We start from the raw sequence: 139789 nt of genomic DNA, 5'->3' as shown, positions 1-139789 counted from the left end.
TTTGCCAACCTGCATGTATAAGTTACCAAATGTCCACGCGCAGCAAGGGGACATCAGCACGGCCAAGCACGCGCTCCAGGTAACTGTTAACTAAATTCATTTCAACAAGGTTTATTATTATTTTTCCAACTGGTTGGATTTTGCTCTCGTTGTTGCCAGCAATTCGGTTTTTTCCCTCGTCCAGTGACTCATGCGCATATCGACCGGTGTTTTGGCACGAGCTTACTTTCACGAAGCTAGCTAGGACAGAAAATGAGCACTCTCAGTACTGGCTGATGCAACAACTGCACGTCTCCACTATTCAGAGGTTTAAAGATTAATATACGATATTAGTTTATTAATATGTTAGTACATCAGTCATTCGTCGTTACTAATAATACTGAGTGCACATGATGGCATGAAGCCCACTGCAGTTAAATGCTTAGGATGAGTTAAATACAAAGGTCTGTCATCTTTTTGACGTGGTTTTGGTTTCTGTTCCAATAGTTAGCGAATTAAATACAGTTTTCAAACGTTGGTCTATTTGGCTATTACGATGTCATGCCATTTTATACTCTCGCCCCACTTAGAATTAACCGAGCGCTATGTTTTATACATTAATATGCATTAATTTGACAGCTATGAATGGTTACTTGCTTGGCTACTACCTACACGCGTTGTAATGAACATACAATATGAGTTGTTGTTATAGGACAGACTAGATAACAGATGGTAACGTTGTATAACATTACTACAATAAAAGGCTCCTTGCTCATAACGACATTAGCGATAATAATACTGTAACGGAAAGTGCATGATTACATTTATATTTGATAAGCAAGTAATATGTTTACAGTCTGATATTGATGCTGTAGTTCTTGTATGTGAGTACCACCTCTAACCCTGCAGTGTACTGTTCATTGTAAACTTTCATCTGGGGTAGACATTGTGGCACAAGTAACACATAGCCTATATCACCCACTCTGATGGGTCAATACTGACACCATAGACCTGGGTTATGTTAAATATGTTCTCAATACTGCCTCTGAGATCTGTGCAATGGCAGTTGAATGTTGGGACACCTTCTACCACACAGGTTGTTAAACTGCTGCAGGATTGTGCTCAAATTCTAAGAACAGTGAATGCTTCCATCATCAAATTCCCGTTGGTTGTTTCAGCTAAACTGAGCGACTCTTTCTGTCTCCCCCAGAATGGCGAAGTGGACCCTGCAGTCAAAGCTCTGGAAGCCCGACAGGATGAGATCATGAGAAAGCTGTATGATCTGAAAGCAGCGGTGGAGGGCCTGGCCAAGACGGTGACCACCCCAGATGCCGATCTGGACCTGACAGTCAGCAGCAGCCTCTCATCCCAAAGCCCCACCTCCACAACCTTCAAAGGCGTCACAGACCTGGACACGCTTCTGGGCAAGGTGGGAATCTGGGCATCACACGTGTGAGCTGTGCATCCAGTAAACTGGACAATGTTTATTAGTGATGTCATTATTATACTAAAATGATGTACTTCATGAAACATTTACTGACAGAACCTGACATAGTTTCTTGCAACTGACATACACTACCGTTCAAAAGTTTGGGGTCATCCAGACAATTTCGTGTCTTCCATGAAAACTCACTTTTATTTATCAAATGAATTGAAAATTGAAAAGAAAATATAGTCAAGACATTGACGAGGTTAGAAATAATGATTCATATTTGAAGTATTAATTTTGTTCTTCAAACTTCAAGCTCAAAGGAAGGCCAGTTGTATAGCTTATATCACCAGCATAACTGTTTTCAGCTGTGCTAACATAATTGCACAAGGGTTTTCTAATCATCCATTAGTCTTCTAAGGCGATTAGCAAACACAATGTACCATTAGAACACTGGAGTGATAGTTGATGGAAATGGGCCTCTATACACCTATGGAGATATTTCATTAGAAACCAGACGTTTCCACCTAGAATAGTCATTCACCACATTAACAATGTAGAGTGTATTTTTGATTAATGTTATCTTTATTGAAAAAACAGTGCTTTTCTTTGAAAAATAAAGACATTTCTAAGTGACCCCAAACTTTTGAACGGTAGTGTACTTTGAATTTCTTTGTGGCAGCAGTCTATAGATGTGTTCCTTCCCACACCCATCACATCTGTCATAAGAAGTGAATCATAACCTGCACAACCTGTTTGTAATGGAATTTGCCTTGAAGCACATATGATGGTGTTCACTGATGACAGCCTGTTTGTGCATGCTGCATTATCCTAGTTAGACAAGAAACATATTGTAATGTATTTATTTATTATATTATATGATTCACCTATTTACTTTGTTATCTTGTTCATGTCACAAGGATCTCGGTGCTCTCCGAGACATCGTCATAAACGCCAACCCGGCCCATCCCCCTCTGACCCTGCTGGTGCTCCATAGTGTGCTGTGTCAGCGTTACCGAGTGCTCTCCACCGTCCACGTCCACTCCTCAGCTGCTAGTGTGCCGCCACAGCTCCTGTCCTGCCTCGGCCCACGCCATGCAGACAGCTATGCTCGCCAGATGTTCCAGCTGGGCTTCACACTCATATGGAAAGATGGTAATTCGCAAAATCGTGTAGTCAATGAAAACAGACAGTATGTCCATACCATACCTTTTTTTATTTTGTATTTATTTTCTTCGCCTTTCATTAGACGGATAACAGCGTAGAGGCAGACGAGGAAAAGGAGGAGGAAGAGCTGTATGACATGCAGCGAAAGTCCTAGTCAAACTCGAGCTGTTTCAGCTAAATGGAATAACTATTGAACTAGACAATGTTGGATCATTTAGATGAAATGTTTTGTGAAAGTGTGTCGGTGGTTGGATTATAAAACAAACACCCTTTCAACCAGCTGAAATAATCACAGCTAACCAACAACTGCAGTCCAACATAAAGCCCTTTGAGACGGGACTCTGCTGTTTTACTGTAAGTGATTTGAGAGGTGTGATTTTTCTTTATTAATTCATTATATACACTCTATATATTTAAATACTTTAAATCCTGTAGAAATTTGAAAGTATCATTGTGATTTAGGAATGCTGTTTCTAAGTGTTCATGTTATCAAGAACATATTGTCATGGCCTGGGTGGGGTAAATGCTTCGGTCCTTGTTGACCAGGAAACGTGTTTGTCTTTTTCATTCTTCACAGTCCCCAAACTGCAGATGAAGTTCAGTGTCCAGAACATGTGTCCCGTCGAGGGTGAGGCCAACGTGGCGCGCTTCCTCTTCAAGCTCCTGTCTCCCTACACCAGTGACCCCGCCGTGGCCACACTGTTGGACAGCTGGGTGGACATGGCTTTCTTCCAGCTGGCAGAGGGCAGTGCCAAGGAGCGGGCTGCTGTCCTGCGGGCCCTTAACGCGGCTCTGGGCCGCAACCCCTGGCTGGCCGGGCCGGAGTTCTCCCTGGCCGACATTGCCTGCTATTGCTGCGTGCTGCAAAGCGGTCCCGCCTCCTCTACTCCCACTAATGTCCAGCGCTGGATCAAGTCCTGTGACAACCTGGGCCACTTCGGCCCTGCCAAGCCATTCCTGAAGTGACTGGGGGCTTTTGCAGAGACCAGAAGGGGGTCTTACCCGAGCAAAGTGAGAGAAGGGCATTAGAATATTAAAATATCCCAGCCGTGTCTGGAAGCCCCTCTAATGCTTCCCTCCTTACTGTAATATATCACTGAACTGACACAGACTCAGAAGCATTATGGTTGACGATCAGAGTGATATATGTGTCTCTGCCATGTTGCTTTTGTAAAACAAAGGGATTTTAAGGGTATTTTTTTAAGGTAGGAAGCATGGGAGGATTGTAAAGACATGGACTTGGTGGTGGATTAAATCAAAGTGACTGACGGAAACACTCAGTACACTTTCCTCCCACTTTGTGCCTAACATGATCCTGTTCTAAATGTGTGTGGTGACAGGTATGACGAGGTGATTTCTTGGGTAATACTTTGCACTGTTGTTTTATTTTCAATCAATAAAACTTCCACTTTGGATCAAACTTTGAACTGGATCCTGGGGTTTTGTTTTATTTAGATGTTTGATTACTTTCATAGTACAAAATACGACACGTTGTGTTTGCTGAAGTGCACCGTTGTGTCCAACAGGAGGCAGGTTTCCATGTATAGTTTGAAGATAATGTCATTCAGTAGCTTGATTCCCCCGCTGATCTGGTGATAGAGCTGAACCTCGTCCCACCATACAAGGAGTGTGAGGTAGGGAACCCCTTGGCGAAATTACACAATCACATTCACACAGCGAGGTGGAAGCACATGCAACACGATGGAATGATGGGTTGATGTCTAAATCTTTCAACTGAATATATATGACTGAATATTGAGCTCAACATTTTAAACCAAACTTTCATATAAGAGCCTGACGGATATATCAGACTATATTCACTTAGTGCAGAGATATCGTTATATCTGCATACGTTATATATGTATGTCAGACAAGAAATGTTAAGGGACCTTTATCATGCAAAAATAACCACAAATTCCTGCATCACTTTATCTCAGGGCTTTATCATACATATAAATGGGACCATCTATAAGAAGGCTAGAGGCTTTCGCCTGGAGAAAATAACACGCCAATCAGGATGTCTAAAGTCCCTGTGGTGTGATGTGGACCGATTCTTTAAATTTTTTTAAATGAATTATGAATGACATTTGTAAGCAATTTTTATTTGAGGTGTTCATTGATAATAATTTCTTGTAATTTGTTGTTTGTGTTATGCAAAGAAAATTATTATCGCCCAGTAAATCAATTTTGGATTATTTAAATACAGATTTACATATCGGTATCGTCTCAAAGGTCCCCTATTGGTCTAGCTGTATTTCTGAAATAACCATGGAACAACAGGATTGCAGATATCGACTGATATGTCGACTGATATGTTCTACTGTTAGTAGTTTTACTTTTTTTTTTACAAAAAGTGTATTTTATTTATTGGTAATGGACCAATACGGGTTTCTAAATGCAATATGGAAAAATGGTGAAAGCTTCGTGAGGATATTGAAGAATTCTCCTCTTCCAACACAGATTATTTTATCAGCTGTAAAATATGTTCACATGCACAACCTAAAAGTAATTTTCACCTCAAATGTGATTTAGTCATCCAGCAGTTAGTGTGTTATATTTCTCTTTCTCTTAACCGGTTGAGCATTGTGCAATGTTCATTGAAAATCCCCACTCAGTTGTGACCTGGTTGTCTGTATGTACTGTACTGCTGCAGCGCGACACACTTCCAGCTGAAGGACTGCTGCAGCAGAGCAGTACACACAGACTTCCTTTCCCTGCAACCAGTAGTTCCAGCTGCTGTTTCCCTTATCAGCCGACGGGTTGTTGAATAGAATCCCAGTACCCCGTTTCCCAAGGAGGTGAGCGGGGGAGTTTTAAACCTCTTTCTAAATCTGACAGGCTAAGTCAAAGAAAGAAACTGGAATATAAACACACATTCATAAAGATGCATTCATGCAATGGTGTTGGAAAGAAGAAAAAGCAAATCCCAGGACGTTTCATCCTCCCTCGGGGTCTTCATCTTCAGAGGTGTCGTGTTTTGGACAACTCGGGCCCGTGAACGAGTGTGTGGACGCGCTCACCGCCTCCTGTTGGTCTCCAGGCCGCTGTCTGACAACACGGACGTGAACACTCGGGACTCTGGAAGTATTGATGTTGGAATGCATTTCATCTTCTTCAAACACAGACTTCTTTGAAATGAATCAGTAAAAAGAAGCGAGGAAAAAAAGAAGCAAGACGCAGACAAAACGAGGCTCATTCCATGTCTCTTTATATATGATATAAAACATACAGACAGGAGATGCGATCTCATCGAGCGCCTGTATAAAAAACAAACTTAACTGAAAGACAAAATCACTTCAGTTGAACCGTGTGGCTACCTCAAATCACAACAATAGCACAGATAGAAAGATGCTTTTGTTAGTTTATGCAGTCCTCGAATGTCATTGTCCATGATTGTCAATTAAAGTATTTCCATTTAGCCATTCAGGAGTCGGAGATATACGCTGTGCCTATCCAACAAGATAAGGGACGAATATTAACACACGCCGGCTAAATTGTCTGAAGTAAAATATTGCTCAGGGTCACGATTTAAGCACAATATGGTTTGATTCTGCGTGAACGAAAAGGTTTCACTCAGTGAGCGACGTGCACACGTGACTGTTGTATCTCAAAAGCTGAATGCGCTCAAAGTAGTCGTCGGTCAGGAGGTTTCTCTGCGAGGTCACCAGGTTGCCTTTCTGACTGAAGAGCCGCTGGACGGGGGCCGTGGACGGCAGCGTGGTGTTGTATCTGAGGAAAAGATGCTTCATTCTGGGGAAGTCCTGAAGGCACTGGAGGCTCTTCCCCGTTCCTTCGACGTACTTTCGGATCTCCTCCGTCACGCCCCGCTGCTGGATCTGAACGGCGGGCTTCACGGACCCGTAGCTGAAGAAGTCGTCTTCGGTCTCGATGGCCGACACGATCCGGCTGGGGTTCGCCTCGACGATGCTGGCGGGGTCCATCTGGGACGCCTCCGTGGCCAGCAGGGAGCACATCTCCTCCCTGTCGGAGGCGGCCATCCACCACAAGCGAAACTGCGGGGTCGTCGCCGTCGCAATTTTCGCCTCCGTGCTGGCGAACAGCTCCTGGAAGCGCACGTCGATGGCCGCCACGACGGCGCCGATGACGTCGCCGAAGTAAGTCGCCGAATCCTTCTGCTCGTTGAGCTTGTTCTTCAGACTGAGCACGGTGGGGATGACCAGGCCCAGGTAACACTTCTGCTCCGCTTGGAAAAGCTCCAGTGCGAAAGCGAGCGGGTGGAACACGGTCACGTACTCTTTGAGGAAGGCCGTCTCCTCCGGCTGCAGGCGGGCGACCGCCAGGCGGGCGCACAGCTCGGTCAGCTCGCGCTCCGAGAGGGACACGATCTTCTGCACGGCGCAGTACTCCACGTTCCAGCGGATGACGGCGGGCACCACCAGGGCCATCTTGCCGATCTCGTCGGCTGCGTCCATGCCCACCTGGAGATGGTGGCATTTGCTCCACAGGGAGTACACCTTGGCCATCGTGCTGTAATGGAGCTGGCACATGGGCCCCTGCGACACGGCCTGCCAGAAGTCCTCGGTGACGATCAGCTCCAGGGTGTGCGACGCGCAGCGCTGCACGGTGGGCAGGAACAGGAGCATGTCGTGCTCCGGCTCGCCCTCCAGGACGGCGCTCACGTTCTCGTAGAAGCCGATGTCGTCGTCGCTCTCCGGGCCGTCCGCGGCGAACTCCTTGAAGACGCTGACGAAGGGGCTGCCGTTGTCCGTGACCGTGGTCTGCACTTTGCTCTCGATGTTGAACGCCACGTGGATGTCGTGTATCCGTCCGGCGACGGTGTCGTGCGTGATCCGGCCCTGCAGCCGGGCGAACCCCAGGGCGGCGGATTTCCTTTCCAGGGTGTGTCGGTCGATCCAGTGGCAGGTCATCCCGAAGAAGCTCCTGTTGTTGGCCGTCCAGACGTCGGCCGTGGTGCACACGTACTGGATGCTGCTCAGCTTCGTCATAAGCTCCTCCCGCATCCTGGCGAAACCCTGGTCCACCTTTGTAAACAAGGTCACCCTGTCCATGGACTTCAACCCCTCAGTTAAGCCTGCAACCAGCTTCCTGAAGCCCGGTTGCTCCAGCACATAAAACGACTGGCAATCCTCCACAATGAAGGCGAAAATCAGCTCATCGATCTTTGCTTGGGTCATGTACTTGGAGATGATTTCCGCTTTCAGCTTTTTAAGTTGGCAGTGCCTACTTTCCTCACCGTTGTGCTCCTCTTTCTTCCTTCCCCGCTTGACATCCGGCCTGGCTTCACAGCCCAAGTGGGTTCTCTGCGGGGACAATCACGTGGTCATGTTAGTGGTTGGATGGGTTCTGAGTTTACATTAGTTTTATAAACTTAAAATGCAAAGATAACACTCAAAATGCCACCCATACGATTATTGCTTTCCTTCAGCGAAGAAGAGCAAACACACAGCCCCCCGCGCCACGAGTTGGCAATCAACACGCAGCTACAATGTAACGTGATTTATCACGAGGTATTTATTCATTGCCTTTTTCAAGCGTCAACCTGACGGTAACGGGACGGCATTACGGAGGAATGAATCCGTGTCACTTACGTCTAAATGCTTCTTTAGGTTTGACGTGGAGGTTTTCGACGTGGATAGCAGATTAACCCTCGGCAAACATAGATTACACTGCACGATGATATTTTTCCCTTGATCTGCCTTGTACATGAAATGGTGGCGATAACGCCAAGTATGCATTGCCGATTTGTTCTCGCCGCTGCTTTCATCGTGATCAATTTCCATTTTGGACATTATCGACGCCTCGAAATATGTTGAAAGTATCGTAATCCAATTTAGTAATCGTGATTACACGTAAAGTAACGATGGCGGTAGAGAAATCCTCATGAAAAGGGGCAGGCCTTTGTTCAGATGTGGCCCAGTAAGCGCACGGGGAGCGGACACCGTCGTCACTGCTCAGCTCTGCACATGCGCATTGAGAGTCTGCAAAAACCCAAAGCGGGTAATAGTCACAGGGGAGCGAGGCGCATGCGTCTAACGCACATGGGCGCTCTCACTATGACGTCACGGTCCTCTCCTTGTGGCTTTTTCTCGCGTTCACTTGTAGTTCTTTTATCAGCGTTTCCTGTTTTTCAAGCGCTGCTGCGAGTTGGCGCCACCGCCAGGGCGGCGGAAGTCACACCGTTTAAATTGGTACGTTGAATCAAAAATATGCAGTCAGTTTTAATAAGTTAAGATAAGATAATCCTTTATTAGTCCCACAGTGGGGACATTTCAGGACCACAGCAGCGGGTGCACATTAGAGCATTAATACAAATAAAAGATCAAATTATTTAAAACACAAAACACAAAAACAATACTAAATACTAAATACTAATACTAATTCGATAGAGATTTAAAAAAGAATACAAAATATATAAATACGTGACCATTTGGGCAGCAATCACAAAAAGCAGCCCTACTGCTAATTAGTCAATTACTTTCATTATTATCACAGTTGTGTATTTCATTTTTAAATACATTAAAAGGCACAAAAAACAACAACTGTTGAGTTGCACATTGTCCTGGCTGATTGAACAGGTGTTTCTTTCACTAAATGAAAATGCATTTCACAGTTCTCAAATTGTTATTATAAATAATAATCAACTTGGAATAGTGTGTGTTATTTTCTGCAATAACGTTTGATTACCGTGTTACAGATTCTTAAAATGATATCTGATTCTCCCACATTGAAAAACACAGAGTATATGCAACTATTTGTTTCAACATGTTTATACAAAACAAGTCTCCTGTATATATTGTAAAGTCCATTTTTAGTGTCTGTGCCCTGCAAGCTTCAAGTATATGCTATACCATAATTGGCTCACAAGATCACACTCCTCTGTCCACATGTGCAGGTTTAAATTGTGAATGCATGCTCTTTCTACAAATGTGACACATTTACACTAATTTCAAAAACACAAAATGTAGCCAATTCTTACTGCATAGTTAAATTAACCAGCCTGTCATATTTCCACAGAAACCAAGCTGGCAATACCACCAGGAGAGGTTTCCATCAGCCAGAGGCGCCTTGCCAGTCGAATATATCCAATAAAGTGTTTCCCCGAGTTGAACACTTTCCATCTGGCTCAGAGATGCATTAAGCATGTCTTTACTCTGGTTGGCATGAATTATGTTTCTTTTTGCATGTTTAATAAAACAATTAGTCAGCTCTGTGTTCAGAGTCAGTAGAAGGAGAAATAATGTGTGAAGCATGGAAATTTGGCAAGTTATTCATGCTTTATATTTTCCTCACTATGTGATATTCCCTTAAAATTGTGTGCCACGTTATTCACTTTACTTTATTTATTTTATTTTGCTTTAGTGAGACACACATGCACAACTGACTTATTTTCTGGCGTTAGTGCATCATCAAAACCTATCATTTCTCACCCTAACCCCCATCTATCAGTTGTTAAATTTTAAATTGTAACGTCACCGTGATTTTTCTTTCTTTCTTTAATCAACAGCACCTCCATTGGTTAGATTCGGTGAGGGAGGGGTCTCACTTCAGAGCCACTGACGTGTGTGTTCGCTTTTAACAGCGGTGCAGTGTGTGAAGGGTCAGAGAAACGAGTTTTGAGACACAGATAAAAAGGGGAAAACCGGAGATTTAAGTGGTTAAGAGGTTTGAAGTGTTCTTAATTGGCACACGGTGTTGCGCTTCAAACCCGCGTGCAGCCTCTGGAGTGCATGCATGGGCACACCTGGTGTTCTCTCACAGTCACAGCTGCAACCAGTTTGTGCATCAGGTGAGCGTTTCAGACCACATTTTCCGGCTTTTTTCTTTTTCTGGGCAACCTTTATTCGAGGAGCAGAGAGAGAGAGAGTGGACGCACCCAAAAACTTCAAAGTATGACCAAAGCATCCGCGCCCTGACGCGCTCCGGTGAGCGCAAGTTGGATGGGTGAGAGTGGACGAATATGAAGCGCCATGGGTTGGTGTGACCGCGGGGTTCAAACGCTGCTGGCCACCGTGGGGGCTTTTGCTGCCTTCAGCCTGATGGCCATTGCCATCGGCACGGACTACTGGCTTTATTCGCGGGCGTACATCTGCAACAGCACCAATGCCACCACAGACGAGACACAGTCACAGCCCAGAACCAAGAAGGGCGATCTCACTCACTCTGGCCTGTGGAGAATTTGCTGTATTGAAGGTAAGCCAAGTTTACCTTTACGCCGTGGCTCTGATTGCACGGTTCCTTATTATTTTTCCTTCAAATAGTTTGACCTTTCTCTCTTTTTTTTTCTTTCTTACGAGGAGTCCTCTTATTTCCCAGGACGTACTCCCTTTACGCACGCCCAATGTATCAAATCGGGAGTTGAGAACACAACCAGAAAATAATCACACGTTTGGAACTTTGTTAGAGGCTATTGGTCAGATGTGGAAAGCGTCGATACTCGCACTTACGCATTTCAACACTGATGAAGTAGCAGATAAACAAGGAAACACCAGCCGGTGTCCCGTTAAACGCTCGACTCAAGCGGTGGGCCAACTGTTACACCGCATTGTTCACGCACAGAACCACACAATAAACACGGCTGTGTTACAGTCTGCTATGCGTTGCCAAGCCGGCGCGTCTTAGCCCATTCACACTAAAACCAGTCGTCTACTCTCATTCATGCATGTCTTTGTATCCGATGCTGTTGCTTGGCAACAACCGTGAAATTGCTATGGAAACATGCCCGGCGTTTTAAAATTAGATGACTCCGAGTTCACGTTATGTCCAAGCAAATATAAAATGAAATTGTTAAAGAAATGTACGTAAACATCCCACATTTCATATTTTGCGTATACCTTTGGGGAGTGCTTCTGAACCATTTTACGCATTTGGTGTTTGAGAAGCTGCGCTGACCGAGATGTCGCCAGACACTCTTCCATTGACCAATTTCCGCCAGCCACCCCTTGACTTCTCGCCTCGGTTATCAGTGAGTTAGTCGATGACTGGATGGATTTCTTCATAACTAAGGCATTGATTGAAAGATTTTTCTAATAAATTAGAAGGAACAATATATGACTTGGTGAATTGGTTTAGAGATGTTTTGAAAAGAAATGTAGCATAGTTACAAATGCCTTGTTGATATGATGTACAGCCTTATAAATACAATGAAAATGTAGATTGTGCATGTCATGTGAAACTCTATCTAAAGTTACATGCTATTTGGCCATAGCTCCAGGCACACTTCAGACACGTATCAATGCATATCATACAAGAAGAGTTGTTCAGCCTCAATGCGGCACATTACGTGCTCCAGATATAGCTGCTTTAACACGTGACACACAGCCTTTGTTGTCATATCTGGATTATCATTGCAGTCAACAGCTTCTCACAACATGTTCTGTTGACTGTCATGTATTGTGTGTGGATATAGTCAGTTATTAATAATGTTTTAATTTTTTTGATTATAAAAAAAAAGGTATTTAATATTTCTTGTTTCCTTATACCGCAAAACAGATTTTATATACATTTTTCCCACATGATTAAAAATAACGTTTTGCGTGGACACTAAATACTTTATTTTCCGTTCTAAAAATCTGTTTAAATGTGAATTCAGGTGCCTTTTAATATGTGCAGTTGATTTCATGGAGCTAATCTTCATTTCTTTTTTTAAGACATAATGTCAGCGCACAAACAGTGAGCAGTCATCAATGATTAAACTGTTTTTGCTGTCCTGTGGTGAAGATGGATGCTTTAGACACATGTAAAGCACATCCTGGTGTGTTCTGACACTTTTAATTTAATGAGTCATGTTTAGCTGGGCGCCTGTCTTTAATGTGGACCGACTGCAGTTTAAAATATGGACATGCATCCTCTGACTAGGACTCGTAGAAATGAAAATAAATTAGAAATGCCAAACAACGATTATGTCAAGCATGATTTCATCAGTGCTTCGCAGTAAACAATAAAAGTGGATTAATGACAGTAAAGTAGATGTTAATTCAATTCAATTCAGTTTATTTGTATAGCCCAATTTCACAAATTACAAATTTGTCTCGGAGTGCTTTACAATCTGTACACATAGACATCCGAGTTTGAGACTTCTTTTTTAATTTATAATTTGCCAATTTCAAAGGCCTCATCATACAACTCTGTCCAGAGTTAATAGTTGCACTTCTGTGCCTCTGATTCTCCCCCGACACACACACTCCTCCAGTCATCATGACACACACACACACACACACACACACTGGGTTATTGACGGGGACGGCTCTGTGTGTATCACAGCTACTGGGGAAAACATTTCCACGTTGGCTGAACAGATTGCAGCGACAACATGTCTTTCTCCCAGCAACAGCACGTTGCTGTAACACACGCAGCAGCCGCTCAGCAGACCCCATCATGAATGTGTGTTGTAGGGTTTCTATAGTGGTGCTGCTCCTCCTCTAGGGCGGGCCTGCATCACATTTAAGGAGCAGGCAGGGATATATGGCATGAGGCTACTTTGCTGTAATGGTCAACGCAACCCTCATTAATGCAATTCTAAGCAGCTGGTTATTTTTATGTTTATGCTCTGTTTGTTTGCCCACATAAATGTTGTGATTGCAGCACTTAGTGTGCCTAATTTGCATCAGAATCTGTAATGCAGCAGTGGCTTCCTTATGTCTGACTTCTGAGGATGAGAAGTAATCCAATTAGCATGGTACATATTTACAGTAAACATCCCATCTGGCGATGCACGGGTGACCGTGGAGGTGGGTTTGGGAGGATGGTTTTGTGTCGGTGCTGTGGAGGGGGGTCACTTTGTCATTCCCACTATGCTCCAAAAGTCTGTAATTAAAGCGTGGCAACCAATTGGCCGGCAGGGCCCAACATCCACCTTGTCACTCTCCTACTTGTCTGCTTGGTGTGCACTCTCTCTTTCCTCATCTCTTTATAGACTGACCTCCTTTCTCATCATTATTTTATCTCCTATCTCCTTTTTTTTAATGAACCCTCTTAATATCCTCAAGACCCTTTTACATTTTTGTTTTATTTATTTATATTGTGCAAAAACACAACTTTAAAAAGGTGCCGTTGTTTGGGTTAATCAATTGGATTAATTTTTATATGCAACAGGGATTTATTTCCTTGCAATGTTATCATACCGAATGAGACTGGAATTAAGAAACTATCCCAACCTGCCATGTGTCTTCCAATTATTATAGCCTATTTTATTTGGGTCTACTCCCCTTTCTGTCTCCTTTCACATAATCTGCCCTTATTCGTTAACGTCCGCCCTGATAGTTTGCACCTGTCCCTCGTTATCACTCATGGTGTACTCAGTCTATCTGCTCCTTTGATTTCCTTGTGTTTTTCTGTTCATCAGTTTATCCCTTGCCCCAGTATACTTTTCTTTGTTTGCCTTTTGTTCTCAAGGTTGTTTTCCAGTCAAGACTTTTACAAGTTGTCCTCTTTCTGCCTCTTCCAGTCTGGCTCACAGTGCTGGGAGTGAAGCCCTGTAGAGGCGATGAGCTGATGGGTGTGCAGGTGAACACAGATCCATGTAGATGGCTGGACAGGTACCCCACGCACAAACACAGAGACCAACAGGGTACACGGCAGGAGAAGGAAACGCCAGAGAGCAAACTCCACGGCTGTGACACAAGCAGGACTGAGTCTGGAGAAATTGCTGCTCGGTGACAATTTAATTAACCGATCTTGTCCAACTTGGGTGGAACTTTGGAGGGTTTTGTTTCATTTACACATTGCTTTCATACTCCATCCTGGCCTTCCCTGCTCCCAAAGTAATAAACGCATGTGTCACTAAGACTGTGATACCAAGCCAGAGTAGCAGCGCTCTTATCCGTCTTCTACACCATTTAAAAAATCCCACCTGCTGTAAAGCTCAGAGCGCTTCCTCCGTCAAGCAAAGAGCATAAGAACAAAGCAGAACATGGAACCTGCTGCTCCTTTTTGGCTGTAAATCTGTCATGTCGTGATTGAAAGGTCATCACAAGCTACACGGTTCGAGTGAAATACAATATTCAAGTCACTTTTGATTGGCTTATTCATCAATCTATTACAGATCTACTGAAGGGTGAAAGTGGAGCTCGTTGTCATGATATACTCACTGGAGACGCCGGAGTCGAGACAATGCTATTGGTGTATTCCGCTGAGGCAGCTCCTTTATTGGCAGAGCAGCGTTAATACAAAAATAATGAAGACGTCCATCATCTTTTTGCCGTTGGCCCCACAGCTGCTCCCAGAGCAGTTTGTGTGTGTCAGCGTGTGTTTGGATGTTGCCTGCATGCTTACATGTGTTCGTGTTGGCAGTTATGTACTGGTGAGTGTGAAAGGGGGTTTGCCAGGGCCCTTCTTAATTAGTGTGGATCGATCATACAATGACGACGTCAGAAGTCTCGTTGGAGATTGTTTATGTAAATAGCTTATTAAAGGCGGGTTGCCATGGAGAAGAGGAGGAGATGTTCAGCATGGGGCTTTTCAGCTCCAGCAAGGCCCAGGGAACGCATTAGTTCACAGAGGCGCCTCTACTTCCTCCGGAAACTGAGGAAACTGACTTTGACTTTGATTATGCATGATAGATTCTCAATTTGTCACAACACATCCACCTATAACATCCCCAAATGTGTGGATAAACACTCTTGGTATACATCAGATGACCAGCTGTGTGCCTGTCTGCCAGTTTCACAGTCTTTACATTGCACAAATGTCCTCCGACCTTTATTGCACAACATTTCATAACCCAGTTTGCCCTTTATCGCTCGTTGCTTCTCCTTTAATGTGGCCTATCTTTTATTTCATTCCTCTTCTGTTGTTTCATTTCCTTTTACCTTCTTCCCGTGTTTAATCTCCGCTTCCTCCCTCATCCTTCCCTCCCAGCTAGTCAGTATTCAGACTTTATTTAATTTCATGAAGCAACGAGCGCACTGCCTGAACACGCACGCACACACACACACACACAATTCCAAAACGTAGACATTGAGCTGATAACTGTCACTCATAAATTACGAGCCTCGAGGCCCCTGCTGATGAATAGATTACTAATCAGTTGCAGTATTGTATTATATTTCTTCCATTTTTTTCCATACACACGCGAGCACAGGAGACAATACAGAGGCGTCAGACTGGCTGGGGTCTGAACTAAAGAGAAAATATTGTCAAAATTAAAAGCATCACAGTGAAAGATGTGTTTTTGTGCACGTAAAAATCAGCGACAGGCTGAGGTGCTGCAGATGATTTAGTTGTTACACAGTAGTTAACAGAACAACCCAGGCGTCTGTGTTTTTAACATCTTGACAGTTCTTGATCCAACCACAAGAGCTGTATGTGTTGGTTTTTTCACAGGGCACAAAGTCTCACATCGCTGCCTAAAATATCAGAGCTCTTTTTTCTCCACATGCACGAGACACAGAAACTCGTGCTCCATTTCCACCGACTTGTTTGACGCGAATTAATTTGATGTCCCTTTATAAAGCAGCAGACCTAGTTAATGGAAGCAAGCGTGCTCTTAAAAGCCGGGGCCCAGACGATGATGGCTGTTGACTCTCGGGCACCTGGGAAATGGAGTTGACAGGTGTCTGTCGGCGAGCAGCAGTCAGTTAATGGGATGGTTGACATTTATACGGTGGTCGGTAAGCAGCAATCTCTGCTGCCTGTTAGGCCATGAGAGAAGAAAAGGGCCCTTTGTATGTTTGATGTGTGATAAGTAAAAGTTTACAGAGAAAGGCAAAGCTTAACTGAGGTTCAGCCTTTTGACTGTTTGCTGAACTTCTCGCTCTTTCTCCCAAACAGTGATTGTCCAATCATAGACTTCTTCATGAGGTAATGTGCAGTTGGCTTGAGTGAGAGAGACCCTTTGCATTTAATGTAGTCTATTTGGAGGCTGATTTCCTCTTGTTTATCCCTCCCAAAATCTAAAACACATTGGCAAAAATGCATGAAACTGTTTAAAAAGTGTGTTTGTCTGCCCAACATCTTCTGCATTGTGTCTTTAAGTCTTTACCAAAACATGGCTTGTTTATGACTAGGACATCCACTTTGAGAAAAGTAAGTTAAAGCAGCCAAACAGGTTAATCAAAATGAAAAGAAATCATACATTTGTCCTACACGGCAATAGAAGAGCGATGTTGTTTCTTTCTTTATGTGCCTGGTAGGCTACATGCAGCTTTAACCTCAGTCTGTTCAGCACAATATGCAGTTTGTAGCCGTTAAGTGCAATTTATTTAAAAACAAGTCCGCTGGTGAAAACAGTAAGCCTGCTTTTGTCAACCTTTTACTTTTAAATCAAGTTGGTTAAAACTCTGTGTGAGTTCTTCTTCTGTTCCCAGCTTGTTTTCAGACTCTTTGCTGTGTGTTCAACTCTGTGAGCTGCCTCTTCATCAGTTTTTCTGCATTTCAGTCCAAACTTCTGAGATTGAGACGGTGGTAAAGTGGCACAGTTATCATTGTGAAGTGCATTATGAGCAGGCATAGCAATAATAACTATAATGAATGGTAACTTGCTTTTCCCTAAGAAGATAAGCAAACAAAAACATACATTTACGACTGTTAAATATGCAAATTAAGCCCACATTTGATTATGTGGGTGCAGTTTGCAGAATAACTGAAGTGGTGAGGTCATTCACAGCCCAAACGATGAAAGAGCCAAAGGGCTCCCAGCATCACCGCCACTGCTCTGAACATCCATTAACCCCTCTCTCACTAGACAAGGTGTTTATAATCCTGCACAATTACAGCTACCTGCTTCTCTCCGTTTCTCCCGTTAACGCTCACCTCGGCATTAAGAGCTTCCACCACACGATCTGTTGTTGTTCAAATTGGTTTCTTGTTCCTGAAACTTTTCACCTGAGCTGGATTTGGACATGCACCACCCAACCATCAAATCCCTCTGGGTAATGCAATCTTATCCCCACCACCGTAGAAGCGTAAACACTGATCCCTGAAACGCGTACCCCTCCTCACGTTGGCTTTCCTCCGACCATGTGTGTGCATTGAGCTGTGATCTTTAGCTATAAACACACATCCATGTCTGATCAGCGGTGCACCTTTACAAACTGAAAGTACTTTTTAATTATGGTTTGAGGGGGAGAAAACATGGGGAGCTGAATGAGTTTATCCAAGAGAATATGTTTAATAATGTGTGTGCTACATTTATGGACCCAGTTTATAGTAAAAGCTATAAGAAGAGTTTTTTTAGAATAAAGTGCATGTTTAAAGACAAAGAGCAAACTATGTATTTCAGTGTGCTCATTATAAATAGCACTTGTCCGACTGTTGTATTCACGCCAACAGTTGCCTGAACAGAAGATCAAGTTAAGTTGAAGTAATCTGAAGGGCTGTGTTTCCAGGTTGCAAACAGAGCTTTTGCAGCCTGGGCCCCGAGGTTCTGGAACGACCTGTCTGAGGAAATAAGGCTGTCTGAGTTTGGTATTATTATTTGTTCTCTCTATAAACTATTTTATACTTTGTTTTGATAAGCACACTATAAATTAATAATATATATATTTTCCGATATGGGATTTTCCAGTCCTTCCTCTTTCATCAGAGACAAGAAGATGGAGGCGTCTAACTCGAGTAGACAGAGTTTAACACATAGAGGTAGTTTGGTGAGGAGCAATGTGGGTCTGACTCGACACACATCCTTGAACCAACTGATGGCAACTGGAGTTTGATGGATTCACATCAAAAGTCAAACCTTTAAGCGTGAAATAAATCTGGTTTAACTTTGTTTGAACGGGGCTCCTAAACATCACATACTATATATCTGACTGTTATACCGCCTCCGGGACTGTAATTCATCATTAACATGGAGACTTTCTCTTTTCTCGCAGGCATCAATCAGGGCAGCTGTTACAGAATAAACCATTTCCCTGATGATAACGACTACGACACGGACAGCTCTGAATACCTGCTGCGTAAGTGCTCCCCACTCGTCCTCTTTGTCTGTCCTTTATCTTTCCTTTATGTTTAAGGGCATGCAGGAAGTTCATTGTCCATCACGGCCAATACTCCTTGTTACAGAGATTGATGAAACGCACAACAAAGGCATTCAGTATTTATTTTCTATTGTCTATCCGGATGTCTGACCTTTCTTGCAAATTATTTTAAAGCACTTATACTTTGAAGTTTACTTTCATGCTTTAATTAAATGTTCCTTACTTGCTAATTAATTAGCTCTAATCCCACAATAGATATGACGACATTCAATTGAATTAAATTCAGTCAATTTTTTCGGATGGACAGATGCAATAGATGCCATGTGTACAGAAGGAAACATTACAGAGTTACAACACATCCAATGAGTATGAAAGAGTGTATGAATTGTTCGTAGATCCAGACCTCCATGATAGATTTTAGGCAGATGGAGGTAGAGAGGAGGAGTGGGTGGGGCATCAGCAGGGCCATTGCATCAGACCCAGCCAGGTCCAATGGACCCTGTTAGATGGGAAGTCACAAGACTCCGGGTAGGAAGCAGAGTTATAATGTGCAATAAAGAGATGTGAATTCATCCATAAGGAGAGAGAGAAGAGGAGATAGGTGCTCAGTGTATCCTAAAATGTCCCCCAGCAGCCTGTAACCCTATAGCAGCATATCAAGGGGCTGGAACAGGTGAACCTGATTCAGCCCTAACTATAAGACTATCGAAAAGGAAAGTCTTAAGTCTACTCTTAAATGAGTTGACTGTGTCTGCCTCCTGGACTGATGGTGGAAGCTGGTTCCATAAAAGAGGAGCTTGATAACTGAAGGCTCTGGCTCCCATGGAGCTGAGACAAACTCATTATTATTATTTTTTACTGAGAACTGAAAACCGAAGATGTGTAAAATGATGAAACCATTTAGAGCATGTGCACCCTATATTATAATTTTTTTTTTTTTCTTAATTACTTTGAATGATGTTGGTGCAGTATTAGCAGCTCATTTGCACATTCCCTGAACGTGTTTGACATGAAGCATATTGTGAGCTCTGCTCCCCCCGAGATGGACTTGTTTCCACTCAACTTTGAGGACAGGCATGTTACATCCTTGTTAAAACCAGATTAAACCATTCTGCTGCTTGTGAAATGTCACGGTACTTTTTAGTGAGAGCTGATTACAAATGCCAATAACAAATCTCCCACATAGATCTTGATTAGCTCAAGATAACATTAGGATAGTCAATCAGCAAAATATCTTCATTAGACAATTCAGAATCTGCCTAATATGTGGAAAAGAACGAAGACGATTTATCAGACTTTGAACAAAGTTAAAACTTCAAAGGAAGGCTGAACAAAAGACTTCAAAATTGAGTACCCTCATCCATCTTTGGAAACTTGTAAAATGACTCAGTGATTAATTAATGTGGAGGTGGCAGTCAGTCAGAGCTCTTGCTACATCCTGCAGGCGACCAGCAAAGCTTTGTCACAAGTTGAAGCCCCAAAGTATAAACGATGAAGGGTTTTTCAAAGGAGGGGGCGGGACTGGAGCTCCTCAAAGGGAACATTTTAATCATTAAAATGAGTTTTAGCTGTCAATCTATTTTATTGTGGTATTTTGATGTCTATGAATTGCTTCACCATCTGATCCATTAGGTGATGTGTTAATTCATTAATTTGTATTAATCTTTTATTAACCGCTCTCTTTATTGTGATCATCTATCAAATATTGGTTAATAAATTGTGTTAAAGCCATTTAACTCAGTTATTAATCATCTCGCGTTCTTCCTCCTCCATCCCTGCAGGGATAGTTCGCGCCTCCAGCGTGTTCCCCATCCTCAGCACCGTCCTGTTGATGCTCGGTGGGCTGTGTGTCGGGGCGGGCCGAGTCTCCAACAAGTCCAACACCGTCCTCCTCGGCGCTGGCATTCTCTTCGTCGCTGCAGGTGAGCTGCATGTTGATGGCCTGCGATTACACAATGCACGTCGTCGAAGGCTATGCAATCATGACCATGACTTTGAATTCCCCCGCTGGTAAAGGTCAAGATCTCCATTCATCGCACACGAGTGATCGGGACACGTGTTGTTGCTGGTCTCGGTGGGGATGAGAGCCATCATTGTTGGCCTCGATGGCATTTTCAGTTTTGTCCTCAGTATTTCATCGGTGCCATTTTTTTCCATCCACTGTTTCTGTTTCTCAGGTCTGAGCAACATAATCGGCATCATCGTCTACATCTCCAGCAATGCGGGAGACCCCAGTGATAAACGCGACGACGACAGGAAGTACACTTACTCCTACGGCTGGTCTTTCTACTTCGGCGCCCTCTCCTTCATCGTGGCCGAAGCGGTGGCCGTCCTCGCCATCAACATCTACATCGAGAAAAACAAGGAGGTTCGCTGGCAGGCGCGGCGCGAGTTCATCCGCTCCCTCTCGTCCTCGTCGCCGTACTCCCGGATACCCAGCTTTCGGTACCGCCGGCGGACATCGCGTGCCAGCTCTCATTCGTCGGAGGCGTCGCGGGAGAACTCGCCGGTGGCCTGTCTGAAGGGGGGGGCGTCGTCTAGTGGGCCCCTGGACGAGCTGTCCATGTACGCCCTGGCGAGGGACAGCGTGACGGAGAGCAGATACAGCCCCGAACACAACGGGGCTGCTGACTTCCTCCAGGTCCATAACTGTTTCCCCAATGATTTAAAGGACGGGGTGAACCGCAGGACCACGCCGGTGTGAGAGGCACGTGAAGAGGTTTCCTAAATGGTGTATTTAATAAGGGACAGTGCACATTGATAAAAACATTGCAGTAAATGTGCCAGTTAGCCAAGAGGCTATTTACCTTCGCATTGAAAATGCGGAAGGTTATGTTTTGATCGCCATTTATTTATTTATTTGTATGCGTGTTATTCGCAGAACTCAAAGTATTGAACCGAATCGCATGAAATTTGGTGGGATGATTGGTTATTATCCGGGGACCAGTTGATTATATTTTGGGATCGATCGGGTCAAAGGTCAAGGTCAAAGGTCATGAACAGGTCAACATCTTCTTGAATCGCATGAAATTTGGTGGGATGATTGGTTATTATCCGGGGACCATTTGATTAGATTTTGGGATCAATCGGGTCAAAGGTCAAGGTCAAGGTCATGGAAAGGTCAACATCTTTTTTTTTTTTTTACCATAGCATGATACATTTTTGTCCAATTGGCATGCAACTAATGCCAAAATGTTCATAATTCAATGCCCAATCTTGTGATATGCAAAGGTATGCGCTCTACCGAGTGCCCGTTCTATTTTTCATCTGTAATAGTAGTAATCTGTAGGTTTGTTCACCTGGAGGCGGAGGAACAGGAAAGGATGAGAGAGCGGCGGGCTGCTTGTGATAGCCCGCCATCTTAGAGGCACAGATGTAGGAGAGGGTGTCCTTGTTGAGAGGACACTCAGCTGGATGGAAGATGAGCCGATTATCATAACCTGAGAACCATTTATCTGCTTTTTAGAGAGCATCAAAGCAGATTAGAGTGTCATTGTCTGAGCTGCAGCTGATTCAAACCCTTGTTTGTGTCGTGGTCACTAAACCTTGTGGGTGGGACATGTTGAGACGTGCCAATCAGCAGTAATCTACCTGAACATTATTCAACACGGTGCTAAATGAAATGTACTCTTCAACTTGAAAGTGTTTCATATGTATGTATATACACTGTGGACCCTTCTCCAAAGTTAGTATTGGGTCCTCATTACTAGTATGGTCTTGTCTTATCCTCTAATCAAAGGTTTGAAAGAGACAACAGGCTCTCTCTCTCTCTCTCTCCTTTTCTCCCTGGCACTGTTCTTGTTTCCTGTGGAGTAATGTATGGCCTTTTAGTCAAACTCCATTTCTAAAGAAGGTGGTTCGGGAGTCAGCGTCTTCACACATGGATGAGTTGCTGAGTTGTAATGTATTGAATGTTAGTATATTTAGTATTTGAGCGCTTTGTACAAGTTGACCGTCTCATCCTCCAAACAATACAAAATGTTTACTCCTCTTTGACATTCATCAGTCGAAACAAAACGTCTGTGTTGGCTCTTCAACGGGCCCTTTTCATTCACTTCCATATCAGTCGGCCGTCCTGCCACCACAGCCCACCGGATTGATGTGACAGTGTGTGTGTTCCTGTCACAAGGGACGAGCAGCTGACCGAAGGGGGGGGCTCAGAACTGTGAAAACGGCACAGGTCAGGACTTCCTCTAGCTTTGAATGAACACAGTGCTCAATGGATAAGGATCAGAGCCAGACGGAGAATGTTTGTGGATCTGTTCCGGCGCCTTTGAGCCCATCTGGCTGTCTTTCTTCCCTCTCATGTTGAACAGAGGACCCAGACAGAAGCAGAGGGAGCTGTCTGCCACTGCATCCCTCAAGGATTTGGCTTTATTATCTAGATGGGCATGCGTGTGTGTGTATTCTGTCGTCTTGTACGTCCATCACTGCTTTACTTTTAGTTCTCTCAGGAAATACTGTGTTGTCCTCGTGGCTCGGTGCCTTTTGAGGTCCTACCCCTACTTTATGGCAGTGCTGGGGAATGAACCAGTGATAAAGATAAACCTGGTGAAAAAAATGCCATAACTGTATTTATTAAATGATGTGAGTGTTTGCTTGAGCTTTCTCCAAGAACCAGCTGGTGTGTGTGCGTGCGGGTTTCAGTCTTATGGCTATTCAGTTGGTTCTGGTTTAGCAAGCGAGCTCACTTCACCACATAGTCGTATTTGACTGTATTTAGTGTGTTTGATATCTCATTGGAGTCTTCATATAATTGACGTAGCTCGTGTAGAAGAAAGCCACCAATATGATCCATTCTAAGTGTAGTTTCAACACTTTTATAGGACAATTTGGTCAAAAAAATCCAAATGTGTTTGTTTGTAATGTAAAGTCGTCGATCAAAATACAATAAAAATACAAAAATAACATTGGATGTGCAACAGAGGATTCAAAGCATTTTACTGAACAATGTCTTAATAATAATGCCTCGATGCATTGGTCATTGGACATATTCAGGTAAACACACTGTTTAAGGTTAATCTACTGAATGTTCTGTGAGGTGACGTACGGTGAGTATATGTAGGAGACAAAGCTATATTTCCCTTTTGTATGCACAGCTGTTCTTTACTTTGTGTTCTTATTTTGATTTATGCCTTTCTATTGTTGACCATGCTATTTAAAGGCCAGACATCACCACGGCAAAAGTATTTTCTTTGGTAAATATTGGATGGGAGAGTGCCTTTATTATTTTTTAAATTCCTGTGTTTTCTGCTTTTATTATAACAATCAAAACAAATATTTGATTTCATCTGAATTAAATTGTCTCTCTTTCTGTTTTTTTTAAGTTACAACGCAAAACATACTGTACATGGACAAATAAACTACATCAGGGTTATTTTGTTGTGCAAACGTGGTGACGACTCTTTAAGAAGACTAGAGCCGTGCCAGTGGCTCGCTGAGGCTGAACTGTAACATGACGATGTTTAGTATCTTAACACATCTTAGTTTAGCATGTTAGCATGCAGCTACTTTGGCTATAAACACAAAGTAGCCTCCAGCGGGCGATGATGGGAATGTTTGTTTTGCAGGTTTTTGGTCAGAAATTGGTCGAAACCTATTTTTGGCCTAATGATGGCGCTAGAGTAAAGGTTAATGGATCACAATTCATCCCAAGGGGATCATGAATGTGTGTGCCAAATGTCATGACAATGCACCCAATGGTTGTTTAAACATTTCCCCCAAACAAATGTTAACCTCGTGGAGGCGGTAGGGACACAAAGAATGGTTCATCCACTGGGAACATTGAATGCTGTATCACATTTAATTTGAATCCATCGATAGTTGTTAAGATATTTCAGTCAGGATGTAGGATACGGATACAGACTTAAAAGAATTGTATCGGATTCAAGCCAAATAAAAACAGCCGGAGGCATTCCCCTCAGGGGAGCTTGATTTCCATTGAAAACCTTTGATTGCAGCGTTTCATTCAGATTTCTGTGGGTGACCTTCTCTGAGTCCTGCATGCCTCTTCAGTTCTGCTGCATAAGACTGAATACCTTTCATCTCACAATGAGATGTTGGCCTCTTCAGTCTCAGAGTGTCTGTGTTGTTCTGCCAAAGACATAAATCAGTCAGCATCCTGCTGATGGCAACACTTTGAGATCGACGTGTTAATAAGCCATCATTGTTGCTCAGAGAGATGGCAGCTGACCAAATGAAGCCTTTTATTGAGCTGATCCAATCTGTTTGCAGACTGAACCTTTCTCTTCTCCAGATGTGTGGATATAAAAACATACCGGTTGAAGGAAAGTATTGTCCTTTGATAAGGAAATCTGATGTTGCTGTTAACAGCTACATCAGCTCCTTGTATTTTCCACCTAATTTCATTCCTCTTCAATTAGTGCTCATCAACTCTCCCTTCACTGGCGTCACCTAGCCTCCGCTTAATGTTGATCGACGGCCGCGGCTTCTGGATCAAACGACAGAGGGGAGTGTGTGGTTACTGATCCCGCTGTTTTAGAGAGGAGTTTTAACATGACCCTCATTGAGATGGCCTCGGGGCAATCTAATTTACTTTGAGTAATGTTGCCTATCATTAATAAAGTAATACAAAGGCAGGTCCCTTTGTGCAATTTATTCTGTTATGGGTCAAATTAGCCACCGGATAAGGTGTTTTTCATCCTGGAATAATACAAAATCAGACGTTAAAGCTGGCAGCCGTAATTGAAGTTAATTACTGCTGATTTTGTGTCAATCCTGATTTCAGCAGCAGTGATTTTGTATGTTTCTGATGCTCTAACAGTATGCTTGGGGATTCTGAAAAGCTTCCCATGGGATATTTCTGATCAGAGATATCTGTTTTTTAGTGTCTCATCCCGGCTCCAGTGTGAGACACTTGTATTATTGATGACAGCCGTCCACGCCGCTGGCTGTTGCTTGGAGACGCGGCAGCTGAGCGCTGTTTAGTCTCTCCGCAGTCCCCGGGGGCCCTTGAGCAGACGAAGCAGGTCAGAGGGTCGCCCAGAAAGACAGACACTATTATTACACACTTATAGAGACAAGCGGGGGGCTCTCGCAGCCTCCTCCTCCGGGAGAAAAGGCAGTTTTGCTGCAAATGCTTCCAGGTGGAACACGATAATGAACACAACTGTCTTCTCTACTCTCAACCAACACTGCAGGGTTTGATTTCTTCTTTTTTCAAGCTAGCCAGTGAGATGATTTGTCTTTGATGAGCAATTTCCAGGTTCAGTTATCAACTGGTGGTGTTTACAGAAAGCACTTTGGTCTCACATTACATTCACTTTCTGAAAGGTGTGAGTCATCACACATGCTGTGGTGTTCCTCTACAGCTCTCTCGTTTTTACACACATGGACACCATATTTAGTATAATTGGGGTAGACGTTAAATACATAATCCAGACTCCCTCTGTGTCTGTTTTACACACACAGACACTCACACAATTCTCTCGAAATACTTTCTTTTCCCCTCTTGCTCTTGCTTCAGACGTCTCCCCGTTCAGTGTGTTAAAACCCAGAGCTGTGCGAGCGTCGTCAGGGCTGAACACGTGCCAGAAACCGGTCTAAAGTGGGGCACAGTGGTTTATAAAAAGCATGCCCATTTACTCAAGTATTTCAGAGGGAAAAAGTTGATTGTGCCTTTGAGGTGAATCAGGTGATTAGTGTTTTTTTCCATCCTGAAACATTTTGTTGTGAAGCCATTAAAAACGTTTTTTACAGAAAGGAAATCAGGGTATCACACATTCATGTCCAGCACACGTATGACCGAGCCTTTACATTCTTTTGGGTTCAAATGTTTCAAATCAACCCGCTCTCTTTTAAATAACTCCATGTTCACCCACCTGCATCATTATTAAACGGTCAGAGCAACTGACGTAGGATAAAGAGCGAGATAGTCCACACAGACGAGAGGGGAGGTGGTCGGGTCAAACGAGCACCGGAGTTTCATTCAGGAGACCGCTGTTAGTTTCCTGTGCCAAACTCAAAGACAAACCTGACTAAGAGGCTTTGTTGCCGAAACCTAACTTCCTGTGAAGACGGAAGATTATTTAAAAAATACGCTCTGCAACTGACACATAGTTTGAAGATTTGGGCCACTGAACAAGCGTCTGCATGTGACTCGTCGGGAGTGATAATGTGTTGGCAAATGCAAGTCAATATATATGCAGGAACATTTAGAAGGTCAATTCATTAAACAAGAATATTAAAAGTTGTGAAAATCGATAACTCTCTCTATTTTGCTGAAGAGCATATTTAAACGTTTTGAACCGAACGAAAAATGTTACATCCCACATGTCAAAGCCCCTTTTCTGTCTTTCTAGATCAGCAATCTAGATCAGCTGCTGGCAGCAGGTGGGTGACTGGTCTCACGCCTTAACTGCTGATTGGCTGAGTAAGTAGATCAGCTCACACGGATAACAACTAATAGAGGAACCCCCACCGCCACTCACCCGGACTCCCCGTGGCACTGAGCGACTGAGACGAGTGAGCTGGAAAAGGAAAAAATGACAGAGCGAGTGAATATTGAAGAGCATTGTCAAAACTTGAAGCCGGACACAACTGGCACACTCAAAATCAATAAATAGATTTTTCCTTTTAAAAGAAAGTGTCTAGTCTTGACCCCATCAGAATGGTCGAGTAAGAAGTGTACTAGGTGTAAACAGGATCCAGTACATCTTCATCTTAAAGGCAGCTTGGGAGGGAGAGGATGCGAGGAGAGAGGTAGAAACTAGGGCACTGTTATCTGGCCCATTTTTTAGCAACCACAAGGCGCAAGGCAGAGAAAGAGAAAGAACGAGCTGTAGACCGGAGAGTAGGAGAGAGAAGAAGACATCTCAAGGAAAGTGAAGCTGCAGATGAGACGGGGGAACCTCTGGAGTCAACATCTGCCGTCAAGGATCCGAAGAGAAACAAGACAATCTTGACTGTCCTACACGGTCTTAACGATCTCACACACTTCATCTATACACACACACACACACACACACAAGCAATTCACATACTCGGCTCTCACACACGTGCGCGTACACACGTCCACACGTTTGCACGCACTTCGATCGGCGATGTTCGAGGAGCAGGTGACCAGGGTCAAGATCACGTCTGTGGTGATCGTGGTGGGCATGGCGTTGATGCTGGCGGCGGTGGTGACGGACCACTGGGCCGTCCTCAGCCCCCGGGTGGAGAAGCTCAACGCGACCTGCGAGGCGGCCCATTTTGGCCTTTGGAGGCTCTGCAAGAAGAGCATCTTCATTGTGGAGGCGGACCCTCAGGGCAAAGGCTGCGGCCCCATCGGCTTACCTGGAGGTGAGGAGCCTTTTGTTCTTACTGTTGCTGAATGATTGGTGTCGTTCTGAGCTATTTATATGTTCTAACATTTGAATGTGTTGCTCTCTCGGCTTGAATTCATCCTGGATGTTTAGTAGCTGTGAGAAATTTTCTTCTGCCATATTTAAAGGCACATGGAAATAAAGAAATGTATATTGTTGGAACTTGGATTGGAACCTGTGAAGACATTTCTATCCTTGAGTTCTGCTTAATGTGTAAACATGCAGGTCAAAGCAGACCAAAAAAAACGAACAAATGGACTTAACAGCTGAATATGGAGGTATTCCTGCTAGCTTTTGTACAATATACTCACCGATCCTGGGACATTAAACATACACGTCTTAAGAACAGCCTTGGTGGGTTTACAGAGGGACCGGTGAGGGGTTGGAGCCAAGTGTCTGTACAACGGGGGTCAGCCTTATCTTCCACCCGTGAAACAGTTCAATGACTGGCTTCTCACTAAAACCATCATTATCTTCCCACGGAGAAAGTCTCTGAAGACATTTAACCTGACAGGAAGTGTCATCTCTAGACATAGTGTATATTTAACTTGCTACCTCTCTGGTTCAGTCTAGCTCACCATGTCACAGCAGATCTAAGTTTGGCTTTGATGAACTCAAGACTGTCCACAGAGCAGTTTTTAGGGAATCAACCCAATTCGAGAAGTGTTTTCTGATACCACTGATAAACCGTGGTTTGGCCAATGTCTAAATGCACCAAGTGTAAGAGGCTGCTTGGTCTTAAAGCAAGTTATGTCCCTTCTTTACATAACATTGCATTGAGTAAGTGATTACATTTTTTTGTTCAAGTAGTATTCAAACATCTGCATCTCCAAAATAGTCCTGTTGCTTTAATTACAAGTCCGACTTAAACCGATCCGGCCCGAGGACAAGCATAATCTCACTGGCCTCTGGCTGTGTGTGCGTGCTTTGCAGCCTAACACAAAGATTTCACTCTGACTCTATCATTGACTGAGCCTCCAGCACCTCAGGATCAGTGCACGCCTTAATGAAGTGTGGCTTCCCGCTCTAGCTCACGAGTTAAAGTACACCTAGGAGACTCGGGAGAGATGAAGGGGAGCGGGGAAGAAAACAGAAGTCTGTGTAGGTGGATAGAGGCAGGGATGCCTCGATTGATGGGAAAAACAGAGCATTGTCTGACTATCCATAGGAGGTGGTACTGTACTAAGATGTTAAAGGGAGAGGCTGAATGACTGGTCAGTGGTTAGCAGGTCCGTCTTTCAATCAGGTCCTAGTCGATGTGTCCTTGAGCAAGGCACTTAACCCTTAATTGTTCCCTGTATCCGTGTCTACGGTGTATGAATGTAACGTGTAAGTCGCTTTGGACAAAAGCGCCAGCCAAAAGAAATAAAATGTAATGTAATGAAAGACAAGAGCTGTGACACCTGCCGTTCATAAGCATGTGACTCACAGAGGGAACAGAACACCGTCTCTCTATTCAGACGACGAGTCTTTTCCCCATTGGACAAGTCTCCAGGTATATTGTAGCTGACAGACTCAGAGCTCAAACATGATAAACGATCCAGTTACAACCCCCACAACCTGACAGTAGCAGGAAGACTGTCAGAATATCTGCGAAGGATCACAACTCGCTTCTGCGCTACTCGATACGATCTGTAATGGACGATATTGCCGAGGGAGAGAGGCGCCGCCTGGCAGACTAAACTCGTCTTGCTTCCAGCAGCGAAGGAGTTGAGCCCTCGGTGTGCCTGTCGGGGTGTGTGCGGCAGGACATATCGACTGTTTTAACGGAGACCCACAACCACAGTGGCGTTTCTAAACCGTGATAACGAGCCATTCTGTCACATCACCTGAAATTCAGTGCATGGCTCCACGGCGCTGCCAGAGTGTCGACAGAAACTGGATCAGTGATTGTGTGTTCTGGTCCTCTGTGCTGTCCTTATGTCAGGGTGATATTGGATGAGATGCTGATTGGTGCTTTAGAAAATGAGTTTAAGTGACCATCCTCATCAGGCCACGTTGATTGTTTTTTCTCGAGAAAAGGCGTCGACAGGCCTCTTCGCAACCAACGGCTCCCAGTTGGTCTGGTTGCTGTGGTTTGACAGCTGAGAGGACCACAGAGACATAAACTCCCTCTCTGGCTGCAGCATTTGCTTTCTCCTTGATAGAGTGTTATGAGGACTCGCAGCATGGAGTCTGAGTGGCACAGCCTCAGCTTTTTAGCGCAGTTGCTCATGTACAATAATGTTTCACATGTGGTAAACTCACAGATGTTATTTGCATTTAAAAAGCCAGCCAACCTCTAGCAACATAGTGATCAGGGCTCCAACATGGAGTCTTTATGACTATTTCCATGGATTTAATACTCCGGTATACAAATAGATTCAGAATAAATACCAATGTGATTTTTGTAATAGAGTAATGAAATAGAATACAGTCATCTTCTTCCTGGTGTGTTCAGGGATACTGGAGTAAAAGAAAACTCAAATATTAACTTCCCACTTTAGAGTCTAGTGGAGACTAACGGCATCACACCAGCGTTATAGTCTCTGCTTCTCAATGTAATGTTGTGCTTCGGAGGTCAAGTGTTGAGCACGTAAGTAAAGACCCACACAATGTGTATAAAAAAATAACCCTGAGTTGATCGAGAGTGCACCATAATAGAAAACATCCTTGATTAACATTATGCCCAAGCAAGTAGCGGTGATGTGACTCCATTACACACATTTGCATTTTCCCAAACACTGCTTTTGTGATGGGGTTGCATAACAACGGCAGAAAATTAGCTTCCCACAAATGATGCTCGACGGCTTGAGTGCTGTAAAAATCAAGCAAAACCTTTATGGACCGCATCACGCTGCTCGGATGGCAAATTAAGAGCGTAAATTGCGCGCTTGTGGGCACGTGTGCGTTCCTACACATACTGTATGCGCGCAAAGAAGGAGGAGAGGAGTTTATCAGGGATGTTTTAGAGCTTTCAATCAGACAGTGGAAAGAAGATATACAACCACAAGATGTATACCTTCAAATAAAATGTCCTCTGCTCCTTTCAGTGACACGATGATGGTGCCCCAAATGTATACTCCCAAAAACCCAGGTGTCACCTTGATCGATCATTTTCCCTTTGGAGACGCCCGGTCATTTCCCCTCACTAGTCTGCCAGCTTTGAGTGTGGAGGCGTGGCCCTGATTTGGTTTTCAGAAAACAAGTGTAAGGTTCAATATTTGAGTGACTCACTCCCTGTTATGTAAATGAGAAGGGAACACAATATTCAGATAGAACATACAGACTGAGACGCTAATGTGTGGTGGCTCTGATGATGACGGACTAATGCTACTGTTTGGAATTTGGCAATAATATTCAGGCATACATACGCGCCAGGGCTGCGAGGACACTCCTCTGCTGCCGTGTCCCAGTTGTCAGACCTCCCAGTGGAAGAGCCATTCAAATCCCACCCACCCTCTTCACATTGACCCAGAATTAGTCGGTCATTCTGAGAGGTTAGAAAGAGAACGGCAGCCCTGCATCGCATAAAAAAATACATCTTCTCAAAAACAAATGATATAGAGGCTATTTGCAAGTAGAAATTGAAAGTAACTTTAAAGGTAAAATTATGAAAATACCTGACTTAAAACCAATCGCCAAACGCCAAGGACAACCACGAGACAACTAGACTGAGAGAAGAACGAAAGACACAGTTAGGGTGGAAGAGAGAGACGGGTTATAATGGCAGGTGGAAGAGCATGTTGGTAAAGGAGGAGCTGAGAGGAGGGTGGTAGAAAGATGCAAAACTAAAATGACAGGCGATTCCTTTCTCTAATCACTCTCCCTCACTGGAACTAAATCTCAGAATTACCCTGACTGCAAGGTCAATGATACGCAGCCAAATGTTCTCCCCCTCAGCGAAGGGCCGCCATCAAAAGTTACCAGTCAGATTGGGTTTAACCGTTTGTAGGCAGTGTTTTTTACTCTCAGTAAAAGAGTGTCATAATAACAGAACTTGGCAACAGACGTATATTTTTCCATCTTTCTAGCAAACTGAGGCAGTGAAAAATCATTTGATTGAATTTCTGACTGTGTTGAGTCCTTCCTGTCATTTTGGTTTGATTCAGCCCGTGAATTTCCCCCAATATTTGTTGTTTGTGTAATAAAAGATGTTTAGCATTTCGGAAACATAATGTAATAATAGAACAGCTTCACCAATGCTGCCGATGTGACGTGGTTGAACTCCACCAGGCTTCAACCTCCAGGTCTAAAAAGTGAAAGTAAATGTGAAAGTGCCTTCAATGTGCATTCTTTCAAGCAGCCGACAGGGGGCGACTCCTCTGGTTGCAAAGAGAAGTCTTGTTTGGATTCTCTGTGAGACAATTTAATCTTTGTCTCACTTTATCTATTCCCTCAGTAAACATCGTAAACATTAGTTTATGGTCTCAACTAGTTTCAAGTCTTCTTCAATCCGGAAAGATGTTGATTGAGTAAATGATTGTTATATTTGGAGTACACTCGACCATAAAGCAGGGTATGCTTTAGGGCCTGGCTACCTTGTGATGGACAGGTCACTTCCACGGGGTACGGTCTCTGAGCCGTCCGTGTCACTTCTGGTTCCAAAATACAAGATGGAGAACATTATTAACTCAGGGCTTTTGAATGGCGGCCCACACACCTTAGTGTCATCACCAAAATCATATTTTTAGATTTCTCCATAATTACACCGCCATGCTTATGGTGAACTGCACAACGGTCATGCTAGAATAGAAAGTGATACAGGTGTAGTGACGAAAACTAAGAGGGAGGCAAATGGTTAACGACTCAACCGAAGAAAATGAACTATCCAGTTACTAAACTCTCTTTTTTTTCTTCTCTGCTCTTATTCTGTGTAAGTCATCGGGATCAAGAAGATAACCAGAAGCTCAGGCGCTGGAATACACCAAAGGTCTTTTTTGTTGTTGTACCGTGAGCAGATAACAATGTTCATAGAAACTGGAATGAATTTTATAGCTGCGCCTGAACACATATTGGCTTAGAATAGTTTAGCCCCAGAGGTAAAGGCGGCTAATGAGGGGAGACTAATGAAAATAATATTTTTGCGGATCCAAGCTGCTCTGTGACCCCGCCTCCGATTCTTCCGACCGCCAGCCGGTCCATCCCCTCAATTACACTCACAAACACACACACACACACACACACACACACACACACACACACACACACACACACACACACAATCTCATATGCCTTTGTAAACAGTTAGGGATAGCCAAAACCTGCAGAAGCCTGTTGCTAGGTTACCTCTTGAGTGATTATTTCTCACTAAAGAGCTCCTCTGTTGCCTGGTACACACACATACACACACATAGCATATGCACACACACTTACAGACATCAACACACACATTGTCCATATCTGCATGGACAGAGAGAGCACCTTTCTGCTTTATGGGTTTAATCTCAGCAATAATTGTGGAGCCGAAGAAAGATGGGACTCTCACTTGGCCTTTCCCTCCTCTCCACTGCTCCCTCTCAGCTGCCCTGGGTGACAGCGGATAGTCGTGGACGTGCGGATCGTTTTTCTGTATTAGGCTGTATTAAAGATTGTTGTCAGGGGACTACAGAGTTTGATTTAGCAAAGTGCGGAAATGGACCATTCCTGTTTAGAAATGGGAGCAGGCAGATGTTTCACTTCAGGATAACAGAAAGTCACACAAGAACATGGCTGTGATTTTGTGGGCGGCGCTGACCGGATCCAACAGGCAAAGAGGAAGTGCAGCAGCTGTGCATACTGATACAAAAAGAGTGTGTTCTGCTGGATAACACATAACACACTCTAGTCTACACCCTCCTTCTCTGGCACCGCAAGTGCAAAACATTGCATTCCAACCCAAAAGGCCGAGGGTTGTAAGCCTCATGGTGAAGTGTCCATGAACTGAATGAGAAGCTGATTCAGAAACATTTCTCAAGTCTCATATTTGTTAGATTATAAGTGAGTGAACAGAGCAACTCTTTCAATAACTTAATTTTCTAAACTCATAACACATAAGGGTTATGAAGGTTGGAACTTTTACAATATGAATAACTTTAGTTGGTTGGAAATTGTATTTATTATTTGTCAGTGAAACGCTAAGTCTAGACCAGGCTAAAATGAATTGGAAAAAATTATACTTGTTCTCGTACCGGTGTGTTTCATTAATGTGTCTTATAGCTTTCTATTGGGATCCGCGGAGAGATTCCAACACCGCTTTCTCTCTCACCTCTTTCCCTCCTGTCTTACTCCGCAGCCGAAAACTGTTCCTACTTCAAACACTTTACCTCGGGGGAGGAAGCGGAAGTTTTTGAAGTCAAGACCCAGAAAGGTGTGTGCCTCCTCGCAGCCGCCAAGACGACAAAGTTACGACAGATCCTGTTTTTTCTGACCCAACTGTTTGTAAGAAAGGTGTACAGTAAAACACAATAACCCCTTCAAACATTTAAAAACAACACATCTTGAAAGTTATAAGGAGGCTAATTATTCAATCATAGTATTTCTGGTTTATTTGTTCACTTTTTGTGACTCATTTCCTATTTCCTTTTTAAATAAATGTGTTATTAAGGGTCGGTATGCGCCATGTGATTTTACTTTGTTCACGATTCTTCGTCCTAGAAGTCGTTACATTGTAGTCCAGTTTTGGGCATTTCAAGAAAAAGTATATTTTAAAAATCACAGGAAACAATGATTCACTGGAGATTGTTGGTATTGTGAAAATTGTGACAGAAACGGTATATTTCCGAGCCCCAGCATGAAGAGACTTGACACACACACACACACACCAACGCACACAGACCGACGGTCCTCAAACAGACTCACTGGAGAGACTTAAGTGCAATGTAATACAACACTTGCTGAAACTCCACAGTTGAGGTGCTGAAATGGAATAGGATACTCCAAGGATTATTTCCATCTCAGCTGCAGTGATGGAGAGACGTGAAAACTAGATTATCTTTATCAGGAAACAGACGGGCGGGCGGGAGGAACAGAGATATGCTCTTATCATCTTGTTATTAGCCGGCAGCATTTTATCTGTCATGCAAATGGAAATATATTACCAGTTAGGATAAACACCTGTTGTTTTTAAAGTGAGGCTAATTCAAAGGCTAATTATGCATGTCATAACTCGCCCGAGTGCAATATTAAAATAATTATTCTGTAAACTGCAGCGTCCCTCCTGCCCCTACCCACACTACCTGTTTTATTGCTACTTTGCTGAATCTCTTTTCCCATCATGCACTCACTGTCTTCTCTCTGCCTCTTTGCATGCCCTCCGCTGTCTCCTTCCCACCTCTTTCCTCTTTCCTGCATCCCTCCTCAGAGTACAATATCTCAGCAGCAGCCATCGCCATCTTCAGTCTGCTCTTCATGATCCTGGGCACCCTCTGTGTCGTCTTCTCTTTCGGGAAGGGGCGGGACTACCTGCTCCGGCCTGCTGGGATGTTTTTCGCCTTCGCAGGTCAGACAGTGTGGAAGACAATGTGAATCAGAGAGCAGGCTCTGACTGGTACTCTTGTCTCTTGTGTTACAGCTCAACTTGAAATGAGGTGTGTCAGTGTCCTCACCTTTTCTTTCTACTTATGCAGCTAATTAAACAGAGTTGACTTGCTGAATTTTCATGACATACCTTCGGAGGGGGCAACGTGCTGGGAGTTGATGTAGCACTGTCAGAGTAACCCTGATGTGTGTAAACTGTAAACTGTGACATCTGATTATAGTGCCATAAATGTGAGTGAAGCATCTGCTTTTTTGAAAACAACTCCTTTCTTTCTGTTTTGGCACACAGGCCTTTGCATCATCATTTCTGTTGAAGTTATGCGCCAGTCTGTCAAGCGCATGATTGACAGTGATGAGACCATCTGGATTGAATATTACTACTCCTGGTCCTTTACCTGCGCCTGCGCCTCCTTCACCCTGCTCATCCTCAGTGGAGCCGCCCTGCTCCTCATCTCCATGCCCCACATGCCACGTAACCCCTGGGAGTCCTGCATGGACGCAGAGCCTGACACCTTAGAGTAGCCACCGGTGGTTGCCGGGTTGGAGTGACACAAATACACGTGTTGTTGCATCTTATAGCTCTTTAATTGCATATCCTATCCCACATATTTATATTTACTTCAAGCCATTTCGCAAAGCATGCACATGCGTTTTTTCCAACCTTCCATGTCCATTGGTTTTAGATTATCTTAATAAGATATTGAAATCCACTTGAATAGTTGATAGTTAACCAGCCTCAGCAAAAACAATAAAGTTCATGTTATCTTCACATGGATATCTGTTACAAGCAGGAATTGCTTTGAAAAACTCCTTATTGTTGTATTCAAAGCTGAGGAATGATTCATCTTTAGGCTTAAGAGTCATCTGTCGAGCAGCACCTTTTTTACAAGATTTGACTAAACTCACTGTATAATTTTTTTTATATAAAGTCCATGTGTAATTTTTGAGTGTTTTAGAGGTTTGGTTCTGTGACAACATTTCTTTTAATTGCATTGCTGTGTCCTAAGTATAGAATGTTGGCACTTTCTACAAGCACCTGAACACACCACAGCTGTTTGAAGTTAGGTTAAAGCCAACATTGAGGAAAGAGTATGGTAGATTTTTTAAAATATCATGTTAGAAACAATAACGTTAAATCGTTTATGGTTAAGGCTAATCTGACCACATCAAAACTGTCCGACTCCAACTATGTCTGTCTCTCCAATTAAAGTAAAATGATATTCAGATGCGTTTTTTTACTGGACTAGAATAGAAAAAGGAAAAAAAACTAAAACTACAGTAAGACAACAAGCAGGTCAATCAGGATTTGACCTGAAGACTTAAATTAGATTCAAAAGGCCAGGCAAGATTTTTTTTTAAAGAAAAAAAAAGAAAATGTACGACACTAAACAAGATAAAGACGTTGACCCATTGCACTGAAGCGCTTTGTTTAAAGTGAAGCAGTGAGTCGTTCTAATGAGCTACAGTCACTGCAGCATCCTCCTTCTCCAAGGATCTACAATCAATCCATCCCACTAATTGTCTTGAGAAACCACATGTCCGAGACTCCTTTGCTGACCTCCTCAGTCATTTTTTTCAGGTCGATGGTCAAGAGCCCAACTCATGATCTAATGTGCATGTGTTCAGCTAAATACCAGTAACCTAGTGACATAGAGTTATTTCCAAAACCAGCGGCATTTCATAATTCGTGGGATGACTAGGTTAACGTGCTAGAAGTGAACAGGTTCGGGTTCGGGAAAGTTTACACTCCAGCAATCCCAGCACGACTCGTAACGGAGACAGCGTGACCTGTTCTCATCCTCACAGCCTTTTAACTTATGACGTTAACAGTGAAACAAACGAAGAAACATTGAGAATACGAACGATAAAGCATGAATTAAACTTCTTGCTTGTCGGTAAGCTCTGCAGCTAAACCGCAGCTTCACTGTGCGACACTGCTTCTCTATTTCCATGTTTTCTACAGGAGGACTTTCCTGGTTCGTGAAGCTTCAAGTTTCAGTTTGCACATAATCATGAACGTTGCAGCTGTTGAACGTTTGCATAACGAGAACAACAAGCCAGCTGAAGACAGCACGAAGCTACAGTTAGCTCCGTTAGCTCGCAAACTTCAGATGCCAACATCAAGAGTGCTTTTATCTGACGGTCTGGACCGTTGTTGTGAAAGTGACTCTGAATTTTGAGGTTAATCTTTTACCTCTGCAATTGTTGTTATTCCAAAGTGAATATGGTCAGCCTGACAGGCATAGGAACAGTAGTTAACCGGGGGCGGGGCTTAGCAAATGGTCAATTGAAACTTGACATGTTTCAAAATGTAATATAATATAATTTAATGCTACATAATAGTAAGTGGTGAAACATTGCACCTAGATGAAGATGTTTATGAAAGATATCATAAACATCTTCAGATAATTCCTTTCAAATGTGTATAACAATAGCAATGTGTTCAATGCTGTATGAATTGTGTTACCATATATGCCAAAAGCTAAAATACTGTATATAGGATAAGTATGACACGCATTACTTTTTTTTAAATTGTAAAATGGTAAGCTTAAGGATGTTAACTTAATGTTCTGTAGACAAATAAGTTGTTGCTGTCAGAATAATTCACAAAGACAGACTTTCTTTTTAGTGGCTTTTTAGTTCTTTTCATTTTTAAATCATCTTTTTAATAAAAAAAGACACAAATCACCTGACACCAGTCATTTTTATTTGTCTTTTTTCCCCGTGTAGATCTCCCACAAACATTGTATATTGTGAGCAAAATAAGCACCTACGTCTGATATGGGTTTTTTTAACCACTAGCCCTGAAGTCATTCAGCTGGTGCAACCAAATTAAATGACATTATTTCACAGGAGAACACAACAAAGAATGAATACATTGTGCTTCTGTTAATACATTTCCATGTTTTACATGGTCACCAATCTGATGCATACTATATAGGTATATATAGCTGTTACACGCAGGACATATATATATGTATATATATATATATATATATAGAGGCAAGTGGAATGGATGCAGCTCCCTGAATGATTCATGGGACCTTTACCCCAGAGCATCGCCAGCACCCTGGCCACAGCGTACGCGTTTACTCTCTGCCGCCCACACCGGTTTTGATCCATGCTTCCTTTGTGGTTTTGTTTTATATTGTTTGCTCTCACGCAATCTCTGTTTCCATAAGTGTGAGACACATTGTGTTTGATTTAATGCCAATAACACACACACACACACACACACACACACAAAGATGCTGTGTTTATGGATCACACATTTGCTTGTGCCTCATGTTAACGTGTATATCGTTCTTGACCTTCAAGCACAAATGAGTTCGCGATATGATCTTTGGATACCGCTGAAGAGGAGAAGAAGAAATATCAATATCTGATCAAATGCTTGTGTACCTTGTTGTATGTGAGACAGACTACTGATTTAGCTCCTTGTACATTTTCTTTCAGACGCCATTTCTATTTTCTGCTGTTGCTGATATTGAGTCGTAGATAATTGTTCATAGCAATCACTCTTTGCCCTGTTCTTACATTTTGCGGTCAAAAAGCTCTCGCTAAATGAAAGATACGGTCGTCTGCTGAACAAAGACGGTGACACCGACACTCGGGTTAGCCTGAACTACTCTCTCGTGTCTCTTTCTCCACTCTGCTGCTGCATCTCTCTCTCTGCCGTCACACCTGCCTCTCTGTTCCTCTGACACACGGCCACTTGCAGCTCTTCCTCTTCATAGCGTCACTCTGTTTCTGAATCTCTCTCTGCTGCCCACACTCTTTGCGTTTTGCTTTGCATCCCCAATTCTCTCCCTCCCTTTCTTTTTTGACCTTTTCTTTCTTTGTCTCACTTTTTGTTTTCTCATCTCTGTATCTGTCTGCTTTATCTTCTATCTCTCTGCCTCTCTCTCTCTTTTGCCTGGCAACGGCCTCGTTCCTCCATCTGTGCTTTCCTCATTATTCACCCTGTTTTTCTTCTTCTTTCCCTCTTCTCAGTCAGCTTCAATCCTCTCTTCTTTTCTCCTCTTCTCTCTTTCCTCCATTTCCTCTCCCGTCTTTGACGCTTTCCTCTTCAAGCAGTCACAGTGAGTTCCTCTCCTCCTTCTTTTTGTCAGCTTTTCCCTTCCCTTCTTCTCCCCCTCCCCTCCCCCTCTGTGTCTCTCTGCTCCAGTGCTCTCTCCAGCAGGCACTCTGCTGCCTAATGACTTGGATCGGGAGCAGTGTTGGGCAAGTTACTGAAAATTAGTAATTAGTTATAGTTACTAGTTACTTCTTTTAAAAGTAATTGAATTACTTTACTAGTTACTGTATATCAAAAGTAATTAGTTACTAGGGAAAGTAACTTTTAAGTTACTTTTATGTCTGCTTTTTTAATGTCATGAACAGTACTGAACAGTCAAACACAATAAACATATGTTGTAGACCTATTTATTGCAATCAACAGGGCAACAGGCCTTCAAATCAAGCAGGAGTACAAAAGTCCCTTTTTTAGTTAACTTAATACAAAATAACTGTCTCAGTGATTTAACAGTGTTTTTTTTACCACATTAGGCCCAATGAAATAAAAGTGATTGGCCTACACAGTATTAACACTAATTAAAAGAGAAAACAAAGGTGCCTTGAGGTGCTGCATATAATTGAGGGGGGGGTGCTAGTGAGGCGTGTACGTGCTGATCTGGAGTCAGTTTGGTAGGATTTGGGTATAAATTAATTATTTCATTTAAAATATGGATTTTTATTTAAAGATATTCATGTAATTTGCATGCAAAATAGGTCTACCCGAACCAAGGACACAAAATTCAACCAGCGGCAAAAACCGCGGACCTGGCAACACTGGAAGTGGCTGTCAATCACAGTGTGGCACCGTGCGTGCTGGTCGAGGGGGCGTGCCTGTGATTGGCGGAGTAGAGGGGAGGCGTGCCTGTGATTGGCGGAGTAGAGGGGAGGCGGGGTTAACCTGTCGGAAAACGGAAGTTACGGGTGGTTGACGGGAACCGTTGTTGTTGATGTTCGCGCTGCTGAGCTGAGAGGAGCAGCTGTCTGTGTTGGTGAATGCCCAATAAAGGGAGGAATAATAACGTCGTCCCGTCTCCGTGTCATCAGTCCATAACGTCCGAGACGTTACATTATCATTGCGCCACCAAGGTCCTGCGATGTCAGATCAGAAGCAGCTAAAGTAGCCTAGCTTGTCTTCTTCAAGATTCAAGATGATTTTATTTGTCACATACACACACAGGGTGTGCAGTGAAATGAAAGTGGCAATGCTCAGCAGGAATGTGCAAGGGCAACAAGTACACACTATTTACAATAATAATAAAAAACACAATGTTTACAGTACAATATTTACACTAAGTGTGTGTGTGTGTGTGTGTGTGTGCCTAAGAGGGGCAGTTGTGTGGGTCTATGTGGGGGTCCTGGTGAGGTCGGAGTTCACAGTCCTGATGGCCTGAGGAAAGAAACTCCGTCTCAGTCTCTCTGTTCTTGCAGCGTGACTACGGAGGCGCCTGCCTGACCGCAGCAGCTGAAACAGTCTGTTGTTGGGGTGGTGAGGATCCTTCATGATCCTGCCGGCTCTGGTTCTGCACCTCCTGGTGTACAAGTCCTGCAGGGTGGGGAGTGTAGTTCCAATAGTGCGTTCAGCCGAACGCACTACTCTCTGCAGAGCCTTCCTGTCCTGGGCGGAGCAGTTGCCAAACCAGGCTGTGATGCTTCCTGTCAGGACGCCTCTACAGCTCCAGAGTAGAAGGACTGAAGGATCCTCTGGGAAACTTTAAATTTCCTCAGCTGCCTGAGGTGGTAGAGGCGCTGCCTTGCCTTTCTCACCAGAGTGTCTGTGTTCGTTGACCATGTCAGATCCTCGGTGATGTGGACTCCCAGGTATTTATACCTGCTCACCCTCTCCACAGTAGTCCCGTTAATCCCCAGTGGTGAGTACGTCCTCTGTTGTTGTACCCTCCTAAAGTCCACAATCAGCTCCTTAGTTTTGGTGACATTCATGATGAGGCTGTTGTCCTGGCACCAGAGTGACAGATCAGCAACTTCCTCCAGGTAGGCCTTCTCGTCGTTGTCGGAGATCAGGCCCACCACCACTGTGTCATCCGCAAACTTGATGATGGTGTTGAGCTGAACCTGGCCACACAGTCATGTGTGTACAGAGAGTACAGTAGGGGCTGAGGACGCAACCCTGGGGGATCCTGTGTTCAGGGTGAGGGGTTGGAGGTGTGTCTGCCCACCCTGACCACCTGTGGCCTGGCGGACAGGAAGTCCAGGATCCAAGCACACAGGGGGTGTTCAGTCCCAGCTCAATCAGCTTGCCGCCAGTCTGGAGGGACTATGGTGTTGAAAGCTGAACTATAATCAATGAACAGCAGTCTCACATAGCCCCCTCTGGCTGTCCAGATGAGAGAGTGTGGTGTGCAGTACCTGGGAGACAGCATCATCCGTGGATCTGTTTGGGCGATAAGCAAACTGCAGCGGGTCCATGGAGGAAGGGAGGAAGGCGCAGATGTAGTCCTTTATCAGCCTCTCAGCATTTCATAACCACCGAGGTGAGGCCCACTGGTCGGTAGTCATTCATACATGCTGGAGAAGCATTCTTGGGCACAGGGACAATAGTGGATCTCTTGAAGCAGGCGGGGACCACGGACTCAGCCAGGAGAGGTTGAATATTGTGGTGAACACTGGAGCTAGCTGGTTAGCACAGGTCTTCAGTACTCGCCCAGATATGCCATCTGGACCTGCAGCTTTCCTGGTGTTCACCCTCAACAGAGCCCTCCTCACACTGTGCTCGGTCACAGAGAGTGTGTGTTCATCCCCAGCGGTAGAACCCACCTCGGCTACGCTAACGGTGTTGTTGTTAGCCGGCGAGCTAGCGCTGTTGTTGCTAGCCTCAAACCGTGCATAAAATGAGTTCAGGTCGTCCGCTAGGGATGCGTCGGCACTCACCATTGCGCGGGTCTGCTCTGGTAGTCTGTGATAGTCCGTAGCCCCTGCCATAGGCGCCTGGTGTCGCGCTGCTCCATCTGTGATTCCACTCTGTCTCGGTACCTCCTCTTGGCCTCCTTCACCGCTCTCCTCAGTCCATAGACCGCTGCCTTGTACTCGCCCATGTTGCCGGATACAAGACCGGAGTTATAGGCAGCACGGGCGTTCACAGCTTCACGGATGGATCTATCAACCCACGGCTTTTGGTTAGGAAAGACCCTAACTTTTACCGTGGGGACGATGGTGTCCGCTAAGCGTTGCTATGAGGCTCATTGCTACGTCCGCAAACTCGCTGACGTCACTGAAACTGGATTGGATCATGTCCCAGTCGAGGACACGCAGAGCGCCCTGTAGCTCAGCCTCTGATTGGTCAGACCACCGCTTACGCCCTCGTCACTACCGCTTCCCGTGCTATCATTTGTTGATACTCCGGTAGCAGGAAAATGGCGGCATGGTCCGATTTGCGAACGGAGGAGAGAGACAGCCTTGTAGCCTCTCTTGAATGGCGTATAGCAGTGGTCCAACGTTCTTTCCTCTGGTAGCACACGTAATGTGCTGGTGAAAGTTCGCATGACTTTTTACGTTTGCCTATTAAAGTCCCCAGCCACCACCACAGTCGCTCGGGATACTTGTTCTGATGCCGACATAACACATCATGTAGGTCCGATAGTGCTACGCCGGTGTCCGCTTGTGGTGGTTTGTACACGGCTGTGGTGATGACCGAGCTGAACTCCCGGGAAGGTAGAATGGACGGCATGAGATCGTCAGATGTTCCAGGTTCGGCGAGCAGGAACGAGAAAGAGTCTTAATGTCCTTGGGGTTGCACCACTTGTTGTTAGTCATGAAGCAAACCCCTCCACCCTTAGATTTACCAGACTCTTCCGTTCCGTCTGCACGGAAAACAGAGAAGGACTCGGTTGGGCATATGACTCGATCCGGCACCAGCGGGGTCAGCCATGTTTCCGTCAGACAAAAGATGTTACAGTCCCTCATGTCCCGTTGGAATCTGATCCTTGCCCTAACATCATCCAGCTTATTTTCCAGAGACTGGACGTTAGCAAGAAGGATGCTGGGCAGAGGTGGACGGTGGGCTTGAACTCTCAGTCTGTTCCGAATTCCGCCCGCTTCCTCGATGTTTTCGTCTCCCGTAGTAGCGGCTCCACTGTTGTTGTTGTGGTTCGCTCGTACGATCTCTGCCGGCCACGCTGGATCGATGGAAAAAGTGGACAAAAACCCTTGTTTTGCGCAAAAGTTTCTTGTCTGCAAGTGTTCATTTTTCACAAAAGAGAGTAACGCGAGTAACGAACTCATTTAAATGTCAGTAACTGTAACTGCGTTAGTTGATTAAAAAAATACTTCGTTACACGCTCGTTACCGCAAAAAGTAGTGGAATTACAGTAACTAACGCATTACTCCCAACACTGATCGGGAGTGACTGTAGAGAGGAGATAGACCTGTAATAAGGCGATGCCACCCAACACTGAGAGTGCAACGTGCTTCATCTGTACGTATCCCCCCCCCCCCCCCCCCCGGCATGCAGGCAGAGGAGCCGACGAGGCCTGGATGTGCAGAAGAAATGTCCTCCGGGTTAAGAGTGCTCGACTAAATCACATCTGTTTGCTGGAAAGAAAAGCGGAGGACAAGTGGTATGATTTTCCAAGGAAGGGAGGATCGTTAAAGAAGTGTTTCATGTATGTCAGCCAGCCATACGGCCTTAAGGTCCATGTATGTGCAGGTTATTGTCCCTTACAAATATTCCAGCAGCACATTTCATGAATGGACTTCTCTATTTTTGGTTTTGGGGGGAATTCAGCAGAGAAATTATCAGCTTTATACATAAATTAAATGACATTGTTGGGAATAATCTGCATATTTCACAAAATGTTAAAGCTTTCCATTAATTATTACAGAAAGTGAAATTATGATGCTCACTCTGGCAATTATTGTACATTTGTTCTCAGTGTTAAAAGAGAAGACTGGACAAACAGCAGTGGAGAGAATGGGAGTTTTCCTATAGCTAGACTTAGAGGGTTTGAGTTGGTGTCAAATATATATTTCAAACACACAGACATGCAAACACATACTGCAACCATAGGCAACAAGAGTAGTCAAAACTCCTACTGTTTATCTTGTGAATTATTAATCCAAGTCTGTTTTCACAATCAATAGAGAGAAGAGGTGGAAGAAAAGGTCAGGCAATAATTGCACAAAACACACTGACACCCCCCCCCCCCCCCCCCCCCACACACACACACACAGGTGATGAGTATGGAGGCGTTATTCAGTCCAGTCGCCACGCCACATAATGTTCTTTTTTTTCTTCATTATCAAAGAGAGAAGAGAGGAGAAGGAAGAAATGAACAGCACCCGGACGAAGCCGTCAAACAGCTTTAGTGTGGAAGTCATTTATGTGTTTCCTCTTGTCTAAGTTCCTCTGTCTTTGATTGTGTTGCTCCATCTTTAGCTCTGTCTGCCCAGCTTGCAGTCTTTTTCTTTCTTCATAAGAAAATGATTAATATCAGGCAAGAAAAACAGGAGTTATAAAGCTTAAAGTTGTGACAGAGCAAACAGGGATTTCAAATGAATTACATCAACAGAGAACAACTAAACGACATTCCCGCCAGGCTTTCAGGTAAGATTAAGAAGAAAAGAAGAAGAAAGAAAGTGCCCACTGATGCTTTGAATGATACTTAGTGAACAAAAAATGTATCTCGCTCTCATCTCCGTCATGCCGGCCTGTGAGTCACTCGTTGGCGACGTGGGAGGAGTGCACACAAGTACAGCCAAAAGTTTCATTTTTTTAGAATCTTTTTGATCATTATACAGCACATGCATGCTTTTTATATGAGCTTCGTGGTCACCATGGTAACCGTGAGGGAGAGAAAAGGGCACGGTGGAAATAACGATGGCTTGTTTCCCTCAAAAGGTTTGAATTGTTGGAGTTGTTGGCGCCTGTGGGGGGTTTGAACCACAAACTCCCCTCAGGTCGCCCACAAAAAGACAATCCCTTCAGGGTCAAACCCGACGCAGCGGTTTCTCTCTGTCTCCTGATGTTCTGGTTCAGCTTGCCACGCTCTCCTCTCGTCCATCAGCCGCCCCACAGCCTCCTCTGGCTCTGTGGCGTCCACGATTAAAAGTCATTTCCTGCATAACATGCGTGGCTGTTTCAGAATTGACTGAAGTTGTTCGTTGAATGTTCAATAAAGAAAAAGATGAATGGGATTGTCCACCCACATATGATCAACTCTGTCTTGGTTTTATTTTTACTTTGTCCTGATTAGCATTAGATTTGTGCGTCACGGCTATAAATACTGTATAAGTGCAGCTCTTTAAAAAAAACATGTATTTAATTGCATCTGACTGCCTATTGAAGGTTTTTTCTGAGGTTGTCATTCAACTTTCTGTCCGCGTACTCGCTCTATTTTTCATTCTTCTACAATCTCAATTCTTTTTAAATACACACTGTGAAGGGAAAGTAAACTACTATAAAATGGACTTTCCATGTACAGAGTTATGGCATTTACAATCTACACGTAATTCTTAAGTAAATATGTTACTTTGGAGCTGAACTTGTCCACAATTCTGAGATACTTGTCCTCTACTTCAGGATTCACATGTCTACTCCACTAGCAGTGTCTTCTTGTTTCAGGGATCAGTTGTCTATGTTAAGATGTCTCTGATTAATTGTTCATAATTCCATTGACGGATGTTTTGTTCTCTAAACTCTCAGATGATTTCATTGCAATTACACACTGTGCCGTGAATGCTTTATTACGGTTTGAATCCTTCCTGCTCGGATCATAATAAACCTGCAGTGCTCACATGTGTGTCGACTGCGTAGAATCTAGATCTGGCACGCTCAAAATTGTTTGGACTGGTTTTATCACGCAGGGTTAAAATCATTCTGAAACAGCTGTTGCATGGCAACGTCCTGATTCCTATATATTTCTGGGACTTTATGCTGAGCTCACATCAGGCCAAATGTGTAGAAGTCTAATCTCAAACGTTACTTTTTCTGCATTAAATGAACCGTAAAAACTGAAATTGACTGACATACAGTTAATGACACACACGTGATACATTTCTTAGCCAAGTCCAACGATCATCCAGTCAAATTGAAAGGTTGTGTTGTGTGAGACATGTTCTGCTCTGTTCTGCTTTGTTATTAGTGGACATTTCTTTATCTTGGTCATTTAAAAGGCGATGCGTGGAGACATGTGAAAGGCCAACTCAGAGGATTTAATTACATTATTTTTACACTGGATGAAATTAAAATAATTAAGAGAACGACCATGAAGAACCAGACACACACGTCACGGTAACATTTGCCTTTGTCTGGGCAGCTGTGTGTGTGTGTGTGTGTGTGTCTAGGTTAGCACTCCGCATTCAAATCTCAGTGGAACCTGTTTTCTTTCTTCTTGCATATATTGATTATGAGGAATTTTGCCGCTGTTCACTCATAAACACTTCTACCTTGCTGCACACTGCTCACTTACAACTAACTCTTACATCATGGAAATACATAACCTTTTCCCGTGTGTGTGTGTGTGAGTGTGTGAGTGTGTGGGTGAATGTGTGTGTGTCTCATGTGTTAACTTCTTAACCTCTAGTATGTGTTTCCAAATGTGACATGCACGTATGATCATCTTAACGTGTGTGTGTGAGTGTGTGCGTGTATGTGTGTGTGTGTGTGTGTGTGTGAGGATACACTATGTTGAAATGGAAGAGAAGAGGCACACACAGATTTCAATCCAATCATTGGTGTTTCCCGGCGAAGCGAGGCATCTACATTATTAATCCGCTGCATCTGGGGCTGATGCCGGTGAGTGAGCCTGGCTGTCAAAGACAACACAGCATTTACTGTGAGGCAACGGCCTCACCTCCACCTCCATCACCATCATCATACCTCAACTCCATACGGCCAAATGTAATCCCAGAAGCTATTTTGGAAGGTGGAGGATAGATCAATGGTGCATATTAAAAAAACATTTCCTCATTAGAAAAATCCGTCTTTGCAAATCAAACACAAGACAAGGTAAAACACAAAGAGGTCGACCACTCAGTCAAGCAGCAAAGGGGACTAAAGGCACACTTTTAGTGAATAAAAACATCAACCAGGACAAAGAGGTTCTGATTACACAAGGGGTTTTAAACTTTATGCAACCGTAATTCTGTAAATGAGAAGCAGTCGTTGTTCCCTGAGCAGCTCGGAGCAAGAAGTTAACGTCAGTGAGACGGAAGGAACTCATCAATCCATCATGTGGCTTTGTTCACATTCAACAGGTGAGCAACAGGAGAAAGGCTGAGGGGAGGTGTGTGTGTGTGTGTGTTTGTGTGTGTGTGTGTTTGTGTGTAACTCATCATCGTCTAGACAGCCCCTTAAATGAACTCATTAGCCCCCATCTGAAGGTTCATTAACTCACCTTTTCCACCTCTCTCTCTCTCTCTCTCTCTCTCTCTCTCACATCCGTACTTGTTTCAACTCGTTCTACTCTCCCCCCCTTTTCATCCCCTTTCTCTTCCCATGCGGTGCTTCCTCTTTCAGCTTCTCCCCGCTGCTCTGTCATTGTTCTGTACTGTCGCTATCCCTCATAATCCACAATCCTCTTCATGGTCACTTTATTATTACATTTTTGGCCATGCCTGTGTTTCAATACAATAACAATTGACCAATTCCCAAAGTCACAACACGAAATTAAATCAACAGTTAATAAGGCAAACTAAAGAAGGAACATTAAAAAGGCAGAGACCGTTTTATAGTCCATGAGAATGCAACTCACCTTCTTTATATTCATAATGGCCGTTTGATCACATGGTCGTCATGTGACCTGAGCTCACTGGACACAAGGCATGAAACTGACTCAAGGACTTGAAAGTAGGACGGCGACAGAAAAAGAGAGAAAAGATTAGTTTTCCATCCAACAGGTAACTTTTAACTTCTACCTGAACCGACTGTGCCAAGTCAGCCATTATGTTTTCAACAGAATGTGGCATTTCTTCATCGACAAAACATCTTTCCCGCTTCAAGGCGTTGTGTTGTGTAGGATGTGTTAAAAAAGCAACGTTGTGTTGAATCTTGCCTTTACCCCTCTGCCTTAACTTCCCTGAGCGTGTACCAGACAACAGACACAGTCTGTAGACAGACTCTCTTTTGAACATCTCCTGCTCTGCACAGATTGGCTGATGTATAGGAACCAGTGTCTCCATAGTGACATGGAGGCAGTCGCTTGGCTGGGAGCAGGGGGGGGGGGGTGATCTGCAACCTTGAAATGCACTGCATCCCATGTGTCAGAGCAAAAACAATCGGGAAAAAAAGACAAATGTAATCCTTTTACATTCTGGTGATGCTCACACACGTATGTGCAAGCACATACATGAAGAGACAAAATCATATGCATATATATCCCGCGTCTCCAATCAATCTTCTCCCCTCCAACTTCTCATCCTAATAGCTGTGATATGGAGCAGTTGTTGCTTGAATCTGAGAGAAGGAAAGCAGGCTGAGCCCAGAGATGAAGCGAGAGGCCACATCTCTCACAGCAATATCTCTGCACCGGCAATAAGTTCAGATTTCATGATACATAATGCAAGAGACAATCTTCGGCTCTGAATGAAATGCGTGCAACGCCTAGATGGCTGTCTGACCCACGAGATTGGGAGAAGGGAAGTTTGAAATGACCTGGATTAAAAAAAAGACCTGTTATGGGTGCCTGGTTCATACGATTGGTAAAAATTGGTCCCGAAGCACCCATTGCTGGGTTTTTTTCGACCAGAAGCAGATTGCATTTCAGTGTATCCATGGAAACAGTCTTCACAAGGATGCGTCAATCCCCGTTCTAAAAGGTTACATCCCCATGATTGATACGGGGCGAGAGCACATGTGGCAAAAGAAGAGGAGCATTTAAGTGATTTGTAAAAATCTCATCTTCAGTTTGTAAATCACCCGCGGTTAAAGGCGATGACGGGTTTCCCCGGTCGAAGCCGCGTGCTCGTGGCGATTGTTGTCTCCTGTTGTGAACAAGTGCTCGACGGCGCCTTCCCACAGTAATCATTCTGTATTTGTATTAAATCCACACAGCTGCTCTTATGAAAGCTTTTCAACTATCCCGCTGCTTTCATCACGAGAAGATGCTTGTTATCCTTTTGGTCAGACATCCCTTGATCTATATCGTTATTGGAATGTGTTGTCGTGGAAAAGAAGGGAAGGAACCTCGACAGGAAAGGAAGGGGAAGACATAAATCAGATGCACCTGTGAGGCGGCGGACAGGGGAAAAAACAAACAAAAGCAGAAGCGTGGAGGAGACAAGAAAGAGGAGTGAGTGAGAGCTAAAGGAGATACATAAAAGTTTCCTTTCAGTTTCTGGATATCTTCATTTAAAAGTCATCAGAGTGGCAGTTGTTTCAAGAGACGACTGGATTTCCTGGTTCTCGGAGTGTGCTGCTGAAATTGGGCTGATCTGAAATCTTGTTCTATCTCTTTTGAACCTGCTCATGTGAAGCTTTTGTCTTTGTTGGACCTGCAGAGATTTAAGATAAGTCTCCTTTTCCACAACTCAGGCTCCTCCCATTTACCTGCCTCAGGTAAATGAGCAGTACTCCTTTCCTTAAAGGTGATCTAAATAATTCAATCTTATTTGACACTGCTTTTTACCCTGCTTATTGCCTCCTTGGACCCTCTTTATTTTATTTTATGTTTCTCAAACTTTCTTCTATCCACATTGTTAAAGTGACAGGTGTAAAATGTGGATTATTCTCCTGTCTGGTGCCAAACTTCAGAATATTTGAGTAACCTACACTAGAGTATGTACTTTAAAGTGCTAATGAAGATCAAAGTCGCTTTTTCTTAATGCAGATATATGATTTGTTCCATCGAGGCAACGGAGAAACAGCAGCGTATCTAAACTTCCCCTCATAAAAGTCCTCATGAGGTGTCCTGTCTTCAAAATGTCTGTCACCGTTAATGTCACCACTCAACTCTCAATGGCCTCACTGGTGACACATGACAGCAGGCCGATAATGAAAGAGTGAACTGAAGTTTGTGAGTCTATACAGTGTGGAATGTGTGTGTATCATATGCTGATGAGTGGCAGTGCACATATATTCAACTCACACACCCTCCAGACACTTCATTGTTCACACGTGAGATGGATGCAGACGCTACTTGATGACTGTGTTTTTCTGCTGATGGGGATACAATTTGAGATGGATTACACACAACAACATTAGATAACTTCACTAAAATGACACTCAAATGTGTGCAAGCACAGTTTGCCCTTGAACGTGTTCACTGGCTAGAGCAGAATAAGATGAAAAGCAGGAGAGTCCATGGAAAAGCTTTTCATTCAAGCAATAGCAGGTACAGAAGTCAGAGTTTTGAGCAACCATGCCCTAGTATTCCTTGCTCACACAAATGAAGCGTAAAAGAAACCCACCTCCGTCTCTCTTCCCCCTCCATTCATCTGTAATGCAACCATTAAGCCGGACTGTGAGGCCCGTCTAAAACCAGTGTTTTCCTTCCCAGAATGATGGCTCCAATAAAGCCCCTAATAGTTTTGGCACCAGGCCAACGCCAACTATTGGACGAGCTGAGGAACAAGCTCCTTTCTCCACAGTAACAGTGGAGTGACTGGACAGAGAGGTTAGGGAAGTGACAGTAAAGGCCAACTAATGATGTTGAGCGGCAAGAGGCGAGGAAGCCAGGTCTCTATAGCAACAGTTTCGTCCTCTCCACCTACACTGTGATACCGGCTGGAAAAAACAGAGGTATGTGTGTGTGTGTGTGTGTGTGTGTTTGTGTGTGTGTGTCTGCGTGTGTGTGTGTGTGTGCTGGTTTCTCTTGTTCTGTGACATTGACAATGAGGGAAGTGTATTTCAGATACATATTTGAGTACATTGCACCCTCTTGAGTTCACACAACACTGCTGCTTGATTTATATAAAATGAATGAGAATCAGTTTAATTAATTCTTAAATCAGTTGTCATGACCGGGGGAAAAGAAGCAACTACAGAGACTAGCCTACTGCTGGTATAAAAATCGTACATATTGTTTATAATCTTATTTGCAAGAGGTCCTAAACGAACTAAAACCTACAGGTGGGCCCTCTCTGTAACACAGAACATATCAAGTAACTGAAATTGCTATTGAATACAAATTAATTACAGCTTTAAAATATATTAATTACTATTACCGTAAGTTAAGTACATTTACCATATATGAGTGATGGTTATTATAATTTAAATGTAAGTCATACAGGCGCTTGTCTAACTAACATTACGGTCTCTGTCGCCCTCTGCTGTTTGAAAAGAGTACTGCATGTCACAGCGTTCTGCTCCGTTTCTGAGTTTGCGGAAGTATACAAGTTAAAATACAATATAAAAGTGAAAAAAAACATGTAATATTATGTGTGTATTACCCGTTGCTGCATTTATTTTCTTGCGGATTTAGAATAGAATGAATGTATTACGACACAGTGGCAATGTGTCTACGGTTGCTAGGTAACGTTCCATTAGAACGTCTATCGACAGCTTCCCGAACAGAAGACAGAACATGTTCCTGGAGACATGACGGAGTTAATCCTCCTGTCGTCCGAAGAGGAGCGAGAAAGACATTTATTTTGATCTTGCTCTCCTCCCGTACATACACACACTCACACGCACGCACATACACGCGCACACACATTCATTGTTGTGGGAACCCATCCGACGCTTTGTGTGCCCATCCCCCCACGTGAACCACACCTTCCAGACTAAACAATGCTTCACATATTCTCACCTCCCCCCCAAATAAACCTGCATGTGTGACTTGCTCTCATTTTACTATGTGCACTTGTTTACAACTTAAAAGGCTGTTAAATACCATTTGGTGATGATTAATGTGTTTTATGTTAATGTGAGAGCAGTTAAAAACAGACCGGTCAGATTTGACCGTCAACACTAAAGTAAGGGGGGAGAAACGAGTCAAGAAACGCGTTGTTAGTTAGCTCGCTATGATAAGCAACACTGTAGTAAGACCTTTTGGGTTGCCAGGTTGTGTCCTCCATCAGTTCACTTGCTTTGTCTTTTTTAGCTCGTTAATCTAATTCATCAGAGCATTTCCTACAACAACCGGTCTGTTGCTGAACTTTTGCTGTTTCCTTTCTAGTAAGTGAGATACCCATGACCCTTTATTGACGACTTAATGATTAATAATCTGAATAATGAATTACTGACTCAACAGTCAGGGAACATTTTCCGAACCTGGCATCCCCAAAGTTGTTATTAATTACATATACATGATCTAGAAAGCTTGATCAAATTATGTATTTAACATCAATGAAGCCATTAGTTACAATTTATAAACCAGTTTTAAAGGTTGACTGAGATGAAAGTGGCATATCATATTATATTTAGAGACATGAGAGGAAAGGGTGTCTTTAGTTTGGTTTGAAACATAGCTGACTAAAGTTATGAGAACAACTTTGACTCAAACAGCAAACAATAAATCTTTGCTAAATTCAGAACCACGGTCAGCTCCAGTTCAGAACCGAGGGCAGCTCTAAAACGAGGATGAGTCCCATGTTAGAACCAGGATAGTGTGTACTGTCTGTGGTCAGAGCTACGACACAATAGTCTGTATATAGACTAGTATCCTATATTATATTAGATGCAATATTTTGTTAGTAATGTTGTATACACAAACTATATGGTCCTCAAAATAAAGGGTTTCTGTTTCATTGATGACAATAAAGAAAACAAACAACAAACTATCTCAGATATATAATCCTGAAACAAAGTTATCCAGTGCTGCACATTGTTACCAAGTTTTAGCAGCTCTAAACCAAAGTAAAAAAACAACAACATCCTTTATAAGTCCTACAGCTCTGAGTCTGCACTGTCCGTGGATGGAAAGTTTAAGTTAAACGAGCTTCAAAAACACGTTGTAGGACTTCCGATCATACATGAAAAAAAGATCTTACTAAATATTGAATAGCTGCCGAACAAAAAAATAAATACCCCCCCCCCCCCCTCTCTCTCTCTCTCTCTCTCTCTCTCTCCAACTCTCGCTCTCTCTTGACGCAGCAGCTCGCTGCGCATCCCTGAGCGGAGCTGTGGGGTAAACTCGGAGGCGCTGGAGTCCCGCGTGGTACAAGCGAGCAGCTTCTTTCACGTGAGCAGCGGTTCAAGGAGAAGTGTTTATGTGTGAGGAGGAGTTAGGGGGGGACGGCCATATAGACTCAATCCGGCTCCGGGACGCGAGCGGCTCACGTGACAAGAAAGGTAGTTTGAGCGACTTGTTTTGGAGTTTGCTGTGATTTCGGTCCACTCCCCACTCTGCGGACCGTCATCCGGAGACAGATTGTAAACTGTTGGATTAGTTTCCACGAACTGGCGACTGGTGATTTTCACAGCAGGGTCCATTTAGCCCCTTAAGGACCCCCTCGGACTTCGGAGCTGGTGCGTGGAGACTCGCGTGGGCATTGCGCGTGTCAGGACGTCGCTGGCTGATGCAGAAGTGAGGAAGGGTCTCGTGAATGTGTGGAACTCAATTGCCTCGTTTCATTGCACACGTGATTTAAATTGAATGAGCTACTTGAAAGGATTGCACTGAAGACTGAAGCCCGACAACCTCCACCTTCCTCCACCTCCCTGCGTGTTGCCGTCCCCGTTGCGCGAGGACCATGTTGATGAAGGAGTACCGCATCTGCATGCCTCTCTCCGTGGAGGAGGTAGGTGAACTTCTCCTGGGGTCTGCTGACCGCCTCTTCTTCCTCTTCCTCTGCGCGTGTGTGCTTACTAAGTTGTCGGCGATGCGTTTGTCGTTTTGCACCAACCGACACGTTGAGCTCCTACAACCGTGGTGCGTTCAGGGAGCCACCGCCGGGTGGAGCTGCCGCTGCCTCCCTGTGAGCCTCAGCCCACTCTAACGTGTTCAAGGGAGAGAGAGCAGCAGAGGGGGGTCGTCTCATTATCGGTGGCAATGGACACGCCGTGCCTCTGTTTTCCTTTGTGAATTATTTGTGATTGCATGCTCTGTGAGATCGTATAAGTCGTCTGTGTTTGTGTTTGTGTGTGTGTGTGTGTGTGTGTGTGTGTGTGTGTGTGTGTGTGTGTGTGTGTGTGTGGACAATTATTTTGTATTCGTTTCCTTTCTACCTCCTTTATTTTTGTTTGCATGCAATTTGTATATGAATGCAGGAATAGATTCTAAATCGCTTTGTCTCAGGGCTAAATTATTAAATAATGTTGTTTTTATGCACATTTCTGATCGCGTTGTATCTGTAGAGACACGTTCACACACAGGTTCTTTCTGTGTGTAGGGTTGTAGAAAGGATGAAGGGAGAGAAAACCATCTGCTGGCATCTGTTGCCCTCAGCGACACAGACACATCATCACAAATGTTCAGCGCTCAGCTGAGTTGTGATATATGTCTTAGTCTAGATGTTTGCGTTATCCCACCCCGGTCTCCCTCCTTTATCTGCTTCAGTGTTACTGTTGCAATTTTTCACACCTCAACCTGAACAACAGATGTTCCAACTGAAGTGTTTTACTAAGATTAACTGGGACAGAATTTACACCATTTCACACCGTTTGGAAGATGTGAACTGCAGCCAAGCTCACTGTTGTGTTCTTTGATTGGGTGAAGAATGAATCTGTACCTTTTTAATCAGAGGGTCTTAAACAGCCTCTCCTGAAGTCTATTGATCACTTTGTTTGTGAGTTTATAATTACCAGGAGGCCGCTTCATCACATCTCGGCCTCGGGCTGATTGGCTCTTCTTCTTTGCTTTTCGCTCCAATGGTGATGGAAGACACTGTTGTCCTCTGTGGCCGGCTACAGGCTGCCACATCTGTCGCTCTTATGATAATTAAGGGATCTGACCTAATCTATTAATCTGTCAGTGATTTGACAAATGAGCATTTGTAATCTATACATTTTTGCAGCCTGTAAATATACGCGCCCACACATGCAGAGACACATAAATCACTGTGTGTGTGTGTGTGTCTGTGTGTGTGTGTGTGTGTGTGTGTTAGTTAAAGAGAGAGACGGATGATCTTAGAAAATTTTTCAGAAATACTGGCGATGGAAATGATTTTCTAATGTAAACAAAGTAAAAGGAAGACACAAAAACATGTTGTGTTATTTCCTTATTCTACACAGCAGCAACCAATGACATTAGGAAGTAGTCAATCTATCTTTCAGTGATGCTGACATCTTGACATGCACATTATTGCTATGGAGCTTCTATGAAGCTTGGACGCCTGATAAAACACATCTTCATGTCACGGAGTCAGAGAACAGGATTCAAGATGAGTAATGATTCATGTCGTGCATTGGAGGTCCTGGTTGTATTGTATGCTTTGCTGACTCAACACATCATAAGAGTCACGAGTCAGAATCTCGTTAAATGCCATCGCAGCGTGAGAGGAACCGGATGCTCCTCAGGGCCCGGTTGCTTAAACTGACTCAAAAGTTAAGTTTGGCCTTCATGCTAAGATATTTCCACACGGCCAGGTTGTCTCCTCGCTGTTTGCTTTAGTTTCCAAAGGCGTTGATGGTAGTTAGTGTCATAAAACAGCACATGTTTATGTGCACTTCAGTTGCCATGGGTACGCTCAGTCACATCAGCATCCTTTAATGTTCACAATATTGTCAAAGCGTCTCCAAAATGGATAACAACGAGAATACAAAAACAAAGTGGACAGAAGACGAGTGTGCTGTTCTAGAAGAATATGGAAAGCTCATAATCCAAAGTAGAATAAAGTGTAAGCAGAAGTGAAGTAACTGATGAAAACAATGCCTAAACAATGTCTAAATCTCCTCCGATTTTCTGTGGGATGTGGTTACTGAGGATGTTCGAGTAAAGGATCAAGCATTCCTCAAGGAGCTACGGCGAAACACTGAGAAAACAAACGGTTCAACAAACACCCTTCACAAATGTTGGAGTGATTATAACCAATTCAACTCTTTTCTAAGGCAACCTTATGAGATTTAATGCAAAATAGATGAGTCTGTTCATGGAAAAAGATGTAACCAAAAAAAACTGCAATATTTTCTTTTTCAGTGCAAACAATAGGAACGGATCTGAGCATTCTGTTGCACGCTTGTTTCTGTTCATGTTGTGCATATGCTGGTGAGATGTATAACTCTAATGTTACATTCATACTAAATATGCATGTTGCTTGTTCAACAGGCAGATGACACAGTTTGATTGTCCCAAACCCTTTAATAGGATGAGAGGGGCCAGAGGATGTAGCCGTCCCAGGGGAGCGTCGGACACATCGAGTCACGTTGTAGCCACAGGAAGAACAGCTGAGTCGGATGTCTTCTGTTAGTTTGGGGTTACACGTGTTCATCCTGCAAAACAAATGTAATTCGACAGGGACTTCAGTCAACAAGGACCATACAGATGTGTGCAAGTCTCTCTCTCTGTCTCTCTCTCTCGAATCTTTGCATTCTCGTGTGAAGTTTCAGAGCAGAACGAGAGACGGCCCGTTGTTTTGATTATGATGACCTTAGCCAGTGGGAGGTCAGACTCCGGGGGCTTCCATATGTTCCTCTGTGTCCCTGCACACTGAGACGCCCCACCAGGGCGGAGACCGTGTGCTCTGACTTGTAGCTGAGCCAGGCAGCGACCCGGTGCTCACTAAGATGATCTGCCAGCCGTCGAAGAGTCTGTAAAACATTTTAATGTCGTCATGTAAATACTGAAGATTTTGATTACTACACGGTACACTAGCCCCCACCCCCCTGCCACCCATACAAAATATATATAATATATGAAGAAATCAGAATGCATGAAATGGTTGCAGTATTAGTTACAAATAAACAGGTTAGATATGCCAACAGCTTTAACTTTGCTTTCATTTCAAAACAAAATATTTTTAAATAATTGTATAACCACTTATATTTTACTTAAAGTTAAAAGAAATCAGCACGCCTTTCAATGGAATGGCGATATATATGACAAATTCATACTGTTAAGGAAAGTAAATCCGGTATACCTGATAGATGGACATACAGGCCAACACTAATCTTCAGGACCCCCAAAAACAAATCTCACATCCAGCTGTGAAAGATTCTTTCTCGCATTCATCTTCAGACGAGCAGAGCTTTCACTGGCTCATAAATCACCATCCCGTTTATTTTGCAATGAATTCTCCTTTGACTGGTTAGAGAACTGAGAGTCTTTTCTGCACCAGAGCAGCAGTTGGATGACGTTCACCACTTGATCCTGAGAAACGAGCTTTGGCGTATGCTCTGATAGAAGACAGGGGCAGCGTGTGCTCGCCATCCTTGTTTAATAAAAGCAGTAAATGAGCCCCTTAAGTCAGAAAATGGAGCTTGATTACACTTTAAATCAGTGCTCGTGTTTAACCTATCAGACTGGCCTTGGTTCTTCATCCACAGTTTTTACTTTTGAAATTGGCACGGAAGGTTTTCAACATGAAATCAAAGACCGATAATGCATGGTGGTGCGACTGAGGCTCAGTGGTGGAGCAGGGTGTACTTTAATCGGGGGATCGGTGGTTCAATCCCCGGCTCCAGTACTCCATGTCGGTGTGTCCTTGTGCGAGATAGTGTGACATCTTAAATAACTTTGAGTGGTCTGAAGACCAGAAAAGTGCTATGAGTACAGTCCATTTGCCATGACTGGAGTTCATTGCTGAATCCTGCTGTAGTTTGATTTCCAATGTCATGTTTTTTTCCCTTGCTTTCACTGTTGGACTTTGTTTAATGATCTGTACTCAAAGCCTGTAGTTTACGTACATCTTCAACTGTCAACTCTCTATTCCTTTCTTATGTTCTTCAGGTCGTAATTGATCGTGATCAGTCCGTTATGTTACTTATCCACATTCCAGTTCTTAAATTGCCTCCATTTGCCAGCTGCCAGCCTGCCAGCTCGTAAGACGGCCCTGGATGGGGACCCGCTGTGGGGATAATTGAAACCGTGGTGGTATTTTTGAGGTTGCGCTCACAAAGCCTTGACTAAAATTGTGGCTTTGCTATAAAAGCACATTTTGAGTTTTTTGAAAATCACGATAGTTGATATACAGCAGAAAGAGAGTCAAGCATACACCTCCACGTCTTTATATCTGCTGTGGTTGTATCTTTGGTCTGTCTGACTCGTAATGGAAGTCTGTGTCTCTCATTTTAACACACACATTATTTACTTTCCAGATTCTAAGGTTTTAATATACAGCTAAAGTGTTTACTAAAGAGTAAGCATGGGACCTTTTTCACTATTCGTTGGATGGGTTCCAAAAATGGTGCCAAAGATATCCGATACATTTTCTAAAGATGTAGGATGTGGAGATCCAGTGATCTAAAAAGTAGAGCTTATAGTTCCGATGCTCGTGTGTCACTTTCCTGTCATTTTTTTGTTGCATTTTTCTCTGTTTTCTTCAAATATGTACTGCCCACTTCCCCTCATATATAACGGTCCGTGTCACTGGCTTCTCTGCTGTTGGTCTGGGAGGAGACAGACACCAGCTCTGTGACGCTAAGTTTTGCCAGCTGCTTCTTTTTACTTGCGAGGAGGACAAAGTAATGCACAGAAGGCTCCCCGGACCCGACCTGCATAGGTTCCCTGAATCAATAAACACTTCTTGAATTCTTGTTTAAATATATGCAATTTTTGTATTTAGTTTGAGTTTTTTAAAATAGATTTCGGTAGAGTAATACACATACATACACATACATTTTAAACAAGAATGTCAAGTCCTACCCGCACGACACATTACTGGAGACATATTCTAACACATTGATTCACAAAAATTACCGGCAAAAAAATTCCTCGTTTGTGTAAACATTCCTGGCAATAAAACGGTTTCTGATTTCTGATTCTGATTCTGATAAGATAAGATATGATAATGCTTTATTAGTCCCGCAGTGGAGACGTTTCCAGGATCACAGCAGTATAGCGTAAATTGCAAATGTCATTATAAATAAGCAATACAAAACAGTACAAACATAAAGGCAGTAAATAACTGAACTTAAATATGATATATACAGACAGAACAGCTTATTGCACAGTGTACGGTAGACAGACAAATAGCCACAGAGAAAGAATCGCAAATCGAGCCACCGACCAACAAGGGTGCTGAACGCCTCTCAGAGGAAACTTTTAAGGCATTTTACCGAGAAGCCGTGGCGGTTACACACTGAAACAGACAAACTGTCAGAAATGGCTCATCTGCAGTGGCCCCTTAGCAACATTCATGATCTGGTAAACATGTAGGGTCAACAGTTTTCTATTTATAGTAGAGAGCTATGGACTAAATTAAGAACAGTTAATGTGCAAGAACAGTTGGTCAGGTGGCTGGAGGTTGTGAGAACCACGGTGGCTAGTGGACAGGTGGCTATAGTGGACAGGTGAGGGGCACAACATCAGTTGTGTCCTGTTGGTGCTGCCTCTGGCTGTGTGTGTGAAGCTACACACATTGCAGCACAGAGGTCCTGTGGGGTTAAATGAAGCAGTGTCACATTTGTAATGGTCCCTTCCACGCACACACACATTCTAGGCACACACACATTGCAGGCATGCACACTCACACACACACACTCACACACACACACATCGACACTTTCTAAGAACCTGGATACACTACTTTAATTCCAGGAAAAATCAGCCCCAAATATAATGTATATTTAGCAGTCTCTAATGGATCTAATGTGCACATGACTTAAGATTTCCCTTTCAAACAAGAATGACAAGTCCTACCCGCACTACACATTACTGGAGACATATTCTAACACATTGATTCACAAAAATGACCGTAAAACCACCAATATTATATTATGTCCTTGGAAGGAGTGTCGGAGACACGGAATATACGACTCGGCATCGACCTGTCAAACCCAGTAAGCCAACGCTTAAGCATTCTCCACTTTATGGTCTATTTAACTAAATGAACAGCATGCTGTATTGCAGAAGACTTTAAACGACTGATTGAGATCATAAACTCATGTTTACAATGTTTATTGAGGGAATAAATCAAGTGAGAACTCTCCATCTTCAGCCTGACATTGTCTCCACTCCAATTGATTTCTATGGGGGGCTGGGGGGGATATGACTTTCGCGTTAATCTAACGTAATATGTCAACGTATTCTTGTGATGTGTTGCCATGACAATATACAATATACACTGCATGTGTTCAATGAGTTAGATGAGAACGTTAAAAAAAAAAAGACGACACCATGATCATGGGCGACATTGAGAAGACATCCCATACATGTCAAACCGCGGCATCGGGATTAAGTGACCCGCAATCTAAATCTGCAACAATGCTTTAATCTCCTTGGCGACAGTTATAGGTCACATACGGCAGTTTTGATCCTCTTTACAGCTGACCCTTGAGGGGCCATTAACGATGTCAATTTAGACGTGCAGACGCTCAAATGCGAGAGCGAGAGGACCATTTATAGCATACACTGAAGCTCCTCTGAGGGATTTATGGGGCTGGAAGTCCATTAAGCTTTGATTTTACTTTTTTTAGTTGAGTTAAATTTGCTTCTTCATCATCATTGTCCTCGCAGTGTGCAGGTTGTGGTTGCTTAGTAACGGCAGGTGCGAAAGGAACGCGACCTCCGAGCACCTTGAAGGAAAGGATGAAAATTGCACGGCCGCCGTTTTCCTCACGTTCTTCGACTCAACATGTGAACATTACAGGATATATTTCTCTTCAAAAGATTAATTGCACATTTTAAGATATCATTTTCTTGAGACTTGACGCCACTCTCATGTCTGCAAACATTTCGCTGGATTCAGAAGCCGTTTATCTTCGCTCAACACAAAGATTGAAAGAAGGGGTGAAATAGTATCTGCTGGTTGCCCGGCAACCTCCCGAGGAGAACAAGAACCTCGTCAACATAAGCTCTTGTAACACGTGCCGCTTTTAATGAAATATTGATTTATTGCTAAATGTTTTTAATTGGATTGAATAGCATTTGGATTAATCAATGGAAGATAATTGTTTTTCGATTCATCGATTCATCCAAGAACTAATTTATTGTTCATTCGAAAGATTTTCCAAGTTTCTGATTTATATAACAATTAATTTCCCAAAATTGATATATATAAAATACATGTGTGATACATTTTTCAATATATTAATCAATCACCTCAAATTCAAAAAGGATTTCTGTGACAAATTAATGAATGTAATTACTGTCTGACAAGTATTTTACTTGAGTGTTTGACTTAAACCTTAAAATGGTGGTGACATGGATTGATTTCCTTATTGAAATAATATGCAGTTCAGATAATCACAAGCAAATGTATTTCTACATCAGTGAAAGGGAATTGTATAAACAGTCTGTCAGGTTTGTTTTTACAGTTTTTGCCTATTGCTTACACACGTTTTGCTAAATTTGGCTCATTGTGTCAAAACTCTATACACAAGCAAATAAGACACCACACTGGGAAATAAACCATTCACATCTATGTCAAATTGAAACTCTGCTATCAAAACCTAACAATCCTTTGTCAAAATGTCACTCTGATGACAAAATGATGCCCACTTGCATCATATGAATACACTTTCAGATCAGCAGCAACACACTAGTCTACTTTATATAAAAAAAACTGCAGTCTTTTGTTTTCAATGTTTTTATTCAGTTCCATAGAGGGCATATTTTCACAACAACCAAAAAAATGAAATACTGAATTCAAAATCATTACATTAGTATATTTTACAGTACAGTACATTTAGTTAAATCAAAAATAAAACAAACAATACACTACTGTAAACACAGAAAAACACAATTAGTGGGCTTATGGATCCTGCCGTCTGTTGGGGTCTGGCCACAGGATCTCATCAACATCACAAGCAATGTCTTCTCTCGCTAAGCATCGGGGAAAATATCCCCTTGTGTGGCGAATCCATCCCTGGATTGACCTCACCTCGATGTCTCCGCAGGCCTGTTCCATTGCCTGCAGAAGAGGCATACGGGCATGTGGTTGGCGGTCATATACGCGCCATCTCCAAACGGAAAATAATTCCTCTATACAGGATTTAGAAATGGCGAGTAAGGGGGCAAGTACAGAACTTCAAATTGATCATGGTTGGTGAACCAGTTCTGGACCAGAGCAGCCCGATGGAAACTAACATTATCCCAGACAACAACAAACCTGGGCTGCTCTGGTCCATCCTGTACAACTGCATCATGAAGTGCATCTATAAATGTGAATATGTGTTGCGCATTGTAGGGACCCAGTTTGGCATGATGGTGCAGTCGCCCTCGAAGACTCATGGCAGCACACAATGTGATGTTACCCCTGCGCTGCCCCGGGACGTGCAAAATTGCCCTTTGGCCAATTATATTACGTCCCCGTTGTCTGTTTTTGCGAAGGTTGAATCCAGCCTTGTCAATGTAAATACATTCATGCGGCTGGGCAGCTCTATCCATGTCCAAGATTCTCTGTCACAAAATGTTTTGTAGCTGGCTGATTGGTGTTCAGTTTTGTAAGTAAGTGTTTTCAGGTGTGTGTCTATGTCTTTTCAATTAACCAATGTGTGTTGTATTTTGAATAGAGGTGTTTTCCCAATGGTACCCTGAGATTTCATTTTTGAACTAAGTGTCTTATGTATGAAATAGTGTGTAGTGTCTAGGAGCAAGTGTGTTGCAGAAAGGAGCAAGTGTGTTACAGAATTGCAACTAAAGTGCAAAGCAGCGCTTTTGTTTAAGGTATGGTTACACTTTGTTTAAGGTAAAGTAACAACAACTTCAATTTATGTTACTTTGGTTTGTGTCTATAGTGTTCAAGCAACGGACAAAAACTGTAAGCCTTTTTCTCGCTCATTATTTTTAAATTAAAGATAAAAGATAAAACGGTTGAAAAGCAACCTTAGATCTTAGAAGAGGCCATAAAAACAGGGGTGCAGACACGTTTCATATATATATATATATATATATATACAGGACTGTCTCAGAAAATTAGAATATTGTGATAAAGTTCTTTATTTTCTGTAATGCAATTCAAAAAACAAAAATGTCATGCATTCTGGATTAATTACAAATCAACTGAAATATTGCAAGCCTTTTATTCTTTTAATATTGCTGATTATGGCTTACAGCTTAAGAAAACTCAAATATCCTATCTCTAAATATTAGAATATCATGAAAAAGTATACTAGTAGGGTATTAAACAAATCACTTGAATCGTCTAATTAACTCGAAACACCTGGAAACACATTTTCAAATGTTTGATTTTGTTTTGCTGTTATAAATCTTTTTTTTAACTTGGTCTGAGGAAATATTCAAATTTTATGAGATAGGATTTTAGAGTTTTCTTAAGCTGTAAGCCATAATCAGCAATATTAAAAGAATAAAAGGCTTGCAATATTTCAGTTGATTTGTAATGAATCCAGAATGCATGACATTTTTGTTTTTTTAATTGCATTACAGAAAATAAAGAACTTTATCACAATATTCTAATTTTCTGAGACAGTCCTGTATATGATTTATTTTGTGTGTAGGCTTCACTTCCACCAGCTTAATGGGAAGCTTTCATCATTCAACCTGTTCACAACAGGAAGCTCTTGATCTCCTGTCTCTCCATTTCCCACTGTACCCCACCTCTTCTCCTCCTTCCCTCCTACACCTTACTTAGTGTCAACATTCTGTCCAAACAAGGAGAAACAATGGCCACTGAGAATAGACGCGGTGCTGACGCACCGTGAATGTGTCTGTGGAGTTATGGGGCAGGTGGTAGGAGAGATGCTGTGTGAGGAGGGGACCAGCTGGGCATGCCACCCTGTAATGTGATCACAATGTATCCGGACGCATTGTGCACTCTGATTGTTTATGTGATCAGACTCATTATATGATATTGGGGAGTGACGTGCATCAGTCATTTGCTTTTTCCAAAAATACCCCAATTCCCCCAAAGCGGCCGCTACAGAACATCCATCTTACCAAGTCAGTGTCATCATTCAGCCTTCAATCTGCCACAAAAGCCTTTTAAAGGTGAATTTAATTTTGTTTGTAAAATCGAGAAAATGACCCCAGACTACAGAGGGTTCAAACAGAAATGATGCTTCTGCTGAGATGGTCATAAACATGCTCGACGACCTACACAAAGAAGCACCTTATTGATAACCGTTAATTGCAAAGGCGGGTCAGGCGATCGGGAGTGCGCTTGAGCAACAAGGGCCCTTCTAACAAAGGAAAATAAATAACACTTCAAAGCACTTAATCATTCTCAATTGTGTCATTGTTCTATTATGTTGATGAATCCATTTTCCATCACATTTGTTTCACAGACGTCACGCTGTCAACGGGAAGAATTTTTTTTCCCGAGTTCTTTGTTTTCTCTGAATTATAGTAAGAGTAACATGCATGACTGTGTTCGAATGACACCTGATTCTATGAGAGGGTTGGCTTTCAATTTTCAATTCATTTGATAAATAAAAGTGAGTTTTCATGGAAGACACAAAATTGTCTGGATGACCCCAAACTTTTGAACGGTAGTGTATATATTTTTTCTTCTTGTATTTTTTGCTCTGACTCAACGTTCCTGGGCCGCTACTTGACAGCGCCATGGGTGCAGGTGGCCAGCAGCATGGATCCTTTTCTCTCTCCCTTGGGCGTCTGTTGCTGTTGTGAGCAGACCCAAGTGATCGGGAGTTGTTCTCTATTCTCCAAACTGATAAGTAATTGCAGTGACCCGACCTAGAGGCATTATCTTTTCACGTTGTTGGTACTCGGTACATACATCTGAACCATTCGTGTGAACGCGATATTACATTTTTACAAATTTGGCACAAAAGTCCATTTGGACTACAGGATGAACTGATTTGGATTTTAGTGGATAATGTCACCTTGACCTCACGTCCATCCCGCTTTGGTGAACATGATATCTCAGGAACACCTTGCGCAAAAAACGTTCACCTGTGGTGGTGAAAGGTCACTGTGAACTCACAAAACACGTTGTTTTTTATCACAAATCAAGAATTGATATGCTAGTTATGACAATTTTGCATAAATGTCTCACAGGAGTGATGACATTTTGGACAGACAAGAATGTTAATTGAACATGACTGAATGTTGGATGCATATAGAAAACCCTATATTTTAATATAAGCCCTTATATTTCATCTAAGCCCCTATATTTCCCTCAATATTGATGAATCACTCTAACAAAAATAAGACATGGTGAACTTGTTGTCCAAAATGTGTGTGTGTCTGTGTGTGTGTATGTGTGTATGTGTATGTGTGTGTGTGTGTCGTAAGCTTAACTAATGTACGTTTGCATCAATGTCTCCCAGTTTTTGCATTTAAACAGACTTCTTTGGAGCAACTAATGTAAATGTTTGGCCAGCTAATAAACACAGATGAGTTTATAATACAATGCATAGAAGATTTTTATCAGGACACCTACGTGGTCCGTTTGTGTGTCGAACAGCTGCCGTCACTACGAGCTACCACGGACACATCCTGCTGAGTCATAATCTAAACTTTAAGAAGGTCTACTGCACCTGTCCCTGCTGGTGTGATGTCATGCCACCATGTCGGGGATTGTAAGAAGCTTCTCTTTTTGCAGTTTCTTAACGGTTCCATCAACAGTGAAGGTGCTTAACGTCCACGAGTTACCGTCAGAAACAGGATGAAATAGGAGGTCACAGAAAGTAGATATTGTATGCCAGACTAAACCAAGATAACACATTAGTCGGTCCTTTTCTCTCTCTTTTTGTTCTCCCTTCCTTTACTTTTCATGCTCACTTTTTTCTGTTCTCTTTCTGTCCTAACGGGGCTGTAAGAAGAACACTGTGCTCTCTCTCTATGCATAATAAATTAGATGGTTTTCCCTAAGCAACTTAAAATTCAAGTTGTACCACAACACAGAGAGGACAAAAGGCTTATGTAACTTGAAGGGAGAGTTGTTTATCAACCAACTGAGCGATGGGAATAAAGAACACCTGCTTCTTGCTCAAGGCTCCAGAGGTATTGACAAAAGAATAACGCGGCTCGAGTAAATTACATTTAAGTTGCAGTTCGCTGCACATCATGCAGCCCAACAATGAGTAGTAACCGAGTTTGGCTGCGTGCCCACATATGCATGTTATGTTTGTGACACAAATGACGTTAATCCAAAATCTGTGTTGCTACTAATGTATGTCACACCTCAGCATCCACCGTGGGCTCAGCTTACTCGCTGTTCTCCACAGGGGGTTTGATCTCTCCCTGCTCTTTATTTTTTACTGAATGAATTAAGTTTAGCAGGGAGTGCCAAAATAATTTGGCAAGATTCATTAACATTACAGTTTAACTCACTATTCTTTATCTATGCGCTGTCTCTCTCTGAATGTTCTCTCTTCCTCGCTCACATTGTGTCACCTTAAGGTCTTCAGAGTTTCTGAGGTATGGGAATCTAACTCTGTTCTCCCATCACATGAAGATTGATCCCATCTGTCAGGCCCCTTCTCACCAGGAACATCACAGGGTGTCAGCGGTCAAACATCAAACACCAGATGCCAAAAGAGTGTCATCTTTATCATGTTCTCCAGCCTAGCCCATCGATCCTGCATACTAATTAGTGTGAAACACAAAGTCCAGCTGAGGCCCGTGTGGATGTCATTATTTTGGATCCAGTATGGCAATCAATGCTTTTATATTTATATTTTAACAACCATGTAGTCGCTGGAGAATAAAAGTCTGGGGATCACCTGAGAATCATAAATGTCTTTACCAAATTCTTCCACGAGATAACATCCGACATATATGAATGCATATGAATATAAATTGCATGCAAACGTACACAACATACATTATGATTGGATAATATTTCATATCGTTTTCATGCAGGCATTTGTCTCGCATCAGCGAGTCCTTACATGCTACGTGGTCGTGTACGGCCGTCACTGCCAGCCCAGTCGAGGCCTGATGTGATTCTGAATGTGGGTCTGAAATATCGCAGGGCTTGAAACAAGGCGTAGCGTTGTGGTAAAAGCCGTGACATGCTTACATCCACCAGTATCAGAAGAATCGCCGACATAGCGGCGCTCTCCACCCCGGCTCTCGGAGACAAGAGGTAAAGACGGGGAGGAAAGATGGAAAGAGTTAGTAATGAGAGAGTGACGTGCGTCACATAGAAGTGAAGAGGTTCAGGAGTAGTGGGCGGGGCAAGAGAGAAAAACAGCTGCCCTCAATCAAGTCCTGTCAGGCTTGTCAGCTTCCTGAACATCTTGTTCTGAAGCACCGCTCTCTCTTTCCTTGTCACCGTGGTAACCTCTCTCTGCCAATCTACCTCAATCCTCTCCACAGCCCTTTTCTCTCCTGGTTCAAGTGCATCTCTTCAGTGGACCACCCTCCAGTGTGCTGCCGGGCGGGGAGCAAAGATGATGCATTGTGGCGTGATCCGTAGTGAGTGATCTTGACGTTATTTGATGTTTGGTTCAGTGACCTCAGACACTGCGGAGGTGCGGTACGAGAAGACGGGCGGCGAAAGGGATGAAGAGAGGGATGAACGACAGCAGAGGGCTCCCCCCCCGCCCACACACACACATGCAACCATCAGTATTAATAATGTATGCTTCTCCACACGGCTTTGACATGGTTGATGTTATGCAGTCTTTTGCTCCCGTCAAATGGCTTTAAGGGGACCTCTCTGTGCGGATCAGTGTGGGTCCCATTTCTACTTCGAGCCATTCGATATCGCAGTTGTTTGATGCCACGACTGAAGTGCAAGTCAATTTCAGCCAGTGATGTCAATGACATGGCATTTAGCTCCATTGTAGTGAAGTGTAGGCAGAGAAAATATCTAACCCTGGTGACTGCAAACCAATATTTATGCAAATATCTGATATTGTTGCTGTGCCATGTGGTAGTTATACAGAACATGTTGGGAAATGCTTGTAGCTCATCTAATGGGTGACTTTATTACAACAGAGGTTTATATATATATACACCCCCTCCCTTCAATTGTGCCTGAAGGAAGCACACAGTATGACTGATGTACAGGGGAGTATGTGGTCTGCTCCATCCATGGTATTCATGACGACGTCAGCATTTGTTGTGCAAGAGCTATAGCATTGTTTTTCTTCTGCAGAAGGAATTCCTGCAACTCTACTCAATATGCAAAAGGTCAAGGATGGTAGAATCTGAACTTCCTAGCTCTGACACATACACATACTAACAAAAACACACACACATACACACACACACACACACGGCGTTCCTGAGCTCGCTGCCATCTTTGGCATTCTCCTATACTGCCATGTGACCCAACGTGCTCTGTGGATTTATCAAGGTTTTACAGGGAGTCAATGCTCACCTTCACATTCTGCTGAATCAGCGGGAATGGAGCAAATACAGTCAGTCATATGCACTCGCTCTCAACAGCATGCCCCTCGTTTCTGCTGAAACAGCAGAGTGTGTGTGTGTGTGTGTGTGTGTGTGCGTTGTATTGTCTAGTCCTTGTGTGTTTCAAATTGAGTACATTCGATGCATCAGATAAATGAAAGATGTATGATTCCAGGGTGTTTGCTTGAGTCTTGGTCCGTCATGGGGGAGCGACCTTCCTGTCCGGACACAGAGGGGACTGGTGGTTGTTGGCAGGAAGGACGAAGGATCCCCTGAAGCAGACCTTGTCCTAGCAGAACTGGATCCGCTGTCATGCACTATTGCTGACTCATCAGTTCTGCAGATACCTTCAATAAAAACAGCCCTGGCTGTAATTAAATTTGACTGTGTTGATATTCTCATTTGCAAATTTCTATCACTATTATTTCCAGAGCGCTTTCTACATAATTGCACGAGCATTGAATAACATGTTTGCTCTTGACATGCTGTCTGTACCAATGTTTTCCTAGAACACAGATTTACTCACTTACCTGAAGCAAAAATAGCTCTGTCTCTTTTTTACTCCTTTTCTTTCTCACAGGCTCTTCTCTCTCTCTCTCTCTCTCGCTTTCTCTTACTCTCTATCACTTAATCTTCCATCTCTCTCATGGACGAGCAACATTGTCACATTAATGCCTGCCACAACATTAATCACATGAGCCTTTCTTAACTCTGTGAATTCATCCTGTTCACACATTTCTTCATGGCAGAGGACTCCCACTCCTCTGACAGCTCAACCCTGGAGCACGGTGTCATTTATGTCCGTGTATCAGCTCGTGCACCTCCTGAGCCGCCCCCCGGGGAGATTACAGTTAGATTACGGCCCCGCAGTGTGCTGCGTCATTTAACAATAGCTTTGTTTCGAGCTTACTTTTTTTACTCATCGTCTGCTAAATGTGTTCCAATTATTGAATGTATTTGTGTTTTAAGTTTTGTAATACGGGTGGTCGCTTATTGTCTGATGAATTAGGATCAAACTTTACCAACGTAAACAAAAATGTCTGTTGACATTTTGAAAATGTTCCTTTGTTCATTGTTTGTGTGCATCTGCTGTGAGAAGAGGGATGTTTATATCTGTCAGAATAATTCATCCACCATATAGATAGATAGATAGATATGTACTTTATTAATCCCCAAGGGGAAATTTGTCGTAACAGTAGCAGCACCAATAAACTAAACACACAAGAATAATAAAAAAATATATTACAAAATAAAAAATAAATAAAAATAAAAACAGGGATGAAAGATAAAGATGTATACAAGAAGTATACAAAGTAAAATATAAAATAAAATATATATGTATCTATACAACATATATGCATACACAATACACAATACAATACTAATGACAAATTAAATTAAATATTAAATATAGACAGTGTGCAAAATGCAAAGTGTGTGTATGTGTGTAGTGTAAATGAAAATGAAGTGTGTGTGTATGTGTGTAGTGTAAGTAAATGAAACATGAGACAACATGGATGGATTTCACAAACATTTATCTGTGAAGGAACAGAGGGAATAAAACTTACTAGATAAAGCTGAAAAAGATATGGTTGGTGATATAGTCTAAACTGAATGAAATCTCTTCTTTTTTCAATTCACACCCAATTTAAAAAAGAAAAAGATAATATTTACCATCACTAGACTTTTTAATAAATACAAGATGCCTCCTGACAATTAGAAAGGTCTCCTCCAGGTTGGTCTACAACGACCTCTGCTGTGTTGTGTGATTAAATGAGCACAACCCCCGACCGGCTAACCAACCGTCTGGAGTATCCAAGTCCATCAGGCTTGTTTTTCACTGGCACGTCTTCCACAATAGAGAGATTTCATGTTAGTCTTTGCAGATGTCTGCACCCACTCGCTTGCTTCTCAGCTCCGTCTGACATCTGTGACCCAACTTGAGGCGTTTATTTATGCTTCAAGTCTATTTTTTCCTCAATAGTAGTGTATACTAAAGGTTGATGCAGTAAACAGGCATCGAATAAGTGTCTCCGGCCGCAGATTGCTGGTGATGCACAATCTATGGTTTTCAGAGTAGGCAGTGGGGGTTGAGATGCACTGAGCTGTGTTGTCACTGGCTGAGGAGGGAGCAAGGAGTCAGCAGCAGTCAATGACGGTATATAACGGGCAATAAAAGGTGTTTTGAAAGTGTGTAAGTCAACACAACCTCGAGAGGTACTTCTTCACACGAGTTTTAAGCACTTTTTGATGGATAAATAAAACTGTTAATTCTAATATTGCTTTAGCAATACAAATACAGTCTTTTCTGTGTGTTTTTATGCAAATAGCCACAAAAGATGACTACAAGAAAGTACATTTCAAACTTTTTCTGATTCGTGAGCTTTTATAAACCTACACCCAATCCTAAAATGCAGAAGCCATTTATCTGAACAGGAACAGAGTCATTTATCCAAGAATACAGAGTGCTGGAAGCAGTAATTACTCTGTTTTTGGTTCAATTTAAATTACATGTATGCATTGTGCCCAGTATTTTCTTATGCAGAAGTTTGCTCGTGCGTGTGGGTGAGTGCATGTGTGTGTGTGTGCATGTGTGTGTATGTGTGTGTGTGTGTTTTATCTCACACTAACACACTCCTTGGCTGCAGCACAATGACAGCTCCCCACTACCTGCTGTTGTGTGAGAACAGAGAGGCAGTAAGCGACAGTTTGATCACAGAATTGGCTCAATACTTTCATCTTTAAATAGTATTTTACTTTTCATAAATGCATATCAATCCATGGCAACTCTTTAATGCACTATAGGTTTTTTATTATTGTTGTTTTTTTGCATTCGCTGGGGAATATACTCTCAATTTCTAAAGATCAGGATATGTTTAATTAATTCCTATGTGTTGGGGACGACAATAATACAACACAAGGCACTTGTTTTGTTAGTTTAGCACAAAGACAGAGAAATTACATTTAATTTAGCTGACGCTTTTGTCTAAAGTGGACCCACAGTCGCCCTTTAGCAAGCTAGCCTTGCTCTGTCCAGAGTCAGGCTGCAATTAAAGATTATTTTCCAAGTTGAATAATCTGTTTATTATCTTTGTATTATTATCAGTGTTTCCAAAAGCTCAAGATGCTGTCCTCAAAGGTCTCGTTTTGTCCACAACTCAAAGATATTCAGTTTATTGTCATAGAGATGGAAAGAAAGGAAGTAAAGGGACCAACATCGGGATGATATTTTTTATCCCTCTGACAAAATTCTTTAAAAAACAAAGTTTTTAGCTCTCCATCTGCAGTAATAACTGGCACCAGAGTTAATGATGCTGAGGACTACAGAGGACTGAGTGCTGAAAGTGTCTGAACTCTACGGCTTTAACAGATACCACATGACGAGGTTTGGTGGCAGAATGTGAAAAGAGATGTTCAAAAAAGGAAATGGGGAAATTAGGTGAAGACGTAACGGTGAGGTGAGGATAGAAAAGAAGGAAATAAAGAAAATTGACTGTGTGGATAAATCAAATGACAGGTAGAAGAAAAATGACACCCGAGCCTCCGATGAAACATCTTTTCCTGTTGCTGTCAGCCCTCGATGTAACACCCTGTTCTGTTTCTCCTGTGTTCCGTGTCTCCTCTGTCTCTTCTCTGTCTTAATTGTTTAATTTCCTGCACCTGCCCTCAGCCACTCTTGTCTCGTTAGTGTCTGATGTCGTACACCTGTTTCCCCCCCTATATATTGTGTCAGTGTTTCCCTTGTCTGCTGTCGGATTGTCGTCTCTAGTTCTGTGTCCTTTTCCCGTCGTCCTGTCCGTGTTCCTGGTTCTGCCTGTTGACCCTGCCTGCCTGCCTGCCCTGACTGATGATTCTCTGCCTGCCCCTTTTGGACCTTGTTTTTTTTGTAAACTGTTTTGCCTCATTAAAGAGTGCTTTTTTTGTTTTGTTATTTATATTGCGTCCAGCCTGTCTCCCTGCGCCTGAGCCTCACCCCGTCACAAGAACCTGACACTCGATCCAACCCAATGGCTCTATTTTCTTTAGGGAGGAATAGAAAGAGATAAAAAGAGATCATTCAGGGCCACTCCAACCTGAGCAAGGGCCACTTCTCCCTCCTCGTCATTAGAGCAAGATTTCCAAAGACAACAATGAAAGCAGCCCCTCCTTAATCAGCAGCAGCCATCAGTTAGACCGCACACAGGGGCCGCATACAATGGCAAGTAGGAAGGACATCATGACAGCTGGAGAGTTTACACAATATGTCGGAGCCCTGAATGAACCGAGGGAAACATGAAAGATGGCGCTTAATGTTAATACGCTGTTGTCGGACATCAGTGTGATCAGAGTGGCATTCAGAGGGCCCCCTCGAGTGGGTATTCTGCCTCGATGCTTTCCATCTCACAGGAAGATTTATGCGTGCGGTTCAGCCACCTTTCATCTTTGTTTTGCCCCTACAGGAATCTCTGGAAATGTAATTATTGATTTTGTATGACAACCTCGTCCTTCTTCTTCTTTGAGCTGTCTGAACGTCATGGACCGATTCTCTCTCTTTCATAATGACTCTGACAATATGTTAAACACAGATGACGTCTCCAACAAATTACATAAATGCTGTGGTTCATTTCAAATCATTACGGCGATTACGGCGCCTTTGAATAACTAACTCACTTTAGCAACTTTGGATGGGTCTAATTTGTTATTTATGAGTTTCTTTTTCTATGGGTGTCATGTGTGTCCTTTGTATATCCCTGGTGTTTAGTTTCACCTTGTGACGGCTATTCCTGTCTGTCGATGCTGTTTCCACGATATGTTTTTTGCATTTGCATGTGTATGGTTGTCCATCTCCTCATGTATATATTATAATTTTGCAGTTTCACAAATATCTATATGTTTAAAACAGCATAGTGACATTTCTTGGCAGTGCAGCAGGCTGTCAACACAGCATCAACATGTTAGATTTCGTGTTCACTCTCTTTTTATTGTGTTATGGTTTCCTTAAACTGCTGAGTGAAATATCTGTCCACAATATTGACCAGCTAGTCCCTCCAGTGGTCCGTCTGCTGTTTGTCTAGCCAGGTTGTATTTTTCTTAAAACAAGCTGCCTCGGAAAATGACTGCAGTGAGACTTTACCAGTAAAGTTAAAGGCCGTGAAACCAAAACAATAAAGTTTGCTGATGCTGAAACACTTTATAGAGCAGGACAAAACGTCTGAGTCAGCTGATAATTCTCTTTGTGTTTGAACCCCTTTACACATACAGATAATCATTGGATCCTTTAGTAATAGTAATATTGAGATGAGAGCAGCTTTAAGTTGTAGAGATGAAGCCTCTTCGTGCGTGCGTGCGACACAGGATCCTCCTTCCTGGCCCGTGACTGTGTCATCGCAGCAGAAAAATTATGCCAGACTCCAACAGCTGTTCAGTCAGAAACGTACGGCCATCAACATTCCAGCTGGGAATACTTTGCCTCAGCTTTTTCTCTCATGGTCGGCAGATGGAAGAATTTGGCATTGTAGTTAAAAAAAGTTACACCCTGAGCTTGTGTACTGGTACGCATTGGCTCCTCTGTTTTCCACTACGCTATCCAATTTCTTTTCTCTCTAATCCTTGCTTTTTGTAGCCGGACATTGAGTCACAACTAAATTCAATCCAATTCAATTTATTTTGTACAGCCCAATATCACAAAGTACAAATTTGCCTCAGAGGGCTTTACAATCTGTACTCATATAACATCCCTGTCCCAGGACCTCACATCGGATCAAGAAAAACTCCAAAGAAATAGAAAAAAGAAAAAGAAGGGAAGAAACCTTCAGGAGAGCAACAGAGGAGGATCCCTCTCTAGGATGGATAGAAGCAATAGATGTCATGTGTACAGAAGGAATCATTACAGAGTTACAACACATTCAATGATTATGAAAGAGTGTATGAATAGTTCGTAGTAGGCATTAACTCAGTCAGGCTTGTCCTTTTTTCCATTAGCTTAACACAGCTATCACTGGTTGGCTGTGTGATGTGTGTGTGTGTGTGTGTGTGTGTGCGTGTGTGTGTATGTGTGTGGCGGTTGAGTCCTACATGACCCCTTGGCATTCCAGCAGAGTGGCATAAGTCACCATCAAGGCCGTATCGATTTCTCCCCAGCCCGGAAATAGGCCTTCAAGCAGTCGGAAATCTCCCTCCTAAAGTACTCGCGCTCTGATGCTTGTTTTCCAAATGTATGGAAAATAGTTACAGTGTGACGAACCAACACGACCAAAGGGGACATCGTTTTTTGGGCCAAGTGGGTCATTCTGTGATGAGAGAAAGATGTGGCTGTTGACTAATGTGGCACAAGGGTGCCGTGGCATAGGGTCACCTCGCTGGCTGCTGCTGGTGTTACTATTGTTGTACTACTTGGACCTGATATGAGGCCCTGGTCACGATGCTGCAGACAGCTCATAATACCCCAGCTCTCTTTCGCTGTGGCGACCGTCCCCAGGTGTCAGGACCACTCAGTGGTGGCAGTAATCCTGGTATTTTCCCTTCTGTATTTATTTTTACGGCTGCTATAAAATTATACCGTTAAGTCCGTTGTTGGCCTTCAAACAAAGAGCATCTTGTTTCCATTCACATTTCCCTCATCATAACTGAACTGCAGATGCATTTGACAGTTTGTTGCTATGACAATATGTCAGCGTGGCCTCCTGCGGCCTTAATTGTCTCTCAAGATTTAATAATACAATCAATCTAATATCACGCTTCTCTGTTGGTTTGTCTCCCGTCTGTCTTTCAGTACCAGATTGGCCAGCTGTACATGATCAGTAAGCACAGTCATGAGCAAAGTGAACGTGGGGAGGGGGTGGAGGTGGTCCAGAACGAGCCCTATGAGGACCCTGAGCACGGATCAGGCCAGTTCACCGAGAAACGAATCTACCTCAACAAGTGAGTGTCTCCCTCTTGCCATGTAACGTAGAACGAACAACGTGTATGTTCAATATTATTTTTTTTAGTATTAGTATTAACAATGTGTATGAATGTAGTTTAATACAACATGGATCCCAAAAAGAGTCTTTGACTGTCTAGCTCCAGATTAATGTAAACTGTAAATACTATTTATATATATACATATATAATAAACAAATATATATATATATATAAACAAATATTTTATCTCACACTAATGATCCTCAGTATTCTATCACAGGTCTGTGTTTGTGAGGCAGATGCTGATGAAACTATCAGGAGAGACCTTGATGACAGATTAGCCATTGCTTAGATATTTTATGATGTATTCATGTCAACATTTGTCTTCTTCAAATAAAAAGCTCAGTATGAATCGTCACATTTATGACACGCTTATCTGGTATAAAATGCAAATGTTAGGTATCATAAGGCTTTGCAAGCTGCGCTAAGCATTGCTGCTGTGTTTCAGGAATAAGCAAGAGGGCAACGTAGTTCAGTCTCCCTTTTCATCTCCCTCCTGTGTTTTGTTCACCTCGATAAGCGGGACATTTATTATTACCTTTTCTGTTATGTAGATTGCAATTTAATTCTCCATGTGCGGTCCGTAGTGTGGTCTCCTCATTCTCTTTTGTGAATCTGCTGTGAATGTGACCCCTCATCAAACACCTGCATCCATTAAGCTGAACAGCATTACAGCATGCACTACAAAATATAGTATGTACATTTGCACAAAATATAAAGGACAGTTGGACTTTTTATTAAGTATGCTCTTGAGACAAATCCAGGTGAAAGCCTGGTACAGTACTTCATTGATTTCTCTTATTAGATCTAAATTGATTTCAAAGGATGAGAGGTAAACAAACACAATGGATGATAATGGATGGAAGGGAGGAAGAGGGGGAAAGAGAGGCAGGGATAGAAAGAGAGGAAGAGGGGGAAAGAGAGGCAGAGATGGATAGAGAGGCTTCGGGGGAAAGGTTTCGTGGTCGGGAGTGAAGTAAATGGGCCTTTGGGAACAGTGAAGTGTCATTGACAAACTCAGAGGATGGGAAGATGTAGTGCTGTTTGTGTGTGTGTGTGTGTGTATAAGTGTGTGTGTGTGTGTGTGTGTGTGTGTGTGTGTGTGTGTGTGTGTGTGTGGGCAGAGGGAGATAAGGTCAGTGTAAGTGATGGATAATTTGAGCATTCACTGTCGGACGTCTCGCCTGCCTCCCTCCACCCACAGACCACCTGTTACCACGTTATAGCTGCAGTCTGTGTGTGTGTGTGTGTGTGTGTGTGTGTAGTGCAGGCAGTGTGAGTACATGTGACCGGTCTGCTGTGTCAGCACACTCCCCAGTCTGTTTGACAGTCCATTGGAGACCAGAGGGAACCGTCCGTCTCGTCCCATCGGTCCGTACAGACTCGGTATAATTTCCACATTCAATTACAGCTGCTAGACACCGAATAAAAAAGGACACGAGTGATAATGTGGGAGCAAGAATAATCAATGGCTGCTGCAAAAGATGATTATCCTCAAAGAGGAATTCGGTCGAGCTTAATCTTGGCGTCCAATTGTGGTGCTATTTGTTTCGCTTGATTGGCTGAAATTCAGTCAGCAGCAACATGAACCAACTGTGATCTGGAACGCAGTGGTGTTTGTGATGGGATTCAATAATGAGGCCGTTCATTGTCTATTAACCTGTGAAATCATGCATTCTTTTTGCCTCTGCAATCTCCCTCCAGCGAAGCAAGGTTTGGCCCATGTGCTTTTTGTCCATCAGTAGTCGTTTGCATTTTGATTGGACCGCCATACAATGCCGGCTACTTGACTGCAACGCTCCGCATTTAGAATCAATTTGTGCTGACTAATAGCTGGTTCTGTGTACTCTCCGCCCTCCGTGTCCCTCTTCTATCACGGTTCAGGCTCCGGTGAAACTCCACTGCAGGGTGGAGCGTGTAATCAGTGGCTGCTTTGCAAGGCCTCCATGGCTCCAAAGAGTTGGATATGTGTGATTGCTTCTTCTGGGTGATAGGAACGGAGTGGAGCAACCTTAAAAGAGGGCTACTTTTACTGTACAGCACGCAAGTTGTGTGTATCGTCAGTCTTCTCACTTTTCAGTTTACATTTTACAAATCCATCCATTATTTTTCTGCGTTTCAGCAAGCTGCCCAGCTGGGCCAGAGCAGTGGTCCCTAAAATATTCTATGTCACAGAGAAGGCGTGGAACTATTACCCCTACACTATCACAGGTAATGATTTAATTACACATCTTTGTGCTCCATTCATCTCAAATATGCATTTATATGGTAGACACCTTCATGAATAAGCATGTGTAAGAACACTATATTATGCAACAAGTATTAGCATTGGTTTAAAAAAAATAGGCAACCCCTGTCTCTCAATATAAAGATATATCCTTCTTTAATTGCATGGATTTCCACAGATTTGTACATAAATTCCCATTTTTCGGCAGCCCTCTACAAACAGGGCTCTGTCCCCCTGCTGGCGGCCGTCATGTGGGATCATTTGAAGGGAAAAGGGATGTAGAAGCAATATTCTATTATAGTCACAATCCACAATAAGCAGAGGGCATGGAGGGATGGGAGACAGAGGTCATGAAGGAAGTGATGAAGAGAGGACAGGTAGCTGTAAGATGAATGGTCAAATGGAAGGCTCAACATAAACACAGACTTACACTGACAGGTAATACACCGTCAGTCTGTGGATATCACATTTCCTTGTGGTGATGTTGTACTTCCAGAAACTGGAAGCACTGCAGTATGCACAGCCCCATGGTAGCAGCTGCACTGGGAAGTGCAGCGCTCCTGTGTGTACAGTATGTCCATAATGCTTTTTGTTTTTCTGTGAGACTGTCGTCGGCGCTCTCGCTGAGACTAAAATGCTATTTGTGAAGCTTAATGGTCGTTTGTCAACTAAATTGTATTTTCTTATCTCTCTCATGCTGTTCCATTCCTTTCTTCTCTTCTAACTGTCTGCACCCATCACCCACCTCCCATCTCTGCCCATTACACTGATGGCCTCCACTGGGAATATGGACAGAGTACACAGTGAGTACTTTCAACGTCTTTCAATGTGTATTCGTGGTCCAATATGCTCCAATATTACATTAGCATATTTCCTTCTTTTAATAATGTTCCATTCCTGGAATTGTTTCAGACTGTTTCAGACGGTTAATAGCTGGTTGACATTTTAATGATGGCGCGTGTGTGTTCGAATGCAATTTAATGCACACTGATTCAACTTTGTGAGATTGAAGTCACACACGATGAACAGATAATGTGTTTTTTTAAACATCATTTTAATGGTGTGGGGGGGGGGGGGGTGGCATGCGTGTGTGCGTGCATGTGCATGTGTGTTTGTGTGTGTGTCTGTATGTGTGTGTGTGGTTGTGAGTGTGCGCGTGCAACATAGGGGGAGAAAGATAAGCGTGTTTGTGAGGTTTCTTCCCTTTATTCTTCAGATTTTGCCCGAAGCAAATTCCTTCTAATCCAAACAGTTCCAACATCTCGTCTCCAATTTCATAATGCTCCCTTCAGCGACGTTTAGCTTCAACCGTCCCATCTTTCAAACACATGTCATTTCACATCGTTTGAAAAAACATGTGCGATCCGGTAACTCAATTAAATAAAAAAGTAATAGCTTTTTTAATTTTCATACTTTGTATTGTTCTCCTTCTGACTTAATGATTAGTTTGTGTTGTACATAATTATGTACATCCAATTAAAAAATGATACCCAAGAGACGGTACTAATCAGCATCCACCATTCATTCCCCGAGACACAGTGGCAGCGTGAGGTTCTTCAGCTCTTCCTTGGGATTCTCAAGGTGTTACCAGGCTAAGTGATATATTTCATACCTCCGGTATGTCGTGGGTCTGCTTGGGATCAACTCCCACTTGGATATGCCAGAAATAACTGGATGAATCAGCTGCTTGTCTATGAAATCAAGTTGTTGAATGTACTCTTCTCAAACTCGGGACCATAATGAAGGTTGAAATGTAAAAATGGAGACGTAGGAACTTCCCCTTCAGACCGAGCTTGTTCTTCACTGATTGTTTGGTACAGCCCCTGCATCCCTTCTGCACCCATCAAATATCAACTCATTAAGCTCCTTTTCCTTTAAAAACATTAAGAACCCCCAACGCTCTCAGCGGTACGGCTTTTTAATTTACCGGCACTGAGAAAAAGCACTAATGATGTTGCTCGGGGACATTAGAGAAATGTTTACCTGACCGCCTTCTGTCAAGGATCAAGGAAACACAAATAAAATCAGCGGCAGGCCGATCAATTCCCCCGCGGCTGTGCAGATACATGAAACATCTGGGCGTTGCGGGAGGTCGTGGGGATTGTTAAGTCACATGCTTGTTGCCGGAAATTAGCAGGAGCTGAAATAAATATGCTGCAGGGATACAAAGCCGGTTACACTGCTCTCAAACTAGCAATCATCATGATTTTGATAAGAGCCTCGAAGAAAACTGATGTCCAGATGTGCTCAGCGTGTGTAATCTGTGTGGACGGTGCTTGTGTAGTCACGCTGCCTCATGGCACTGATTAAGCTCGAGAGGGGTTGGTCATGATTAGCCAGAGCTGGTTGATTATGCAACATATGAGGGTAATGATTAAGAGGGGCAATGACAAGGACGTTGTTATTAAAATGGGTTTATCTTTATGGTTCTCTACTCGCCACCAGCAGGTTGAGGCTTATTTAGTTTCGTGAAATACCCTCATAACTATTTGGTAGAGATATAGTTCTGTTCCTCCCAGGGTGAATTGTAAAAATATAATGATGATTATGATCTGCACAACAAACTGCAGTTGATCGCTGGAGATCTTGGCACACTCAGCACTTTATTTTCCTGGACACTTTAACCTGCTGGAAATTCACTTTGGTCACTGCCTTGTGTATATATTTTGTTTCCTCTGTATATTTAGTATTTTAGTATTTAGTGTTGTGTTTTATTTTGTATCCTTTATTTTTATTAATGGTCTAATGTGGAACCGCTGCTGTGATCTTGAAATGTCCCCACTGTGGGATTAATAAAGGATTATCTTACTTTATTTTATCTAATGATGATGATTTATCTTAATCTAATATGATAATCTGACTAGCACCTTCATTCAGTCAACATTTAAATGAGTCTAATACGTATGGCCACATGTCTGAGAATAAATTCCTATGAGCCTCAGCTGTACTTTGTGTGTGTACTTTATGATATTCATTAAATAAATAATCGTAGTCGGCTAGCTGTCTTATCTGTGTGTGCTCTAAAAAATACAAATCTGTTTTTCACACGCAGCCCTGGTTACCTCACCTTCCAGCTGGGTTGTTACACAAAACCATCTCAAACAATTCATCTCTTCTTTTAATGAAGAAATACTCTCCCGTTGTAATGTAACTGGTGCTTTTGCATCCACGCTAACCTCTTAAGGAGCCGAGCATTGTTCAAAACAAAGTGTCACCTTCTGGATTGTCATGCAAATGTGATCCCGCGATCCTCGTGTGATCTCGTGACATCTCCAGAATCCGGCTGTCGTGCAAGGTAACGGCCCCGGCTCCGTCGGTGACAAACAAACGACTGTTACAGCCAATAAGCGACAGGGAACAGTTTGTGCTTGACCTTTGTGCAAAGCACATGCTCACAGCACAGCGAACCACTTCATGAGCACGACACACGCTGCATGAAGTGGCTGCGTGAGTCCACGGAAATGCTGCACGCTGTATTACGAGATTAATACTCAACGGGGTATTGTAGACCGACAAGAAAGATAAGCAGCGCTCTGGTGCCCTCGGCACAAAGCCAGTGGGATTCATCCATTGCATTGAATACATGATGTGTTAAAACACATGTTGATACTTGCACATTTTGTATTGAAAGATTAATCTTCTCAAATGAACTCCACCTTTTGTGATTCTTGGAGCGTGAATGCAATGGGCAGGAGTAAAAAGCTAATGTTCAGCCTATAGACAAACAAACTACACTAGGATCGTGTGAGTTTACCCACCAAGGCTGAAACGGGCAGGCGGCAGACAGTCGGCGTCTCATTTAGCTCCTTTCAGGCATGTAACCAAAAACCCATTGACTCTGACTCAAAGGAACAGGAAGTGCAAAGATGCTCATTTGCAGGTGTTCGGGCTCATTCCTGCTGCACTCCGGAGCTCATTCTTCCCTCATCCCTGCGGCTGTATTTGTCCTGCTGGGGCACACATAAACACGCATTCACTCACACACACACACACACACACACACACACACACACACCAGCTCGTACATCAGCAGCTTATGTAAGCAGTATTCTTTGGTTGTTTAATAATAGGAAGTGTTAAGTTTTAATCTAATCTTCAAGAGCTGAAGAACGGCAGTCAATAACAAAGGCAATAAAGAGAGTGTGAGAGTGTGAGAGTGTGAGCGTGTGTGTATGTGTGTGTGTGAACCGTGATAGAGTCATCACTAATGCTCAGCTGGTTTTGGCGATACAACACAGACTCAGAGACACACAATTAGTCTCACATCTCATCCTGTGTGATGCGATCAGGTCCAAACCTAAACTATGTAATTATCATCTGTTGGTATCCATTTCTCACTCTCTTGTCTTCTCTTTCCCCTCCAGTGCTCCTTCCTGCCCAAGTTTTCCATCTACATAGAGACCAAATACGAGGACAACAAAGGGAGCAATGATAGTGTGAGTGTCGTGTGGCCGTGAGCGTATTGTGTAGATCACAGCAACGCAGCAACGCAGCAACTCAGCAACTCAGCATAGCTTTTCAACAGAATCTCCTATTCTTGGAGCTTTGCCAGTCGCCTGTTGCACAACTGTCCGTCTAATGTATTCTTTCCATATTTTTACCCATCTTCTTGCTTTAAAGCCTCCAAATCTGAGCTGGTGGTCCTTGTCAGAGGTTTAGCACTCAGTCCGCTATGTTCTCGGTCCTGGTGATAGTTTCTACTCAGAATGAACAAGCTTTATGAGTGATTATTAAGATTTCGGTGACTAAAAATATCAAATTATGAGAGCTAACTCTCATAATTTCATATTTTTAGCTGCAGGTCAGTCAGAACATCAATAGTTAAACATAAATCAATCATAAACAATCAACTGCTACGGTTATAAAGCTAGATTACATTCAACAGTTAAAAGTCAAAGATATCACAGCACCATTTAATCATTTCAGTTTATTATAATAAATGCTATTGGCTTGAACGTATAGGTGCAGCTCAATTACATATTAATAAATCATAAAAATATTAATGTTGAGTGTCAATCATTGTTAAAAGCTTGAGCTCTACCTCTCCTTCAGCTCCACCGAACACGCTAATGCCAGTCGGGTCTGAAGGTTATGCAATACTGCCTCCATCCAAACTGTAGCTGAAAAACCAAAGGCCGCAGCTCCACTTAGTGGTGGCTCATGGGAGATGCGAACCCAGTACGGTTCCTACGACGGTCCTGATTTCACTTTTGAAGCCGATCTTTAGAAGTGTAGGTGTTTTTCAAAGTGTTTGATCCTTCCGCTCTCAAGTTTGCACTTACTGCCGCTGCCTTCGCCATGAGAGCAGTCTGTCTTTTTCTCCCTCCATTCTTCTCCCTCGTTTATTTTAATAACCTCGTCATTCCTCTCACTGCCCTTTCCCTCTTCTGCTGCACCTGTGTGAACGTTTGTGTAAAGCGTGATCAACTCTGTGCGTGACGCATGAGCGGGGAGATTGTTCTAAGGAGCGGATAACTGGACGGCATTGCTCTGCTGTTCCTGTGTGAGTCAGGCGGGAAAAAATCACAGACCACATGGAGGGAGTCACATTCATCCTCACAATGTGTTTAGTGTATTACAGCCAGAAGGAAGGACACCTTTGCTTGGTAGGGACCAACGAGATACATTGTGTTATTATCAATCCACCAAACGCCTTTGAACCTCTGCTTTCCTGCGAAATAATGAACACTCTTTTTTCCCTTTTCGATAAGTAAGTGTGTGAAGCTCCCCCATTATAACCGTACATGTTGATTTAAACGTCCTTCTCACACGTTGAACCGTTCCCTGTTCCTCAGATCTTTTGCAGCGAGTCCAAAGAAGAGGAAACAGAGGTGTGTTTCGTGGACATTGTCTATGATGAGATCCCCGAGCGCCACTACAAGGAGTCCGAGGTGAGGGGAGTCGAGCCGTTGACCTCCTGATCTAAATGTATATGTTTGTATGAGCGTAGAATTAATAAACACCTGCAAAGACAGAGGAAGGAAGGGTGAAAAGGAGAGAGTATGGAGGTGAATAGAGGAAAAACGGGGTGGGGGATGAACTGGACAGATATTCCAAATAGCCTAAGAGTAGCATGGAAAAACACACACCGAATAAATCTCAGGGGGTATTTCAAATTGGCCCCGGCTATCCCACAATTTAGTCAGTGGAACCTTGTATTTCTATGTTTTTGAAAGAATTGTCAGCCTGTATGGATTCATCCGCCTCGGATTGTGTGTGTGTGTGTGGAGGGGAGTGGGGGGGGGGGGGGGGGAGATCCACGAATGGAAACGGAAAAGAAGGGATGGCATGTGAGAAGATAGACAGAGTAGAGTGTTATCTTTCTCCTGCAGCGCCAGCTCGTTTTTGACCACGAGCTGGCCATCTGCCTCTTCAGAGTGATGGAAAGACATGTTTACGTGAGGGGGAGGTGATGGACATTAGTTGTAGTGATTTGACATTTGTGGGTGTGGAAGTGTGTGAGTGTGTGTGTGTGTTTACCCGTCTGTCAGGGCGTGATGGTCATAAAAAGCTGAGCTATTAATAATCACGAGGGGCCATGATGTCAGTGCAGTGGTGTTTTATTATTGACACCCCTACTTACACACAGACACACACACCTACCACCAGGGTTTATGGTCTTCTGCTTGTATCCTTTCACAGCTAATAATAGCAGAGGGCTAAACGTGGATGTCAGATGACCAATGTAAATATCATTTGATTTTAAAGACAGATGGTTTTTTGGAGTCACACCTGACAATGGACAACATAGACCAGTTTCATGAATGAAGTCAGACACCTCGAAAGCATCAATGAACTAATCGCAAGTGTTTTTTTTCTTTTTTACGTGCTGGACTCAGACAACAACACAGAGTTTTATTAAATATATACACTACCGTTCGAAAGTTTGGGGTCACTTAGAAATGACTTTATTTTTCAAAGAAAAGCACTGTTTTTTCAATAAAGATAACATTAAATTAATCAAAAATACACACTATACATTGTTAATGTGGTAAATGACTATTCTAGGTGGAAACGTCTGGTTTCTAATGAAATATCTCCATAGGTGTATAGAGGCCCATTTCCATCAACTATCACTCCAGTGTTCTAATGGTACATTGTGTTTGCTAATCGCCTTAGAAGACTAATGTCTGATTAGAAAACCCTTGTGCAATTATGTTAGCACAGCTGAAAACAGTTATGCTGGTGATATAAGCTATAACTGGCCTTCCTTTGAGCTTGAAGTTTGTAGAACAAAATTAATACTTCAAATATTAATCATTATTTCTAACCTTGTCAATGTCTTGACTATATGTTCTATGAAATGTTCAATTCATTTGATAAATAAAAGTGTGAGTTTTCATGGAAGACACAAAATTGTCTGGGTGACCCCAAACTTTTGAACGGTAGTGTATACATATTATATCTTAGAAATAAAAAACAATCGTCACAGACAGACTTGTTTCATATGTATTCTACAGCCTCTTAGCTTAGCACAAACAAGTGGAAACGGCTCGACTGGCTTTGTCCAATATTTCAATAATTTGCCTTCCCCGACGTCTAACATGTTACATTGTTTGGTTGATAGGTACAAAAACTGAAATTTAAAAATAATGCATTGTATATTGTATATTTAACTTTCTGAAGTACAAGATTACCAACAAAGACTGCAGGAGCCTGGCACGTTAACTCCGTAAAACCACAACAGGCTAGCTGTTTCCCACTGTTTCCAGTCTTTGTGCTAAGCTCAGCTAACCGGCTGCTGGCCGTAGTTTTGTATTCAGATGTACAGACATGAGAGCGATAGAGATTTTCTCATCTAACTCTCAGCACAAAAGCGAAGAAGAATATTTCCTAAAACTATTCAGTATATACATAATTTTAAAAGGTCTGCCAATTAACGTAGAATGCATTTTATGCACAGACAGATACAACAGGTCTTTTCCACCTGCACTGCAAGTGTTTTTCCAGCAGGGCTGAAGAGCGTTGTATCGCCCCTGCACACTGTCGCCGTCTGACACACGACCCCCGGACCAATGAATGAGTGCGGCAGCATAATTAGTCTTCAGGGTGCAGAGATTAATGCACGTCAGAGAGCAGAGACTCCCGCTCATAATGAATGCCGCTTCCTGTCCTGTAGGCAGGGAGGAGATGATGTGTGTGTGAGAGATAAATGATGCGAAGCAGCATTTTAATAATGTACAGGCTGTTTAGGTCTTACATTTTCTCTCAACTGGTGTCTCATGGCCTTGCAGGACCTGCAGTACTTCAAGTCGAAGAAGACTAACCGAGGCCTCCTGCAGGAAGGGTGGATCAACAACCAGGAACCCATCATGTGCTCCTACAAACTGGTCACAGTCAAGTTTGATGTCTGGGGCCTGCAAACACGTGTGGAGCAGTTTGTACACAAGGTGGGGAAAGAAGGAAAAGAAATACACTTTCTGTACTCAGTCAAACTGTTTGAACCTTGTAGATCAGTGTCAGTGCCTGAGAAGCCTTCACATCCTCTCTCCTTGAACTCCCTCTTGTTCCTCTTCCTCTCTTTGTCTTATCCTGCTCAGGTGATTCGAGATGTCCTGCTTTTGGGACACAGGCAGGCCTTTGCCTGGGTGGATGAGTGGATTGGTAAGTTTATTAGAGATGGCGCTGCGGATGAAACTTAGTTTAGTGTGTAGACACTGACTCATCTCAAGATTGTAATTTGATAATGCGGCAAAAATCAAAATCAAAATACATCACATTTTAGCCCTAAATGTGCGAGTCAAATTCAAAGTATATCTCATAAAAAGTATACAAATTATGACAGATAATGCAAGTATGTCTTTTAAGGGTTCAGCAAGGCAATTTTTACGCTGTACAGCATCTTTGCGTACACTGAAAAGCACGAACAGATGTTGATGTTTTGCCTCATGATATCAGAAACTGAGTGGTTTCATGTGTTTCATAGCTACAACTGTTATGTTAACAGTATTTTACCCACGGTGCCCACTACAGTATGCTCTTGTTATTGGCTTTAAACATTTACAAAGACGACAAATGAATAGAGAACTCGAGAACTTGTTGTGCTGTTGTTTCACATTTAATCCAACAAAGATAACGACATGGCGGGGACAATTTATATTCATTTATGTCAGAAATGTCAGAAAGTGAAGAACAAATACTTCAATCTTACACTTTTAGACTGGTTCCTGTTGCTGACTCTGTATTCATAGCTGAATCATAATGTGTTGGCTATTGTTAAGTGTTTTATATTTCATGACAGTGAGCATCTTCTAAATTAATAAGGTTGTCTAATGTGATTTTTATTGAAAGGTTCACAGTTCTCGCCGGCGTGCTCTCTATTCATCTCCGCTGTTTCATGATTCATTTCACGCCTCCTCTAAGCCATTATTATTTAATTTGCTTTCAAACCACTATCAACCTATCATAAGTGACAGTCTATTACTGTCAGTATTCATTGTCTTGCTTTTCTCTTGTTACTTGACATAGAACTGTGAAGCAATAATTGGACTGGTCGTAAAGAAAAACCATAGCCAACATCCATTTCATTTCCTGAGCGGTTGACTTCTTTATTCATAATAAGACTCTGGACGACCCCTCTTTTGAAGTGTGTAATCCATCCCCGCAGACATGACCATGGAGGAAGTCAGAGAGTACGAGCGTGCCACACAGGAAGCCACCAACCTGAAGATCGGCACCTTCCCCCCCGCCATCTCCATCTCAGAGACCCCCCTGCCATCCAGCGCCCGCAGCGGCCCCAGCAGCGCCCCGACCACGCCCCTCTCCACCGAAGCCCCAGAGTTCCTGTCGGTGCCGAAGGAGCGCCCCAGGAAGAAGTCCGCTCCGGAGACCTTGACCCTGCCGGATCTGGGCCGGAGGGATTCGCTCTTCAAGCTGCCCAACTTCTTCTCCTGGAACTCCAGTCCGCAGCCGGAATGAGAGCAAGGCTGCGCCGCTGGTGAACGCCTTCGACCTGTGGATCAGTGGAGGATGCCTGCCCAGCTCATCCCACAATGCCCCCTCAGCCAGCTGAAGTGAAGGAGACTTTTCACTGTCCTGGTGATCCAAGCCCCCTCAGCAGACTCGCCGGTGTTCAGACAGGCGGCCCGATCTCCAAAGCAAAAAGTCCAGTGAGGTGTAACGGTACAGTGCGTCCTATTGAGAGTCTAACAACAGCAGCTGGAGGCTCCTTATTCTTCTTTCACACCGACCGCATCATGCATCAGACACTATTAGTCAGATTGAGTGTAGGGTACATTCCTGAAAATGTTTTCATCCCACAGATTCTCACCTTGTTTTTCTGTGTTGACGAGGTGTGTTGAGATGCACATAATCTTTACATGTACAGAATTTGTTTCCGCTTCAGGCATCGGAGTCTCTGGCTTTGTTAACTGGACCTAATGGTTTGACGTGTCTATTTATGTGGCAAGGACTTCACGGCAGTCTCGGTGGCCACCGTATCAGTTGAGTATTCTGGTTTTCACAGTCGGGTGTACGGTGATTGTGTATTCTTGTATATATTGTATGATCTAAAGTGGAATTGAATTGGAGTTATTTCAAAAAAGGTAATATATCCAGTGATGATGCTGCTATGAAATTGTATTTCTTCTCTGAGTGTTTATTCTAGTGAGTTCTGTCAGCTACAGCGTCTGTAAATGACTTGTGTAATTGCATGATTTTAACTGCAGAGGCTGAATATGAAACGTTCTCTGTTCTCTTTATTGGTCTCACACTTGATGTCGTGTTTTTGCAGACCGGTCATGTGGTGTGCATGTTGTTTTGCTTATTTATACGTTTCAACTGTATTCATATTTTTTGTCATATACTGTTGATGGGTTTTGTATTCAGTAAATTTAATTAAAATTCAGAACTGATGTATCCATAATTGCGCCTCCTTGTTCCCTTGAGTCCTCATTACAACAATACATCCTGAACTAATGAGTTCAGACATGCTTTAATGCAAACAGACAAATTACCTGGGCCACCAGTGTGGTTTATATATAGAAGTGTGCTTTAATTTATGTAAGAAAATCATATTTATATGCGAGAACACAAAAGCTACATTAGGAGACTGGACATTTTGCAATAAGCAATCTGGACGCATGTCTCCTGAAACATTAAACATTTTGGATACATGAACTAAAAACACTATCTCCACATGGACCAAAGGAGGAGCTCAACTTAAATGTATTAAATACAACTGTTATTTAGTTATGATATAATTTGCTGGAAATACAATTCGAACTTTCGTTATTTTTGACTCGATTAAGTTTAACCACAAGATGGCGCCACAGCGTGTGAAGCAGGCAACGTATACATATATACATGACGCTAACTTGATTCACAACATGATTATCCTATGGGATGCCCCGTGTTTGAAAAGGTATATCACGTGGTGGTTTGCCAACAACATTCTTGTTCCTGATGACACAAGTTGAGACATTGGGCTTAAATTAAATGAACAAGTGTGTGTGCGGTTCTCTTTCAACAAGTGCCAAGTCCTTAACTTTGGGTCTGAAACAAGTCAAAATGCACTTTTTTCTAATTTAATGCAGCAGCAATCTGAAGGGTGATTCTGACTCTAAGCCACACCTATGGGCTCTTCTAATACTGTAGTTGTTCCACTGGTAAAAACTTCTTTAAACAGTGCTGCTGGTGTTCTGCAAACATTCATGTTTACTCTTGACAACTCATTTATTATGAAAGACTTTTATTTAGAAAATAATGCTCAAAAATAGTTGGATAGACATGTAAGCACGGACACTTTGAACAAACTAAACTCTTAATACGCAGCTTTTTTCCCAACAGTCAACAGGATGCCGTACAAAATAAAATAAATATGAAATATTTTTGTCACAACAGTCGACCACACAACCAAAGCAAATGTTGGTGAATACTCATCTTCCAGTTGAATAAATAGTTGCATAAAATGTGTGTAAACATTGGCAAAGTCAGAGCATAAAATGTGCAAAGTTCAGTTTGATCAGAAGCAAGAATCTCTACCATTTTAGAAACATCCATAATATGAAATACATACAACAAAATCCCTGCTTACACAACACATGTTGGAACGACAGTACAAAAACGAGTAAAATGAGGTTATGTTCTATCATCCTTACAGCAGAAACCTCCACCGAATCGACAGTTGATAAAAAAGTGCAAGCAAAGAAGAAGAGTCTACTTCTGATGTGCGTGATTGTGCCTTCATTTATTTTCTTTTTTCTTCCATCCACTATCTTTCCTCTCCGTCTTTGGTGAGGCCATTTGTTCTCCGTCTCTCGTTGAGGTTACTCATGCCATTGAGGAACACCTCATACCAAAAAAAGATTAAGCCCGTTGCCAAGGAAGCCTTCACCAGGCTGGGCGAGAGGCCTTTGAAGAAGCCTCGGAACCCCTCCTCTCTGGCTATTTGAACCATGCAGTCCACCAGGCCTCGATAGCTCCGCACCTGCACGTGAGAAACGGGTCATAATACGTACAGGTGGGAAGTAGATGTGAAACATGCTGTCGAGGAGCTTACCTGTCCAAACGGAACTCTGGCTGCCTCAAAGCCCCCCACCTGCAGTCTCTTCTTGAAGAGGTCAAAGGGGTATGTGATTGTTTTACTGATCATTCCAGCTCCACTGCCACAGAACAGGCTTTTCAGGTGCCCTTGAAGTGTGTGTGAGTGTTTGTGTATGTGTGGGTGGGGGGGGATAAGAAGGGATAGTGAGAGATGAAGCTGGGAATATTTCACATGATTTATGTGGTGTTACAAATGCCACCATCTCCACTGACCTCCTATGTTTCCAGTTTCTTTGGGTGGTGGAGGCAACAGTTTCTTAAAGACATTGAAGAAGAAGAACTGCAGCCCAGCGTAAGGAAACACCGCCACCAGCGTTGGACACAGGCCGCGGTAAAAGCTCAGCACGCCCTCCGAGCGCCACATTGTGGACACGGCATGACGCAGGTTCCTGTACACCTGAGAAGAAGGAAGAAGCGTTACACAGGCTTTGAGGTTCATTAAGTTAACTTAAAGCCAAAGTCAGCATATTTGTTCAATATTTTCCCAACAGTTATAACAATAGATGCTTATGAATTATTAAATCAATTAATGGGACATTGCAACATAAAATGTAAAGATGGATTAAACAATTACAACATAATTCATGCACTTGGTTATTATGAATCAATGAGCTGGCTCCTGTAGCTAGACGGTAAGACTTTTGTTCATTAAACTTTTTTAAATAAACAAAGCTAAATTCCAAGTGTCTTGGATTTTTAGTACAAACAGGGGATGTCCAATACAATTAAAATGTTAAACTATTCTAATTAATTAAAAACAAACTAAGAGAAATCTTTCCACCTTGGTTTCTCCCTGAGCTGCAAAGCGTGTCCGCAGTGTGTCCAGAGGCTGGCAGACCACAGTCGCCGAGCACGCAGCGAAGCCGCCACACACGAAGTGAACTCCTGCTGTCTGGCCGTCGTACAGCGTTGACTTGTGGACCACCTCCGTCAGACACTGAAAAGCGGCAAACTGCAAAGCACACGTACGCGGTTATTTAAAACACATGAAATACATCGGGCTATCGGATTGGTTTGAAAAGGTCTCCGGCGCTACCTGGACAGCCCCGTAGCAGATGGAGAGGAGCTGTGCAGGGACGTGGCCCTTCCAGAAAGCAGAGAGTCCCTCCTCTGAATAAATGCACCGGGATGCTTGAAATAAGCCCTGGTACTTTCCCTCGGGCCTCCGTGAAGACACACGCTCAATCTGCAGCTGTGGGGAGGAATAAATATGGATAAACAGACAGGAAGCAAACAGCAATATGAGGTGAAGAGGGTAAAGAGTCAAGCCAACAACTGATGATACACCGATGTACTTTTAATCTACGTTTTCACTTTGTGGGACGCCATGGACACTTTAATATACCATTTTTATACAAATCTGAATATAAAGTATAATTTAAAGCTTGAAACGTAAAACATATTGATAAATCCTTATGGTACTTTTGGTATTTTGCTTTGATTTAAATATCTTCAAAATATGCACTGAGCTTTATTTTGTTAGCGCCTGGTTGCGGCCGTGACCCCTGACCCCAACCCACAGTAAGTCTCACACATCATTACCTGAAATCTGATTTTAAGCACATCAAGGGGGCTGATGAGCACCCGGGTGACCATGCCAGCCGCTGACCCAGACAGGGCGGCCTCCTCTGGGGAGTGGGCTGCACCCTGAGCCCCGGGCTCATAGCCCACCATGTCTCCAAAGGGTCCGATTCTTGTTAACACTGCAGAAAGAAATTATGAAATAATCCTTGAGTGGATTATGGAGTTGGCAAACAGGGTGGAAAACAAATTATGTGGGCCATGAAATTACTTAAGCGAAATGATATTATTACAGTATAAACAACCGAATGTAGTTGCAATACAGAATGGACCTTCCAGAAGACAGAACGCTTTACATTGAACATCATACAGACATCTGGTGTTGAGAATTATTCCGAACTTTCTTTTATTGTCTTATTGAGTAGTATTCTGGATCAGTCTTGAATTAATGTGGGGTGTCTTGTAAACCCAGAAGTCGTCTGCATAAAACACCATTAACAACATAATTCATTCATTCATGTGTACTCTGGAGTCTGCAGAAGTGTGTGGTTCAGCTTCCTCGATGGGCATTTTAGAAGCCTAAACAATTGTAAAAGCATCAATTCTGGAGAAAATAACATTGTCAATACACAATATAATTAGAACATAATAGTAATACTAGCAACCCGCAGTGTTATAATGATATAACGCTACCATATAAAGTCATGTAACCAAACATGTGGAGGACATGTAGTGGGACCTTGGCGCTAGCTAAGCTAAGCTAACAACAACAACAACTTAGGCTGCAGCAGTGACGCAGGAAAACAGAAACTTACCGTGAAGTTAAAGTCCTTCATGAATTAAACTACAGTCCTGAACCTGGCACGTCCAGTCCAGCAATAATAACACAAGACAGGTTTCTAGTCACAGACGATGCACTAAACGTCAAAAATTTGAGCGCATCACTTCCGGGTGAGACGGAACCTTCCTCCACCTTTTAAAGCAGATATATCGCGACAAGATGAATCACTCCCTCGCTGCAACGCACCAGAAATAACGCAACCATCATAAGCTTAGAACATATAAACATATTTAGTAACAAATGTGAAGCTATGCTTTTAGTTTAAATGTAGATGACATGACTTTGCAATGCTGCAAAAATAGTCTTTGCGGCATATGCAAACGCTGAATGCTCCTTAAAGGGTGACGGCTATTGATAAATACTATGATATATATATATATATATATATTGATTATAACTTAATTGCACAGTGTGAGATGACTAAACCTGACACATAAACGCAACTGTTCCCCATCCAGCTGCAAAGATAACTTATATTTTCAAATTCTTTTTGCCATGAAACAACGCCTCATTTCACAAATATTCATAAATGTATTTTAAGTAATTCAAATTCATAATTTAGTGAATGTATTTTGTCTTCAATTCTTATTTTGTAACTTCCTGTAATTTAATTACATTGAATAGAAGAAGAAGAAGAAGAAGAAGAAGAAGAAGAAGAAGAAGAAGAAGAAGAAGAAGAAGAAGCTCATCTCTACGGCTCTGGGATTACCCAAATATAATGTTTGACGATAACATAACAAAATTAAAATGTGGCAGAAGTGTAGAGGCGCGTGTGACTTCGAGAATAAGGACTTTACGGTTGATCCAGACGCAGACTCTTTTCGTTTGTCGTTACAATATTGTTGAAGAGAGGCAGGGATTCATCTTGCCGTAAAACTTCAGCTTTGAAAGGCTGACGCCTGCTTACATCCACCCAAGTGGGATGACCACCAGTTTAGGTGTAAAGAAGTGGAGTCAATAGTAGGTTATTCCTCGCATATTATTTTCGAAATGTAAGTAACTGGCCTTGGCTTTTCGGTTGACTCTTTATGGGACGTTAGCGAACGTTACTCCGTTTCTTTTTTTTGGCGGGCGGTAGTAACGTAACACATTTATGTTCGACACAAAACTTGACGCTAACAACTCGTCTCAACATCAATTCCTTCACGTCAACGAAATGCACGTTGAAGTCAACGTTAGCTAGGTGTCTGCAATTGAGCAAAAGCGCACGAGCTAGATAACGTTAAGCTATATTGGTGGACGCCAGATAGTATAGTGTTGACCTACAGTGGAACTGTTTCACGCTGCATTTGCCTAAATAACGTTCACGGGACACACCTTGACATGTAGCGTCAGTAACATGTGCTTAATACTATTGCGTTAAATACCTCCCAATGTAAAAGCCGACTGTGTATTACATCTGTGTGTTTGGGGTACTGGGTGACCTCTTGGGTGACCCTAGTGGGCCCGTGTAATCCCTCCTATCCCTCAGTGAATGAGCTGCGGGCAGCAGCCAGTTTGATGACACTACAGGATTTTGAGGTTATTGTTGCCACACAGATTGTGCTGCTGTCTCTGTCTGTAACGGTGATGCATGTTGTGCCCTGGCTTGAAGAAGAGCCTCACTGTGTGCGTGGTTTCATTTCGTTTTAACACACCAGCTACATTGTAAACCCTCTAAAATGCAGTAAAAAGTATTGTCTGATCTTTACAGTGTGACTTCTCCCGGGTGTGATTTGGGTGCTACCGTCTGTGATGGAAAACACTGCCGATGACTACAAGATCCAGTCGTTCGACCTGGACACACAGATGTTGCTGAAAACAGCCTTGAAAGGTGAGCGTGTTACTTTCTTTTTATTACTGACTGTTAGAATTTCAGCATCGGGCCAATGTGGCAAATGACTTTCATCCTTTTCAAAAAGTGTCCTGCACTCGGCATCCTCTGTGTGAATGTTTAGCATATGTGAAAATGCAGGTCTGGTTTCTTTCAGATCCAAGTTCAGTGAACCTGGTGAAGGTATCCAATATCATCGTGGATCAGTCTTTAAAGGACCGGGTTTTCAGCAAAGAGGCCGGACGCATCTGCTACACCATTGTGCAGGTCCCTACTGTTTTTGTTACTTAATTTACCTCAACACAGTTTGATGGGCCGGTTGTCCATGAAACAGATACTGAGCACCATCGAGACAGAGGGATTGAAGAAACCAGAGCAGAACTTAAACTTCTACTTAAGTCTGTTAACCAAATTCTTAATCTTCCCTTTGTAATGCCTAACTGGTAGTGTACACTCGAGCAACAGGGGGGCCCTTAAGCCAGCTTACTTACAGGTTCATCGCTGTGTTTCCTGACTTTTTGACCGTACTCCACCTTCTATCTCGGTCACCACATGCAGGCCGAGGCCAAGCAGAACAATGGCAGTGTGTTCAGGTGGAACATGTTGAACCGCCTCCAACAGGAGTTCAAGAACCGCGAGGAGATGAGGGGGCGCTCGCTGCAGGAGTGGGTGTGCTTCGTCACGTTCATCTGCAACGTCTTCAACTACCTCAAAGTAAGTTACTGTCGCGTCCCCTTAAGATATGTTTCAACTCAATCATGTTGGCATGTTGTCTTCCTCAATAATACAGAGCGGCATTGCTAAACGACTCTGGATCAAAGCATCTGTAAAATGTCTTTTAGCTGTCGGCTTGCGATCGCTTTGATCGCATCTCGTGTTTGGATGTAAAACACTTTGCGTGTGCCTCCCTTGTTGCTGCAACATCTTGTTGATATTGTTTGTAGGTGTGGTAATGTACGTGTTAAATATATCAGGGGCGTGGCCCCAGTTCACTTTCACAGTGACTCGGGTTTCATCCTTGATAATGGCCATTGTTGTTTTGCACAGGTCAACTCTCTTGAGGGTGAGTCGGTGCTCATTGTTCACTTTGGTGGAAAGAGAAGTTACATTCTGGACATAGAACAGCTGCATCTATGGTTTTAGTCATTTTACTTGTGATGACAGTCAGCTGCTGCAAGCAATATCTGTGTCTGTCTTGACATTTAGGTGAACAACATGCCGATGGTGGTGCTGGTCCATCCTGTGTATGACTGTCTGATCCGACTGGCCCAACCAGATGCTCTAATGAAACAAGAGGAGGTGAGAAAGAATGTGTAGTTATTTCTTCTTTTGCTATATTCCGTTTATTAGTCTAGAGGTAAACAAAAAAAAGTTAGAGATAGAAGTCCTGCATGTGCTGTAATTTTTTTCCACCAGTGTCTTGGAGGCGGTCCTTGTCAACCTCATTCGGCTGACATGGGAAGGTCGTTAGCTTGATTACACTCACCTGGGTCCTTGAGCGATGAATGCTGGACTTGCTCATTACATGGTTGACATCCACCCTGCCTTGTTTGTTTTTGCGCCTTCAAAACCTCCACATGTCACACATCCATGCATTGTTGATATTGCTGTTGAGTGAGCTACACATTCATTCGAACTAATCATAGTTTGATCAATTATTTGGGTTATTGAGTATAACCTTGCATGGTCTCCTCGTAACATTCCCTGAGCCATTTTATGACGACGGGATGCAAACCCGTTTGGACGGAATAAATCTAGCCAAAAGCTCATCACGACTTTGCTGAAGGTAGCGAATAAGTAAAAAGCTATTCAGCTCATCATCAAGTAAAGTAAATGTTAGCGACTCTAGAATGTTATTGGTCTGTTGCGTTGACGGTAAATGTTATCTCGCTAAAGGTAATGGCACCTCCCAGTGTCTAGGAGGCTGTGCTGGCTGACATGGGATGATCGTTAGTAGGGTTGGGTTGGGTACCGAAACCCGGTGCCAATACAACCGGTATTACCCGGACCGAAACGCAACGCACATTCCGGTGCTTCTTTCCGGTGCCTGAGCCGATTGAAATTGAAAAAAACTATTGTTGTGAACTTCTCTGGTGACTCCGCCCTGTCAGCAGGTTGCGAGCCTCTCATATTTAAGTTTGACAGCGGAGGCTGCGCCGTGTGTGACTGCGTGAACCCGTGTGGAGCACACCAGCGTCAGGCTGGGCGCGACGGGGAGACCGTCACCGGTCCCCCTGAACACGGGGAGACCGATGATGACGAGCAGCCGGAACTCAGATTAGTACCGGAACGTTGATTGCAAGTCTTGCATTCATAAAAGTAGCCCAATAAATAATAAATTAGCCATTATAACCATGTTTAAGCTAGCTCGTAGCTAGCTACGAGCGTGACAGTCTGCTAGCAGATGTGTTGGTGTCCAGCGATCCCGGCTGTATACCCGGTGTTACCGGGAATATAATGACGGAGGAATAAAGACCGCGGGGCGTCACTTTGTTTCAGTGTAACTCTCGCTGTCAGAAGCAAAACTTTATTTGTCACGTGTCATCTTCAGGGCCTCTGATTGGTTGTTCTCTTTTCCCATCAAAACAGTGACAGGATTAACCCTATAAAGTCTGCACATGACAATACATATCACCTCATATAATGGAGAACATATATTGTGTATGTTAACAGTCTGATATCCGTTATTTGTCAGTGCTCCATGATAACGGCTGCTACAGGGAATATGGCCAAAGAGGTTTTTAATGTCCTTATTGTGCGTTTAAAAAAAAAAGTATTGGTTCAGGCACCGTTTAGGCACCGGTATCGTTTTAAAAGTACCGGTTTACCACCGGTATCGGAAAAAATCCAAACGATACCCATCCCTAGTCGTTAGCTTGATGAGGCTCACCTGGAGCCCACAGCCATAAAGGATGGCTGATATTCACTCTGCCTCGATGTCTTTTGGATTCCATTCCATTGTTATGTTGAGCTATCCTTAGTAACATACATTGTGTTTGATTTACCTGGCATGGACTCTCTTCTTGTCACATTCCCAGAGCAAGCTTGTGACATTGTGCCACAAATATTTAGGAGCCATTCTGATTTCGTATGACATTTCTTGGGTTACAGGCAGTGGTAGCAATATCACTCATGTCTAACTTTGATAAATAATTTAAAGTAAGGCGCAGAATGTTGTGACCTTCATTGCAAGTCCATACAAGTTAAAAGACATACACAACTCTTTTTGGACTGTCTGAGGCCATTTCCTTACTGTAATAAAACTCCATCAATCTGTGATGTGACTGATGAATCCCCATAGATACCAAGTGTCATCCCTTTCTTTAAAAAACACTTTATAAGATCACATTGCTCTAAATCAGGGGTCAGGAACCTTTTTGACTGGGAGAGCCATAAAAGCCAAATATTTCTAAATATATTTCATTGAGAGCCATATAGTATTTTTAACGTATAATAAATTAAATATGTCTTGCTTTTAATGCGACTTCTGGTCCTGCGTGATGCTACGGGGGGCGGGGGGTGCAGGTGACTTTTTCTTTGCTCCGCCCCGATGCGTGCACACGCCAGCATCGGAGCTCTGCGGCGCGCGAGACGGAGAGCGGAGAAGTGTTAACGCGACACTAGAGACAGAATGACATGCTGTTGTGTAGAGACGATCAATAACAGACGTTTAGTTTGATAAAAGAACAAAGACGTCTTGAAGAAAAGGACCTGACATTACTTGTGCTGTAATCTGGCGCGATAGAGACAATTACAGGGTTTAAACTCAAACTCAAAAGAGCCATATGCCGTCACCGGAAGAGCCATATATGGCTCGCGAGCCATAGGTTCCAGACCCCTGCTCTAAATGAATACAAAGATTCAAGAGAAATATAAATTACTGACTGAATACCAAACGTGTAATATAATTCAAATGTAATATTGTTACAATTATACCTTCCTTTCATTCAGAGTTGTTTTACGTCAAATATTAGACGTAATACATTTGAAGAAACCAAACGTCACCAGGCTGTCTGTATTGACACACAAGTCTCTGACATCACTTCACCTCCCTCTGCAGGTGGACTGCCTGGTGCTGCAGCTGCATCGCATCGGGGAGCAGCTGGAGAAGGTGAACAGCCCGCGGATGGACGAGCTCTTCTTCCTGCTGCGGGATGGCTTCCTGCTCCAGGAGGGTCTTACCTCGATGGCCCGTCTGCTGCTGCTGGAGATCCTGGAGTTCAGGGCCGGAGGCTGGTTGCTCAGCGGCACGGCCCACAAGTACTACTACAGTGAAATTGCTGACTAGGATTGTCACGTGGATAACGGTGCTGAGCAGCTGTTTCTGCAGTTGCGTTAGCCAATTTTCAAGAGCCTTGGATTCCTCTCCTTAGTCTCTTCTGATTTATAGAACCAGCAAATGTCTGAAGGACATTAACAGTGGAGGTGTTTGAGAAGATGGCGGTTTTAAAAACTGTTAGAAGACTTTTTGATTTGACTGGATTCTTCCCACCGTTGGATCATGTGACCCAGACATGGTGCTGTGGATATGGAATGTGCAATAGTTCACAAGGCGTTGAAGTTAAGTTAACGAGGTTTAGCCACTGGCAGGTACACTTTGTTTGAAATAAGTTGAAGATATTTTTTCTTGTTTTTTATCTTGCAGGCATTCCGGTTTTGAAGAAGTATTTCAAAGTCCAACTTATTTTTTACCAAATCCAAAGGACTTGGAACAGACATTCCAGTAAGATAAAAGCTGATTTGGTCTTTGATTGACTTATTAGTGTCATGTGACCACATTTAATTGAAATCGATATTTAAATAATTTAGTTGCCAATTTTTTGGGTGTGGAATTGACCTTTTTACAAAAGGCTTGAATTTCGGTTTCGAAAAATTTTCGGCCTACTGCTGTATTATGAGGCCGTTTTAATTACATAGTGATGTGTCTTCAGTCAGGGACCTTCTTTTATTTTAATTCTGTGTTATAGCTCAACTAATGCATAAAAGACCAAGAGCGTAGATGAATCAGATATTCAATACATTTCTGGATTCACAAGTTTAATTTGTCAAACAACTCGTGCCAATACAACAGCAATATGTCTTAACCATCATATTTTGTATTTATCTGAATCTGAAAATCATAGGAACTAAAATCATCAAATAAGTGTTGTGCAGTAAAAATTACAATATTTACCTCAATTGTTCTGTAGCTGAGCTCAGTTTCACATTCTGTTGGTATCTTTGTTGACACTCACGGCTTTTGATTCAGACACGAGCGTTATGTTACATCTCTGAAATGGCATTTTGAAAAGCTGTATCTGTAAATTATATGTAAATAGTTAAAGGTTAATATAACATTGACAGACAGAGCAACCTCAATGTTAGAAAAGTATTCAGCCATGGCCAAGATTTAGGAAATGTCCCATTGTATTTCCCCAAATATTTTTTTAGTCGTTTGAGGATTTCAGTTTAGTTTGAGATTTTTCACCTCCTTCAGACCAAGTTGAGAAAACAAATGTGTTCAACAATGTGAAATCAGTCCCTTAATGACGGCACAGTGCTAACTGCAATATCTGTTCATATATTTTATTACACTGTTACATTTTTACATTTCTCAATTCCATTTTTTATGGTTGGGTTGTCCATGTAATACATTTGTTCTAATAAATCTTTGAAGTTTTTCCTTTTAATTGTGTTTATTGTTTATTAACAATACAGTTGAGCACGTCTGTACATTGTACACGATGCAGTTCCTCAATACGAAATGTGACAGTAGTCCAGGTCACCCTTTTGTGTTTCACTGTCGTCCTTCCAACACAGGACTTAATGGTTATTGACAAACGCTTTGAGGAGCAAAAATGTGTCACCGAACGGCTGTTCAGTCTTATTGTTTCTTTCTACCACCAGCGGTAGTGAGCGTAGGCTCGGTTGGATTCGGCCATCTTGTGCAGCTCAAACTTCTTCTTGATAACGTTGCCCTCCTTCACAGATGCTGCCAGCAGTTCCTGGGAGAGTTTTTCATACATGTGCATACGTCGATGTTTGTTGTCCCTGCACTCTTCAATCATCCATGTCATGGCGAGGAAGCGCCGCCGGTTGTCCGAAAGAGGGATGGGCACCTGGGTGGAGACGGGGACCAAGCGGAAAATAATTAAGACTTTGTTTACGCTCTTCGGAACAACAAGAGCATTGATCGGCCTCATCACACACCTGGTAGTACTTTCCACCTTTCTGGATACTGGCCAGCCCAACGACAGGCTTGCAGTTCTCCAGAGCGTCGTGGAAAATGGTGTACGGGTTGCACTCGATCTCCTGCTTCTTCCCTTCTGGAGCTTTGTGGTATTTCTCAACCTGTTTCCGCTTTATGAGCTCCAGCGTCTGGAAGCAGAGAGAGATGTTGGTAACGTGTCCACTATGAGACACACAGCACATATGTGAGACTGTTTGTTCTCTTACGTCTGTCATGATCCCTCTGGCCAAAATCTTGTTTCCGTCCGTCATTATCATGTTGATGAATTTACTGAAAAGCAAAGACAAACATTATGACATGAACTTTGACTAAAGACGTGACGCCCTCCTGCAGAGCTGGGATGTCGACGTTGTACCTGAGGACCGGGTCGCTGAAAACAGAGCTGCTGACTCCACTGGTTGCTGCCTTGATGGGTCGGAGGGTTTTGAGCTGCCGCTGCTCCTTCTCCTCGGCGCTCAGCTCCGTCTCCGGTGTGCTGTAGGCCTCCTTCCTGACCTCTGGCTCCAGGTAGTACGGGTTGTATCTGCTCCACCTCACCAGGAGCACTCTGCAAACAAAGAGAGTTTCATTAATCTGTGTGTGTGTGTGAAGACGGGAGATCCATTTCTAAAGTAGTAAACCAAACCAAAGAGTGTATTCATTGAGAAGTATTTGGGCCATAACTTGAAATTCAAAAAGAATTGTCAAATCATATACAATAAAAGAAATGTCAAAAAGATTTAACTTGTGTGAAGGAAGGCTGGAATATATAGTTGGTCAACAGAATTAGTTTAACTGTTATTGTTGTAAATTAAACACATATCATTGGTCGAACCCAGTTGAAGATGTCTCGTCAGTATCTTGGAACGTTTTATATATTAAACAATTATATTAACAACAAATTGTTATTATTTTTACACTATAGTTTAACTTATGTTGACTGATTAAAAAAAGCTTGAAAATCATCACAGTAGCAGATCGATAATAAAAGAATACATTTGATGCATGTTGCACCACATACAATGCTGCTCAAAGTGTTTCACAGAAGGAGGGGAAAGCATAAAATACATTAAAGCATTTAGACGTATAGGAAGCAAGAAAACCTGCGAAGCAACATTCGCGTTGTCGGATATTTAACATTAGAGCAACTACATGATTTAGATTGTTTCGATCCTGGATTGCAGTAACATTGCGATCCATAGCACAATAATATCACACGGAGAGCTAACAACCTCTTAATGTGTTCGTGTCTTTATACAATTATAATTACCTTGGTGTCCAAGGTTTTAATAATCCTGTGATGGAAGCAGCCATCTTGAAAAGTGTGAGGGAGGACCCCGGGTTAGTAAGTCCTGCAGATGCCTTCAGAAAATGAAGTTGAATTTAAAAAATCAGCGTTTCATTCCGCAGATTGAAAATATAACAATGACGTGATTTATTTTTATTTTTACACTGGCACATATTTTATGTTTTATTTCTCAATAATTCCGATCACTAATATTGGACTCTCGCGCACACGCTGGTGGTGACATCACGCAATGTTGTTAGTGCTATGGCGTACCAGGAAGGGGAGTCGCTTGAATCCTGGCTCAGTGAGTGATTAATCTCATTTTATGAATGAAATATTGTGCGTAATTCGCTGGATACGGGGCAGTAACGTTACACCTGTTAGTAAGGAAGCTGTTAGCCGCTTCCGGCTGCTCGAGGGAGCTGATAGAGGGTCCTGCTGACAGACAAGTGTCTGCATCACTGGCCGGATGGGTGGAGAGCCTATGAAACACTGCACGGGTCACGTTTACCATTGGCAGCTGAGTGTGTGCGCGGTGATTGTTGAGAGAAGCTCTGCAGATAGTTGTCTCTCAGAACAGCTGCATGCATGCAGCTGTCCGCTGGTCAGCAAGCAGGTTTCTCTGAATGAGACTCAATGAGCATCAGTCAATACAAGAAGAAAGGAGGATGACAAATGCTGCGTTGTTATGTTTGCTCACAATACTCTCGTTGAGCTATGTTCACAGGGTGGTGTGATGTGCTCCCTTAGACACAGCAGCTAGTGTCAATGTCTTTCTCTCACAGATAAAGCCACCCATCCGACAAACAGACAGGAGGACTGGGAGTACATCATAGGCTTCTGTGATCAGATCAATAAGGAGCTGGAAGGGTAAGTCTATGATATTGTCTGTAAACCATTTTCTTTAGTCACCATGTCTCTCATCTGGAATTTCTTCTTGCAGTCCTCAGATAGCTGTGACTCTGCTCGTCCACAAAATACACTCACCACAGGAATGGGAAGCTCTTCAGGCTCTGACAGTACGGCATTATGCACTTATATCAACAAGCGCCCCCCCCCCCCCTCCCTTAAAACTGCCGTAATGTCAACGACGTTGTGTGCAGGTGTTGCAGGCATGTATGAAGAACTGCGGGAGGAGGTTCCACAATGAAGTCGGAAAATACCGATTTTTGAATGAGCTGATTAAAGTTGTATCTCCGAAGGTAAGCAGTCTCCAAATAGGTTTAAAATGAAAGGCGTGCTGACTGTGTGTCCTGCCATTCAGCCTCTTTTTAACCCCCGCCCCCCCCCCCCAAAAAAAATCCTCTCTCGTTTCCAGTACATGGGGGAGAGTGCACCTGAGAAGGTGAAGATGAAGATTGTCGAGATGCTGTACAGCTGGACGGTGGCTTTTCCAAATGAAACCAAGATCGGCGAAGCCTACCAGACGCTGAGAAGACAGGGTGTGTTGAGATGAGCCACACGGTGAACACAATGCCTTCAGTGAAAAGACCCCTCATTGTCCTCTCTCCCCTCCCCAGGCCTCGTGACGCAAGACCCCGAGCTACCGCTGGACAGGACTCTGATCCCGTCTCCTCCGTCTCGACCGAAACACCCGGTGTTTGACAACGAGGACATGGGCAAGGTGAGAGAACCACATCTGTCGTGTAATGTTGCACTCTTATATGAATTTGTTGCGATTCATACGGGCTGTTTTAAATGTGAACTCGGTAAAACAAGCAAAGGAAACAACGCTCCCCAATGAACAATTGTTTTAGTTACTTTTTGTACATCTTCACCAAAAAGCAGAGCAGAGTGATTTGTTAATGGTTTGTTCTCGTGAAACGAGGGCTGAAAGTGTGTTTGTGTGTGTTCAGCTGCTCGCTGAGCTTCTCCGCAGCAAAAATCCAGAGGACCTCCTGGAAGCCAACCGATTGATCAAAAACATGGTGAAAGAGGTAAGAGCCTCCCACTGCTTGCTGCTCATAAAAGTAACCGTATAAATGTGGTTTGAATATATTTGATATGATGTCATATGAGTTGCATGTGACGTGGTAAACGGGGACATTGTGTCTGAACTGTGTTTGTCAGGATGAGGTTCGAGTGCAGAAGGTAACGAAGCGCATCCACACGCTGGACGAGGTGACCATCAACGTCAAGCTGCTGACGGAGATGCTGTCCCACTACAATAAGGACCGCTCCTCCAACTCGGACAAGGATATCATCAAGGTGTGTGTCCGTGTACCTGCACACACACACATGCACCCGTATATGAACTTAAATCAGATCTTTAACCTCCAAGGAAGAAGCTGGAATATTTCCCTCTCACGGTAAATGGGGAAAACACAACTTTTCAAGATGTAGAAATACTTCATTCATGTCCTCTTTATTTAAAACACCCTCCTCACAATCAGCTCTAACTCAACTGTCATCTTGAGAAAGTTCAACTGAGACACAATTCATTTCATTTATTTCCACCTCAATGTTACAGCAAGTACTATTCTACACCAATGTGCAGCCCAATGCAACACAATAATAATAATATAAAATACAATACATACAATACAAAAGTAGCAGATGTGTAAAAACAATACTTAAAGGTTACGGGTGCTCTCTCTCAGTTCAAAGGAGGAAACTATTCCAGTAGTTCAACAAATTGGAAATGATTTGATCACGTGAAGTTATTTTATATGTTAAAATACCAACACCAGAGCTGCATGTAAACTACCCATCTCCTCCTTTTCTCTTTTCCTCCCAGGAACTCTACGAGCGATGTGACAAGCTGAGGCGTGCGGCTTTCAAAATGGCCACTGAGACGGAGGACAATGACACCAATTTAGGTTTGCTTGTTTGGTTATTTCTTCACCCGTTCTTGACCGTTTCATTGTGTGTATATACACTACCGTTCAAAAGTTTGGGGTCATCCAGACAATTTCGTGTCTTCCATGAAAACTCACTTTTATTTATCAAATGAATTGAAAATTGAATAGAAAATATAGTCAAGACATTGACAAGGTTAGAAATAATGATTCATATTTGAAGTATTCATTTTGTTCTTCAAACTCAAAGGAAGGCCAGTTGTATAGCTTATATCACCAGCATAACTGTTTTCAGCTGTGCTAACATAATTGCACAAGGGTTTTCTAATCATCCATTAGTCTTCTAAGGCGATTAGCAAACACAATGTACCATTAGAACACTGGAGTGACAGTTGCTGTAAATGGGCCTCTATACACCTCTGGAGATATTTCATTAGAAACCAGACGTTTCCACCTAGAATAGTCATTTACCACATTAACAATGTATAGTGTGTATTTTTGATTAATGTTATCTTTATTGAAAAAACAGTGCTTTTCTTTGAAAAATAAAGACATTTCTAAGTGACCCCAAACTTTTGAACGGTAGTGTATCTGTCACCGTTGTCTCCTCAGGTGACATCTTGCAGGCCAGCGATGACCTCTCCAGGGTCATCAACGCCTATAAGAGGATTGTCGAGGGGCAGCCCATCAACGGCGACAGCGAGGGGCCTCGATCCACAGCTGGTCACAGCGAGAGCGGTGAGGGCCGTCGTCTAGATATGCTCACGTTGTTTTTCCATTCCACATAAACAAAAGTGATTGCTTCATGCTCCAGATGTCCTGCCGTTGTGTATCATCTCCACTCGACAGAGACCACAGACACGCTGATCGATCTCGCCGGCCTCGACACTCCGAGTCCCCCTCAGCCCGCCGCCCCTCCCTTCCGGTCCTCGAGTCTCGTCTCCACCGATCCCGCGGCTTCTCCCATCCCTGTCCTGCCTCCTCCTCCCAAACGCCCAGCCGGCTCCCACGGCAGTCAGAGCGGCAGCCCGAGTCACCCCCCACTCGACAAGGCCTCCGCGGCCCTCTCGCTCCTCGATGACGAGCTGCTGTCTCTAGGTAGCAATGTGACTCACGGAGGAACAATCAGACATTTTGGGCGATACGCTCGTTTTATTAATCCGCCCACCAGCATCTTAAAGCTCACTGAAAATGGGATATCTTGTTGAGTTTGGCTTCTTCGAGTTCCCACTGGTTGCCTGGCAACTGCTCCCAGCTGAAAAACGGTCCGGCATATACTGTGCCCATAGCAACGGTGTATTATTCACAGCAACGGACCTTAGAAAGTGTGTTTTATCAACCTGATATCACCTGACATCTAACTGGTGGACAGAAAGCAAACTTTTACATTTAATGTCAAGAGATGCAAGAGTATTAAAAATAACCTGGACTCCCAGCTAAGATACATACTGGAATTCCAGATAGAATACTTTCTCTCTTTTGACTATGCTAATCTATCTTCTTCCAGGACTGAACGACCCCCCTACCTCTCTGAGCAGCCAATCAAAACCCAAGTTGAATGAGATGTCCAATCAGTGGACGTCCCTCCAGGTACATCGAAAACGCTCCGTTGAACCAGACCACAGCTCGTTAGTTCATGTGTCACAGGATTATCGTGTGACTCCTCTGCAGGCTCCGGCTGCAGGTGTGGATCTGTTTGGCAGTGCTGCTCGTTCAGGTCCAGCTGTGCCTCCGGCGGAACCAGCTGCTGCCACGCACAGCCTCCAGGACCTGCAAGACCTGGCCATGATGGGCTTTTCCGATCACAAGAGGTACACAGGCATGCACAGCGCCAGTTCTTTCTCACAGGGTTGACAGGGTTGACAGGGTTGAGGATTTATTTAGTGTACAATGTTTTTTCACTCTTATTTGATCATTCTACAGCATGTCAAGGTCTCACAGCGATCTGTCAAATGCGATTTTCAGTTTGTCCGTCCAGATGACGGCCAGAGGAAGCAGCTTTGGGCTTCCTGCTGCAGCACCTCCCCTCGTGCCTGGGCACGGCTCTCCCTCCTCCCCGTCTTTCCTCCAGGGAACGTTCCCCGGCTCTCCGGTCCTGTCCCACACCAAGGCCCAGAGCCTGGGCTCCGCCCCGGGCAGCCCGTTGTTCCGCTCCCTGTCCCCCTGCCACCTCCCCCTCCAGGGCAGCCCGGCCAGAGCCATGGACTCGCTGAGCAACGTGCACGTCCCTCTGGAGGCCATCCGACCGAGTAAGGAGAGCAGGGCGGGGGGCGATGGGCTCAACGGGTTGACGGACGAATGCTTTGGATAAATGTCTGTCTGTTCCTCCTCAGGTAAAGTGCTGCCTGTGACGGCCTACGATAAGGACGGCGTTCGCTTGCTGCTCAACTTTGCGTCCGACTGCCCCCCCGGCCGGCCCGACGTGCTGGTAATGGTGGTGTCCATGCTCAACACGGCACCGCTGCTGGTTCACAACGTGGTGCTGCAGGCCGCTGTGCCCAAGGTAGAGACCCGCGGGCCTCCCTTCATTCGTGTGTTTCATTTGAGATCTCCCACAGTGGTGATTAGATAGATAGATAGATATGTACTTTATTAATCCCAAGGGGAAATTTGTCCTAACAGTAGCAGCACCAATAAACTAAACACACAAGAATAAAAAATAATATATAAAAAACAGGGATGAAAGATAAAGATGTATACAAGAAGTATACAAAGTAAAATATAAAATATATATGTATCTATACAACATATATGCATACACAATACACAATACAATACTAATGACAAATTAAATTAAATATAAAAATATTAAATATAGACAGTGTGCAAAATGCAAAGTGTGTGTATGTGTGTAGTGTAAATGAAAATGAAGTGTGTGTATGTGTGTAGTGTAAGTAAATGAAATGTGTGAAGTGCAGATCAACATTAGACGTGATGTGTTACGCTCCCTCTGCCACCTTCACTCAGGAAACACTGATAACATGTGAATTCATCATTTTCATGAAGGCATAAATATCCCGACTCCTTTCATCCTCCACCAGTCAATGAAGGTGAAGCTGCTGCCTCCATCAGGAATAGAACTGGCACCGTTTAACCCCATCCTGCCTCCAGCCTCCATCACCCAGATCATGTTGCTGGCCAACCCAACAAGGGTAGGCGACAGAATAATCAACTTAAGGACCCAAATACACAGCTTCAATGCTGATGGTGCTAAAAAAAGTGAGTGTGTTTGCGTGTGTGTGTGTGTGTGTGTGTGTCTGTCTCCTCACAGGAGAAGGTGCGTCTGCGTTACAAGCTGGCTTTCACACTCGGCGACCGTCTGTGCAACGAGGTTGGAGAGGTGGACCAGTTCCCCCCACCAGAGACATGGGGTCAGCTATAGAGGGACAGACCGGTTCATGCTCCATAAAGTTGTGTGTGTGTGTGTGTGTGTGTGTGGGCACAGCATCCATCCCAGAGAGAAAGGAGGGCAAGGTGGGGAAATTCAGCTGCACTCCACCGTACAGTTTTACATTCCTTATAGTTAATTTTTCTTTTTGGCCATTGTTATTACTGTCAGTGAGAAGCTAACAGCAGATGATGGTATAATGATGGTATTATACGGTCTTTGTAGACTTTTCTGCAGCTAGCAAACTAAAGATATACTCTGGCAAGCGAGACAGCTGTGGTGTTTACAGGTCGATGGTATTAAGATCAATATTAAAAGGGATTTTCCCCGAGATGAATAGAACAGATTTTAATGTACTATAATCAATGCATTAGAGCTCAGCTCCTGATGGACGTGATAGATTGCAGTATAAAACAAATAGCTGACCTCTAAGTTAGCAGAGCCTAAAATACAACAGCTGTGCTTGTATTATTGTATTCCTCTGGCTGAGCACTTTTAACCCACAGAAAATATACTTGAATATATCCCGACATTTGAAAACAGGATCCAGGAGATGTCTTAAGATGGGAAGCTAAACTGGAATGTGTATCCATTTAGTAAAAAGTACTGATGACTAACTTTTATTTTTCATAATTACCTGTTTATCAATGTTACTAGTCTAATAATATTTGTGGACTAACAATGTTTTTTTCAGGGAAAGGAAACCAACTGGACTACGGTGGTTCTTTTTTAATCATAAATATGTCGTCATGAGTCCAACTCTGATTTTATTTTACGTGGTTATGTTTTAAATTGTATTTATTTTAATAGATCATTTGTCATGATTTTAGCAGTGGGTTATTATATTTTTGTTCTATATTTCATTCTCTATCAATGCCAGTATTGGGATTATTGTCTTATTTATTGTTTTACCTTATAGTATTTCAGTGCATCACTGAACCTAGAAAGTGTGAACTGTAAAAAAATAAATCACTCTAAAGGAAAATGTGTCACCAGGCGGATCACATGAGTTCAGCTGCGAGTCGAGACTCATGAATCAGTCCAGCCGATCCTCCCTTCGGTCCTTTCTCTGGTAGTCCTCAGATCGTCATATGGATGCACAGGAGGCGTGTTTACTGTACATAGTGTGTAATGTACCTATTGTTGTATGTGAACATGTGACGTGCAGAGTTATGTCTGTACATACTGTAAGATGTGCCAACAGTTCGCTACATGAACAAATAAATACTTTCAATGGATGTGTGAGTTTATTTTTACAACAAACAATGAAACAAGTTTTTTTTATCAAATAACACATTTTGATTACTTGAATTTTATATACAATACAAAAATGCAAAAGAGCTTTTTCTTCAAGTCACCATTCATGCGTCAATAGTTCCCTCTTTGATAATAGCCATGGCCAGATTCCTGGCCAGGGCGAGTCTCAGTAGCTCCACTTTGGTCAGCTCGATGTCGTCATCCTGAAATGACAAATACTCGCATAAGAAGTGTGGAGGGTTGTCGTGTTGCAGAGTCTGTGGCCCTCAAGCCCTGACCTCTCAGGGACTTACTGATGTCCCCTGGTAAATGGTTGAGTGCGAGAGGCTGTGAGGGCTTGAAATGGTGACAATTCAAATGGGACAAAACTTTGCTGCAACATATAATGTGACCATGACTGTCAAAAAAAAAGTGTGAAATTGTGGGTATTCTTTATTTTCTTCTTTTTTCTGTTTTGAACGTCTTCCAGACTTTTTCCTCACGAGATGAGACCTCATTTCAAATTAACTATTTACTCGTTATAAATATTAGTTTCTGCTTGCATTCCTCTGATTTTATGCATTTATATGATGCAACCCATAATGTATATTTAATCCTTAATGTTGTGTCAATGTCGTTTATCGGGCTGTCATCTTTGTTTAAGTTTCCATTCTTCCATTGTTAACTACATGTTTAACTTCACATTGCAATGTATTGTGGGTAATTCCCTTAGGCAAAGTCTGCATCTAATGCTGACTTACGGAAAGGATTCATGAAGGGATCCAAAAGTCTGCCAGGTAGCCCTCGAACACTTTGACAGTGGGACAGACCTAAACCCTCACGGAGTTAAGGAGCGTACGCCTGAGTCAGTGCGGGTGGAGATTGGGATCGGGCCAGAGTATTACAAGCACCGCAATGCATCTAGGTTATGTTGAAGTGGAAAACTTTAGAAACGTGTCTGGCTTCACTTACCTCCATGAAGTACCAAACTTACATCAACCAAATATTAAACACTTTGACGAAGTGGAAGAATATTACATCAGCAGCGACTCGGAGCTCGTATCATGTCTCCAAACAATGATCAGCACCAGCAGGATTCAGAGAGTGGGGAGCTGCGTACCTGCGTGGACTTGTCCGTGCCGGGAGCCGAGTGGCTGAGGGAGGAGGTGAGCTCCTCTAAGCAGAACATCAGCTCATGGGTCTGGTCTGCTGAGAAGATCACCTGACCAGTCGACACACAACGCCACATTAAAAACTGTCCACAGAACAGCTTCTCTGTGAGCATTGCACTTCCTCTTTAGAAAAATAAAACTATGATCCACTCTAAGACATGCATGTTATATCAATGCATAATCAGGATAAGACACATTTCTGGCCTATGCCGTCATGTGCACGGTGACCGACCTCTTTCTGCTCCAGCAGCGGCAGGGCGTCGGTCAGCAGAGTCATCCAGAAGCTCCGGGGGGCGATCTTGGCCACCATGAGGGAGAGGAGCAGCTTGGCCGCCTCGCTGAAGCGCTTCTCTCCGTAAAGCTTGTGGAACTCACGATACTTTCCTAGAAAGAAAGAAAAACAGCATCATTTTTAGGTCAATGCTAACGAGCGTATGCTGACAAAGACGCCGTCACCCAGTGACGTTACCTTTCGTCTGCATGAAGTGTTCACTCTTATTGACCACAAATCTGCTTTTACTAAACAGCTGTGCGTCTTTGCTCCTCCCGCCGTGTTTAAGACATCAGTCATACTCAGATACTGTGTGTATGTGCATGTCACTGAATGGTGAATCAGTAAAATGAGGTTTGGCTATAAATGTATGTATGGAGGAGCTTCAGCAAAGTTTGTCATGAAATCTGTATAATTTCTAAATAAATAGAGATATATTCATAATCTATACAAAAAGCCATTTCATGAAATGTACTCGTTAGGTTTCTATAAATGGCCTGGTAGGCTTCCAGTGCATCAGTCACATGCCGTTACATTAAGCAGGACACGGCTTTATTTATCTGTGTGCACACATGTCTCTGTGTCTGATGCTCATGTGACTGCTGAGGAGAGACCAGGAGGGACGCTATCCACTTGGGAGTCACAAGGTGAGCGGTGCAACTAAATGACGCGTTGTGTTCCTTGTTCATACCGAGGAAAGTGAGCCTGTCGCTGAGCAGCATTGCTGGACCCAAGTTGTCTATCAGGTCCAAGTCAGAGAAGGTCCCTCTGGTGCAGTAATCCTGTAGAAACCTGACGCACACAAACACACACACAATTTTAAGACCACTTGGAAAGAAAACAACCTCAAGTGGTTTCACAAGGAGACCAGCAAGCTGCAATTCAGACCTCAAATCACAAACCACAGGTAATTATTCACTCTACTGTTTTCGGTTTTCTGTAAAAGGCCTCCCCAGAATACATAGATGTGAACAACATGCAATACATTAAGCAAGAAGCTTTACATTGTTTTTAAGTCTGATCAACTCAATAGATATCCTCTCACAAGATTCATCTCAACTTTAACTTTGAGGCAGATGGAAGAGCTCCGTTAAAACATGCCTGCAGACGCGCTGCTCTTCAGTCCGTGAACAGCGTTGAAGAGAACAAGATACAGCCAAAACGTTTTTTTAAATAAAAGGCAACATCTTGAGAGTACGTGGGTTGTCCAGGGAACTAACCTCTCTGAAATGAGCGTGGCAAAGGCAGCATCTTTGGCCCTGATGCTCCAGGAGAGAGCAGAGCCCAGCCTGTTGTTCCTCAGGGCTCGCATAGCCATGATCTTACAGATACTCCGCACTGGATGAGGACAAGAGATTAAAGGTTTAACTCCCTATTGCATTGGCAGAAACACACAACTATATTAATGTCCGTTTGTGTAAGACAGCCGAGTACGATGAAAGGAGGGCTACCTTGCTCGGACATTTGCCTCTGCTCACAGATCCTGAGCACCTTGAGGGCTTTGCGCTCTGTGTCTAAAGGAATATGCTCAATCTGCAGCTCCAGGTAGATGCGGCCAAACTCGGGGCAGTGGTCAAAGTAGTCCACGGCCAACTGCCACAGGCTGAACACACACACACACACACACAAACACACACACATGAAAACCTCCTCTACGGTGATGCAGCTGTAGAGGCAAATTCCATGATGGCGCCGTCTCATGTTTCAACTGTGCTGATACTTTCTAGGGCAGAGAGTTAATCTGAGTAATTTACAGAGTAAAGCTGTCATGATAAAAACATATCATAAGAAATAATAAGCATTTGCACATCCAGAAGCCACATACATATATATATCAAAACTGAACCATTAATAGTATTTTGTGTCTATCAAAACATTTATTGAACACTAATAAATACACGTTCTCGATCAGGAGGATAATTAGCATTCTTAAATATCCATACCTGTGATGAGTGAAGAGACCAGAAGCATATTCTAACAGGAGAAACTCCCTCAAGTTGGAGCCAAAGCTGAACACACACACACACACACACACACACACACACACACACACACACACACACACAGGAATGACATGGTAAGTGTGCAATCTTGTTATCTCCAGATTAAAAGTGAATGCATGTCCAAACGCAGCCGGACAGAGCCCTTACTGTAGATTGTGAGACTGAAGGAGTTTGCAATGATCCAACAGATCCGTCAAATGGGCCACAAACCACCAGTTGTTGAGAGCAATGCTGCGGAGACGTGTGGTAGAGAACATAGAAAAGAGTTCCAGTTTAAAACACGAATGTGGCTTGTATGTACTTTATGCATATATATATATATATATGTGTGTGTGTGTGTATGTATAGATGGATGTAATTCTGCATGTTACCTGCATTCCTTGATGACCTGATGGATGTCAAATTCAAAGGCAGCCAGTAAGATGTTGTCCAGGGGCTCCGGGACGCTCCTAGCGTCTAGAAACATCGTCATACATGACTGCAACACACACACAAACACACACAGTACATAACTGTAAATAACTGGCTTGCAGTAGCAGTGAATATGAGTGTCGAGTGGTGCCGCAGCAGTACCTGTGCATAGTAATGTAACTCCATGGGTTTGACTGTGGGGTGGCTGAAGAGCAGCCGAGTGACCAGGAAGTGGTACCAGGTGCTCAGTAGCTCCTTGTGCTCCAGCAGCGTGTCTTCATCCCCCACTATGATCTAAAATCACATGGAAAAAAACGCAGGAGGGAAAAGGTGTTGGATTAATGTGACTAATGTAACATTTGTATATCTTAAACAGAACTCATCGCTTGCACTATAGATGTCCTTTTGCAGCAAGGGGCGCCTGGGGGCTCTGACCTTGCAGATGACCTCCAGGTGTTGGTTGCTGGCAAACGAGTTGTCCTGCAGGCAGCGGTTCACCTCGCCGTGCCAGTGTCTCCACTTCACATCAAAATCTGTCAGCGTCTGGGTGCCACCCGGCTGATGATTATGATAGAGTAAAAAAAAGAAGAGATAAAAGCCTTTATTGATTGATTCATGAGTAGTCAGTTTAAATAATACAAAAGCACCCCTGTGTTTAAGATCATAACACATGCATAACTGTGGAGCAAGGGAGGGAACCGGTGTCTCAGGAAGGTTGAACAAGATTTGAATTCTGTTGTCATCCACTTTGAGCAAATTATAGAATTAAGGATTACATGTCAGTAGCAGCACATTGTTTGGTCAAAGCACTGCTTATTTAAACTCACTATTGAGTGTAAATAATGATGTTCATTTGTAGACATGACATCTATTCTTCTGTGGGGAGAGGGAGAGGGATCCGCCTCTGTTGCTCTCCTTAAGGTTTCTTGCAGATATCCTCTTGCCAAGGCAGATTAAAACTACTCTATGGGATAAACTACTGACGGATGGTCTTACATTGTAGAATGGCATCTTGCTGAGCAAACTGTCCATCAGCTTGTACATGCTCCTGGCAGCAGGGTGCAGCGTGGCCTGCTTCACCAGCATCTGTCTGGCTTCTTCCAACCGGCCCTGCAGCACATAACTCACCACCTGCACAGCACAGATACAAAGCAGGAAATATGATCCCCACTCAAAATCAGGGCTACGTGTGCATGTAGCTTAGATAGTTTCAAAAGACGTGTGTGTGTGTGTGTGTGCACACGTGCGCTTGTGTGCGTGTGTTTGTGCGGCACATACCACATCCCAGTAGTCGTGGTGCTCTGCAGGGCTCTCACTTTGCAGAACTTCTGTGGCCTTCTCGTCCACATCAGCCTTGTGTAACCGTACCCAGTCGAGGAGGTGGAGCAACAGGGAACCCGCTGAGGACACAGAGACACACACACACACACACACACACAACGGTTAGGGTGCTTTTATAATCTCAAAGTCAAGCTATGAAATGTATTCCAAAAATACAAAGAGAGTTTAAAAACAAGCACAAAGTCAAACTCTAACCAGGAGCAGCATCAATGAACAGCACTTCACACAGATTCCAGATCAGTTCTATGGCCAACAGAATGGACACCTGTAACACCAGAACAGAGGCTGAGGTTAGGACTGTCAATGGAAACAAAATCATCCAAAAGTAGATTTCAATAAAACAATTGATATTCATTCCTCTGCATTAGCACCTTATCTTTATGTGGCCAATTATTTAGTGTCGCTAATGACTCAGGTTTTAAATAGATATTTATTTGTATCACAAATTATAACAAATAATTAGGTAATACTATAGTGTTGCAATACCATTCAACTAAATTGAATATGCAATCTTGAATTAGTGCTCGCTCTACTCAAAAACAAGTACACAGATTGCCTCCTGTATGTGCAGTACGTCTACGTCTCAGATGAGGATGTAATGTCTCAGTACCTGATTTCCATATTGCGTGGCTACTTCTGCATCTTTTGTAGAAACTGCAGAAAAGAGAAAAATGTGAATTCGATTATTTCGAAATATTCACAATGAAGACTAACATACAAAAATCATACTTAAAAAGTCTGACCTGCAACTTGCTGAAGCTCCTCCATACAGGCTCGTATCACAGATCTATAGTTTTTACTGATGCTGACAAATCTAAGGAGAAGGATAGAAACAACTCATGATATCCAATCATTTCTGCAGATGCTTCATCTGCCTTTCATAAGAAAGGTTTATGTGAGAAGCAATAGTGACATGCACAGAAACAGAGCCGTCGCCTTACTGTGGTTTTTTGTTCTTGCTGGGGAGATCCTCTCTAATCGTCTGCAGGCCAACAAAGATGTGATGTGACTCATTGAAGAGTTTGCGTAAATTGGGGGAATATATATCCTCATCTTTCCTGACTTCATGGATGAAGGAGCAGCCTGATCCTTGAGCACCTGCTAATAATGGACAGACAGTGATAACAGCCACATTAGAGTCGAGGGAGAGGGCAAGAGTGTGAAAACATAGAGGGGCTTGCACATCTACACGTACCTGACGCTTTGTAGAGGGTCTCATACACAAGGATATCACCTGGACCCCATGCAAATCCCAAATGCTTCGCATCACTTGCTGCAGGAATATTCTGCATTTAAAAGTAGAAAGATGTTATCATTTCACTAAAATGACCCAATTACAATAGGTGACGGAAAGATCCTAATTAAATATAGATTCACTGTCTTCTGATTTGTTCTTAAACAAGAAATTCCGCTCATGATTACAACATCATTGGAAATTGAATGAAGACTTAAGAGGCATAATAAAATGTATAGGTTGTATCTGACACTTTTTTTTTAAATTCAAAAATCTAGCAGTCAAGCCAAATGTCCAACGTTGTATTAACTTACGCTCTGCCCATAATTGGAATAGATTGAGTTACTGATTCAATTATCCACTGATTAAGTTAGAATACTTTCCAACAAACTAGTCTTCTATCATTGTATGCAATTTGGTGTTACTGCTTTACGTTTAAGACACGTATTTATGTTATTAACCTTGCACGTGTCTGACACACGTTACGGGACTTTCTGTTTGTACCAGAATTCAAATTCAAACTTGCTAGCTTGATGAGACATTCTGTTGGGTTGCGAGAGTTAGCTTGTTAGCAATGCTATTCAGTGGGAGAAAAGAGGGAAACGTAAAGCTACAGCGGCGACTTACTGTGACTGCCGGCTCCACGTCTACCTCCTCCATCAGAGAGCAATATTATTGATACGATAGAATATTGAATGACTAACTATTCCGCTATAAAGACTGAAGCACATGAACTACAGGTCCAGCGCTGCTTACGCGCCTCGCTCATTCATTCGAAGGCCCTGCCCGCGCAGCAGTGATGACGTCACGAAAAGGCTGGCTATTCTTCTGCCTGTACAGCTTTTTTTTCCATTTTTTTTTTTCAATCTGCTTTGTATGGCTCATTATGGGGTTTTGTCCCGACCTCAGGCTGTATATAAGACGCAGATGACTAGAAGAAGAAAAACTCTGGGAAACTGGGTTCACATTCAAAAGGAAAGCAATTAATGAATTGTCAAAATATGTTGTTAAACACATAGTTACACTAAATTAAGAATCAGTGTTTGGATTAAATTTAAATGTGAATCAACACATTTTTATAAAAACTTTTTGTTGTAATACTTTCACAAAAAAATGTATCAAGAAGGACGTCTTCATCATCAGAGAGAAAAACAAGATGGCCGCTGGGATTTATAGAGTTAAAAGAAAAAGAAAACAATAGTAATAAGTGCAGTAAGTGGAATGTACTGTAAAGCGATGATGACCAGAGACTGATGAGAGTTTAGTAGTGTGAGGAGGTGTATGTTAAGGGATAACTGAACTTCTACAATCGAGACAACAAAAGGAAAAACATAGCTGTGCGCGTGCACGTGGTGCTGGGGTCCCCTGTAACGCGCATTGGGACTCTCCCGCCCATGCCCAGACTGCGCTTTCATCCTCGTGATTACCTGTAGCCATTCAGAGCCCAGCACCGTGGACGCGCACTGGCGCGTGACCGCGCACGCTTGGTTCGAATACTTTAAACGCGAACGTGTACGTGCGCGCACCCGTATTCTTTGTGTGTCAGCGTAGAGAAGCGCCAAAAGAGTGACCATGGCTGATGAAAAACCAAAGGTGAGTCACATTGTATCAAAAATATTAATGTATTTCACCAGATATGTCTCATAAGGACACATAGAAAACATTCCACATGTCCTGTTTCAAATTGATAAAGTTGAAAGCTCAATTTCAACTACTATCGGTACCTACTTTCATAGACCGGAAGGTTCGTGAACGCGCATTCACAGGCGCGCAGATCTCTTTCAGCTTGATCACACAGCCAACCAGCGGGTGTCATCCTCACTTGCTCAACGTGTTTACTTGTGCGCGAGGGAAAGAGAGAGAGAGAAAGATAGAGAGTGAATGGCTCATGATGTTAATAGTTTTGTTTTGTTTCTATTTGATGATACTTTTTATTTCTCCTGCACTACATCCAGAGGGAAATATTATACTTTGTTACTCCACTCCATTTGTTTGACACATGAATTACAAATCAACTAATGCATGATGATTTACAATTATGGATTCAGTTTCCCAGCAGTAATTTAAGTATAATAAGCTCCACCTTTACCGGTTGCAATATTAAAGTAAATGCAATATAATACAGCAATTATGTTTACCATCAGGAAGGGATCCACCCATTGCTGTTTATAGTATACCTCAATAACATGGCTCTTCCTAATCAATACTTTAATGTCCATTTACTTCGCCAATGATACAATTTTATATGCGCTCCCGGCGGACCCTGACTGGTCTTCAGTCTGCCTTTGGATACTTTTTAACTATGACTGCGCAATCAGACTAGTTTTAGATGCTGAAAAAACAAGTAGATGGTATTCGCCACCAGTGTCACCGACTTCACTGCCAATTAAAACGTGAGATGGCACATTGTTCTCGATGAGTCTTTGGCTTGACAGCAGACTTGTTATTCAACTGTGGCCAATAGGAAAGATTTTGAAGTTTACTCAAGTACATTTGATGGAAATGTGTAAACCAATTGGTACCGAGGGAATTCATTATTTGATTACATTGACGGAACAACAATTGACACATTGTAAGCAACGGCTCATAAGTCAACATCACTACAGGTATCTGGCCAGGTAGAAAGCTTCGAAGTCAAACCGAATCTCAAAGCTCTATTGTCTCTCAGTATAATCATACTGCTCTAATTACCTTAGTGACATGTTGCACCTCTTACCTGTTGCTCTTCATTTAACCACTTCACTGTCGAGGTTTCATCTTTTATTACCAATAAATCGTTCATCTTAAAAATGCTTTTGACAAAGATTATCTGAGATTGCAGCTCTTGGGCAAAACATATTTGATATTAATAGATAGAAACATGCCGTTATTTACATCTGTGAAGCTGTAACCCAGAAATAAACAGTGTTTGTAGTTGATCAAATCTTCATATTCTTCCAATTTGAAGAATATGAAGTGTTAATTTTTTATTTTTTCTCCCCTCTGACTTTTTCAATCAGGAATCGGTCAAGACAGAAAGCAACGAACACATAAACCTGAAGGTAGCAGGTCAGGATGGATCTATAGTGCAATTCAAGATCAAAAGACATACGGCGCTCATCAAACTCATGAAGGCCTACTGCGACAGACAGGTGGGTGTGGCTCAGCATATGCACACAACAACCACAGCTACAGCTGATTGATGGTTACCACTCAGGATGATGTCATAGGTGTTTTTCCTAAACCAGTGGTGACAAATCATTGTATTGATAGAAACATTGTTCATTTATTATTTGACCAATCATTTGAAGATCATTTTCTTTAACATGAGGCCAATGAGTGTTCTCTGCTTAGTTATTTAAGCTCTTTTAAAGAAGGTTAGCTTTGATAATCACCCTCACAGAATATGTTGCATATCTTGCAGTTTATTTTTACTGAATTATTATGATGTTTATCTTTTAAAGGTGATTTTATCAACCACCACTAAATTAAACAAGCAATTGGGTGTTTAAAATAGTAAACGGTTTTGCTAAATTTGTATTTTTAAGATTGTATTGTCTGCATCGTTTAGAAACTGTGCTCCCTAGTGTTTTGCAGTCAAAGGGTGCAGCACCTCCACTATTACTCACTATACCCACACCCACTGCATGAAATGCACTCACTCGATTTAATCTCTGGAATATGTAATACATGTCTTGTAAGACCTTCGCAAAACTCCTGATATCTCTTAATTAATAATGGTGTCTCTTAATTAATAATATTATTACGCCAGTATTCACTATACTGGGAACCTATGACCAGCACACCGAAGTGTAATTTATGCAGCTTTTATTCAAGTTTTTAAAGCTTTTCCTGCTATGACATGTCCACATGTTTGCCAGTGAAAAGGCTTATCGGAGGGAGCAGAATGTTTTTAGTAAACTGTAGCAGAGAGCTTGACGTCTTTCAAACTTTGTAGACGATGTGGAGCGAGGCTTAAGATATGTTGCTAAGTTATGCAGCATTTACATCATATGGAAATCAATATTGAAATTGCTTGATGGTTTAAAGCAACCTCTCTGAAGTCTGCACACGTTTAATCTTGTTTGAAGACACAAAAGGCCGGCTTTCTAAATAGTACAAAGTTAATCTCAAGCAAATCGGTAGTTTTGTCTGGACAAAGTGTGTAACTGTCATTTTTATTTGACGCAAACATTTTAGTTGACTACAGACTTTTAGGTCCGAGTCAGAGAAATCAAGGCGTTGTCCAACAGACACGTCACATCCAAGCCATCGAAAGACATGGCAGTCGGCTGAAAGGTCAAACTTAAATAAAAGCCACTAAAGAGTTATTCATCATTGTCATTTCGTTCTCAAAGAGGTATTGTTCATAGTTTCTTGGCTATGATCCAGTTCTGCTCAATAACATGCAGTCAGGACTACAGAGGCGATGCAAATCTTCCCTCAATAGGCTGCCAGAAAAGAGACATGTTTGTCATGCAGCTTATTTTTAAAACTACAATGAGAAGCAGATGTTTTTCATTATTCCTTTATTTGTGTTTTACTGAAAGAGATTGTATAGCAATATGTTTATATTGCCTTCAAACTTCAGCATTTAATACAAAGCAATACAAACTTTACAATTATATACATAAAATATATAGAGATTTCTATGAAACGCTTTGATTTTGCTGAATGCAAGAAACTATAAATAAAAACAAGTTGGCTTGTGTAGTTCATTGCTTTATAAATCAAACTACAAACTACTCGGGGAGGAGAGCGGGTCGTCCTTCACTCACAATGTTCCTCCCGTTCACTTGTATGCATTCACCTCGCAGGGAAATCTCTGTTTTGGTGGTGAATTCCTCATGACGTTTATCATTGTTGGAAAGTTAACTTCACTCGTTGCACTTCACATGAAAACGTTTTGAGAAAGCGCGTTGGACAATCTTTGTTAAATGTCGTTCTCGTGTATCAAATAGAAGTCCCAGCGGCAGACATGAGAATCTGTGCAGAAGCTGCATGCCAGCCTCTAACGATGTTGTCCTCGTGAACATATAGTTTATTTTCATGAATCAAACTTAATTCCATTTGTTAGGCTGTGAAAAGTTCAAAGAGTTGGTCTAAGTCACCTGATCGACACTTTCTGTTTTACAATTTATAACAAGGAATGGGAAAAATGATTATTTAAATCACAACCATCGTTTAATGTGTTTATCTCTGCAGGGACTTGCAATGCGGCAAATCCGTTTCAGGTTTGATGGACAGCCAATAAATGAGAACGACACACCGTCACAGGTAAGAGTGAAGCTTTGAGACCATTTGTTTGTACCTAAAACAGACTGAATATAAAACACACACACACACAAAGGGCACCCTGCTACCGGGAGTTTTTAGTGGGCTTTAGCTTGGATTGTTAACATTCACTTTTACCCTCAACAATGTTAACTACACAAAGGAAATGAAGTAATTGTATAATTATTCATTACTTTATGACACATCAAACCGATGCCGACATACTTGCTGCAATTAAAGGCTGGAGTACGCACAACTTGCATGTTATTGCCTTTAATTGCAATGTTGTGCATGCCTGGTTTAATTAATTTTACCCACACAAACAATCCATTTAAGTTTGAATCGAGCCCGTCCTCGTCCGTGATGCTCATAACATGCGACTGCAACCTCTTGACACATGAGCACATGCCCCTCTTTACAACATGCATCCTCTCACTTTACAATTGTTGCATAATAAAACCATTTTATCTTGAAAAATAATTACACAAGTGGGTATGAAATGTAGCAAGAAGATTACACAGAACTTCAGTCTTATCGAAGTCATGTGGCTCATGTTTATATAACTTTTTATTTTTCTTTACAGTTGGAGATGGAAGATGAAGATACAATTGACGTGTTTCAGCAACAGACTGGAGGCCTCATTTTATGAAGCGCATGCTTCTTCATTTTCCTCCTAAACACAATCAACCTTGCCGGCCTCAACCAAACGGGGGCCGCTCCTTTGCAACTTGTTCTTTTGTCTTAACCGGTTTCCAAGCAGTAGAAGTTGTAATTTATCTGCACTGCACACAACTGCTGTACAGTATTTCCTTTTTTGCCCTTGTTACTGTTCTGTTTATGTACATAAACCACACCCAGGTTTTGTTTGTTCATGCTGTATTGTGGAAGAAGTTAAGGACTTCTTCTGTGGCAGACCACTAGGACTGGTGATGGAGGGGGAATTAATACAACAGACTTTACTGAACAAATGTTGTTGGGCTAGGCTTGATAAGTGTCCAGAATATCTGTTCTTAAACTGTATTTTAGCCCTTAGGCAACGGTATACTCAGTTTGGGAATGTGGCTGCATTGTCATTTGTTCTCTTCAGAAAACACATTTGATTTTATACAATTTTATATATTAGTGGACGTGTAAGGAAATGTTTCATTCATTGTTTGACTCAGCCATGCTTCATATTTTGGAAACCCTGACATGATGAGACATCCCAGGAATTATTATTTTTTAATCCACTGATTAATTTTTAAATGTTGAGCTATTTTCCTTCCATAACGTGTCTTATCTCTGAAACAAAATGGAAACAAAAGATCCCCAAAAACACATGTATGTTTTTATTTGACTTTGTTTGTGTGATTTCTCCTAAATTCACCAAAAGTTAGCAATAGATAGTCTCATTTGTATATTTTAACATTAAAAGTCCAAATTCTGTTTGCCCTGTTCACCTGTGATGTCTTTAAAATGTATGGAATGTTTAAAGGCAGTTTTGTTTAAATTTAGTTTTTTCTCATACAGTGAGCCATAAATCTATTTGCATACACCAAAGTTACCACCTTCATTCTCTATTCTGAACGTTTTCATAAGAGAGGTTTCTTCATAGTTAATTCATAGCCTAATTTTATAGAACTTTGTATTACTTAAAACATGGTAACGAGTGCTTTCTTATGGCTATTGACAGTATTTTCTGATTTATAAAGTGATACAAAGAGATATACAACATCTCTGTAAAAACCTTTGACTAACGCATCAACAAAATGAAAGAATTTTGAACCTTGCTGTATCCAATGTTCAGATTTCTATTCTTTGTATGCAAATTAGCACCGATTTATAAAGATAATGCCTCATTTGCGTATTTAAAATATTTTTTCAGAAATTTGTAATACAAATAAATGATTGCCTTAATATAAATAATCAAAAGGGAAATGTATGATGATATAGATACGTTTAACAGGTATACTTTATTCACCTGGGGTGTTTCCCCTTAAATAAAGTGTCATCTGTATTGTCTGTATGAAGATGCTTGTTAAAATAAAGTGATGGTCTTTTTTAAACGTTCATTTATTGTGTCTGGCTTTCCATTGTGGTTGTTGGACCCTCTTCTGGGTAGTAGCGCATACAACATATTAAATATATTTATAAAACTGACAAGCCATGTCCACATAACCCAAGATAGTTGACCTAAGATCATAGCTTTAGATCAAACTGTTCCGCGTTTTACATCTGTACCATTATATTACCGTTTTAAACATGTTTGCAGATTTTCACGATCAATGCACGAAAAAAAATCACTGACATGAAAACAAACCTGCCACCAACAACAGAGGCGATCGCTGAGATTCTGTCCAATGAGAGAGAAGTTCTGTGATGTTCTATCCAATCAGAGCGGGTCGAACGCTGTTGGGCTGGGTCTTGTGGGCTGGCACCGCAGAACCAGCGGATCTCGTCCGCGTTATGCTTTTCAGTGTCGGGTGGAGTCTACATCCCATCGCAGCTCTGCGGGGAAGGAGTAGGACTGTTTTTATTAGTTTCTCATCGACTATTTGTTACCGCCAAGGCTTCGAAATACTCAATAAAGATGACAACGACAACCAACTTTAAAGGAATGGAACCTGGTTCTAAAAGCAGTTCCAGGTAAAAAAAAATGGAGAAGAAAAAAAAGCTGAAAACCCTTTTCGCGGAGGAACAAAAGAAGCGTGATGCGGACAAGCCTCTCAACGACCCGCTGGTCAGCTGGATATAGCAAAGCGGTCCCATAGTCTTCCTAATTAACCGCTAAATTAATCTTATTGGGTTGCTGAAGCCCGGCGTATCCTTTAGCCAACCCAAGTTAGTTGGGTTAGTTGGTTTAGCCCGACTGGAGACTAACGTTATTAGACATGCAGGGTGAGGAGGAGCAAGACGTGGTCAGAGCGACCATTGCTAAGGTTAACCCGTCTGCTCTCTCTGTGGTTGATACTAAATAACTTTGTCTGTGGTGTTGTTCAAGTCCCTGCTCCTCTTCTGCGGCGATTTTCTAAACGTGCCGTTCTTCGGAGTTGCTAGCTGATAGTCTCTTGAAAATCTATGAGCTGTGTGTATTTGGTAGCAATAGGATAACAAGTGGACCTTAAAATCTCAGAGGCCACAGTCCGAATATGTGATTGATTGCGGGAAGAATCGCAGACGAGCCTCATGTCTGCATATGTCATTATCACCGATATGGCTCATTGTTAGTTGGGTTGAACGGAAGTTTGGAGAAACTTAAAACATACACAACCAAATCTCCATTTGAAGTTTTGAAGAGGCACGTCTACGCTACATTATTTGACGGGTCATATCTGTTAAATCGTTATGTTACTTGGGGTGGGCCCACCTTAGGAGGGCCACTCATCCCCTGAGCACGCAGCCATGGCTTTCCAGTAAGTGATGCGTCTCGTCTGCATGCATTCCTGCCCCTTTGCAGTAAAACACAATGCAGAGAAAATGCCATTTCTAGTTTCCGGGCTGTCTAAAAAAATAGGTCATGATTTTTAGGTCGTATAATCCCGATGAGTTGCACTGCATCAGCCTTTGCTTAGCGAGCATGTCAAATCTCCGTCAGTCATTAATCGTTTTGAAGTCGCATGCTGTTTTCGGATGATGTGTGCCACTGGGGCCTTGGGTGGGGGCTTTGCGCTAGCTAAGCCTGACAATCTTTCCTTAGCTCTTTGCTTTTGCTCCTTAAAGACCTGTTTAACGGCTGCTGGTCATTTCGGATGCGACCCGACCAAAGGGTGCAGCAGCAGCAGCTACTTGAGCAGAATTAAGCTACAATCTAAGTAGGCCATCAAAAGCCTCCCACCCTTCTTTATCAGACATGCCATCTTCGGCTTTTTAGCTCAAGCTATATCGGCCCCATCTCCACCGGCCTGAAGCTGCCCACCAGCTTCGGGACATTAATGATATTTCATTGATATTATGTGCAGTTTCATTCTAGGGTGGGGTCTGCTGCCAGGCAGCTAATAGCTTTTCCCCCATCGCGATCCGCGTGGAAAGCATGAGCTCATCCTCACTGGCCAGGAGATGAAGTCTGCTGCAGGCATTACTGTCACAGCAAAGCGTGAGCAGCACGAGCGTGTGTGCACACACTATTTGATTTATTTTTAATATTCACGCCAATGCAGTTGCTTTCTTTTGTCGTGTTGATTTGAAAGCAGAGTTGTTTTTTTGGACTCCATCTGCCCGCCTGGCCCTTTGGACAGCTGCACGGTGTGTCAGCTGGTGGCTTCAGGGACACTGAGGAGGGTTTGCTGGGAAAACAGGGAGGGGTCAAGCAGGGGCTCTGCAAACACACCCGTTTTTGTTGTCCACCCCAACTGCCCTTCAGCACCGCAAGGAAAAGCCGTTTCCCCAACTCATTATTGGGTCCCTTTTGTTCAGCTTGGGGTAGGAATGTCGGTGGATAGTGCACTTTGTTTACCATGCATTGGGCTGCATGCAGCATTAAATATTGTTCGAGAACGGTCCATTTATTAGGTGACCGATATTAGCTGTGCACTTCAGACTTGTCTCCTCTATTGTCTAACGTTGGCCCAGTTGGCATCAAGTTTGATTTACTCATTAAATAATTAAATTACAATGCAACCAGGAGCAGACGCAACCCGTCGTATGTCACTGCAAAGGAATCTGCGCTGAGGAGCGGCAGCAGCTAGCCAGCTATGCTCTTTGATTATATGTGACTGGAGTCAGCTGCAGGGCAGAGATTGTCTTTCTGGCTGACAGCCGGGCCTTAGAGAGCGGAGTACTTGCTGTGTTTTTTGTGTCTGCGCTATGTTTATAAAAGAGTTCGGGTGGAGTAGGGAGAAAGCTGCAAGTAGCTCGAGGCATCCTGGCGTTGTATTTGACTATTGATTTATTTATTTATTTGCACTGTGCAGCTGATGAGCGGCATGTGACATGAAGGCTTTGTGTTTTAAATTGGCCTAAATAGTGGGGGATGGTAGCGTGATGTCCATCAAATGATATTTTGATTTATTATTTGTTGTTTCTTAGGGTACTACGACCGCCGGGTGGGACTTCCAGCATCTCCTTCGGTGCAGACGACAACTCGTCTCCCCGCAAGGACAAGATGGTCTCCAACATCTTTGCAGAGCCTGAAGACATCTATGCTCATCGGAGGAACAATCCACCCAGTAATTCAAGTTAACATCCCTTTAACCCCCTCTTGATTCATTTTCCATGTGACTTACAAAGGACTGAAACAATATGGTTTGTGTTTCCAAGATGACATGAACGGTTGTTTGAGTTTGGCTCCAAGGAGCAAAAAGAAACGTGGACTAAATTCTTTTAAGTTGAGCATGGAAAAGATACAAACTAGAGTGTTAAATATTTTTCCATTTAGGTTGTCAGAAAGAAAATATCTGAAATAACTAAAAAAAGCCTGGAGTCCTGGGATAAGGGTGGTTTCAAGCTAGAATTTGTTAGATAGGGATGAGGATCAGCCCTCAAAGGAAGGAATTAGGTCAGTTTAAAAAATGTGTCAATTGGTGAAATGTGCCCTTTATAGACACACGGGAAGTTTTACTTTGGCTACATGAGGCAGGCGCTATAAAACCTTTGAGTGGCAATTTAACTGACAAATAAAATGTCACAGTCTCTGAAAACGTACAGCCGCCGAGGCCTGGTTGGAGAATTAATGTAGTCTGACATTTTTGTGCCAGTATGATGATGATAATCGGGGTAAAGCTTCAGCCAAGCATACTCCATTCTCATCTTATTGAGGAAGATTCACTCCCCACAGAAGTAGGATTCCATTTCTGCTCGAGGCCGTGAAGTTACTCACAAGCCAGTGATCACACATCTTCACGCTGGTCCCTCCGAGGTAAACGGTTTACACGGTTTCTGGATATGTAGCGAATGAAGAATTCCCCCTAAAATCCTGAGCACAGCCTCTGACCTTTTTTATGGACGGCAGGTGCAAGTGCATTGTTTTTCTTCTGTCAAGTTCAGGGGGGCCTTCCCATAGTTTTCCCACTAACGGTTACAACTGGATGAGGATAATGGTTTCTGCCTGACTGAACACAATGCATTACTATGCCAGGTGTTATAAGCAGTGTGCAATCTGTCTGGCCTGCCTGTGGACCCCTATCGATGAACAAGCCATCCTGAGCTGATCGTTTCTAAATATGAATACTAGGATATAAATGCATATTAAATGGAAGACTTTGCCTCCGATAACTTCCTGTTCTCTTTGCATAATCGATAGACCTCACGCTGAATCCATCCACCTGCTATTTTACCAACACATCTTCCCCCACTCCCAGTGTCGTGGCGGTGTCACCCAGTGCCCTCAATGACACCGCCACGACTCGCAGAGCACTAACCAGAGCCCACGACCCCTGCCACCCTCTCAACCCGTGCTTCAGCCTTCTCTCCTCTGGCAGCAGATACACTAAGACACTTGTGTTGATGTTGTTTGTTTATATCCGGTGTCCGACTTGTTTTCAGTATTTTTGCACGAGCTTTGAAATCATATTTCCTCTTTAGGAGACAATAAAGAATGAATCTGTTTCGCATAATATTTTTTATAGGGATTAGTCCTTCTTTAAAAAGTATTGCAATAAATAACTGTTCACACGAAGATCTGTGACTTGAGTGACGAGGGCATTACTTTTTATTTCATTTTATTTAACCTTTTACTTGATCAGATAAGTCAACAGAGCACCAGTTCTCATTTACAATGACAACCTGGCCAAAAACATCAACATCTCATACAAGAATTACAACATAACATGTACAATATATCAAAAACAAACCGGGTTCCTGATGATGCAGTGATTGTTTGTAATGTGTTTCTGGAAAGAAATGTGAAGTTATTCAAGAATCCTCTTGCAACAATTCGATGAATAAAAGTGTTGGTGATGGCAGAAACCTTTCAAACTGATATCTCAAAATATGTATCCACCACTTGGAGCAAGGGAGAAAGTATTTTTGGGGATTTGGCAGAACAAAAACTAAATTGAATGGAGGTGTTTTTTTTTGTTTACATCTTCTGATCAGAGTTATGACTGCATTGTCAGATGAACTGTAGAAATGTGCTGATATATAAGCACAGTGTTAGCTGGAGCCTTTTGGCAGGATTTGAGGGTGTTCAGATACCGGAGCTCTGTCAGGCCACATGAGGATCGCTCTGTAATCAGAGAGGCCTCTGAGGCCAGCCGCGGCCGGGTTGCTGTTCATGCCTTCAAGCTCGTTTGTCCAATGTAGTTAGTGTCGCCATGCATTTATATTGCTGACCCGGGATATCTAGAAGGTAAAGGAGAAGGATATGTGTTGTAGTGACAACATAAAGCATCACTGTCCAGCCGATGCCTCTGGTTTAGTCGTCTTCTAGAGAAGTGAGCAGAGCCAGTGATGAAGGAGGGCTTGTTCAGTGATTGAGGCGCTCGACAGTGCTGATTCAGTTCACTCTATTAACAACAATGGCCACTCCCACGCTTCTTCAGCAGCCGCTGTTCCCCTCGTGACAAAGACGGTCTGGCCCCTCCCCGGCCCTCTGGGCTAGAGCTGGGCTCTTACCTTATGTGGCTTTAGTTCCCCACAGCGTGCCAAACACTGGGTTTTAATGCTCTTTCTGCTCGAGGAGAATACAGGCGCGACCGGGTTATGCGAGTTTTGGCAAACATGTCGTCTGCCTGGAAGTGTTTCTGGGTCTGTTGCAGACGCCCAATCGGCTTTGAGGGTGTTTTCCGCTGGTTCTCAGTGATTTTTGTCTCGTGTTTTTTCAGTCAAATTCCCTCCATAAAGCTGATGTTTTCTCTCAAATGTGACGAGATGAATCTTTGGGTGAGCGGGGCTGCTTCGTGGGTTAGAAACCTTGTGGTGTGGTCTGGCTTTGTTTGTAATTGGATTATATGGCCCATATGGTATGACTGCTGCTTTGAAGCCCCAGTGGTGTTTGGCCATCTGTCTGTCATGTTTCCTGTCTAGCTTCAAAATAATCTATCAGCCAAGAAAGGGGGTGTCAATAACATTGGCTTTATCATGTGTATGGTGTGTGTTTTCCCCTTGACATATTTGTAAATGAAAAATCTAAATTGAAGAGAGTATTTGAGGCATCTCTCTTATATTGGACATTATAAATATAATTGACTATTGCCGTCTTTAATTTGTTTGCTCTATCCGTCTGTCTCTCACCTTCCCAGGTGGCAAAGCCGTAGGAACCCTGTGTGGGGAACCCTCAGCCCCACTGAGGCGATGCAAGCAGGCGATTCTCTTCCCCAAGAACCTCGAGCCGGAACTGACCACCATCCACAACTCCGGGGCCGCCTTTATCTGGAACCAGAAACGAGAGGTACCGCTTACTTCGTCTGACCGGCGCCGTTTCCAAAACGGAGCCACAGTAGTTTGTGGCTGACAATCCTAGTTATAGATGAAATATGAATCTAAACAGTTCAGTGGAAAATTCATTGGGGGATGGATGACTTAATCCATATATTTGAAACTGACCCAGGATGTGTTTTGATCGATGTTCTCTGACATTTGTAATCCCTTGTGGAGGTTTAATTTATCATCTGGGAATGTGCTCGTCTTCACTTACTGACCGATCTATAAGTGAGCAATTTAAATGAGGCATAAAGAGACAGGAGAACAGGATGTTTCTTACTGTGAACTGTGGATGAATTACAGTCTAACCATCTTGTTGGTTTACACTGACCTCAGGCGTGTTGAAATAATATTTGTGTTTGTATACCAGCTGTTTTAACAAGACAACAAAAATTATCTGTAACTTCCAATCCGGCTCATTGACTATCTGTGGACACAAAACATATTCGGGGCATCTTTAAAAACTCATTCCTGCTGATCCGATCCATGACTCAAACTGAGTTTTTTCTGACCCGGTTTGTCTCTATGTTGTCACTGTCTCATGAAAGTAAAATCATTCAGAAGAAACCAAACACAATTGTTTTCACTTTGATTCACTGCTGATATCTGAAATCTTTTTATTTTGTTTTCATTGTAGGTTGAAAATGGTCAAGAACGAGCAAATACTGGTAAGTATCCTGAACCCTTGAGTTGTGTATAAGAGGCCCTTAAGTTACTCACACTGTCAAAACGCCAGTGCATGACTCGGCTCATTCAGTGAATAGCTCCATGGTACTATGATAGATGTGTTATTCCACTTTCCCTGCCTCTACATATCTGGTGCCCCATGTTCTGCTGGCATCATTACTTTTTTCTTAAAGATACAGTACACATGTTCTCCTTTTCCAAGTCAACATTATATGATCTCTTTGATGTGGTTCCTCCCTGTCATGATGGGGTTATGGTCTGTAGTCGAGCAGCTGTTCTTTGATGGCAGGCTTCACTGAAAAGCTCTTTATTAACCTCCAGGTGCATGTTTGTAAGAGTGGCTGCTGTTCAGATAATGGAGGGTTTCACCACATCTCTCAGGGTTTAGACAAATAATCCCACTTATTTGACCCGTGTTTTGAATGTGAACAGAAGAAGCGCTTTGAAGTATATAATGCAATAGAAATATTACGGACTTCAGTCAGTTTATCAACAAAGTGACTCTGAAAAACAAGTGCAACAGCCTTTGGAAATCTGGCATGTAGAGTTCAAATATGCGAGCGTCTGCCTGGGGCACCAGTCTTCTAAAACATTTAATGCAGTTGTCACGCCAACCACACCACTCGCTCCGATGTCAAGCCGAGAATATTTCACTGTCCATTATGCTGAAAAGAAGATTTTCACATCAATGTTGCCCTTATTTGTGACATTTAATTTGTTAAATCCTCTTAAATGTTCAAATCCAACAGTCATTCAGGCTCTAATGAACAACGAGAGCCTGATGCTTCAGCACCCTGACTTCATTACAGACCGGGCTAACCTCACATAAAAATTCTTTCCATTTTCATGAACTAATATTTTGGTTGATAAGTTTGTTATCCCACAAATAAGGCTGCAACTAAAGCGAGCTTAGATGAGCAGTAACTGCCTTCTCGGATGTTGACTAGTTTAATTCATAATCATGCGTGGTTACTTTTAAATCACATATTTACATGCCTTAAATGGCTCGTATTCCGTGAAATAAATAAAATGTGTCCGATGCTAAGTTGCGAAAGCCAAACAGCGTTGAGACGCTCCGCCCGTCGTGCCGTTGGTGACTCAAACTGGCTGCTGCCAGTAGAGCTGTAAGCGGCAGTTATCCAGACGTAGTCGGTGAAAGTGACGGAGCTGTGTGCGCCTACGGGTGATGTTATGCACCCAAACACCAGGGTGGTTGGGTTCTGACATTTGTGGGATGCCCACAACAAGTATAAAGCAGAAATAGTGGATTTCATGGTGGATGGTGGAAATGATAACTGTTTCCACAGAGATAAGCCCCGCCCCTCTAAGGTGCGAATGTCGCGAATAAACCACAAATAGTCGGGCGAGTAAAGCGCGAATATTCACAACGCTTTTTTGTGTGTGAACGCAGCATAAAAAGCACCAAATGGAGGCTTGCGGTCCTCTGAAACCTTTCCTCAACTGTAACGATGAAGCCTCTCTCTGCCTTTGCTGGACAGAACTGTTGAGGACATTGTCCCGTCTGCTTTGCACCTGCAGAGAGCCCTGACAATGGGGAGGCGGAGCCAGAGGAGCAGGAGCAGGAGCAGGAGCAGGAGCAGGAGCAGGAGCCGGAGCAGGAGCAGGAGCAGGAGCAGCCGAAGGAGACGACACAGCCCTCTGCCCCGTCGGGAGATGCCAACGTGGCCACGGGCAGCCGGAGAAACCCCCCCGGTGGAAAGTCCAGCCTCATCCTGGGTTGAGAGCGCTTGTTGTTTTGTTTGTTTTCATTGGAACGCTTTTTTTATTTTTTAAAAGATAAATACCCCCGCCACTCTCTTCGTCCTCGTCCACCTGTCACCTTCTTCCCTACTTCACATGCACTCACCGCCGTCACGTCCGTGGACCCCGTGTCCTCTTCCGCCACCCTCAAACCTTCTGTTTTGATCCTTTTTTCTATTAAAATCAGAAAACTGTTGACAAAAGCACTTTATGTATCTCTCTCTCTCTCTCTCTCTCTCTCTCCCTCTTCCATTCCCGCCCATCCCGTAGTGCATCGCGCCTGCTGGGAAAGGCATGACGTTTAGCTTGTCCTTCACTCGTCCCTGTTGTAAATGCTAAAGGAAAAAAATAATTAAAAGATTTGATGCGTGGATTTCTAAATACAATAAAGATTGATATGAATTTACTGTGTTTTTTTCTTTATTTGGTAACAGTCGTGCACAAGTTTCGAAAGAATATTTGATTTAGCCAATGTGAATATTAGTTTAGTAGCTATCTATGTTAAATAGTATAACGTTTTTTGTTTTTTTTACGTTCTCCATTTAAATGTTGGCGTGTGTGAATAGTTCAGCACATCAAGCTGAATAATATTTAGTGGAGTTGGATGAAGACTGAAAACTGCGGAGCAGAGACTGACTGGCCAAAATAATCAGGAGCCGACTCCAATTCTGCCAAAAGAGAAACTTCATGACATCACACGCTGGATATTTGGCTCTCCTAGTCTGTGATTTAAGACAGGCGTTGGGTTTTGTTGACGTGATTCAAACAAGATTTAATGTTACTTAAACAACCTTCAGCAGCGCTCCACAAAGAAGACTTTATTTGGAAATGCTTGTCGTAGTCTTGAGTTTATTTGGATGCATTACTCAAATTATTCTCTTTTTTTCTTCTTTTCTTATCAAATATTGGGAGTGCATAGTTGAATGTTATTGTGAAACTTGGAGTTCTTCCTTGAATCAAATAATGACTCATGGCAATTAGTTTCACCGCATCCCTTTTTGACCAAATATGTTTTGGTTACTTACTTTACAATTAATGAATGAAAATTGCAATTCAAATTATCGCTTCTGGAGAAGAGCGTTCAGTATGACAAATAAAAGGCACATTTGAGATCTGGCCAGCTATATTTGCTGCATTAATCCACTTGATTCGTTCAGCTGTTGCAGAATGCCCCTCCATATGTATCTTCGCACTAATAATAGCTATGACTCTAAACTGACTGCGTAGCAGAGAAGAGGGCGATTAGCATAGAAATCCAACCCAAGGAAGTAACTTGATCCTATATTTCCAATGCCTCAGTCCAGTCCTTGAACTAGTGAACTACATCCAGCTGAGACGATGAGACAGACTTGTTTATCCGTCACATCCGATACAAAAAGATCCCTTCTGATAAGAGCCTCAAATCGGATCTTAACTATGCGACTTTGCTCTGAAGGCCTGTATTGTGGACTCTTCGTACGCCTCTTGCTGTGAAAGCTGGAGGATCTTTTAGCAGCCAGAAATAACTGGGGGTGACAGGTAGTCTGACAGCTCTGGCTGAACCACAGCATCCGAGTCCTCATCCGGTGCTCACTGTGGGCTTTCCACTATATTTTACTCCACACGTCTCCCAGCGGTTGATTTTCTCTCCCCCTCTCGGGCTACAATCGGAGCTCCTTCACCGACGAAGCCTGAGCAGCCTGTGACGAGTGCTGTGGCACGCCGGTGCGTTTCAGCCCCTCATCTGCTGTGAAAGGCATGCAGAGGTCATTCAAGATCAAGAAAACAACTTCCTGCCCTGGAGACGCGCCAGGACGTTGGGAGGGCAGTGAATGGAGGCTTGTTTCTGTTAAGTGTTGCACCCACAAGGGAAAGTGCTGTGCCTTTTTAAAACACCTTAAGACTCACAGAACGGAGCCAATGTGCAGCGGACTTTCTCTGCAGCAGACAAATGCATCGCTGCAGCTTGCTCTTTTGTCCGGGTCAACCGCTAATCAGTAAAAACCACATTAGAAACAGACTAGTTGGTCTATCCCCCTTGATCATCCTACTAATCTTTCTAGAGACGGGAGATTAACATTTTCCTCCCCCGCGGCCATATGCCAAGTCATTTAACCGATGTCTGTGATTAATGTGTAAGCTCATTTGCAGCGTCCGTGCATCGACCGGGCCGCGGCACCACGTGCACTCCAGATGAGTTCCTGTGTGTTCCCAGGAGATCTCCGGAGAGGAAAAGGATATGAGGGTGTGGAAATGAGGTGAGTCATCTCTGCGTGACATGGCAAGCAATTAGGCAATCAATAATCCCACTCAGGCACTGACTCAGCAATGGAGGAGAAAGGATAATTGCATGAAGAGTTACACTATTTTATTAATGTGTTGCGCATTATTTAACCATCTCTACTATGAATCCACAACCAAACTAAATGATATTGTTACATGAAGAAACTAGAATGGGCACTCGGTAGAGCGCATACCTTCGCATATCACAAGATTGGGCATTGAATTATGAACATGTTGGCATTAGTTGCATGCCAATTGGATAGAAATTGACCGCGCTATGGTAAAAAGAATATGTTGACCTTTTCATGACCTTGACCTTTGACCCGATTGATCCCAAAATCTAATCAAATGGTCCCCGGATAATAACCAATCATCCCACCAAATTTCATGCGATTCGGTCCAATACTTTTTGAGTTCTGCGAAAGATTTTGACCTGTTCATGACCTTTGACCTTTGACCCGATCGATCCCAAAATCTAATCAACTGGTCCCCGGATAATAAACAATCATCCCACCAAATTTCATGCGATTCGGTTCAATACTTTTTGAGTTCTGCGAAAGATTTTGACCTGTTCATGACCTTTGACCTTTGACCCGACCGATCCCAAAATCTAATCAACTGGTCCCCGGATAATAAACAATACTCCCACCAAATTTCATGCGATTCGGTTCAATACTTTTTGAGTTTTGCGAATAACACGCATACAAATAAATAAATAAATACACGGCGATCAAAACATAACCTTCCGGCATTTTCAATGCGAAGGTAATAATGTGTGCGCACTGTGACCACAAACACAGCCTGCTGATTGTCTGCAGTCTCAAAATATTGTAACGCTTTCCACCCACCAGGAAGCTCTGGTTGGCAAATGGACAAGGCCGTTTCCATAGCGACAAGGGGAGCGTAGAAGCCCTCCTTGCGGTAACCGGATGAGAGTGGAGCCGGGAGGAGCAGGGGGATGGACAGACCTCTTTTAATCTGTCCCAGAGGGGCGCAGGAAGAGCAGCGTTGTTGGGAGTAGTTTTTTTTCCTCTCATTTATCTCTAAAGACGGTGAAAGCCTTTTATTGACGTGTGATTGATGTTGGTGTTTACAATTCTCTCCGGATATGTGACAACTTAATGGAGGTGGTTGAGGTCATTTCTGATTCAAACTGGACTGATCAGCATTTTATGTGTGGAGATTTTTACTGCTAGATTGCGTTGCTTGCTCGTAAAAGGTCCACTTAGTCCTCCAGTCTTAATTTTCTTTGTTCCTTCATTCTTATTCATTTTGTAATTAAGCTTGAACAGGAAAAGCGTTCAAGTGTTAACGCTGCAACAACAAAATCCATTATTCTCCATTATATTGGGATGGATGCAGAAATAAATTAATAGAATAAATGAGCATGGACAGAAAATAATCACTTTTTTATTCAGATATTGTTTGCCTCCACTTATTGATGCCAATGTAAAGTGCAGTTAAAATAAAATGTATTTTCTCTAAGTGGTTCACACCTCTACCACTAGAGGGCACTGCAGACACTGTGAAACAAAGGCCTCCCACCTCTGCCACTAAACTCACAGCTGTGGACCTCTTTCAGTGCTGATGAGTTTCTTTGTGTCTGATGCTTCAGGGAGATCCAATGAGGAGCAGGCTCGTGTTCAGCTTCCCTTTAAGTAGGAGTGTTGTGACCTCTGAGGAAAAGATAATTTTGAGACCGATAGTATGTTTTTTGTCAAGTTGATAAACTATGTCATGCTATGCGTGTATATTATCATTGTAGTTCAGATTAGAGCTGCAAATCTCATATTGCATAAGTAGTTATTTTATTCTCACACACATTATGCTCAAACCTGAGGCGTATTAAAACGCTTCCTTCTAAAGCTTTTCCATCTCTGGGATTACAATTGCGATTATTTTTGCCTCTTGTCTGTGTAGAATCATACCGACGCTTTTATTCAACTGTTTCATGTCATACGGTGATGATGTGGTCTGAGCCAGTGAGGCGGCCTATACTACTTGGAATATACTCGTCTTTAAAACATAAAGTAAATTGTTAAGTCGTGTTCATCAACACAAAGCCTGTTTAAAGAGTTGAACTATTGGGACAGCTAACTTCATAATAAATAAAACTCTTTTTTTTTCTTCTTCACTAGACGTGTTTGCCCTTCTGCAGGCTCTCCACACATGGCGTCTCTAACCGTGTGTCATAGAGGGTTGTAAACAGTCGAATGTGAATCTACACTTCCGGTACGAGCAGGACATGTTTGTTTTTCTGTTAAAGAATCAGCCAATCCCGCAATACGCTGTATCTATGCAGATTACGCTCTTACCCACATCACACACCTTGATGTAGCACGTGTTAGTGGCTTGGTGGGTGGGTGAACACACGTACACATTTCCTACTGAAGAGCTACAGCTCAAGTGAACCGCTGTGCGACAGTCGCCCTCAGCATGTCGGCCGTCTATTTAAAACTCATAACCGTCCTTTGTCTCTCCCGCACAGCCCTGAGCGGCCCAGGTAAGACTGATGACAAGATTGAAACACGTGTGTGCGTCTCTCTCAAATGTGACAGAATAATCGTGCGGGCTTTGTGTGTCTGTCGATGTAGGGAGCAGTGGAGCGGTGTGGAGAGATTTCGGAGGAGCCGTCACCATCCAGTGCAGAGTTTCTGAAACGGACCAAATGTCCCTGGATCTGAAGAGGGGTCTCAATGAGAAGTCAGTCCTGTTCATAGATGGCTCCTCAGACAAATATTACACTGGCAAAGAATTCAGTGGCAGAATCCAGTTCAATGGAAAATTCCCCAACATGGACATCATCATCAAGAATCTGACCTCTGACGACACGGGACTGTACTGGTGCAAGTACACCAGGTTTGACCCGGAGTCCAGTGATTTAGTGAGCGTGAAAGGCCATGACTCTCTGCTCCTGGTGGTGACAGGTGAGCCTCTCGATTCATATACTCACCAAATACAGAATATACACTACCGTTCAAAAGTTTGGGATCACTTAGAAATGACTTTATTTTTCAAAGAAAAGCACTTTTTTTCAATAAAGATAACATTAAATTAATCAGAAATACACTCTCTACATTGTTAATGTGGTAAATGACTATTCTAGGTGGAAACGTCTGGTTTCTAATGAAATATCTCCAGAGGTGTAGAGAGGCCCTTTTACAGCAACTATCACTCCAGTGTTCTAATGGTACATTGTGTTTGCTAATCGCCTTGGAAGACTAATGTCTGATTAGAAAACTCGTGCAATTATGTTAGCACAGCTGAAAACAGTTATGATGGTGATATAAGCTATACAACTGGCCTTCCTTTGAGCTTGAAGTTTGTAGAACAAAATTAATACTTCAAATATTACTCATTATTTCTAACCTTGTCAATGTCTTGACTATATTTTATATTCATTTGATAAATAAAAGTGTGATTTTTCATGGAAGACACAAAATTGTCTGGGTGATCCCAAACTTTTGAACGGTAGTGTATATACTTGTAACATGTGATGTAACTAATTCAGAGGTGATGGGGCAACAATAATTCAGGCATCAACATACGATTACATCCAGTAAAGCCCAGGAGTTCAAAGAGGGCCTCAAAGTGTCTGATACTAAACCTTCATCAACTTATTAGAAATGTTTCTGTTTACTTCATTGCGAATTAACAGTTTTTGAGTCCACTGCCGACTACCTAATTTAAAGAAACGGTGAATAAAAGACAAAAAGAGATGAAATAGTCTCGCATTCAGTCGAGACCAGTTGAACAGATCTTGTGGGTTTTGTAATTTTGCCCCAAAAAATATTGTATCAGGATATTTCCCCCCCCCAAAAATGGGAAGTTGCATACAAGCAATATGGAAAAGAAATATTCAAAATATTCAGATACCACATACACAATACATCATCATAGTGGTGGAAATGGGGAATCCTTTACAGCGTGAGTCTCAAATAAACATTTTAATTGGCAACAGACCTGTGTGACCCGCCCAACAAACACCTGACCCTGGTGGCCATTGTGATCTGTGCGGCGGCCCTGATGGCCATCATCATAGTCTTCATCATATGCCGCATCCTCAAGGTACCCATGTGCAAGAGTCTGTTTGTGTTTCTTCATCTGAATGTGTCTGTGATTCACACACCCTGATGGAATCTCGGGGGCTGTTTCCATGTTTCCTGTTATTGTCAAAAGTACTCGTCTGACAAACACTCACAAGTATATGACGTGTGTGGAAAATATATATTTTATAAAAAACAAGTTTATTGTGAGTGTCATTTTCAGACGATGTAATAAGTAGCCGCATGACAGCAATGTATGTCAGAGCAAATTGTTTTAATCTGAATTATTTTCAGTGTATATGTGTACTTACATTATATTTTGTCTATATATATATATATATATATATATATATTATAGTTGTGGTTGTGACTAGTCTGAGACTTAGACCAGAGACCGATGTACATATATAGATACAAGTTGAAGTGAACCACTATAGATAATGCATGTTATACAATGTTGTGTCACTTTTCATACTACCTGTCATGCTGCAAAGCCCCATAGAGCCGCGGCGCATTCACAGGATAATAATCCTCTTATTATTGTGTAACAGCCACGCATCTCTCATGTCGACCTCCATATCTGTTGCCACCAGGCCAAGAGACCGCAGCAGGCCAAGAGACCGCAGCAGGCCAAGAGACCGCAGCGCGTCGCCACCAACGATGTTTACGAGGACATGCGAGGAACACTCCGGCGCTGAAGATGTGCGCGTGCGCGGCGCGCGACAAGCAGCTCGAACCATCTCGAACCATCTCCAGCAATGTTGCAACTCAGCATTTTCTGCGACATCTCTTGAGGCCTTGTGTGTGCGTGTGTGTGTGTGTGTGTTGGTGTGTGTGTGCGTGTGCGTGTGGAAGACAGTTAGAACAAGACGTCCGTGAATTGTTAACAAAGGTAATACGCCAATGAATGAAGTATCAAACAATACTTTACACAACTCTGTTTGAAAGTATATAGAATTAGATAATTAGTTCTTTCAGTGTGAAGAGGTCAGAACTGGATTGTTCCCTGACAAGTATTGTTTTTTGTAAATATGTTTTTCTTGTATAGCCTGTAGGGAAATCACTTAAAATAGAACACAAATATGTTTTAATGATAATCCATCATTACGCTGCATGTGTGTAACGAATGTACAGAGAAAACATTTAAGTATTTCTTGAGGAACACTTTGTTAATGATATGAAGCTCTTTAATTGTTTAATAACTGTAATTATTGTCTCCACAAATAAAACAACAGTGTGATTAATAGCCGTGTCTGTCGTAATTGACTTAACCCGTTGGTTCGGTGGCGCCGCCCTATTACGTGTGTTTTAATTCCATGTAGGTGGGTCAGTATTTTCTTTGGAATATTTCCTGAAAAGGGAGAGACGTGTCCGTGCAGTGAAAAATTAAACTAAGAGAGAAAGGTGGGAGAGAAATGTCTGAACTTGTGTATGATCTAAATATTTAAGACCAGTGTGCACCATGATGAAAAGGGCTAAATTTGTGTTTTGTGTCGTTGAGCGTAAAATTGTTCACTCTATTTTTCGAAGTGCTAGATTTATTAATTATGGGAAACTCCAACTTTTAACAGTCAACCACTTAGACTTTTTCTTTGAGCTGCAATGTCCGACTTCTGTGATTGATGAGCAGCCCAGCAGCACTGGAGTTA

At 42.8% G+C, this 139789-nt stretch overlaps 13 protein-coding genes across 17 annotated transcripts in view; 9 read left to right on the top strand and 4 right to left on the bottom strand.

Moving 5' to 3' along the window:
* The window catches only part of aimp2 (aminoacyl tRNA synthetase complex interacting multifunctional protein 2), a 4180-nt gene extending 173 nt beyond the window's left edge, over window positions 1-4007 (top strand). The window contains exons 1-4 of the mRNA XM_056407173.1: window positions 1-79; window positions 1190-1408; window positions 2329-2563; window positions 3153-4007. The exon at window positions 1-79 is cut by the window's left edge and continues 173 nt beyond it. Coding sequence (XP_056263148.1) covers window positions 1-79; window positions 1190-1408; window positions 2329-2563; window positions 3153-3541 — 922 coding nt within the window. The 3' untranslated portion in view covers window positions 3542-4007. The remainder of the gene's footprint in view (window positions 80-1189; window positions 1409-2328; window positions 2564-3152) is intronic.
* Window positions 4008-5766: 1759 nt separating this feature from the next.
* Window positions 5767-8466, bottom strand: zgc:161969 (uncharacterized protein LOC569044 homolog). The gene is made up of 2 exons (XM_056407253.1): window positions 8146-8466; window positions 5767-7857 (listed from the first exon to the last, which is right to left on the bottom strand). The coding sequence occupies exons 1-2, from the start codon at window positions 8344-8346 to the stop codon at window positions 6145-6147; spliced, it is 1914 nt and encodes a 637-aa protein (XP_056263228.1). The 5' UTR covers window positions 8347-8466; the 3' UTR covers window positions 5767-6144.
* A 2058-nt stretch (window positions 8467-10524) lies between these two features.
* Window positions 10525-21172, top strand: LOC130188986 (voltage-dependent calcium channel gamma-4 subunit-like). The gene is made up of 4 exons (XM_056407585.1): window positions 10525-10747; window positions 18364-18447; window positions 20250-20390; window positions 20646-21172. The coding sequence occupies exons 1-4, from the start codon at window positions 10525-10527 to the stop codon at window positions 21170-21172; spliced, it is 975 nt and encodes a 324-aa protein (XP_056263560.1).
* A 6358-nt stretch (window positions 21173-27530) lies between these two features.
* LOC130189270 (voltage-dependent calcium channel gamma-1 subunit-like) lies at window positions 27531-35813 on the top strand. The gene is made up of 4 exons (XM_056408049.1): window positions 27531-27771; window positions 34048-34122; window positions 35116-35253; window positions 35581-35813. The coding sequence occupies exons 1-4, from the start codon at window positions 27531-27533 to the stop codon at window positions 35811-35813; spliced, it is 687 nt and encodes a 228-aa protein (XP_056264024.1).
* An 18084-nt stretch (window positions 35814-53897) lies between these two features.
* On the top strand, window positions 53898-88527 carry pitpnc1a (phosphatidylinositol transfer protein cytoplasmic 1a). The gene is made up of 9 exons (XM_056407488.1): window positions 53898-53978; window positions 75309-75457; window positions 77622-77710; window positions 78522-78529; window positions 82091-82162; window positions 83522-83617; window positions 85961-86116; window positions 86267-86330; window positions 87334-88527. Exons 1-9 carry the CDS (start codon window positions 53931-53933, stop codon window positions 87642-87644), a joined length of 993 nt encoding a protein of 330 aa, XP_056263463.1. The 5' UTR covers window positions 53898-53930; the 3' UTR covers window positions 87645-88527.
* Window positions 88528-89404: 877 nt separating this feature from the next.
* Window positions 89405-92734, bottom strand: slc25a19 (solute carrier family 25 member 19). Of its 2 annotated transcripts, none has more exons than XM_056407246.1 (7): window positions 92606-92734; window positions 91812-91972; window positions 91306-91461; window positions 91051-91221; window positions 90483-90666; window positions 90226-90356; window positions 89405-90153 (listed from the first exon to the last, which is right to left on the bottom strand). In XM_056407246.1, the coding sequence occupies exons 2-7, from the start codon at window positions 91941-91943 to the stop codon at window positions 89938-89940; spliced, it is 990 nt and encodes a 329-aa protein (XP_056263221.1). In that variant the 5' UTR covers window positions 91944-91972; window positions 92606-92734; the 3' UTR covers window positions 89405-89937. The 2 variants fall into 2 exon arrangements, with proteins under 2 accessions (XP_056263221.1, XP_056263220.1); XM_056407245.1 differs by lacking the exon at window positions 92606-92734 and adding an exon at window positions 92316-92519.
* A 799-nt stretch (window positions 92735-93533) lies between these two features.
* Window positions 93534-100103, top strand: LOC130188105 (MIF4G domain-containing protein B-like). Its single transcript, XM_056406199.1, has 6 exons — window positions 93534-93623; window positions 94325-94444; window positions 94602-94711; window positions 95003-95158; window positions 95651-95743; window positions 98505-100103. The coding sequence occupies exons 2-6, from the start codon at window positions 94366-94368 to the stop codon at window positions 98730-98732; spliced, it is 666 nt and encodes a 221-aa protein (XP_056262174.1). The 5' UTR covers window positions 93534-93623; window positions 94325-94365; the 3' UTR covers window positions 98733-100103.
* Window positions 99994-101980, bottom strand: mrps7 (mitochondrial ribosomal protein S7). Its single transcript, XM_056406198.1, has 5 exons — window positions 101923-101980; window positions 101029-101220; window positions 100880-100943; window positions 100634-100801; window positions 99994-100542 (listed from the first exon to the last, which is right to left on the bottom strand). Exons 1-5 carry the CDS (start codon window positions 101964-101966, stop codon window positions 100321-100323), a joined length of 690 nt encoding a protein of 229 aa, XP_056262173.1. The 5' UTR covers window positions 101967-101980; the 3' UTR covers window positions 99994-100320.
* A 221-nt stretch (window positions 101981-102201) lies between these two features.
* On the top strand, window positions 102202-109364 carry gga3b (golgi associated, gamma adaptin ear containing, ARF binding protein 3b). 2 transcript variants are annotated; one of them, XM_056406197.1, is made up of 17 exons: window positions 102202-102244; window positions 102726-102810; window positions 102884-102959; window positions 103044-103142; window positions 103259-103382; window positions 103461-103564; window positions 103797-103877; window positions 104011-104148; window positions 104678-104759; window positions 105351-105476; window positions 105588-105836; window positions 106246-106328; window positions 106410-106549; window positions 106704-106987; window positions 107072-107241; window positions 107780-107890; window positions 108010-109364. In XM_056406197.1, the coding sequence occupies exons 1-17, from the start codon at window positions 102205-102207 to the stop codon at window positions 108118-108120; spliced, it is 2103 nt and encodes a 700-aa protein (XP_056262172.1). In that variant the 5' UTR covers window positions 102202-102204; the 3' UTR covers window positions 108121-109364. The 2 variants fall into 2 exon arrangements, with proteins under 2 accessions (XP_056262172.1, XP_056262171.1); XM_056406196.1 differs by having other exon boundaries at window positions 106662-106987.
* Window positions 109355-116545, bottom strand: nup85 (nucleoporin 85). Of its 2 annotated transcripts, none has more exons than XM_056406193.1 (19): window positions 116422-116545; window positions 115756-115846; window positions 115502-115661; window positions 115304-115374; window positions 115171-115214; window positions 114756-114825; window positions 114498-114619; window positions 114216-114350; window positions 113655-113777; window positions 113382-113513; window positions 113180-113286; window positions 112956-113039; window positions 112749-112814; window positions 112257-112408; window positions 112026-112143; window positions 111497-111597; window positions 110767-110918; window positions 110483-110584; window positions 109355-109586 (listed from the first exon to the last, which is right to left on the bottom strand). In XM_056406193.1, the coding sequence occupies exons 1-19, from the start codon at window positions 116452-116454 to the stop codon at window positions 109488-109490; spliced, it is 1962 nt and encodes a 653-aa protein (XP_056262168.1). In that variant the 5' UTR covers window positions 116455-116545; the 3' UTR covers window positions 109355-109487. The 2 variants fall into 2 exon arrangements, with proteins under 2 accessions (XP_056262168.1, XP_056262170.1); XM_056406195.1 differs by having other exon boundaries at window positions 115502-115658.
* A 734-nt stretch (window positions 116546-117279) lies between these two features.
* Window positions 117280-123098, top strand: LOC130188106 (small ubiquitin-related modifier 2-like). Its single transcript, XM_056406200.1, has 4 exons — window positions 117280-117387; window positions 118794-118925; window positions 120979-121050; window positions 121631-123098. Exons 1-4 carry the CDS (start codon window positions 117367-117369, stop codon window positions 121694-121696), a joined length of 291 nt encoding a protein of 96 aa, XP_056262175.1. The 5' UTR covers window positions 117280-117366; the 3' UTR covers window positions 121697-123098.
* Window positions 123099-123508: 410 nt separating this feature from the next.
* On the top strand, window positions 123509-132238 carry LOC130189056 (jupiter microtubule associated homolog 1-like). Its single transcript, XM_056407695.1, has 5 exons — window positions 123509-123672; window positions 126052-126191; window positions 129204-129352; window positions 130022-130052; window positions 131611-132238. Exons 1-5 carry the CDS (start codon window positions 123617-123619, stop codon window positions 131811-131813), a joined length of 579 nt encoding a protein of 192 aa, XP_056263670.1. The 5' UTR covers window positions 123509-123616; the 3' UTR covers window positions 131814-132238.
* A 4281-nt stretch (window positions 132239-136519) lies between these two features.
* On the top strand, window positions 136520-139386 carry si:ch211-188c18.1 (immunoglobulin V-set domain-containing protein). Of its 2 annotated transcripts, XM_056407494.1 has the most exons (4): window positions 136520-136597; window positions 136689-137021; window positions 138056-138162; window positions 138734-138929. In XM_056407494.1, the coding sequence occupies exons 1-4, from the start codon at window positions 136531-136533 to the stop codon at window positions 138836-138838; spliced, it is 612 nt and encodes a 203-aa protein (XP_056263469.1). In that variant the 5' UTR covers window positions 136520-136530; the 3' UTR covers window positions 138839-138929. The 2 variants fall into 2 exon arrangements, with proteins under 2 accessions (XP_056263469.1, XP_056263468.1); XM_056407493.1 differs by lacking the exon at window positions 138056-138162 and having other exon boundaries at window positions 138734-139386.
* Window positions 139387-139789: the final 403 nt, after the last annotated feature.

The sequence above is a fragment of the Pseudoliparis swirei genome, chromosome 23 (genome assembly GCF_029220125.1).
Source record: "Pseudoliparis swirei isolate HS2019 ecotype Mariana Trench chromosome 23, NWPU_hadal_v1, whole genome shotgun sequence".
Lineage (NCBI taxonomy): Eukaryota > Metazoa > Chordata > Actinopteri > Perciformes > Liparidae > Pseudoliparis > Pseudoliparis swirei.
The sequence above is the reverse complement of the archived record's forward strand: the minus strand, read 5'-3'. Positions and strand labels throughout refer to the sequence as shown.

Bases quoted from the DNA above. Each gene is read 5' to 3' on its own strand.
- zgc:161969 (XM_056407253.1), bottom strand. From the start codon at position 8,346: ATGTCCAAAATGGAAATTGATCACGATGAAAGCAGCGGCGAGAACAAA. The intron at 7,858-8,145 runs GTAAGTGACACG...TTGTCCCCGCAG, and splicing joins ACCTAAAGAAGCATTTAGAC to AGAACCCACTTGGGCTGTGA.
- LOC130188986 (XM_056407585.1), top strand. From the start codon at position 10,525: ATGGGTTGGTGTGACCGCGGGGTTCAAACGCTGCTGGCCACCGTGGGG. The intron at 10,748-18,363 runs GTAAGCCAAGTT...CTTTTCTCGCAG, and splicing joins GAGAATTTGCTGTATTGAAG to GCATCAATCAGGGCAGCTGT. The intron at 20,391-20,645 runs GTGAGCTGCATG...TCTGTTTCTCAG, and splicing joins CATTCTCTTCGTCGCTGCAG to GTCTGAGCAACATAATCGGC.
- LOC130189270 (XM_056408049.1), top strand. From the start codon at position 27,531: ATGTTCGAGGAGCAGGTGACCAGGGTCAAGATCACGTCTGTGGTGATC. The intron at 27,772-34,047 runs GTGAGGAGCCTT...CTTACTCCGCAG, and splicing joins CCCCATCGGCTTACCTGGAG to CCGAAAACTGTTCCTACTTC. The intron at 34,123-35,115 runs GTGTGTGCCTCC...ATCCCTCCTCAG, and splicing joins TGAAGTCAAGACCCAGAAAG to AGTACAATATCTCAGCAGCA.
- pitpnc1a (XM_056407488.1), top strand. From the start codon at position 53,931: ATGTTGATGAAGGAGTACCGCATCTGCATGCCTCTCTCCGTGGAGGAG. The intron at 53,979-75,308 runs GTAGGTGAACTT...TCTGTCTTTCAG, and splicing joins TGCCTCTCTCCGTGGAGGAG to TACCAGATTGGCCAGCTGTA. The intron at 86,117-86,266 runs GTGGGGAAAGAA...TATCCTGCTCAG, and splicing joins TGGAGCAGTTTGTACACAAG to GTGATTCGAGATGTCCTGCT.
- slc25a19 (XM_056407245.1), bottom strand. The intron at 91,222-91,305 runs GTAGCGCCGGAG...TGTGCTTTGCAG, and splicing joins TCTGCTACGGGGCTGTCCAG to TTTGCCGCTTTTCAGTGTCT. The intron at 90,154-90,225 runs GTAAGCTCCTCG...TCTCACGTGCAG, and splicing joins CCAGAGTTCCGTTTGGACAG to GTGCGGAGCTATCGAGGCCT.
- LOC130188105 (XM_056406199.1), top strand. From the start codon at position 94,366: ATGGAAAACACTGCCGATGACTACAAGATCCAGTCGTTCGACCTGGAC. The intron at 94,445-94,601 runs GTGAGCGTGTTA...GGTTTCTTTCAG, and splicing joins GCTGAAAACAGCCTTGAAAG to ATCCAAGTTCAGTGAACCTG. The intron at 95,159-95,650 runs GTAAGTTACTGT...CTTGACATTTAG, and splicing joins ACGTCTTCAACTACCTCAAA to GTGAACAACATGCCGATGGT.
- mrps7 (XM_056406198.1), bottom strand. From the start codon at position 101,966: ATGGCTGCTTCCATCACAGGATTATTAAAACCTTGGACACCAAG. The intron at 101,221-101,922 runs GTAATTATAATT...CTTTGTTTGCAG, and splicing joins TTAAAACCTTGGACACCAAG to AGTGCTCCTGGTGAGGTGGA. The intron at 100,543-100,633 runs GTGTGTGATGAG...GTCTCCACCCAG, and splicing joins AAGGTGGAAAGTACTACCAG to GTGCCCATCCCTCTTTCGGA.
- gga3b (XM_056406196.1), top strand. From the start codon at position 102,205: ATGGCGTACCAGGAAGGGGAGTCGCTTGAATCCTGGCTCA. The intron at 103,383-103,460 runs GTGTGTTGAGAT...TCCCCTCCCCAG, and splicing joins CCAGACGCTGAGAAGACAGG to GCCTCGTGACGCAAGACCCC. The intron at 106,988-107,071 runs GTAAGGAGAGCA...GTTCCTCCTCAG, and splicing joins TCTGGAGGCCATCCGACCGA to GTAAAGTGCTGCCTGTGACG.
- nup85 (XM_056406193.1), bottom strand. From the start codon at position 116,454: ATGGAGGAGGTAGACGTGGAGCCGGCAGTCACA. The intron at 114,826-115,170 runs GTACTGAGACAT...CTGGTGTTACAG, and splicing joins CCACGCAATATGGAAATCAG to GTGTCCATTCTGTTGGCCAT. The intron at 111,598-112,025 runs GTTAGTTCCCTG...TGTGTGCGTCAG, and splicing joins GCCACGCTCATTTCAGAGAG to GTTTCTACAGGATTACTGCA.
- LOC130188106 (XM_056406200.1), top strand. From the start codon at position 117,367: ATGGCTGATGAAAAACCAAAG. The intron at 118,926-120,978 runs GTGGGTGTGGCT...TTATCTCTGCAG, and splicing joins AGGCCTACTGCGACAGACAG to GGACTTGCAATGCGGCAAAT. The intron at 121,051-121,630 runs GTAAGAGTGAAG...TTTTCTTTACAG, and splicing joins AGAACGACACACCGTCACAG to TTGGAGATGGAAGATGAAGA.
- LOC130189056 (XM_056407695.1), top strand. From the start codon at position 123,617: ATGACAACGACAACCAACTTTAAAGGAATGGAACCTGGTTCTAAAAGC. The intron at 126,192-129,203 runs GTAATTCAAGTT...TCACCTTCCCAG, and splicing joins TCGGAGGAACAATCCACCCA to GTGGCAAAGCCGTAGGAACC. The intron at 130,053-131,610 runs GTAAGTATCCTG...TTGCACCTGCAG, and splicing joins TCAAGAACGAGCAAATACTG to AGAGCCCTGACAATGGGGAG.
- si:ch211-188c18.1 (XM_056407493.1), top strand. From the start codon at position 136,531: ATGTCGGCCGTCTATTTAAAACTCATAACCGTCCTTTGTCTCTCCCGC. The intron at 136,598-136,688 runs GTAAGACTGATG...CTGTCGATGTAG, and splicing joins CACAGCCCTGAGCGGCCCAG to GGAGCAGTGGAGCGGTGTGG. The intron at 137,022-138,733 runs GTGAGCCTCTCG...TGTTGCCACCAG, and splicing joins TCTGCTCCTGGTGGTGACAG to GCCAAGAGACCGCAGCAGGC.